Below are 144,179 nucleotides of genomic sequence, written 5' to 3'. Positions count from 1 at the left end.
GCCTGGACATGAACCTTAGCCTAACACTGTGCTTGGTGCATAACAGGTAAATGATAACGGATTCCAATTGGCGAACTCTGCCTTTCTTGGAATGTTGAAAGACTATTATTGTCATAATACACTTTCTGAGTCATTTTTTTTTTTTACTTTTCTTGATCATATCAAGCAGAAGATAATCAATCAGCTTACATATGAAGTAGCAACATGCGGATCATAAAATAGAATTTTTGGCTGGACTGCGTATAAGACAAACAATTTCCGTTCGAGGACAAAGTGAAGAAGTGCGCATTCAAGACAGTGCATACTCCAATTTAAAATTCCAACGATGTGAAACAGTTTATAAAACACAGTATCGAGAAACTCTGTATGGAAGAAAAAGACTATGTAGGTAAAGGATCTGGTTTGTCTCTGTCTTTACAAAACATATTGGAGCTGAACATTAGTCAGTTCAAGGCGATGGAGAACTAAATGTTTATTATTTTTCTAACTTTTGCAAGTGATCCTGTAGTAGAGTAAAAATTATATAATAAAATTTATTTGTAAAAATGGTGTTGTTTTATTTTAACCGGTCATGTTTATGTTAAATTGATATGATATTTAATTAAATTTATATATTTTTTATTTACCAAGGATTGAACCGAGCAATAATATCGATCGGATAAATTACTGCATAAATGCGTTTTTTTTATTTTTGGAATTTTCCCGAATTTCTAACTAAATAATTACGAATTTCAATATGAAGGCCACTTTGTCATTTACGACTTACTGGAGGCTTGTAGACTAGGAACCTAAGCTGCTTTTATAATTTTCCACCGTATTTCATTAAATAAGTGTTTTTAAACTAAAATTATCCTTTTTTCATAGAATATAATCGAACAAAGTACTTTAATTCATCGAGTTTAATTAATTCATTTCTGATTTTTTTGATGAATTTTAGATATTATCCAGAATTTATATTTTAATACAGATTTCCAATATGGCGGCCAAGACAGTCAACGAATGGTAGGCGCTCCGGCAATAAATTATTTCTGCTCTTTGTCGAGTGAAAATTAAAGTAAAATGGCAGCCTCCAGCTGGCGAAAACAAGATGGCTGCTTCCAGCTGACAAATACAAGATGGCAGACGTGACATCATATTAGTCAGCGTATATATTCCTTGGCATTTTTACATGAAAAGTGAAATTACTGCTAAAAATAATATACTTTCTACATCACATTTCAGGAAGGAAATCGTGAATGCTATACGACAGTAAGTGACTCATGTATATTTTTATGTTTTTTCTCTCTGGATACTTGGTGCCGTCATTTTCAGGGTAGGAGAAAATGTGATGAGGCAAGCTGTGTTACTATACACGTGACACATGTTAATTAAAAAATGTTTGCCTAGTGTTATATTTTGTTGCTTTTCCTGCGTCGTTAAAACATATTAAATTTTTTTCTTAAATTGGAGGAATATATTATTGATAATTTGTTTCATTTTTCAAAATTTATGTATATTGATAGGCTAAGTAAAATATGATATTTGATGGCTCATAATAAATAATATATTTATTTAAAACTTTGTGGGTTCATATTTTTGGTGTTTAGTCACGCATTTACTACCAAAATGATATTGATAAAGCAGCTCTTAAACTTGAATAACACATTATTTAATTTCACTCCTAATGTTTTGAGGATGGGATACCTATTGTTCCCGAATACCATAAATTTATTTGGCATTTTAAATTTTAATTCTCCCATAATTTGAGAAGAGACTCCCAAAAAATTCCTATGTTGTTCAATTTTGCTGACAATATGCCAATAATGGGAAATTAAATCTTTAATTACTTGAATAGGTTGACGAAATGGTTTTGTAAATTTCTTTAACAAAATTTTGCAAATATATTAAAAGCTGATCATTTTTAGGAAATTTTACAAATAAATGAACATTGCATGAATTAAATGTGTATATTTATTGCTTATTAAATATTTTTTTTAAATATTTAAATATATGTAATCTTGGCCTTATTAAAATATTTCTTTTTATAAAAAATTACGCTTTAAAATAAATATTTTTATATAAAACACATTTAGAAAAACTAAACGCTAATTGCTACAAAAATTAACTTGCTAAATGTAGATGAAAACAATTAATCCAATAGGGATTACTCTAAAAATTGATAAAAATTGAGGAAGTTTTAATTTTTAAAATTCTTATGCATTACCATGTTAAAGGAGTTAGTGTGTTATCTTTAATATATTTCTGAACTCTAAATATCAAAACCAATTGGAACAGAATTTAAAAATTACAAATTAGGAGCTAAAATCACTTTGAAGTCGGTAACTAGAAGAATTAAAATAAAATGAAGAGCTGTAAATTGTTTAGTAGCTGATTAAATTTTAATGTTATCTACTCAAACGTATACACATTTAATGCCATGTTTACAACTTATCTTATATCGATAATATTTGGCACATATGTGGTCTTTATAGTCTGAGGACATCGGCATTTCTGAATTTTTACATACTAAATTTGCGTGACTTTCACAAATAATGTCTCTAATAAAAAACTGAAGTTATTACGTATACTCATCCTGAAAAAATAGTGTACATAATCGTGTACTGGCTGTCTTAATAAAGGCTTTAATGTGTTTTTTTTTTAGTTTACAGAACTATGTTATGATATTTTTCTAATTGGTTTAATAGTATCAGATACAAAGATAATTCTTGCCTGGTTTAATAATTTAAAAGAAATGTCTAGAGTGTAATTTATATTCTTATAATGGATTTGCGAGACGTGTGTTTATATATACATGTATACATGTACCTAAGCTTACGCTGCAATTTATACAGTATATTTAAGTTTTTTAACGGATTTTTGTGTAAATATAATTTCACTGTAAATGTAAATTATTAAAGTGTGCATAATAAAGGAATACACATAAATACTTAATACATTTTTATTTAAAATAAATTTTAGTTTACAGACTATAATGACTTTATATACTTTATGCTGAAAGAAAAATAATCATCTTTATTTCCTGCCGCTGCTGGAAGATACTGAATTGACGGAGCTGACAGGCATAGCGTCGTCTTCGAACTGAAAGTCTGGATGACAATCTGTAAAACAAAACGAAATGACATTTTTTTTGCAACTAATAAACAACCACAGTCTAGAATTTAATTATATAGTATATTACGTTTAGAAATAAAATATAATTAAATTTAATAATATTAAATCTGAACTAAGATAAACGTCCATAGGTGATTAAAGATGATGATAAAACCATTTTAAAAATAATTTAGCTGTGAACTAATGTTCAATTTGTGAGAAATAATTGAAATAAATTTAAATGAAGTACTTTAAAATTATGTGTAATGTTTCAAATGGCTTAAAAAATAAAAATATATTAATGTAAATATTTGACAGTAAACCTGGAATACAGTCAAAACAATTTTAAAAAAAAATTGTAGATATCTCTTAAGATACATGGAAAAAGTACGATTACCCCACTGGATAGGAAAACAATTTTTTGGTAATTACTTTTTTAACAATACTTACTTCATGAAGATATTTGTATGATTCTTATTAAGTGTTTAATTTATGGCTAATTAAAAAAACCTATCAGTATTAGCTTTTATACACCCACTGTTTGTTTTTCTTATCAATTACTTACCAGAATGACTTAAATTTTATGAAACACCCTTTTCCATACACCAGTACCTTAAAAAATCCATTCATTATCAAGAAAAATAATCATGAACATCCTAACTAACTGTTGCCATGCTGAAGTTATAGCTTAATTCACTATGAGTTGACGTTATTTAGTTCAGGGGAGGCCAAAAACTAATATCTAAGCAGATAGCTGCCCATTTTATATCTTGTATTTTAGTTTTAGTGTCAACAGAAAAAAAACCTAACTCTTCTCCTGATGCATTCCATGCTTGTGATATAATAACAACCACCTAAGCTTTAGTTTTAACAGCAAAATAATATATCTCATCCATTGCAGTTGTAAAATAAAGTTAATAAATAAAAATTTTGTAATAAAGTGTAATTTGCTTTGGTCTCATTCTGTGATAAACAGAACCAAAAATTGTTTAAATCTTAATATTGATATCGATTCTTGAAATATGATTAGAATTCAAATCTGGGAATCAAGGGACATGAACAAATTATTGATTATGCAATAACTAAAAAAATAGGTATTGATAAAACCCATTTAGGGGTCGCCTATCTGGGCACACACAGGTCAGAAGAGATTCATGAACAACAGCATGATTTGAATACTACTCGAGATATCAGAGTGGCTATGTTTACGAAAAGCATTTAGAATACACAGAGGGAAGATGAGTCGTATTGTTTACATATTTTAGGTTTTCTAGGGTTTTCTCCTATTTGCCCTTGCTCTAAAGTTGATTCGCTGGGAAAGCCCAAATGATCTTGCTTTTATTGCGGGTCTTTATTCGAGCAGCAGTACAGGTGGATTTATTGTGACGGATTGTGAAGTTGGATCGGAGCGTTCAAACGCTACACCACCTCCACGCGGAGTATGTTGGGCAACGAAGGCAGGTCATAAGTCAGTGATTAGCACTGCCATATCTCCATCCGTTGAATTCCTCGTCATGACACAGAGTGAGGCTAAGGGGGTTTGCACTGCTGCGTGGTTAAGAGCATGCAGGCTAAAGTCATGATATTGGACTTGGTGCTGAAAATGGTATCGACCTCTGGTGTTGTTGAAGAGCCGGTAGCCATGTCGGATCAAAGTACAATTTTTTACGTATTGTATATTAACTCTAAAGATGGTACACTGTGTAAGACTGTCTGGAATGTTAAGAAGGATCAAGTGATGGTCCCAATTCGTTGGAAGGTATGTCTTATGGGGGAGATGTTAACTCGGAGTGCTCTAGAAGTGACTGTGAAGTGGACACCAGGAGCAAGAAGGTGGCGAGGAAAGTTGGTGCTGGCAAGAAGACTAAGGGGAAAAACAGGCACAAGGACAAGCCTCTAAAATTCAATTCTAATGATGAAGGGTTATTCACCGATGATGTGATGCAGCTACGGAACCTGGAAGAAACCGAAAATCCATCCGATGTGTCAGGAGAACAGGCAGCTGTATTTAACAGCCCATACAGCCTTAGTGAGTTGGGCCTGACCAATAGTCATTTGGTTGGGTAGCTGTCAGAGATTACTATGGATAAGGAATTGGTCGAACCTGCAGCATCTCTGGAAATTAATAAAAGAGCGCAGACACTCCAGATGATTACACATCGGATGGTCCACCCCAATATCTTTATTGCTGGACGACTTGAAGGTAGAAGTGAGGTTAAGGAAAGTTCGTGTGTTAAGCAGCGGCCATTATATGCTGAGGGTTGCTCATGAAATGGGCGGAAGACCTGCGAAATGCTCAGGTAGTCAAAACCTCAGCTGGCACTGTCCCCATCCGGCCAGTAAAAAACAGTGCTGATTGTGTTTACTGTGGATTTCCTCGCCCTAAGCAGTACAACCAAAGCAGTCTTGGTTGATGACCTCAAGAAAATTGCAAAAGAGGCAATGATAAAGGCATAAGGACGGTCAGCAAGAGTGTAGTGGTAGTGGAAGCCGGAGACGTGTCACCTTGACATAAATATGTACTTAACTGAAAAGGTTTACGGATGTGTGTACCAATGAGCTGAGGAAGGTTCTTCCTTCGGTTATCATGTATGATTGCCCCTTATTCTTACAAAAAAGGAAGTGGCCGACTGGATATTTGAGTAGTATTGGGTTCAGATCAAATGATTCTCGATGAATTTAAGGCAAAATTTAAAATCAGCCGTATATTTGGGGACAGAAAACATGATGAGGTTTCCTTGTCACAGCTGGTCGGTTTTATCTGGGCTACACCTCATGCAGCATTACTGATCATATGTACACACTGAGGTGTTACAAGTGCCGAAGGTATGGACATCAATCTAGTGCATGCTGGCAGGCAACACATGGTAGTTGTAAACAGGAATTTCACTCAAACAATCAATGTGATCCCACAACGAAGGTCTGCTGTATGAAAAGTAAGAGACATAACCTCGGAGAAGTGGAGCACATGGTAACTGCATGAACCTGTCCCACATTGGCGGAGATAACCGCCATGGAGGCTTCACTCATTGATTATTATTAAGTGTGCTCAACTCAAACTGCAGAGGTTGTCTACAGTTTCGGCTCTGAGCTTGAAGCCATATGCTGTGAGAATAAGATTGACATTGGACTTGTGCAAGAACCTTACTCTGTGGATGGCAGACTCTCTGGACTAACTCGGCGAAACGTATCTTTTAGGGAACAACTCTATGATGGCGATATCTGTGCGCAATGAGTCCTTGGATCTACTGGTGTGGTCATCTCTCCAACCAGCATAATGTGGTTGTCCAAGTTATTGGCCTGGCCATGAGGAGGTGTATTTTGTCTCCTTCTATTTTCAGTTAGCTGATGACACACGTGTCCATATTGTGTGCTAGGAGTGAATTATGTTGGAATTCGGGCACAAGAGATTAAGATTTTGTGCCGATATTAATGTAAAATCAGAGCTATGCCATTCACTCCAACTGATGTCAAAGGTGAATGATTCACATATTTCTACTGATCCACTGCCTTCAGATACTAAATCAACTGGGTGCTTGCCTACCATCGCGTCTCAGGCGTTGAGTTTTTCATGGATGTAACAATGCATACCATTAATGGAAGAGGGTTGGTCCAAGATTGTGTGGTTACGGAACAGTTTTTAAGTAATCATAGACTAATCCTTTATTTCAGTCGGTGCCTTAAGTTGAGGGATCCAGATATGGTTACTGTTCCAAGGACATTTACATCCACAAGGGGACAGATTGGAGGATCTTTCATAATAAAATTTATCTTATCCTAATGGAGTACCAGCATCTGTTGATGTCTGACTCCATACAAGTGAGAGCAAAATTAAATAACTGAGGTCATTAAGAAAACATCTGAATATGTGCTCAAGAAGCGTAAAAGCGGCTGGGGAGGTAATGCCTGGTGGACGGATGAACTTGGATGCTGCTAGTTACTGGTTAAGGGCCAATCAGGGTCTACTGTCCTCTCTGCGAGGTCCTGACCGAGCGGAGGGGAATTTATGGTATCGGGTACGGTTACTCTGAAGCTGGTTGGGCGTTTTCTATGTAGTTATAATGCATGCCACCAGAGAACTTGGAGCCCGATGCCTGTTAGCCTACGTGCCAGTCCATTCTGGGTGCAGTTACTGGGTATTTGGGTCTCTCCTGTATTGACATAAAGGGTGCCGGCTGCCTGAACTTGTGAATGCCAATGTGGATTGTCCTGACCGAAAGGTCGTCACTTGCTGCTATAACCAGTAACATGGAAGGAACATGTAGAGCCTGCTGGTCATAGTCCTCTACCCGGATTAGGCACAGTTTGGGGACTTCAGTCATCCAGACTATAGCTGGTCTTAATCTGATCTCTGGAACCCTGGCCCCGGGGTGGTTCTCCTGAGTCTATACTGGTAGTACTGGGTTAAGTGACGGCACGTCTATACTGAGAAGCCCTTTTCTAGGCTCGTGCTCCTTTATGTGGGTCGTGAGTGGAGCGGGCTGGAGGGGAAATGGACATACAAGCCTGTTTGGTTCAGGAAGTCAGGTTCTGGACGAGAGATATCTGTAAGATGACTTACAATATACCCTAAAAGGGTACACATTTGTTATGAATGGAAGGAGTTTGAGCCGGCCTTCGGGCCGGAAAAAATGTTTACGTATTTCGTTTTCGAACTGTATATTTAATAGAGTATAGATGGCAAAATGCAATTTTTCCAAATAATGTTGGACATAAAACACTTGGTACAGTTTAATAAAAGATCTTAAGGGCTTTATTTTTTCCGCCATCTAATGTTATATATACCTCTTATACTTCATAGTTGTGTTATGCACGATGAGAAGAATGCGTGCCAGTCCACAGTCTTCGCGCGTAGAGGCGACACCGCGCTAGAAGCACCAGCGAGCGTCACACTTATCACGCCTCACTAACAATAATTCACCCCTGACTAAGTTGGCCTCTTGAACAATAAATTATAAAATCATAAAAGCATATTTTAAAATAATTTTAATTTTTTATCACATAAATTCGCTGCAGTACTTAAAAAAATCTGGAAGTCTTTAAGTTGTGATAAATAATTTTTTTTCTCTGATATCGTATGAAGTCAAGTAATTTACCCCTTATCAATTGCAAGAGTCATAAAGTTTATATTTCTGAGTATCCCTTCCCGAATTATTTTTCTTCCAATATCATTTTTTTGAATATCAAATCTATAAAATCTTAAAAATTAATGTTAACTGAGGATTAAAAAAATTTTTATTTGCACATTTGTTATTTAAATTAGTAGTAAAATTGGAACGCCCTTTTATGTGGCTGTGCTGTTAGAAATTATAGTTAATCGACGAACGTTTCTACGAAGGATTCACGTGACATTAACGAAGAGGTCTTAGTAATTCCAGATAACTTGGTCCTTGTAAAAACCAACGTCATATATAGAATTCCGAGGTCTTTTTTTGTTTTAAACAAGTTATAAACAAGGTAAAAACACACGTGGAAGAAGTAGTGGTGTCTTTTTAGTAATTAGTCATAAACAGATTTTTAAGATTTTGCTTGATTACCAATATTATCCTAATTTAATATTTTTCAAAGTAAGTCATCTTAGTTCCCATAAAACTACAAAGTTTTTATTAAGATTTATATTTTTGATTTCTAGATTTAAAAGACTGATTAGATGGTCACATATTTTATCAACAATGTTTTTTACCCGTCCACATACTGGAGAATCTCAAGGTAAGTTATAGCAAAAATATAATAATAATAATAATCGGAATTTGTTTTATATACTAGGCTTTGTAGTCAGAGCCTCCAACTGATTCTGAGCATTTGAGTCTATGAATATGTTTAACTACCCGATGTTTCGGCATAGTCATCATTGAAATTAATATGGCTGTAACAATGAATACCGAAACGTTAGGCTTTACAATTTTTACACAACGTGGCTTAAACGAAGGAGCCTACCATTAAAATGTTTCTTTTCATTTTCATATTTTAATTATGTCTGACAGAACTTTAATTTCTTCTTGAAGTTATATAGTTCTGTAGGAATGTCTGGTATTAGTTTCAGATGTCACTATAAGAATCCTTCCTTCCTTAAAGAATGTAGTCTTGAAGTTGCGGAAACAGAAACCAATTTAAAACAATAATTAATTTTGGAGTAAATATTGGGATTAATTTTTCATAACATTCCTAACAGTTATTCGTTCTTAATATTTGGGAAAGGAATAAACAACAATTTTTGTCACTCACATATTTATTTATTTACATTAAAGAGCTTAAATACATTTGGCAAAGTTAATTGACACAAATTAATGTGCATAAAGAAAAAAAAATTAACAAGGATATAGCTTCAGATAATACAGACTGATCAAAAAACGTTTTACAAAATGTTTATTAGATGATTTAAACATGTCTTAAAACGAATAAGGACGGGAAAGGAGTTCGACGGACAGCATTGTTTCTTTTCCAGGCGCGGAAGGGTCAACTGAAAAAGAAAATATATTAAAACATTTTTAAGACAGTGTAACATTATTTTATTGTTAACTTAAAATGTTCAGGATTAATGCCACTTGCATTATTTAGGCCTTACTGCCATTTGAAATTTAAATTCGTAATTTTTTTCAATCTATATACTAAACTGTGAAAACTACTGCGAATCAGTGAAGGATTGTTTAAATTGATCCAATAATTATTCATGAATCTTCTGAAATGGAAAGAAGCAAATCGTGCTGGGATACGAAACACTGAAAAAACAAACACACAAGACTTGCCGGACAAGACAAGAGATGCAAAAATAATCCTTAACTTACCCTCGTGGCATTTCTAACGGTTAACATAAGTGATTAACACTACGGGATATTGATAGTGTAATATTTAGTGAAATATTTTGGGGATATCAAATTATAAAAAATATATAGGTACATATGTTAGTAGGTAGTACTACCAGCTGAAGAATTCAAAACAAATTGACCCTTTTAAAGAAAGTGATGGCAAAATTAATAGAGATGTTTTGATAATATAATCCATTTTAAGATCTTTATGCCCTTTATAAATATTTTTGGAATATAAAGAAAGGAAAATAATTGCTTACTAATTTTTCAACTAAGGAAACTGCCATTGAAAATAAAATATTAAAGGTAAATGATGAAACAACTGTTAGGTAATGAAAAGAAATAAAACATTCAAATAAAATGTACTCATGTTATTAATCAACAGACATTTATAAACATCTGACGTATGCCCATCACAGTAAAACGCTATCTCGAATTCTGCCTCGGATACGTTTAACACTTTTTTCAAAATTATTTTTAGAAACAGGACAGTTGCTAGTTATTTTTTGGGAAACACACCAGAACTGTTAACGAGGCTACAACAGGACTTTAAGTAAGTGTCTAGTTTCACTTCGTGTCTTCACAGAGAAGGATTACAATATATATATATATATATTTTTTCCATCTTTTAAAGGTTTGACACATGAATATTTAGACAAAAATTACTGCTAGAAAAAACTTCTGAAGCTAAATTACCAAAAATAATGTTAGAAATTAAATTTACAGACTTTTCGACGAAGAATTGAACCACATAAACGTATACGTCTACGAAATATAAAATAAGAGAATCTTCGTAGAAACTACCACGTATTTCTTTTTCCAAGTTGTTTATTGCTTACGAAACAAAAGTGAACACATACTTGGACAAAAGTAGATTGTTTTTATTGTAGATTGAACCAGTTTTTTTAATTGTTTTGTTACCATACCAAGAGTATTATTTAAAGTCATGATTCAAATAAGATTATTCAGTGTCCATAAAATTACTCCTATAGCTGTAAATTTACCGGCTAGGTCCCTAGATAATTTTTAACAAGCGCTCTTCCTAAATTGAAGGCAAACATTTTTAGCTGTGGACAACCGTGATAAATAACTAAAAGCAAAAGCACATATCCCACATCAGGGCATTGTAAACAAGTTGCGGTCTTGTAGGTTGCATTTACCTTGTTCACTTCTTGTCGCAGGCGCAGGAGCAACTATCACACTTGCAGCCCGGCGCGCAATTGCAGCCCTGGTCTGAAACAAACACAATACTGGAACCACTACCACCGGACAACTACTGATCAGTGGTATCATGAGCACCGGATGAGCACAACTTGGATACAGTTATAGTTACACTGAGCTCTAAGATCACTTCCAACTGCCAAACGTAAAATGTCAATTAATTTGTACAATTATTCCAAGTACATAATTATTTACTTTGTTTGGAACCCCACATTTCTTACCTAGCTAAAATAAAAGCGGGAGCATTAAGGAGGAGAAATAGGAACTCAGTTTCAATGTATTTTTTCTCAATTGGTTTTTTATGCATAAATTGTTTTTTACTTTTGCACTGAAAGTTTGCTTTGGTTTACGTAGAGAACATCCTTTAACAATTTATGACACAGTATCTACTGCCAATTGTTAGTTCAGTTGTAATCATTCCAAAAAAAATAATTAAATACTAAACGCCATTGACGTCACAGGTGAAACACTTGTAGCAGCTAATCGCTATTAACATTATGCATTGCATTGCCGTATAAACTACATGGAAAAAATTTCTTTACTTTTACAAAAGATTGCTTTGTAAAATAGTTGCCAAGAAATAGCTTGTAATAATACAAGTACAATATTGTATATTTGTTCAACACACATCTATGGTTATTTCTGCATATATGAAATATATGTTTTTTTTCTCTGAGATTATACTGAATATTTCTTATGAAAATTATCACATAATTTAATATTTTGATTGATATTTCTTTCAAGAATTTTTTTTTCAAACCACGGAAAAGATAATTAAATATTCAACAGTTGGAATTTATGTTGTGGTTTCATGATTATCATGTGCATAGTAAATTCTGGAAAGCTATTCAGTAATACAAATTCTATTCAGGTAAACAAATAAATTTAACTATTGGAGGTTCTGGGCAACACAAAGCATAAATGCCAAATATTACTGCAAAAACTATCTTGCAGTGATATAGTTGTTTTAATTTTATTGTACAATTTCGCACAAATCTGTAATTTTACATGAATAATTCTGTATTTCTGTTCCATTAGCAAACAAATTACATTTCGTGCTTTAATGAATAAAAATGCGAAATATTGTACAGTTAAATAATATGCATGGTCTAATAAACTATATAAAATAAACGATAGCAAATGAGCTAACTCGGTCCACAGCAGGGTTGAGGCATGGTTGTAGAGGCACGAGCTGTCGGCTGGTGTCGAACTACACCTGTATGCTACTGCACAGAACCTTTTATACTCCCGCTTATAGTCCACGTAATGTGTATCTTGTTTATTAGTGTTCCGGTTTTCTTTTAAATTCCCAACACGGCGGCGCAAGAACCTTGTTCGCTACGCTTCACTTTTCCTTCGGTTCAGTTGACAGGAGTGTGAAGGCTATATCGCGAACAATCATTGCTAGTAGCCGGAACAAAATAGTAAAATTACAAAACAACAAGGTTTGCTAAATATCGGTCGACTGTATGCTCTGTTAGGAATCTCAGTAAATCATCAGACTTTTCAACGAAATATTCGTCTCAAATAAACGAAAGGTTTTTCGTTTTTTTTTATTATTTTACAGATAGCTGGATCTTCGTACAAACTTCACAGTATTCAAACTCCCGAGTTACTTTTTTAGTTATAAACCTTGTGAACGCACACATGGAAGAAATGAGAGTGTTCTTGCAGCAGTCATCACAAGTTTTTGAAGTTTCACTGACAAACTAAGTTTATTCTTGTGGATTCATGCTAAAAATTAGTGAACTTCGTACTCACTGATTTACGAAGTTAACGATAAATTTACGAAGATTCCTGGATAAATTGTAACCAGATTGCTTCATACATTTACGGTGAAAATTGTTAAGAGTTTGGTTTTATGTTAAAAAAGGTGGTGTAAATATTGATACTGTTTTAAACAATTGATTGTTTATTTAAGCCATTTCATATAAAAATTAAAATTACAATAATTTGGTTGTGTTATGATTTTGATGCAATAAATATTTGTTGAGACAATTCAAAGAATGAAATATTGTTTTTTAAAAAAATATTACTAATTATCAACAAATGACATTTTATTTTTTACTATGAAAACATTTAAAAACTATTAAAACCAATGCACGTTAAATGTTGTTTGCTAAAATAAGTTAAAATACTGTGTACACAAATTAGAAGTTTTATATCGTTTTTATGAACAGAGTATTCTACTGTTAAATAATTAAACCTGTAAACTTTTTATTCTTATAACTGCTTGATAGTTAACGAGTTATTGCACAATATAGAGTTCGGAAGGTATTTTAAAGTACTGGTTTATGGAGTTTTACTAGCCAAAATTTTTAATCTTCTTTAACACTGAATATTTGAAGAGATCGAATTACTAAAAATAAAAGCAGTTTTACTGTAAATCTCATCAAAATTGCTCAAACAAATTCATATTGAAAAATTTGAATTAGATATTTAATTAAATGCTACGGAATAAAAGTAGATTTAACAGTTTCATAAATTAAGTGCAGATATATTATAGATTAAATTATTTTTACTCTAGACAATTTATTGCATGATTGTAATAGCAAACATTTAAATTTGTTAAAATATAGGTACTTTAACTTTTCATAGTTTTAAATTTTTAAGGCTAGAGAGGAATTTTGTTAAATTGACACAAATAGGCTTTAAAATGATAATAATGACAAGACTACAAAAATATCAACATGGCACGCTAGACCGAGCAAATAATAGTGGTTTTGTAGTTTCTACAAGTTCCACAACAATTTAATAAAATATGCGTAAAATCTTTTATAAATGAATTTTTAATGAAATTTTCTTCACAATATAAACATTATTAAAGGCACAAAACAGTTGAACTCAATGCAGTTAAACAATAAACTAGCTCGGCTTTTAATTTTAAGCCGCGTCGAAGTGATAGATTGTACCAACGTTTCATTCTGCATTGCAGCATTCATCTTCAGGGTTAAAAAATAAAAGGTGGTAAAGCTGTTTTATACTGCCAGTGTTCTTCTCTGGGCGGCTAATCACGAGAGGCCTCTTGCTGTTGGCTCAGATGTCAGCCAATAGAGGTGAGTGGTTTCCAGCCAATAATTTTTGGTTTCTTCTCATTGGCTGTGTTGGCCATATGAAGCAAAACCGCAAATGTACTAAGTCCAAATGTTTCTCAATCTATTCAGTAGAATGTGTGAATCATCATAAGTTTAAGTTTTCAAAGATTTTTACATAAAAAAGTGAAATGATTGCTACAAATAATTCACGCTATACGTCACATTCCAGGAAGAAGCTCATGAATGCCACAGAACAGTAAATGACTCATGTTTGTTTTCATATCTTATCTATCTGGATCCTTGGTGCCGTTATCTTCAGGGCGTGGAGAATGTGTGACGAAGCAAGCTTTTATGGTAGGTTACAACTTCAACCATACACATGACACATGTTAATTTAAAATTGGTAGCCTAGTGTTAAATTTGTTGCTTTACCTGTGGTCGTTAAAATTATTATTTTTTGTTGAGAAATAGGGTAATATTATTAATAACTTGTAATACATTTTAAATGTTTGTGTATATTAATAAGGTACATTAAATAGGATATTTAATGGGCTAGTTATTTTTATAAGTGTTTCGTGTTGATTTTTTAAAGCGTATAATACACTTATCCTATATAATCCTTTATATTATATATATTTTATATTTTAACATACCTATATATAATTTCTGCGGGTTTGTGAGCTCATATGTTTGTTACTTAGTCACGTCTTAACCACCGAGCCGATTTTGATAAAGGTAGCTCTTAAAATAGACTAACACAGTGCTGTATATCACTAATCAATTTCATCCTCGAGAGTGTGTGTATGAGGTACCTATTTACCCCAAATTCCATTAATTTATTTAATTTTTAAATTTATTTTCTTATATAATTTGAGGGAGTGAATTCGTGAAATATTTTCTACGTTGTTCAATTTTGTTGAAAACATGCCAAAAATGTAAAGTTACAACGTAATTACTTGAATAGGTTGACTAAATGGTTTTGTTAATTTCTTTTTAAAATATTGCATTTAGATAAAAGCTTATACGCTTTACGTAATTTTATAAATAAATATTGCCCAATTTTTTAATGATTATTTCTTTCTGTGACGAATATTTTTTTAAATATTTCAGTTTATGTTTTTAAGTGTGTTTATCAACAAATGCGCATTTTTTTATAAAACACATTTAGAAAATCAAATCACGAATTATTACTAAAAAAAATTTGCCTGCTAAATGCATCTAAAAAAATTAATAAAATTAATCCAATAGGTATTACTCTGAAAATTGAATCAAAACGAGAAAGTTATTTTTTTTAAAACTTTTTTGATGAGTTGCTTTATTTACGGAGTTAGTGCATAGTCTGTAATTTTTTTCTCAGCTATAGGGTGAAATGAGTCACAATTTAAAAACTGTTTTTTACATTTTAATAATTGTATGTTTGTCAATACTTTTATTCTTTGATGGATACGAACTGTGAGAGAGTAGATCTCTATGAATCATGCTGTTCTAGGTGGTATTGAGATTTGTTAGTTTTAACATAAAATTTATTTAGATATTTTATTAAGTCCATACATTTTGCTTTAATTTGATGTTTATTTATATTTTTGTTTGCATTCATTATGTTTGTTTGAATAAACTATTACGTTTGGCGTTTGTTGGCTTGGGCCACCACCGAGCTATCAGAACATTGTTTTTGGTTCATCAGAAATTTTTAAAAGTTATAAATAAAACTTTCTACTGGAACTAGACGCCATTAATCGCAGACTTGAAAAATATATCAGTGTAAATAAGCGGGTGTATCTAGCTCTAGTTGTAATCCATAATTTACATTTTTGTATTTGAGTCACGCTAACTCAGTAAAGTGTATAGAACTTGGTCAAATCCATACTGAGTAATAAATTAGGATTATGAAATATCTGCAAATCTGCAGTATGTGTTCATACAACTTTCTGACATCGTTGACTCTAAAGTCTTATTATTTAAACCCCTCGAGTAAACAGTAGGAAATGTACTGCTTTAAACGTTTTTTTTACGTGTTGAATGTGTAGAAATGTACTGAAGCACGCTGATTTAAACACATTACGTAACTTATGCACTGTAAGTTCAAGTTAATTTTATTTTCATCCCCAGAAGTCCAGGGATTTTAAGACTCATGTCATCCTTAGTAAATACTAGCTGGAAAATAACAAGTAAATAGCACATACTTGTCATTTAAATTAATATTTTGAGATACAAATACACGTACATTGATCAAATTTTGCGTATTTTCCTATCAGTGAAAGGTGTAACTCTTGGGTTTTATATGAGTTTTACATGTCCAGATCAGTATCAAAGAGGCCTGTACAGTTTTGTTTGTTTTTAGCATTAAAAATTATTTATTTAAATCAGTAATCGTTTTACTATTTTAATATATCATTTCTCATTTTTTTAACTTCCACATTTTCCTGTTATTAAAATAATATAATTAACATATTTTTGACCTATTTGGTTATAAATACTCATAACACTGTGATATGAAAATAGTATACAATCAAGGTGCCCAGATAATATTTATTGTTATTATTTGTCACTAATACATGTAATCGTGCAGAATCAACTGAATTTAAAAATTACAATTTATGAGCTGAAAAACACAACCAGATGGATTTACTTTGAAATTAGTATCAAAAAGAATTAAAATGAAAAGTGGTAATTGTTTAGTACTAGATTATCTTACAATGTCATCTTCTAATACTTATACTCATATTTATAATCTCATAAGAAGTATAAGTTGGTTCTTCAGAGGACAGGGTTACAGGTGTGAATTTTGTCCGCCATATTGTATTTTAATATTATGGCGGCCATATTCGATGACCTTGACCTTTGAACTTAACCCCAGTGTCATCTTGAATGCGCCATCTTGAAATCCGCAATTTTGAAACATGACATAGTACATCCGCCATTTTGTTCTCAGCTAAGTTTTTCTAGATCTTTCCTTTTTTTTTAATTATGGCATCACCGTTTTAATTAACGTTATGGCCACTTTCTTGAATATCCGTAATTATGATCTAAAAATGGGAAATTTTTTAAAATTAATTAATAAAATTACAATTAAATTTTAATTAAAATGCAATTACTTCATGAAGTTCTGAGTCCTCTGTTCTAACCTGTCTGCCAACTATTCCTCCTAGTTTAGGTTTGCCAAGAAGGAACAGTTTGACATTGAAAGCTCCATGAACCTTAGGCTCGATGGCATTCCAAACTTGAAGCGCAGAGAAAGTACTAGTGAAAAGTTAAACTGTGCCGACTGGCTCGCCACAATGCCCATACAACAGCAGCAAAAGAAACACTTAATAAAAATAGGGGAAATACTTATAAAAAAAACTTAAGGTCCAAAAAATTGAAAGCAATTTACACAATACAAATTCGGAGAACAAGTTTTTTTTAGAAAAAAATATAACACAAATAAATAATAGTTTAAAAAACTACAAAACACGTTTTTATAAAAATTTACCAAAAACATATAAAATAAATTTTAATAAATTTGAATTAAGAATAGTGTAAAATGTTTTAATAAAAATAAATTATGGTGTAAATAATAAAAAATGTATTTTATTGTAAAAAAAGCGTGGGGTGCATGGTGTCAATAGTTATAAATACCTATTTGATGGACAGATTTGAGTAGAAGGATTATCAGTTTGATAATATCTGGAAAAACACCTCACGCTTTTTTTTACAATAAAATGCATTTTTTTCTTATTTACACTATTTTTAATTATATTTATTAAAAAGTTTTACACTATTCATAATTCAAATTTATTAAAATTTATTTTCTATTTTTTAGTTGGATCTTCTTTAAAAGCGTGTTTTGTAGTTTTTTAAAATTATTATTTATTTTTCATTTTTAGTAGTGTTTTCTATAAAAGCGTGTTTTTTGTTTTTAAACTATTATTTATTTATTACATTCATTTACTATTAAAGTGAGTTTGACAAGATATTGGCTGCTTTTAAGATATTATCAAAATCTTATAGCGTGTTGAAGAAATATAATACACAATATTTTTAATATCCTACAATGAAAAACCAGATTTTCAATAAAATCGGGAAGTCTTTGATGTTTATTCTAAGTCGGTAACTTATCTGAGAAATAGGTGATCGGCGCGTCTGGTAGTTACCCTTCTTGGTCTTGGCGCAAAGACACTACCAGTTTAGGAAAACAAAAAATCGCTAATCCTGATTATCATAGTAAGGATAACAGATCTAACTGTTTTAATATTGAATTGTAATCAATCCTTGATAAGTATGCCAAATTTCGAGTTAATCCGATGTTTTGAAGGGGGTCGAAATCATGTTCAAATTTTCCGTTACATACTAACATACATACGTATGAAGCTAATAAAAGCGTGTTAAAAAGATAATTTGTTTTTGAGTGTCATTTGTTGCACTATAATTTTAACATGATTTATGCACCTTTTGGGGGCTCCACAAAACAAATTAGAATAGACAATTAAATTACTTAAAAAATTGCTGTGGTAGTTACACGTTATTTAAATAAGTTAATTTTGATAATATGTAATACTCCATTTTTTATTCATTTTTATTAAGATTGATCATGATTTATGTTTATTCTTTTGATTTTAATTTCATGATGAGATGACCGAGTTGAGTTCCAAAGAAGAAATACTCCTGCGCCACATGCTGCATGTGAAAAAAGAAGGAAAAAATAATTTTGGAGAACTTTCCTGGAAATACTTATTGGTAGCATCCGAGAGCCGTTTAAGAAGGTGAGACTCTGTCTTTATTCCAGAAAAAGTGGAAATAATTGACCCACGGCCGGGATGTCTCATACCAATATGAGGACCGCTAAAAGAAAAGAATACATATAAAAAAATTGGTTGTCTGTAAAGTCGGTTTACGGACGATAGTTTAACGTGACGTCATAACAAAACATTAATCAAATTATTGTAGACTTTTATGAATAAAATTGAATCATTTTTATTGAATTATCACTATTTTGTATGGATACAAAGAAGGTGTGAAATGAAATGTACAATTTAATTGATCAATTTACTTTTATTTGCACTCATTAATTCAAATATGTTTATTTCTTTAAAGAAGAGATTATTTTAACTATAACTTTCATACATGTTTGCTATTTAACTTCTTCCAATCTGTGTTATTCTGTTAAGGATAGGACGATGATAGGAAAAGTAGGAAACGAATGAGAGTGTTTCAAGTTTAATGTGCCTCGAAAAAGTCAATTCGATGGTTGTTACAATCGAGTGGAAGAGAGATAGATGCGGCGCAAGCGTACAATGAGCGTAACGAGACACCGCGTAACGGGACAATGTGCGTTATGGGACACTTTTTTTGTGCGTGTAGCCGGCGTTCATCGATTTATTAGACGTTGTCACGTCAATAACAAATCGGTCAAACATAATTAACACAATTGGTTCCCGGGGTCATAAAGCAAAATCTCCCCCCGTTGGTGGTGCGGAGAAACTAATTACCACATACATCAAGTGGATATAAAAGCCGAATTTAAAAGTATGTGTTTACATTATGGCTGACCAAAAGAGAAGAAGGTGCAAGTCACCTCACAACAACCAAGATGACCATAGATATCATCGCTAGATGTTAAAACTTGTAACAAATACGTTGCAGTTATAGGCTCTGTTCCTAAAACAAGATTACATAATACCATATTATTCATTGTTATTACTTGAAGTTTTTATGCATACACATATTTCAAAATTTGTTTATAGTTCTTTTATATTATAGTCCAGTCTCCAGGAACTTTAAACAGTCTTATATGTTGAACATAATTATCTGATTTAAAGCACATACAAAAGATTTACATTATGAAGTTATATATGAAGAATATAAACCACAACAAATAACTAACGCACCTTACCTTAAATATAAATATATATATGAACCTAAGGATGTTACAAAAATAGACCCTACGTGACATCCAGTTTGAAAAAAAAAATAAACTTTAAGCAAGTCGAGCATGTACCACTCAACAGCTGATTAAATATTTTTGTTAGATTTAGTTTTTTACTTTTCTTTATTTACTATATAAAACTTTATACTTCACTGTGTGCAGTAAACCTTTTCGGCTTCCTTTTATGTTCTTGAAGTACGCCTTATGCAAGATGTCGGATGGATTGACACCATTGGCCACTGGCTCCCAACCTCCTCACCTATCCCGCCAGTCAACATATCAGCCAGCCTTTTCGCCTGACTGAATTTTTTAATTCATTGGAACCACCCGGAATGCCACAGGACGTATTAACATCAAAGGTTGTGATGCTTATTCGCAACTTAAACGCACCAAAGTTGAGCAAAGGAGCCAGATTGACCATCCAAAATGTGTCACCAAATTTAATCGAGGCAACATTCATCGGTGCCAAATTCAAAGGTGAAGACGTACTCATTCTACGTATAGTACCGATGATTTCTAACGATTTACAATTCGACTTCCAAGTGGCTCCAGTTCGCTTTGCGTCTTGCCTTTGCTATTACCATCAACCAAGCACAAGACCAATCGCTGACTATTGCTTGCTTAAATGTGGAAGATTCATGTTTTTCACACGGCCAATTGTATGTGGCTTGCTCCTGACCAAATATTTATACGTTTTTACTCCAAATAAAAAAAAATTCTATTCACTGGCCTTAATATGAATTAGTAAAAGAAATTTAATTTCCCATTTGCCTTAAATACATGTGTCCCCCCCTCTCTTGGGCGTAGCAAGGCACTATACCTATAGATATCTGCTAAAACTTCGTCACATGAACGCCCCCATCCATCTACCAGAAGTCATCTGGCTATAGATAACACTGGTCTACACTCAAAATCTAACCAAGTTGAAAATAGTTTATTCCTATTCATTTCGATGTGATGTAAACGAATATGATGTTTAAAATGTTTACTTAGCTCTCATTTCCTTTATAAACAGGAATTAATTTTATAATAGAGGGTAATTTTCCAATTTTGGTAATTTTGTTTTACAAATAAAGGTTGTCAACACTGAGGATGCCATATATGGTTTATAGACAAGCCATTTTTTTTTTACATAAATGTCCATTGTTGTTTTTTATACAACCAATGTGCTCTTAATTCTCAGTAACTTTCTGTGTTTGTAGTTAAATGTTCATAGGTAAATAAGAAATGAAGTGCAAAACTATGTTTTTCTTCTTGGGTGAAAAATACATATTCATAATCTAAATTTTCTTAACTAACTTTTTTTTGTTTATATTCCAGATTAATTCTACTTCAAGATGCAACGTAAATGTGTTAACAGTGTTAATAACTTTTGCTATGTTTGCGGTGAAGTGACTTTTGCTTCTCAGAAACATGAATTGACTTCATTAATAAATAACACATATAACCATTCATTTGACTGTAAAATAGATGAGGGTAAACCTTGGGCACCAAATACTTGCTGTAATTCATGCGCAGTAAACCTTCGTTGTTGGTTAAAGAAAACAGTGACATGGCGAGAACCTACAAATCATGTCACTGATATAGTTATTTCTGTACTGTGCCTCCTATTAAACAAGGAATGTCATGAATGAAAAAAACGGACCATCACATATCCAACTTCAAGATCGGAAACACGACCGGTTCCACATGAATAAGGTATGCCTGCTCCTATCCCTCCAGAACATTATTTCCTATAATCTGATGAAGACTTGGAGGGAGAATACAAAAAAACAGTCTGAGTCTTTACAGCAAGACCTAAATTTTACACCAGAATCGATCTCGCCCAGTAGGCCACATAAAATTGACTCAAGAAAAACTTAATCATTTAATTCGTGATCGGGAGTCACCAAAAAAGCAAGGCCGAACTTCTTGCCTCCATGCTTCAGCATTGGAATCTCCTGGAGAAAAGTGTGAAAGTTTGTGTGTATATGGACATCGAGAAAGAGACATGACGCCATTCTTTGAAATGGAAAACAACCTTGTTGCCTGCAATGACTTAAATGGTTCTGATGGCATCTTTGAAAATGGAGCATTATTCCGAACACTGGAGACTTTTCATTGGCTCCTCTAAGTTAAGCTTGAAAACCGTTTTGCTACACAATGGAAGCACACTACAACCATCTGTTCCTGTAGGTCACGCTGTTCATTTGAAGGAGAGCAATGAAAATGTAAAATTTCTTCTTAAAACAATAAATTATGAAGTCTATAAATGGCAGATACATGGCGATCTGAAGGTTATTGCTATCATACTCTTAATGCAGTTAGGATATACGAAGTATTGCTGCTTCCTTTAGGAGTGGAATAGTCTTGACAGGAAATTACACACGAAAAAAACTGGCCTGAAAGGAAAACATTGGTTGTGGGGGGGGGGGGAATATAGTACACTCCCTTAGTTTCCCGTAATAGAATCTGATTGCCACCTTTACACATAAAGCTCGGGCTTATGAATAATTTAGTGAAAGCGATGAATCGAGAAGGAGAAAATTTCAAGTATTTAAAGAAAAAAATTCCCACATATCAGTGATGCAAAGATCAAACAGGGAATCTTCGTTGGACCACAAATTCGAGAGCTGTTGAACGATGGAACCGGTAATAGAGTCATTAAAGGGAAAGAGAAAACAGCGTGGAAGCCTTCAAAAATGTTTTTCACAATTTCTCGGGCAATCGAAGAACTGAAAATTACAAATTAACTGTTAATGAACGTCTAAGGACATACCAAGAGCTAGGTTGTTATATATCGCTCAAAATACACTTTTTGGACTCACATCTCGACTTCTTTCCAAGCAATTGTGGCGCTGTGAGTGATGATCAGGTATGGAGATCTTCCATCAAGACATTTCAGCAATGGAAAGAAGGTATCAGGGCAAGTAGAACTCATCTATGCTTGCAGACTATTGCTGGAATGTCATGAGAGATGCCCCAGAAGTAGATTACAAACCAAAAGGAGAAGGCACATACATAACTGTACGGTAATATATATATATATATATATCTTTGAACCAAGAGCTAACAAAAAAAATCTGGTATCATCGACCTCAAATTGGTCGGAAATGACTATTTTTGTTCATGATAGAGCGATGCAGGGGCGGTTGCTAGTTACATACGAAAATAGCATGACTTTCACATTTGTAGTGTTTAGTAGACGATAAAATAATGTATCTAATAAAAAACTTCAGTTATTCCGTGTACTCATATGAAAATAATGTGTATATATGTGCGTGTAATGGTTTTATTAAAAACGTGTTTAGCGATTTTTTTTTAGTTTACAAATTTATTTAATGATAGTTGACTTATTGGTTTAATGGTATCAGATACACCCACATAGTCTTTGCCTGGTTATAATATTAGAAAACAAGTTTTACTGTTTTTTTGTTTGTTGATTTACATTGTAAGTCCGTACAGCAAGTCATGCGTGTGTACCTATAATATATAGGGACCGGAAAAATTCGCGGACTCAATGACCTCTAGGATAGCCTCCATTATCCTCTGCACTTCTCAAGTAAACACGCGTGTTCATTGGTTACTAAATTGTGAGTCGTCTTCAATGGGTAGCTTGTGATTCGACGCCTCTTTGGTCGATAGTCTCTCATTGGCCCATAGAGCTCCAGTTAAACCACGAGCCAATAGCAGAACCAGCAGAATTATACACATGTTTGAATTTCAGCCTATCACGAAATGAATCCGCGAATTTTTCCGGTCTCTAATAATAAATAATCATAAGTACACTCATGCCTAAGCTTATACTGGAACTGGTACAGTGTATTTTAGTTTGTTAAATAATTTTTTTTGTATATGTACTTTAGGTAGTGTTAACGTAGGTACATTATAAAATGCACGTAAATAAAAACACAAAATAAAACTTAATATGACTTTATTTGAAATAAATAAATTAATTATAGTTTAAAGGCTTCAGTGCTGAAAGACTAGAAATCACCATCATTTCCTGCCGCTCCAGGAAGATACTGAATTCACGGAGCTGACAGGCATCTCATCGTCTTCAAACTGCAAGTCTGGATGACAATCTGTAGAACAAAATGAATTGATAATTTTTTTTGCATCAAATGAATAACACAGTTTATCTTATTATAGTCATATATAATAATTGTTTGTATTTTTAAATTAAAATTACATAAACTGGCATGGGTAATTATAAAATATGATAATTGCCAATTTATAATTAATTTGGCTTTGAAATTTGTTTTATTTTTGTGAAATAAATTGGCAATAGAATATATTACAAAATATATTTAAAAAATATGTCTTTGGTTCTATCTACGGTTATTATACTTAGAACATAAACGTTAAAAAGTGTAGCCAAGAATTAAGGAATTAAGGAATGTAAAATACAAAGTAATTATAGCTCATCTTTACGCACCTTTCCATGGTTGCAATTTCTGATTAAACATCTTTAGTTTTCACGGCGTTTTTATTTGATTAGTAGAAGAAGTGTGACGTACGCAATCATCTGCAAATAAGAAAACTAATCTATTAGCAAAACATGACCATCCAATTAAAAAAAAATCACACTCTAAGGTCTAAATAAAAAAATTATCTATACTTATATTTTAAAATAAACTAATATTAGAATAAGTTATTCATACAAAGATAACAGTTTATTTAAAACTTTAAGTTGAGTACCCAAATTAATCTAAATACTTTGATTTTAGTATCTTTCGTTTTATGATGTTCGCATCGCGTATGATAGTATAATATAGACTAATAATAAAACTGTTCGCGGAAAAAAGTCATTACAATGGATGAAATGATGAAAAAATTATTGCAAACAGCTATTTATATCACTGAGAACTGAAAAATATAGTTTTATTTTATTTTTGTATTTTGTTTATTTGTTGGATCATCAATCGAAAACTGCTGGGCGGATTTAGATGAAGTTTTTTTTTTACTTGAAAGTTCTTTGGCTAACTTAGAAACTAGGCTATGTCTTAATACAGAATTCCACCCTTAAGGTGGTAAAAAGGGGGTAAATATGGTTTACAAATAAATGATTTAAACTTCGAATTTAATCAAGCACAATAAAAATAATTTGGTACCAATAACACACATACGAAAACTATCAACCACTGTTCTACCATTTTGCTTTATTAAAATTATAAGGTTGGTAAATGGGGTAGATATGTTTTTAAAACAAAAAAATAAAACACTTCTAATTAGGTTAGAAGGAGAAGTAAGATACTAAAAAAACCTACATCTATTCCTTATTTTTTGCTTTTATAAAAAATCGTCTTTTAATGGGGTGATAACGGGTAAGTATTCATTTATTTTTAAATTTATATTCAAAACTTATTAATTTTATGTAAATTAATTGGTATGAATGCTAAGTTAAAAATATTTTAATAACTTGCAAGATTCATCCCGTAATAGGTGTAAAGGGTAACGTTAGGAGTAAAGAAAAAACACATATTTCCAAATTTTCTGGTTCTAAGAGTTAGAAATTAAGAATTAGTAACAAGCACATAGAGTTACGAATGGCATTTAATTTTTAATTTCGGCTTTTCCGGATTTCGTTATTTGGGGGTGGAAAAGGGAGTAAGTTACTTTCATCATTAAAATTTCATTGCTCCCTAACAAGTAAAGCTGTATGTAACAAACGTAGCATAATTAACGTAAATAATTAACTATGTAGAGTTCTTTAACCTCTTTTCGATATTATACCCTAAATACACGTTTATTTTTATAGTAGTAAATTATATATCCAAGCAAATTAAGATGAAGGTAAAACAACTGAGCAATTATAAGGTAAAAATTATGATTTAATATTAGTTTTAACCTTTACCATGTTTCTATATTCGACATAAAAGGGATGAAAAGGTAGTTTATTTATTCTATTGAAAAAGCCGAAACAAGAATCAAATATATTTTTGGCACTCAATGGTGTGGAGAAAGTAGTTTCACACACTTCACACCAAGAAGATACGGGCTCAATCACCGTACAGTTTGAACCAGGATTTATCACAAGCAGGAAATGTGACCGACGTTGCCACGAGCAGGTGAGTTTTCTCGGGGTACTCCCGTCAAACCCGCACTTGTATTCCGTCAATGCTTCTTTCTCATATCATCACACCTCATCTTCTCTAGTGACACCGATGTCAACGAGACAAACTTTAATTCATCCATTCATTAACCATGGTCACAACACGGTAAAAAGAATTAAACATTAAATACAAAAATGGACAGCTTAAGTAGTACAAAACGTTTATGAGCTACACCTTACTCAAATAAATCAAACTTGTTTTTACAGCACACACTTTGTTTGTCACACTTCAATATGTTGGAAAAACTAGAAGGAGTAAACTCGAAAACTGCTGCAATGATTTCCAAAATTAATTCAAAGTTTCAAAGTTACATCATTCCGGATTCGGGCATTGGCTATAATTTTATTTAAAAAATTTATTTTTTATTAGTTCAACCGTTACAAATGTAAAAACATAGTAGAATAATGTTTTCATGTTGTGCCAGCACGACTGAACACGTATGTTCAAATTATGCTATTTTATATACATTATATATCTGATATATTAGTATTTATGCAAGTGAACCTAAAAGTGGGACCTTGATACACTATTTTATTAAATTATATTTGCCATTTTGTCGACACAGTATTGGTTAGTTAAATTTGAATTTGAAGTAAATATACGAATAAAAAAATTAGTGAAACCTGAAGTTAATTTGAACATCAGTGTTTAAAGTAATTGTTAAAAGAATACTTTTTATGTTAAAAATCTTTATAAACCACTGCAGTGTACAAAATGTGACTTGCAGCGTCACAATAAAATAATTTAACAGCAAGTTTCAAAGAATTCCCTTCTAATTTTTTTTTTTACCGTGAACAGTATGCCTATTTATAGTCGGTGTCTAGAAACTTCTATCAGATTTGAGAGTTCTTAAAAGTACCAAATTCCCCAAATGTTTGGATACAAACATTGGCCACCACATGAAGTTGTTCGCAAGTTGACAAAACGACAGTGGCAGATTATGTTACTGTTGAAAAATATCAAATTGGAGACGAGTTACAGTAGAATTCCAATAGCCCGACACGTCCACTACTTTTCAGTTGCCATTGAAACTGAAAACTGCTGTATTATCGGGTGGCGTATCAAGTGAACGCTACACGCTGAGTTGCAGAGCGAATATAACCGTAAGATGGTGTCTGACTGCAGATATTGTCAAGAAAGAACCTAAGGGATGAAAATTTCAACACAAACACGTGCCAAACCTGATTTATAATTTTTTTCTAAACTAACTAAAACTAAGTGTATTTTGGAGGGGTTAGGGTTAGGGAGGGACCTAGGTGCGTCTCAGGCCGAAGCCTATACGCCTAGTCATGCAGGGATTAGCCATGCTGGGAGAGGGTCGCATGCATCATGTGCTAGGAGGGGATTGGCCAGCCATGGCAACGATTGGACAGGAGACAGAGGATGGTCTGGATGAAGTGTTGGAAAGAGTAGAAAAGCCAAACTTAAATTTATGTCAACGACTGCCGAGTTCTGCCGAAGAAACATGAAGCGCGCCGATCGAATCAAAGCGGTCCCGAAAAGCGCCGAATGCTCCCGAAAGAAAAATCCCAGGCGGCACTTAAGTCGCAGTGCTTAAAAGGCGTTTTCGACCTCAGCGTGAAATCATATATTTTTTGACGTGATAACGTCTAATAAATCTATGAACGCCGACTGCACGCACGAAAAAGTTTCCCATTACGCAAATTGTCCCGTTACGCGGTGTCCCGATACGCTCACTGCACGCTTGCGCCGAATCTAACTCTCTTCCACTCGACTGGAACAACCACCGATTTGAATTTTTCGAGGCACAATGAACTTGAAAAACTCCCATTCGTTTCCTACTTTTCCTATCATCGTCCTATCCTTAACAGAATAACACAGATTGGAAGAAGTTAAATAGCAAACATGTATGAAAGTTATAGTTAAAATAATCTGTTCGTTAAAGTAATAAACATATTTGAATTAATGAGTGCAAAAAAAAGTAAATTTATCAATTAAATTGTAGATTTATTTTCACTCCTTCTTTGTATCCATACAAAATAGTGAAAATTCAATAAAAATGATTCAATTTTATTCATAAAAATAGGCAATCATTTCATCAATGTTTTGTTATGACGTTGTCACGTTAAACTATCGTCCGTAAACCGACTTTACAGACAACCAATTTTTTTAGGTTAAGTTCGCTTGGTCAGCGCAAATGTACGAATTGCTCGCAGGTGCAGAACTGTAAGGGCATTCCGGAGAGTTCGATGTATGATATAACACGTTACCTGTGAGGTCCCAGCGAGGTGCAGGCATGGCGCAGATCGCAGATAATCTCCGGCGGAGGTTCTCTTATACCCAGCGCACCGTCGCAACAAGACGTCGACAACAGAGCGGACGACCTCAACCCCCCCCCCCCCCCAATCCACGAGGACAGGCGTCGTGCCAGTTCGGCGCCGCGACGCCCGATCGCGCGCAATAAAAAAAACATCCTGCCCCGTACCAAGGGCGTACCCAGGGGAGTGGGGAAAAAACGACGATCTACCTTTTGTTATTGTGTATTAAGGGCTCCGCCTACCGGGCACACATACGGTGTGCAGAGATTCAGGAAAAACAACGCAATTTCAAAACTACTCAAGATATCTGAGTGGAGTCTGATCACAAAAGCATTTAAAAGTTCGCTAAGGGCCGAAAAGTACTTTTTATTTCGGATTAAATTTTTAAACTTTATTTTTAGAAGAGTTAAAATGGTTAAAACGCATGTTTTCAGAGTAATTTTTTGACGTGAAACAAACGGTACAGATTCTTGAAAGTAATTAAGGGACTTGCATTACACCTTTATATTCATTTCGCCGCCATATAATGTTATGGTCACCGCTCAAATTTCACAGTTGTCCTGTGACGACGAGAAGACTGCGCGTCTGTTCAGAGCCTTGCGCTTAGAGACTATACCGCGCTTGAAATACCAGCGAGCGTCGCGCTTATCATGCCGCCTCATTAACACACATACACCCCTGACGAGGCGGGCCCCTTAAGACACGGCAAACAAACACTATTTGTTAAAATACAGTTAAATGGCTCAGGTCATTGCCGGACACAAATGATGGGAGGGGGGTAGCGATATTGGGGCTACAATTTACAACCTCCCCCCCCCCCCCCTTCTCCCGCGAAATGTTTGAAAATTCAGTTAAATTCAATTTAATTCAATGCAACACCACCTATTTACGAAGTTCTAAACTAAATTGTAGAACCAACGATCTGTAGCTCTCTGCTAATGTGCTGTTTAATTCGTTTTAATGATAACAGTAAACAATAATTTACAAAATGGGTACCGACAATTGTATCAAACATGGCGACGAAAAACTGTCAAGGGCTTTCATTTTTCGTACTCTCTACTTTATTAGTTCCAATAGCAGAATGTAATGGCTTCACGGCTATGGCTTGGCATTCTAACTTTGAATTTTCAAAATTTCGATTAGTTAAAGCACATTACATTTAGTGGAATAATTCCATTTAATTCTGGCTGGCTACTACGAATTTGAAGACATTGGCAATAAGAATTAAATTCATTTTCGGGAATGACGAAAGCTGCAATACTGCCAAAAAAATAATGATATGGCCTTTTGAGATTTAAAATAAAACCCGGATTTTTTTGCATAAGTTAGTTTTTCATCAAATTTGGAATTTTAATTTACATCGCTCCCTCGCAAGGAGTTAATTTAGGGAACTAAGTGGACCATCGAGTTGGTTCCAATGTGATATGGAGCCTACCCTCATCTTCTATGTAATGTAATGACTCGGAGTATACCCTCATCTTGGAGGTACTGTTATGACTTGGAGTATACCCTCATCTTGGAGGTACTGTCATTAACTGGATTCTACCCTTATCTTGGAGGCACTGTTATAACCTAGAGTCTACCCTTATCTTGGAGTTACTGTAATGACCCGGAGTATACCCTCATCTTGGAGGTACTGTCATGACCTGGAGTCTACCCTTATCTTGGAGGTAATGTCATGACCTCGAGTATTCCCTTATCTTGGAGATACTATTATGACCTGGAGTCTACTCTTATCTTGGAGGTTCGGTCATGACCTGGAGTATACCTTTATCTTGGATTTACTCTCATGACCAGGAGTCTACCCTTATCTTGGAGGTAGGTACTCTAATGACCTGAAGTCTACTCTTATCTAGGAAGTATTGTGATGACCTGGAGTCTATCCTTATTTTGGAGGTACTGTCACTTTGGGCCCCTGAGCATACCCTTTTAACGTGGAGGCTCAGCAATTTTAGCTAGGTACCGAAAATTTTGTATTTTTTTTTGATACGGACAAGTATATGAATAAAATCCTCACTTCTCCATCAAATCACTCTACTGGTTTCAATATTTTATAAGCCAAAACATTTTCATCGTTTTATATTTAGGCAGAGAATTGACTTAAATTTGTGAACAGAGACCATACATAAGATGATGTCTACTGTCAGTATTATTACAGTTGTAGTCATTCCCCAAAAAAGAGTAAATACAAAATGTAAATGATGACTTCACGGGTAAAACTATATGTAGAAGCCAGTCACTTTACGAAATATATTTTGCTCATATTTCAATGTTATAGATTTTATATATATAATTATATATATACATATATATAGTAAATGTAATAACAGGTTTCGTAAGTTTGGTTGTAAGAAGTAAACTCAAAAATTGCTGGATTGATTTTAAAAATTATTTCATGTTACAAATTAAAATAAATTTTGAATTAACTACTATATAAAGTAAAATAAATAATGATTACTATATGACTAACAAAAATATAAAAATATTCAAATTTCAAGGCAAACCATTAATTTGTTTACCTAATATTTCTTAACCAAGCCAAAATAAAAATCCAAGCATAAGGACATGCTATGGAAAAAAACCAATCTTTTAAAACAAAGGCTATATTTCTTATTTCATAGCTCTCCCCATTAATGTACGGTAGGTAGGAATTATTTACAGCGAACTGTCACCATTCGATTGTTAATCAAACCGCCCCAGTTAGTTTAATTAAAGTGTGAACAGTTACTTCGAAAGTTATAATTCGCAGGGTCACTTTTCTTTCACATTTAATATACGTATAGCATATAAGTTGGTTTAAGGAGGAAAATTCAGAAATTATCTTGCTTCTTTAATTTCGTTTTTTACTGTTGGTTACTATTAAAATCAATAATATTATTATAATTGATAGTTTGTGATTGATATTGTCATTTCGATAAATGTTTTTTAATGGTTTTGAAAATATTTAAGGTAATACCTGGGTCCGTTAGGGATAGCCCAATTAAGTTTTATTACAGTTTTATTATTAACTAATATTTACATTAATAATAAATAATTGTACTTAAAAATTTCCTATCACAAATCACTGGCAATTTAAAATTTTTTTTTTCTCAAGCCATTCAATGTCTGTCAAGTTCCGCAGTTCGCACTACTCACTGGAGCTAGGCTCAACGGTGGTTCGCCCCTTACCACGCACCTGTCCACACACACACAGTCCTGCGACACTCAGTCGTACTCTCTCGATCCCGTCGAACTCTCGAGAGGGGGGGGGGGGGTTTCTCACACTCTCTTCACTCCCGGAACTCTCGGAACTCTCGGAACTCTCGGAACTCTCGGAACTCTCGGAACTCCCGGAACTCTCGGAACTCCCGGAACTCTCGGAACTCTCGGAACTCTCGGAACTCTCGGAACTCCCGGAACTCTCGGAACTCCCGGAACTCTCGGAACTCTCGGAACTCTCGGAACTCTCGGAACTCTCGGAACTCTCGGAACTCCCGGAACTCTCGGAACTCTCGGAACTCTCGGAACTCTCGGAACTCTCGGAACTCTCGGAACTCTCGGAACTCTCGGAACTCTCGGAACTCTCGGAACTCTCGGAACTCTCGGAACTCTCGGAACTCTCGGAACTCTCGGAACTCTCGGAACTCTCGGAACTCTCGGAACTCTCGGAACTCTCGGAACTCTCGGAACTCTCGGAACTCTCGGAACTCTCGGAACTCTCGGAACTCTCGGAACTCTCGGAACTCTCGGAACTCTCGGAACTCTCGGAACTCCCGGAACTCTCGGAACTCTCGGAACTCTCGGAACTCTCGGAACTCTCGGAACTCTCGGAACTCTCGGAACTCTCGGAACTCTCGGAACTCTCGGAACTCTCGGAACTCTCGGAACTCTCGGAACTCTCGGAACTCCCGGAACTCTCGGAACTCTCGGAACTCCCGGAACTCTCGGAACTCCCGGAACTCTCGGAACTCTCGGAACTCTCGGAACTCTCGGAACTCTCGGAACTCTCGGAACTCTCGGAACTCTCGGAACTCTCGGAACTCTCGGAACTCCCGGAACTCTCGGAACTCCCGGAACTCTCGGAACTCTCGGAACTCTCGGAACTCTCGGAACTCTCGGAACTCTCGGAACTCTCGGAACTCCCGGAACTCTCGGAACTCTCGGAACTCTCGGAACTCCCGGAACTCTCGGAACTCCCGGAACTCTCGGAACTCTCGGAACTCTCGGAACTCTCGGAACTCTCGGAACTCCCGGAACTCTCGGAACTCTCGGAACTCTCGGAACTCCCGGAACTCTCGGAACTCCCGGAACTCTCGGAACTCTCGGAACTCTCGGAACTCTCGGAACTCCCGGAACTCTCGGAACTCTCGGAACTCTCGGAACTCTCGGAACTCTCGGAACTCCCGGAACTCTCGGAACTCCCGGAACTCTCGGAACTCTCGGAACTCTCGGAACTCTCGGAACTCTCGGAACTCTCGGAACTCTCGGAACTCTCGGAACTCTCGGAACTCTCGGAACTCTCGGAACTCCCGGAACTCTCGGAACTCTCGGAACTCTCGGAACTCCCGGAACTCTCGGAACTCTCGGAACTCTCGGAACTCTCGGAACTCTCGGAACTCTCGGAACTCTCGGAACTCTCGGAACTCCCGGAACTCTCGGAACTCCCGGAACTCTCGGAACTCTCGGAACTCTCGGAACTCCCGGAACTCTCGGAACTCTCGGAACTCTCGGAACTCTCGGAACTCTCGGAACTCTCGGAACTCTCGGAACTCCCGGAACTCTCGGAACTCCCGGAACTCTCGGAACTCTCGGAACTCTCGGAACTCTCGGAACTCTCGGAACTCTCGGAACTCTCGGAACTCTCGGAACTCTCGGAACTCCCGGAACTCTCGGAACTCTCGGAACTCTCGGAACTCTCGGAACTCTCGGAACTCTCGGAACTCCCGGAACTCTCGGAACTCTCGGAACTCTCGGAACTCTCGGAACTCTCGGAACTCCCGGAACTCTCGGAACTCTCGGAACTCTCGGAACTCCCGGAACTCTCGGAACTCTCGGAACTCCCGGAACTCTCGGAACTCTCGGAACTCCCGGAACTCTCGGAACTCTCGGAACTCTCGGAACTCTCGGAACTCCCGTGGAGGCCAGCGTCGCTGCTTAGGAACTCTGTCGCCGTCCTCGAACCGACGAGAGCAACAGTGACGAGTCACGTCATCCCGAACATTCGAGAATACCGTCGCTTGTTCACGCCGCTTCGCGCGGCGGCCCGCGGAATTCCCAAAGACCGCTCAGCGATAGATGAGAGAACCGAGGGATGACGATGCGTGAGGAGTAGGTGGGTAGAGGGGGAGGATGGGCTAGCGACGTCCCTTGTAATCCTGCCAGGTACGCGTGGCATGCCTTACGTCAGTGGACGGTACGTGACACGGCGCATGACGCCAGTGGCCGTGTAGGGCCGCCAGCCAGCTCCGAACCTGGCGCGTGTCGCGGTCCTGCTTGAGTTCGTAAGAATATTTTTAATCCTATTTTTAATTAAGAGCATGGAATAATTTGTTACACAATTGTTATCAAACCGCTTTTTATGTAGCTTTTGTCATAAAAACATTTTTTTATTTTTCAAATAACCATTTATACATAAATAAAAATTCTGTTTCCTTTAAAGTTGAAAATCAAAGCTTTATTTTTTTTTTTACGAAATAAGTGTTTTACGGAATAACGAATAATTATCCTGAAAATAATTCCTAATATAAAGGCCATATCAAAAGTTTTATTCAAACTGATTACGTACTCTAGGTAATGTTTATCCCAAAACATCAAATTGATAAAAATATCACAAATTTAAGAGAAAATAGAACTCAGTATACTACTAAATAAGGTTCGCCTGCTTTTAACCATTTTTCAACTATCATATATTTTTAAGTAGCGCATAACGTTCGGTTCCCACGCCTTTGACCCATTTTGGCACGGGCATACCTAAACTGGCGCGAGTTAGTTATCTTACTCGCAACAAATTTATGACCGGCTGAAGTTAACTCTTTTCGTAACGTGCAGGCGAGAGGCTGGCTAGTGGTATCTGAGTATACACCTGTACTCAATTTAAGTCGGTGCTTTTTATCTTGTTTGCTCGCAGATAACAGCCTTCCTTATCGCCCTGTGAAAGTCAGCCAGCTAGCGACCCGATTCCCGATACGACACTGTCCGCTTCCTTCGTCTCTTCGTCACCGTCACCGCTGCTCGTTCAAAGTGTTGTGCAATCCCAAATATAAGAGGCAAGACTTTACGATGAATAGCGATAGATCCGAAATAACAGTGACATTGAAGACAATACACAGCCAAACACCGAAATGGAAGTCAGTACAACGCATAACAATACAAAGCAAAACAAAGCAAAACACAAAATGCAGCGAAATTCACCTCAATTACCTCATTTTGTCTGTTAAAACACAGAATTGATTTCATAAAACTTTAGTTTAGGCTATTATTAGAAACCTTAAATATTATGCACTCAGTATTTTCTTATTTAGTCCCCATGCATTGTAAGCGAAGTAAATTTTAAGCAGTGTAAAGTTTATACCAAGAAATATGTGATTTTGGGTTTTTCATATTGCATTTTTTATTCATATATTTAAACAATAAGACTGTAATGAAAAGTAAAATTTTAATTAGAAAATATTTGGAACTTTTTCGTGAACTAAGAAAAATTACAGAAGAACATTAAAAAAATTTTTATTTCAGGTTTTTTGTTTAACGTGCTCTTATCAATCAATGTACGTATGTAGAATTGTTTATGTACACATTTTAAGCGGTTCTACTGTATATTTTTTTTGCAGTTGATCAAACTTATTGTAATTGATACGTACTTATTATAATATGCATGATCTTATATGAAAGTAAAGAAATCAACTATTGGCTCCACTTATGATGCATTTCGTTCACCCGAAGAAACGTAATGTGTACAACATAACGAAGACAGCACCGACGAACGACGTAGGTTTCCTATGACAAAAAAGTTACGAAATTTCGGAAACTGACATCTGTAACCGTCATCAGGCACAGACATTTTTTTTAAGTTCATCTAGTACTGTCAAATGATTAACATAAACGTGTAAAAAATTAAAAATGGTTTTTAAAGTGCGAGTAAGTAAAAGTCTACCGATATAGCATTTACTTATTTATACACGAGGTTCTAATCGCTTGAACAGAACTGTGGTAACCTTTCACGGTTTTAAATTAAAAAAATCCTTCCTTTAAGACTCTATCGATAAAGAACACATCATTATTCGGAAACAGAAACAAAGCAATGTAAGAGAAGGTTATTCCGTGAAGATTAGACGATGGTATAGGGAAACTATACCACTGACGCCTTTTTTCGCTGTGAAAGTCATTAGCTCACAGCATTTGCAATGGAAGTATGTGTTCCGCTAGGCTCACGAAGGGCTCGGGTGCGAACACGGGCGAAAAAAAAAAATCGTACCGTGAGCGCATTTAAGAGCATGATGGGATGGCCACCGTACAGAAATTATTCACATATGTGTATGTGAACCTACAAACGTTATTTCTGAGTAGACAGGTTTTTGAAGCTGATGCCGGCAGAAAGAAAGTACGATTAGCTGGAATGCAGTATAGGATTCCAAAATACAAGGAACAACTCTGATAGTTAGTGGATGAGCTCACGAACGCGTGCGACGTACCATTATTATTTTTTTTTGTTTCCTTTCGCCGAGCACCGCGCTTATCTCGTTATCAGCGGGGAGAAGACGCGCGGCAGATAATGGGCCAGACGAGAGCCGCGCCCGGCAGCAGGAAGGCGATCACACGACGTTATGCGCGCGATGAAGTCGCGGACGTGGGTGCTCGTCGTCGCGGCTTGCTGTCTGTCGACGGCGTGGTCGCCGCTGGTCTCCGGCCAGGAGGAGGCCTTGCCCGTGGAGGCGCTGCGTCCGGCGACCACCGAGCCCCCGCCGTGGGCCCCCGAGTCCCCGGGCTCCTCGAAGGGCAACTCCTCGAAGGACGAGGCCTGTCCGCGCGGCGGGGAAGACGTGGAGGTGTTCGTCCCGGCGGAGGAAGAAGCAGCGGCGAAGGTCGCCCCCAGGAGCGCGCGGGCGGGGCAGCTGAGGGACGGGGAGGAAGAACCAGGAGACCAGGACGTCGAGGTGTTCCCCGTCGAAGGGTCCTCGTCGGCTCCGGGACAGCCGCCGCCGCAGGGGACCGACGTAGACGTCGACGCCCCATCAGCGGCCGCCGGGCCCAAGGTGGACCTCAAGTCGCAGAACCTCGAGGACATCGACTACACCAACTACGGTGAGTCCTCGGAGGGTGGGCGTTATCGCTAGGGACCGGGATGAACTCCACGTACACTCGGTCAAATGTCACCCACTCGTTGGCTGCTGTCTTGTGAGTAGAGACCTGAAAAATTCGCGGGTTCATTTCGTGTTTTGTTAAAATTCAAATAATTATACCTTAGTGCTGCTTCTGTCATTGGTTCACTGTTAATCTGGAGGACTGAAGGACAATTAGAGACCCTCACGCATAGAAGTGTCGAATAACAGACCACCCAGTCTGTGGTCAGCAGCCAATGAACAGTTGGCATTTGCCCGAGTGTCTAGAGGATATTGGAGTCTATCCTGAAGTTCATTGAACCCGCGAATTTTTCCGGTCTCTACTTGTGAGACGTCCCAGCGTAGCAGCCTGTGATTCGTATAAAGCTTTGGTCGGGTTGTTTCTCATTGTGGCCCAGAGTCATCCGGGTGAGTTGTGAGCCAATATCAGAGGCCGCATTGAGGTATAACTATTTGTATTTTAGCCTATCGCGAAATGAATTCGCGAATTTTTCCGGTCTCTAGTTATCGCTGATGGAGTCTGGCTCGTGTGATGCGAGACCGACCTATAGCAAACTGACATGACACATGAGCACCAGTTGTTGTTCAGACCCCATTGCAAGGTGAGTCTGAATCCGATTGACAGAACTACGGCTGCAAATGGCCGCCACGCGCTTCAGAAGCGAAACTCATGCATAGAGGAAAATTAAAAATTTGTTAATTTACGCAAATATTTTAAACACGTACAACTGTACGCTGAAAAAAATATATATTCAGTCGTTAACATCCTTGTCTCCATGTCTACGTAGAGTCCTTCATAAATTTATTTTTCTATCGATAATAATTATATTCAAACTGCAAACCATCTTACAGGGTTATCCATGGGCTCTTTGGTTAACGAACGTGTTATTTTCATGATATCTGAACAAAAAAATTTTTTTTAGCCCCATTAAGGACTGTCCCCAATATAGCAGATGTGTTCATTACTGCATGAATATTAAAAAAAAAAATTTCTCACGTCGAGCTTGTCTAAAGATCTACAAAACACTGCGTCGATAGTTCTTCCGGATTGTTATAGCCCATATTGTTCTGGCATTATTCATTTTCGGTTTCAAATCATGTGATGAATCAATCAACGGTTGTTCTTCTGGTTTTGCTCGAGCGCACCACGTCTGAGCGAAGCATTTTTGTTTACGCTCCGATAAACCCTAATGGCTGCAAACAAGTTTTATTTCAATTAGTTGAGAAAAAATAAGAAAGGTGTAAAATAGCTCCGAAGGCTAGTGCACGCCTTTGAATTATGAGCTGAACTGGTTCACTGTGAGTTGTAAGGAAAATTTTAAGATGGATAATTTTTAATTAAACAGAGCTATACGAAAACCGGAAAACGTGTCACTGTCGTAAAATGATTTCAGCGATATAAATGGGGGTAACATCATTTTAGGACAGCAACAGGTTTTTCTGTGGTTGAACGCCTAACGTTTCAGCTTAAATAATTGATCCATTATTTATATTAAAGACAATGTTCAGCTCTGAATTCAAAGGTGTATTCTTTACTTGGGAAGCACTTCAGACCATAAATTGTAATATTTTTTTAAAACATTTGTTCGTTATTAAACTGAACCATAAATTTTTCGGACTCATAGACTATTGAAAATAAAATTGGTACGACCCTACTTCTACCTTTATAAGTCCTCATATTATTTAAGAATTCACTAGCAGATATACTTAAAAGTAATGATATCGAATACTTCAGTAGGTTCCGAACTACATGTTTAACTAGTTGGTTCTCATAGAATGAGCCATTATAAAGGCTGGGATGGAGTATGTATATGACTTACTACGCGAGCCAGACGTCTTAGTAGTCACAGTTTCTCAGTGGACCTAAAAATATGGTAAAAAAAAATAATCCCATCAAAAAATTTATTTTATGAGCAACAATTCACACGCGTTTATTCATTTGTTACGCAGTTGATGAAAAAGTAAGAAGAATTTCTAAGATATCATGTCTTCAGATTAGTATTTCATTTTCTTCAAAACAACACACACATAAAATTGTTTTAACACAAGAGCTTATCGTTTTGGCTTTAAGCCGAGTGTTTATTGCACTTACATAAATTTCCGTAAATTTACGCAAACTTTGCGAAAAACTACGATAATATAAGAAAAAAAAGTATCCGATGTCTGATTTTTTGAAATATTGGGAAATTCCGTATATATTGTATTGTTTTTTTTTTTAACCTGACTAAAACTTAGTGTATTTTTGAGGGGTCCGGTTTAGGAAGCGACCTAGGTGCGTCTCAGGCCGAAGCCTATACGCCTAGTCATGCTGGGATTAGCCATGCAGGGAGAGGGTCGCATGCATCATGTGCTAGGAGGGGATTGGCCAGCCATGGCAGCGATTGGCGCCATGGCTAACTCCCCTTACTCTTAAATCTAGACTAGGTATAACTAGAGATAGGTTAGGCCCAGGTAAAACCTGCATAGACACAGGGTAAACCCTGGGCACATATATTGTATTTTGCGAGCTGAGGACGAACTTTACCGAATGCACCCGAAGCGCTCATAACATTCTAGAAGTCCGCAAAAAATGTTCATTAATTTCGCGATTCAGATACTCACCACGCTTTCCCCGGTATCTTGAAGTATAAAAATGTGGCCGAACCACTTGAACTACTACTGTTCGAATTCACGGTTATGTAGATACAATTTTTACTTATGTACTTATTATATTATGATAATCGTATTCCGATAGGCTCATTTGGAAGCACGCTGGCCTTCCAATCGAGGACTTCGGTTTCAAGTCCTGGGTAATGAAGAGGTGTACATTGTTATTGTCCGAATTGGTCATAAATTTGTCAGTTTAAATTAAACAGTCAAACGGTTAATAATTAGTATTTAAAAGGCGGGAAATGAAACAAAAATGGTTGGAGTTACAGGACGAAGGATGTTTGAGTTCAAATTTTAACCACTTGAAAAAAAATATATATATATAATTTGTTTTTGTGTAGTAAATACCTACTCTTGCCTGATCAAGAAAAATAAACTTTATTTTGTGTAAATACATTTCTTTAAATACAAAAAAAAAGAAAATACAAATGAAACCTTCTACAATAATTTCCGTGAAATCACGTTTATTTTGTAGAATTAATAATGTTCGCAGGCTTTCGCGGCAATTGTCTGGAGAAGCTTGGCTTCTGGGTTGTAGCCGTCGCCTTGGCGAATAGTTCACCGACGTTTCGGTCGAAATTGCAGTCGCTATCATCAGGGAGAAGTTACCTACTGACTAACTGCTCCTAACTCCTCCCTGATGATGGCGACTGCAATGTCAACCGAAACGTCGGTGAATTATTCACCAAGGACACAACTACAACCCAGAAGCCAAGCTACTATTTTGTAGAATGTTTTACCAGCGATTTTACATATTTTTTTGGGGGGAAATTTCTTTCCAACGGTCTGAAAACATGGCGTACTGTAAGACTTAAAATTAGAGATATTACAACTTCCGTTATTGGACCAGGGGTCGCCCGATACGACCGGGTAAACTTGGAAACAACGGAAGAAAAAAATAGGTTACGAAAGAAACAGCGAAATCACGTGCAAACCGTTGAACACTTGCGGCAAGGACACGGCAAACGAGGAATCGACTTCGACTCGGTTGCGACACGAAGGTCGCCGAAGTTTCAGAGTTTCCGACACCCATCGGGCTGGTCAACACCAGCGAAGGGGAGTTAGTCATGGCGCCAATCGTTGCCATGGCTGGCCAATCCCCTCCTAGCACATGATGCATGCGACCCTCTCCCTGCATGGCCAATACCAGCATGACTAGGCGTATAGGCTTCGGCCTGAGACGCACCTAGGTCCCTCCCTAACCCGGACCCCTCCAAAATACACTTAGTTTTAGTTAGGTTAGAAAAAAAATCGAAGACACGAGGTATACAAAACGCTCTTACGAAAAGTGTCATAATCCGCGAGAAATTTGAGCCACGGTGTAAATCAATGATCTCAAATGGTTAAAGAGTTTGTCGGTAAAATAAAATTATTTTTTTACTCTAATTATTAAATAATTAATTTTTATTATTTTTTCTTTCTTCTCTCAAGTCTTTCAAGTATTGGCTGAATTATTGCATTCCTTAAATATTAATAATACGGTAATAAAATTTTGTTGTGTCATTGTTACTAATTGTAACCAACACGCAACCATAGATTTTCAAAATTAAACTAATCTACTGCAGTAACAGTTCCTATTTAATTATTGTTTATGGAGGTGAACAATGAAACGAAAGAGACTATATTGGTTTCAACAGATTTTATGATAAAAATATTTTTTTATCCTTTAGTATCGAAAATTTGCTTTCAGTATGGTACATATCGAACATTAAGATTTATAAAAGGGTATATGGTAGTGTATATTGATGGATTGCTTACAGTTGTAGTCATTCCCGAAAATGAATTTAATACTAAATGCCAAATAACTACTTTACTGGATTAATTATTTGGGGCAACCATTCATTGCTAACACAAAGCATTTAATTAATTATATGCTATGCTTTAACAAAGTTCAAATCTAAAAAAAATTTATTCAAAATGGTTTGGGCCTAGACCCAGACACCGTTTTTCGTTTGCTATATTTTCCTCTTAAACTTCAGTTTTGTTAATTTTGGCTATGTTAATAGAAAATCGTGCCACTACTATTTTACAACATTTCAAACAATTCATAGCTCAATTACAGCGTTGAAATTCAGGACATGCCCGTCCAAAACCATTCTGGTTTTTTGTTTTACGAATTTGCCCCAAAACCACACGAGGCACCAACGCGAGCAGCGAAACTATCCGATAACAGTTAATTTTTCACGTCTCGTCGACAGCGAGATGATAACAGACATGAAAACGAAGAAAAAACAAAAACAAGGGACTTAAAACATTAATTTGGACATACACAATAATTATCCTGTTTACACTGTTGTATCGTAGCTAATAGCTGATGAACGGGACGCCTTACTTGCGTCCGATGACGGAAACAGATCTCAGTTCCAAAAAAATTCACAGCTGGTTTGTCTTAGGAAGCCTTTTGTCTTGATGTAAGCTTTTGGACAAACGCAATTGCTAAGCACTTTTTTTCTGTAGAAGAAAACTAAAAAATACCAAAAAGACAAAAAACACAAACTAAGCAAAATATTGCTGTTGTCAACAGGATATAAACACCACATAATATTCCACAACAGGAATATGGTCAACAAACAAAGAAAAACAAAGAAAAATGGACTAAGAGAACGAAAAATCCCCCACAAATGATGACAGCACAAAAATATTGGACCCAAAAATAAAATTCAGCTCAATAGTTGATAGGAGACAAAAAAACGACAAAACTAAAAGACAAAACAAACACAATAGTTTTCAAAACAGAAGAGAACAAAAATAACCACAAATGATGACAGCACAAAAATTCAGTTGACCATATTCCTGTTATGGAATATTATGTGGTGTTTATATCCTGTTGACAAGAGCAATATTTTGCTTAATTTGTGTTTTTTGTCTTTTGGCTGTTTTTAATTTTCTTCTACAGAAAAAGTGCTTAGCAATGGCATATGTCCAAAAGCTTACATCAAGTCATGCACTCACATTGCACAAATCTTTCAAAGCCTTTTGTGTTCGTCATCGTTGTGTTGCCAGAATAGCTGTTTGATTTCATCGCTGGATTTGCATGTGCATCGCTGTATATTTGCTGTGCACTCCACATTATCTGTTTGGTATCATCGTCGAGATCCGTTGTTTCTCGCTGTGTTGTCCCAGGTTGTTGTTTGTATGTATTTGCTGTTCTTTTTGCAACTGTCTCGTAGTTGTTAGCCCGCTGTGTTCGTCTGTGCTGTAATATTGTTCTATTTACCTCTGTACTGTCTATGCGTTCAGTGTGATTAGTTTTCTGTGTTTCTGTTTATTCATCTTTGATGGTCAGTTCTTCGGTTTTTTTTCTGAGAACGTAACAGTGTATACCAGACATGACGCATGTACAAAATAATGCTTTTAACCAATTGTCATCATTCCAAGAATAATTAAAAAAAACATGATTATCAGGAATATGTGGAATGAATACTCTACGTTCTATTGTCAAGAGTAGTTCCATTGTTTGCCTGGGGTATGTTCCAAGGAAACAGCTAGGAAAAACCGTAACTGGGACGGACGGTGCAGCAATTCGGGGAAATTTTATTGTGCGTTAGAATTTGAAACATTGCGATCATGTTTGAAACGCTTCGATTATTTTTATTTCTGCCATAATTTTCCATGTATTAAAATACTGCCCATCTTGTTAATATTCACTAAACAGTTAATACTATACAACGATTCCCTTTGGCTTTGTGAACATTGTTTCGCGCCATCCGCCACATATGGCACCACCGTGGTTACACATTTCCGTTCCATTCACGAAGTTACTTCTGCCAAATGCCGTACACCGAGAGCTAAGAGATTAGACGTGAAAAATACGGACGGGAAGAAGCAGATGGCGATGGGTAGAGACCTGACAAATTCGCGGATTCATTTAGTGATAGTCTAGAATCCAAAAACGTTTGCTCTTTTACTGCATCAGTGATTGGGCCACCGTTTAACTGAATAATACTCGGCCACTGAAAAACCTTTAACAAAAGAAGTATCGAATCACTAGCGTCCCAGTTAACAGGCGACACGAGTCAGTAGCCAATGAGCAGATGTAATTTTCCCGCGTGCGTAGAGGATCTTGGAGTATATCCTACAGGTCATTGAAATCGCGAATTTTTTCCGGTCTCTAGCGATGGGGAAAGGGTGTACAGGTAGAACTCGTGCCAGAGCGGAGCCGGCGGGAGTGTCGCAAGGCAAGGTTTATCTGCCGCTCATCGTTATCTCCAGATATCCAGCGCCCGCTATCAGCCGGGTCACGTTGTCACGAGGCTGGCAGATGCGTCAGCGCTCGCTATCAGCGCCGAGTGCGCGGGCTTTATTTGCAGCTTCGCCGTGCGACCCGTGTGATGCAACCCGCGAAACAACGATGATTCGCGCGAATTCCCGGAAAAATATAAAACACTAGGTTGTTTTTTGCACGTCGGGTTTTTGGAACTTCCGGAACGACTCATTACTCATTTATTCTTTTCTGACGTTGCGATCTCTTCCACGTATCGTTTGCCAGGTAGGTTACGAAGAAAGAATACACACTGAAGTCGTTACCATGCACAGAAAACTTATTTTTGTACTTTTACAAAATACGTTTTTGGAAACCAGTTGCAAAGCAATAGTTTGTAATACAACCAGAATGGTATTGCGACTTTGTACAACGCATGGCTTTAAACTTTTAAAATAGTACAACCATCCTTTAATAATTTGTTATAATTTATAGTCATATGAAATGTGCGGAAACTTTACAGTATAGTAACTGTTTTGTGTTGTTAGTGCTGCTATCTGCGTATGATGGTGGCAATAAACCTTTTAGATTCAGGCTGCGAATTCTAGCTGCGGGTGGAGAAATTACGTATTTAAAAAGGGAATATTTATCACGCTCGGCATTGAATAGCGCGACGCATTGCCATGTGGTTTTTCTAAGGCCGGTTATATCAAATAAGCAATAAACGCAAGTAACGCAAGTAACGCATATCATAAGTTTAAATGCAATATGAGAACACATGAATTTACTCGGTTCCGAGGTTAAATGTTTACATATCACTGGCGAGTTCTGAAACACTCGCTCGCCATTTTTTTATATGAACATGATAAATGCAGTAATTTTGCACAATTTTTTTCAGACATGATACATAGGATAAAGACAAGGAAAATGTCCTGTTAATGAGCAAAATTGGTGTAGCGTGGTGTAAATGGGGAAGATGTATTTTCTATGAAAGATGAAACATCACTATCACTCCCGTAATATTAAAAATAAGACTTCCTTTCAAAGTAATTGTAAGTCTTATAAATAATAAATTTAACTGACTTTTTAAAGGTTTTCAGATACGCCAATCGTTAGCTCAAGAGGGTGAGGTGTGTCGCTCATAATCAGTAGTTCCATAACATACCCTGATATGATCCTAGCGCATTGACAGTGAGTGGTTTCAAGCATAGACGTGCAACCCTATATTTTTATTTCTCTGCAACATTGTCATATTTTAAATTTACATTCATAACATTTAGTGTATTTTATTAGAATAACAGTAAATTTGCACAAGAAAATACAAATTGCTGTAATGAAAGGTCATCTTAACTTGCATACATTCCATTCACGTAGGATACACAAGTGCCAACGTGAAAAGTAAAAGTATGACTTAAATTCATTACATACAAAATACATGCTGTCTTAAATCAGTAATAAACATACAAGAAGGTACACTCAAAACCTGGAATTTGAAATCTAGGAAAAAATATTTAGTACAATCAAACGGCGCAGTTCAGGAAACGTAGATAAGAAGCACGCCATATTTGAAACGCGAACTAAACAGACCGTGAATGACGAGCGGAACGGAAACCAATTAAAGCATATTTTTTTGTGCGCTGTTGCACTCTGAATGCCGTGGCAGCAGGAAGTATTAAAACAGGTCAAGTGGTTTGTTTATTATTTACAAGGTGTTTTGTTTTGATTTTGTAAGTCAATATCGTGGGAGCAATGTAGGTCAGAATAGTATAAGTTTTTTTTTGCCCAGTTCAATGTCTTTTTTGTTAAAATTATGATATAGTCTGTACCACGTAACTTGTCCCAAATAAGACGGCAATAAAAAGTAGTACTAATGGTCTACGAATCATTATGCCATTGTTTTCTGTCAACTATGTTTGTCAATAATTTCATGTGGTTGTCATTGCACGTAAACAAACATTACGCGATGCTTTGCAAGTGACATTTGGGAAGTGGGTAACACTGGTGGTACTACTTTTTGAGAACTTTCAAATTTGAGACAAGTTATTTGACCTAGACTATAGTTAGTACAGTCAGTGGTGTATTTAAGCTATAATATTTCTGGGTGTAGGGATGCAGAGTGTGGCGATAAATGGGATTAAATTGTATGAGCCGAAAACCTACAGAGCTACAATTTCATTATTGATTGCCTCAATGAATCCGTATATTTTTACAACTGAGCCTCAATAATACAAACCTGAAGGGGCCAAAATTTATCACTAAGAGTTTTAATTTTATGGTTAAGGTCAAGGTCAAGGTCCTGATAGTGGCTTAGGGCGGCCTGATTTTATGAGTCTTAAGCCACTTTTAGGAATTTGTGTTCTTTCTAAGGCAAAAATTATTGAGGTTTTTAGAATTAGGACATTTTGAATATTCAAGGAATAAAAAGGGAAATTTTCCCTAAAAACGGGAATTTATTCTAGAAATAGAGAAACTTTTTATTTTTCTAATTTTTTTATAGGTGTTTTGGCAGAATGTTTATATAAAAAAAAAAGGAAATTTTGGCCAATTTTGTCGAATTTTGGGCAAATTTTCATTAAATTTTTGCAAAGTTTGAAGTTCAAAGTTCAAATTCAAGGTCATCCAAAATAGCCGCCGTGACGTCACGAACCACAGACTGAATCCCGGCACTGGCACCTCCAGCCAGGGCTCGGAGCTCCATTCATATACTAGGCCTACTAAATTCTTATGGCAGATGACGTACTGCGTCCTTTATTCGATCTTCGTCGACGCATGATTACTTCGTGTGAACCTTAATATATTACAAAACAAAATCAGATAAAATTCACTTAAACAAAAGTCGGTTTACAACTATAAATTTTCATCTGAAAATATTTACCTAAAGAGAACACAAATAAAAATACGACTTCTACTTCCTAATTTAAAAAAAATAATGCATACAACAATTGTAACCAACAGCGGACATTAACATTTGTATGTAATACTCAAAGAAAGACAACGCTCGAATAGTCCACTCGCTTCGATAGTCAGTTTACTAAAGGGAAACGCGCGCTTTACCGTTCGGCTAAAATTAAACTAATGGTCCCAGTCGATATATTCAACAATCATCGTCATAGCTGATGATAATCCGCTTAGCTGGGTTTGTTTACTCTTTTTGTAGTTGCGATAACCACCCTTGAAGTATTAGTGAAAGAAAAAAAAACTAATGTCTTGGTGGCCGTAAAGAAATTACACTCACAGGTTGTATGTATACCAGACGACTTTTTCTGACTTAAATTACAGTTATTGAAATTTTTTTGAAATCATATCTTTCTAAAAATAATAAAAAATGCTTATAGCACTCCGGGACAATGTAGTTTCATATTAGTGAAATAATTGTTAGAATTGGATCATTAGTTTCAGTGATTGCCCCTAACATTCAAACATAAAAACATAAAAAGATACCTAACCTAAAAATGAAAACCGACTAAAGGCAAAAAAACAGGAAAATAATATAAAAAATATATATGAAACAGTTATAAAGTAGAATTAGAAGTAGGATAAGTAATACGACAAACTATCGCTTAAAGAAAAAAAAGCAACAACCTAAACTTGAAACGTAATACAATTACAATATAATTAAGTTAGAAATAAACAATACACGGTATAAAATCAATGTTTTTAAGAAATTACCTGAACAACAAGTCCCTTTTTTCTTTACTCCAGGCATATGCCAGTAGGCCGAGTTGTTGTGGCAATAGAAAATGACACTCACATGTTGTATGTCTATCGGGGAATCTTGCATTATAATTATTTCCACATTCACAGCCAGTTTACACAAAACCTTCATGAATTAAACACCTAAATCTTCCTCATGAATCACACTGTCCATTGGTGAAAACCGTATGAAAATCTATTCGGTAGTTTTTTTGAGTTTATCGCGTTCAGACAGACAGACGCGGCGGGAGGACTTTATTTTATATTATGTACAGATTGATGTATTGATAATTCTTCTGCATGTGTGTATGTCACTGAACTCCTAAACGGCTGGACCGATTTTGATGTAATTTTTTGTGAGTGTTTGAGTGAGTCCCTGGATGATTTAGATTTACAATTGGAACCGGCAGGTGACGCTGCTATCGAGTTATAGGGTATATATTTTTACGCATTTTTAAATTTTATTTTAAATATTTTTACATATCAGAAACCACAACCCCAAAATTTCACCCCCCCCCCCCCCCCCCAAACATTATTTTTTAAAAATGAAAATAATAATAAGTGTGTTTATATAGACATATAATAGGAGTTTGGTCATAGACATACAAAGTTACAGACTAAAACTCTTAACCGTTTTTCGTCGCCATGTTTGGGATATTTTCATTACCTATTTTGTGATTTATTATTTACTTTTATCATTAAAATTAAATTACATTAACACTACAGGACTACTACAGAACGTCAGAACAATAATTCTACAGCAAAATAAAAACAAGCCCGCATACTAAAACACACTTTTATACACTTACTTTTACTTGCAAACTTTCGTACACTTTCGGATTACTTTATAATTTTGCTACTGTAAAGAATAAAGTAGAGGGTAAGAAAAATGAAAGTTCTTGGCCGTTTTACGTCGCCAGGTTTGGTATGATTGTCATTGCTGATTTTGTAATTTATTTTTCAGTTTATTTATATTACTAAAATTAATTACCTCAGCATATTAGCACTACAGCACTACCACAGAATTGCAGCACAATAGTTTTACAACAAATTAAAAACTAGGCCGCACACTACAGTACACTTTAATACAATAACTTTTTCACACTTTGCAAACTTTCGAACACCTTCTGGTTATTGTATGATTTTCAAAAGTTTTGAACTTTTAAATTCTATTTATTTTCTAATATGCAATATCTGTATCTATATAATTCTTCCGTATGAATAATTGACCTATAAAACATTCTGAGAATTTCATGAATAATTGACCATCTGAGAATAGTTCATAGTTATATTTGTGTACCATAGGTGTCGCTGATATCAAATTCTGTGGTATTTGACATTGTTGTTTTGACATATCAATAAATGTTTGCTGTGTTTCGATATTCCTTGTATCACAATAATTGCGTGCATATTGAGTGTATTATTCATCGACAAAACATATTGAAATAACGTTTTAAATCATAAATGAAGTGTACTTAAACATATACATTTTGCAAATGTGTAAGGTGCATGTTCATGTGAATATCTAAGATGATCATCCACTTCCAATTTATTCTAGGCTGAGAAACGACACAAAGTCGCCCCCGAAAAACCCAAATGTATCCATGCCTCAGGTTCACAAGAACTTCAACTTCCAACTGTCTTTCTTCGGCTTCCTTAATCTCAAATTTGTCGGAATTTATTTTTAACTGTCTTAATTTTACCTTAAACCTTTTTAAAAAAAATTATACGACCATGTTTTATTTTAGCGGATGAAAAATAATATTTGAAAGCCAAAAACAATTGCATAACTACCTTAGTAGGCATAAATATGAAAATTGTAAAGACATTTAATGCTGGATGCATTGAGTTAAAATCACTGAAAATATTTTTCGCTGTAGAGAATACAAGAAAATGATCAATCTATCTGTTTTAATATGGGCGAACCAAAGGATGTTATGTACATTAAGTTCTTAAAATGTTCCAGGAGTTCATAGAAGTTTCCAAAACATTTCCAAATAAAATAGGTACTTCAAAATCTACCTACGCCTGTAGGCTGTGCCAAAAAGGATTTTATTTATTTCATGGTCCTAGTCTCAATAAACCACAATGAACTTATAATTTATACCCAAATATTTTTTAAAAATAATTCCAAACTGAAACATAAAATGTAGAAATATAAAATTTAGGACGAATTTAAACATGGGAAAAATCAGACCACGTGGACTTTTTTTTATAACACCAAACATTAACTAAAAGAGTGGAAATTTTTTAGTACAAAGCATTAATTACCCCCTTAGTAAGAGTAAAAAATCAGTTCAGAATTTTTGTAAAACTGATATATAATATTATATAAATCTTTTGTCGAAATAATTTTTGGTATGAACAAAACTTACTACAAGGGTACTCCGTAATAGTCGCATAAAATATTCATTAATCTTTTAGTAGAGACAATTTAGAGCCAGTTAGAAATTCTGGTGTATTTTATAAATATTAATTTAATAATTTATATCAAATATGTTTAAATATATGCTACCCTTATTGCAAGGGGAAACTAAAGTTAAATGATGCAAATAATATAGACGTTAATAAATATGTTATTTTCATGTATGTCTGCCTTATTGCACAGCACAGAACTTACCTACCTCCACGGGGTTATTTTCAAGTCAATGTCATGTATTATTTTAAGAATATTCTAGAAATTCCACCTAAAGCCCATTTTACATATATTCATTGAATAGTAAACTTTCGAAACATTTGGGATGAATATGTAAAACGTTTTATAAATACTTTGGTATTCACGAACTAAAATGTGTTTTGTTAATTATGTTCCTTGAATCTTTAAAGGAATTTCATAATGTTCCAGAAAGAAAAATGAATACCAAAAATCTTTCTGAACCTGTAGACCGAGTCAAAATGGATTTTTTTTAAAAAAAAAATCGAATCATTGCAAAAAACTAATACCTACTGTTAAAATGATTTTCTTGGGGAAAACCATTGCTGCAAACAAAATTCGAAAATGCTTTTGCAATTTGCAGTGCATATTTTATTTACTAGGTTATTTAAACAAAAATAGTAAATTTATTGCTATTCAAGTGATTTGTCACCAAAGAGGTTAATTTACAGTCAAAAAATTGGTTTTATCTCTTCAGTAAATATGAAAATTATAAATTCTAATCAGCTGTCAGTCCGCATAATAATGTTTACACATGCACTGACACGTTTCTAGAGCCAGAAGTTAGATGAAATTTTACATGAGAAGAAAGTTGTGCCTTATCTTAAAAAGGAAAATATTTGCTGTAACAGTTGGGATATGTTATTCTAGAAGGCTAGCCCAACTATTCTTACGTATAAATTTTCATTTACCTATATAAAAATGTTCCAGAACGCAACGTCAAGCCAATAACATTTGATAGGCCTATTAGTTACGGCTTTGGATAAAAAAATATTTACAAATGTACCTTTTTTTCTAAACTTTTTGAACCACACCTTTAAAAAAAATATTAGATACTGTGTCTAAAAATTGTTGATAAGTAATCATAAATAACCCTACTTTTAATAGCAATTAAAAATGAAATAAAAAATGCTATAATTTTAGGAAGACATAAGTGTGAAAAAAGTTTTAGTAAAATAAATCTGACTAGTCATACTGTAAAAAAAAAAATACTTTGCTAGCTTAGCAATTTATTTGAAAATAGATTTTATCAAAGAAAATAACTCGTTAAGATTATCAAATTTAAAAATTGTTGCCGCATAATTCATGTAGATAATTCCTCCCCCCCCCCCAAATATATCATGTTTGCTTTTATTTTGAATTATAATCAATAGTATGGTTAGTTATGATTGTGTAACCAATTTTTTTTATTCATAGCATTTAATAATTTGGTGCAGAGTGAGGATTAAAAAACTTTTGAAGAAATAAAAATAACTTGAAAACAATGAAATTTTTTAAATTTTTGTTTTTATTCATAACTGTAATAATTGTCCTAACTATTCTCCGCTTGACTGAGATCTGGGACAATCTGTATAAACAAGACTTTTAAAATAATATTCTTAATTGTTGATTGTGCACTTATTAATTAATGTGATTGAGTATAGATTATTTAAGAAACAGAATACTGAATTACTATTTAAAAACTTACGTGTGACACAGAATCATGACGTGGAAGTACCACTCATGTTACATGAGTCATGTATGATAGTCCTTATCTGCACACTACTGTCCGCCTACACTCGTTCAATACCACCTTCTTGCCAGCCACATCACTAACACTAGAGCTGTAGCAAACCGTATGTATTCGGTACTGAGTAACGGATGAGCCATCTAGTACCGAGTAACGAAACGTTACACACGAATGCATTTCGTTACTCGCATTTTTTGTAGTATGTTCTACACTTTACCTATTAAATCAAATTAAATTTGGAATGACTTAAACACAAGTCTGGTTCAAAATACGGAAAAGAGAAAAAATGCACCTTACGCAGTTTAAGTATGTAATGTATAAGTATATTTTCTACAAATTACGACTGTGTACGCGTACGCAATACGACTCGATTCGTTGCTCTAACATAACATAGCATGTTATAAGGTATCAGAAGTAACGAGTAACGTAACGATACTATAGTGACGAGTACTAATTCTTAAAGTAACGAATATATAAGTGAAGGCTTTTTTTTCGTTACTTTTACACCTCTAACTAACACTACATTGGGTTGTCGGATCGTCAGCTGCGAAGCCAGACGAGTAGTCACATCCACTCAGTCATCGTTAGCACTCACTTGCCGGTATCATGGTACCTCGCTGAACTCAACCAGCCGCCTATCCATCATATCCGGGGGATTAAGAATACCCCACAGTTCACAGGGGTGAAAGATGCAACCACAACACAAACAGTTCTAAAGTTTACCGAAGCAAAAAGTTAGGCTAGGTTTTCACCAAGTTACATTATGTTAGGTTACTTAATCGTAACAAAAAATTGGTTGTCTGTAAAGTTGGTTTACGGACGATAGTTTAACGTGACATTGTCATAACAAAACATTGATGAAATGATTGCATACTTTTATGAATAAAATGGAATCATTTTTATTGAATTATCACTATTTTGTATGGATACAAAGAAGGAGTGAAATGAAATCTAAAATTTAATTGATAAATTTACTTTTATTTGCACTCATTAATTCAAATATGTTTATTGCTTTAACGAAGAGATTATTTTAACTATAACTTATATACATGTTTGATATTTAACTTCTTCCAATCTGTGTTATTCTGTTGATGATAGGACGGTGATAGGAAAAGTAGGAAACGAATGGGAGTGTTTCAAGGATTATGTGAAGGATAATGGCTTACCCAACACCAAAATGCAGTCAAAAAAAAAATTGGTTGTCTGTAAAGTCGGTTTACGGACGAAAGTTTAACGTGACAACGTAATAACAAAACACTGATGAAATGATTGATCCAGAAGAAAATGAAATATCAGATTCGGCCTGAGACTGAGCCGTAATAGGTTTTTGCAACCAAACCATTTAGGCATTAAAAATATTATATTCTTTCAGGAATATATTTTTTTTTAATTTTTCAATCTTTTGCATGATAAAATCTACCTCTGCATACTTTTATGAATAAAATTGAATCATTTTTATTGAATTATCACTATTTTGTATGGATACAAAGGAGTGAAATAAAATGTACAATTTAATTAATAAATTTACTTTTATTTTCATTCATTATTCAAATATATTTATTACTTTTGAAATGGTACGTGCGTCGTATTTATTTTTACAAGTACAAAAAAAAATTTCACATCTGCCGGAATTCGAACCGACAACCTTACTATTAGAAGCTGCGCCGCTGATCGCTCACCCACGAGGCCGTATTCTTTTATTAATAGTTTCAGATGTTATATATACATTTATAAAAATTTTGTTCACGGTTGGGGAATAATATTATTTCGTTTTTATTACTCGATTTTATAACAAATACGCATCCCAAATACACCAAACTTATTTATAATGTGTTACAATATTTTTAAAACATTGTGCAAAAGATCCCGGTTGTAATTTGCATTATTATGTGTAAATGTTATACACCATTGTTGGTTCAAAACGTATTTTAATATATAACATTACTTTTAAATAACTGTACCGATTGTGCTGAAAATCGGTGGACAATCGTTAAATTACATAATATTAATAATTCAAACGACGAAAATATGATTGAAAAGTCAAATCGATGGTCGTTCCAATCGAGTGGAAGAGAGATGCCACGCATGCGTAGGCCCTACAATGAGCATGAAGAGAGATGCCACGCATGCGTACAATAAGCAAATAGGACACATCCGTAGTGGGACATCCGTAGTGGGACACTTTTTCGTGCGTGCCAGCCGGCGTTCATCGATTTATTAGACGTTGTTACGTCAATAATATATTTGCGCCACGGACTCTGCAGCAATGCTAGGAGGAACGGGTAAGCAAAGAGAAATGTAAATGTTACATTGAAATACATGAAAAGAGAATTACGCCACGGACTCGGTCGAAATTCTAGGAGGTTCAGGTTAGCAAAGAGCAATATAATATGAGCGTAACGGGACAACGCGAAACGGGACAATGTGTGTAACGGGACAATTTTTCGTGCGTGCAGTCGGCGTTCATCGATTATTAGACGTTGTCACGTCAAAAATGTAAGTTTGGTTAAGTTGCGTTAGCGTTAATCTAAAATACTCTATGACCGTAAAATAAACAAACCCTTGTGATATTGTGTTTGTTCACGATCGATCGGGTAACTACGGAGAACTTCGGAACTGTTCGGGTGTGGCTCAAATCCCTGTGAATTGTAGGCTTCCCGGGGTATTAAGTATGTGTTAGTTCAAACACGAAGTTTACACATCTCAAAATGTTCATATTATCTCAAATGCACTGCGCATATTTATCGAATCGCTTGGTTCAGAGGTCATATGATTACAAGGCACAGTGGCCAAAGGTTGTATCGTTGAGGCTGGAAGAGACCAGCTATTTATAAATTTGTGTGTATGTAAAGAATATGGGAGCAGGGTATATGATGGCAATGATGATAAACATGAACTTGCACAATTAGGCAGTAATTGTCGCTACATGATTCAGTAGTTAAAAATAATTTGTTATTTTAAGGTCAGTTTTTCAAAACAAGCTTATTTTACATAAACTCGATTAGAGACAGTATGGAAAAACATTAAAATGACGTACAAAACAGTCGCAATTGTTTCATTTCATATTCGGTTAATTAATGACCACTAAGACATAATCAGTATCATTAGACACCAGCAAAATTCGCGGATTCATTCGGTGATAGGCTAGAATTCAAACACATATGCGTCTTAGATTACTGTTCATCTGGACGAATCTCAACCAATTATAAACCTTCACCAAAGAAGGATCGAATAACAGACAAACCAGCTGAGACGACTTACAAGTCAGCAGCCAATGAACTTGCGTTATTTGCCCAAGTGTACAGGGGTATGTGCAGTCTATCCTGAAGGCCATCGAAACCGCGAATTTTGCAGGTCTCTAAGTATCATCACATACTTAATATTTAATCAGAAGGTGGTGATAGAGTTTGTTGAATTGTGTGGCAACTATTACAACTGCCACTTTCTTTAATGAAATTAGTTTGAACACAAGTTATAAAAAAAACCAACAGCCCAAGTGAGATCTAACTTTTCTTTTTCTGGAAACAGGAAATAATGAATTTATGGAACACTAGTAGCTCATAAGCAGCAGTAGTACAAGATGCCAAGAGGTGTAAATTATGGCTTATAATTTGTTGCATGATAAATAAAATGCGTGGAAAAGATGAACTTGTCATTTGTTAACATATTCTAGGTTTGGGGAGATGTGGTGGAGAGAAGTGAATATGAATGATGAGGCGATAGTGCCAAAATACGCTTGTGCAGGATTTCACTAAGTAAAACCAGAATTGAATTTTCCCACTAATCACGACACTTTCATCGCCAAACTTTATGTAAGCTTTTGGACATACACCATTGCTAAGCACATGTATGTCTGTAGAAGAAAACTACAAAAAACCCAAAAGACAAAAACATAAATTAAGCAAAAATTTGCTGTTTTCAATAGGATATAAACACCACATAATATTCCATAACAGGAATATGGTCAACAAACAAAGAAAAATGGACTAAGAGAACGAATAAACCCCCACAAATGATGACAGCACAAAAATATTGAACAAAAAAATCAGCACAACAGTTGAAACGAGACAAAAACCACGACAAAACGAAAAGACGAAACAAATGCAATAGTTTTCCAAAACAGAAGAGAACGAAAAAAACCCTACAAATGATGACAGCACAAAAATTTTACAAGCGATTTTTTGCTTAATTTGTGTTTTTGTCTTTTGGTTTTTTTGTAGTTTTCTTCTACAGACATACATGTGCTTAGCAATGGCGTTATGTCCAAAAGCTTACATCAAGTCATGCACTCCCATTGCACAAATCTTTCAAAGATAATTTCAACGCAAACTGGAGCACTAGACTATACCAGACCTCTCCTGTTGCAGACTGCCTGGCGACGAGGTACGCCCCTTCCACGCAGCGGCTGCGACAGGGCGACCGCGCCTACGTCATCTCGGACACGCGCCTGCGCTCCATCCGCAGCGAGTTCCTGTACTGCTTCTTCGACCAGGGCGGCGACGACGGCAACGGCGACTACCAGACCGACATCCACTCGTCCATGCCGCAGGTGCACAAGAACTTCAACTTCCAGCTGCCTTTCTTCGGCTTCCGCTTCAACTACACGCGGGTGAGTGGCGTGGACGAGGCGTCTCCAAACGTTTTAGCCTAAGGGCCCTACAGACTCCTCCACTAAGTACTAAGTGCCACATTGACTCCTGAACTAAGTACCAAGGACCACACTGACTACTCCACTAAGTACTAAGTGCCACATTGACTCCTGAACTAAGTCCCAAGAGCCACACTGATTCCTCCACTAAATCCCAAGGGCCTAATTGACTCCTAAACTAAGTCCTAAGGGCTACACTGATTCCTCTACTAAGTCCCAAAGACCACACTGACTCCTCCGCTAAGTACTAAGGGCTACATTAACTCCATGTACTAAGTGCTACCCTGGCACCTCCACTTATTCCCAAGGGCCGCACTCACTCGTCTACTAAGTCCCAATGTGCATACTGACTCGTTCAATAAGTCCCAAGAGCCACACTGACTACTCTACTAAGTCCCAAGGGCCTCATTGATTCCTAAACTGAATCCTAAGGGCTACACTGAATCCTCTAAGTCCCAAGGGACATACTGTCCTCCACTAAATTCCAAAGTCTATAAACTTGCTAGCTCTTCATACCAACATACTGTAAAACTATGACGGGTAGGTGTTGGTCAGCGTGTCGTAGTTTGGAGATGTATGATAGGGACTAAGGTGTGTCCGAATTATCCTTAAATATAATAAAACTAGCTGCAGTACCCGGCGTTGCCTGGGCTGAAACCAAGGTGATATATTGTCCACGAGTTAAATAAAAATGGATAGGCTATATGACAGTGTGGTGGACATAGAGAAATAACATACAATTTCTGTTTGTATGCCTATTATGATTTTCTGTTTACCCATGACGATCGGATGAACGGTTTAGAAGTTGATTCAATGCAGCGCAATCTAGCGGCGAGTTACAAAATAAATGGATAGCATAAAAACCTTCTCCATGAAAAAAACACTTCACTGTGCCCACTGTCTATATATATATATATATATATATATATATATATATATATCGATGTACAACCACACATGTGACTCTCTCTCTCTCTGACTTGCTCACTGGATGATCTACTCAAATTATTATAACCCACTTCTAGATTTCTATATGAGCTAGAAACTAGATATTTTGGAAGCTCATTGATCTCGATTTTTTAATCGCAGAGAAATAAAAAAATGAATTATCAAATATTAAACCCCGAATTATATTCAAAATTACAACACGCCCTTCAATTTACTGTGGATCTTTCACTGGAATATTTCTGTGGTTAAATTTTAGGATCTTTTAAAATACTGATTACACCATCGTATCCGATTTGGTCAGGTATACAATTTTTATTCGTGACTTAAGTGTCGTTTCACCGTCGGCTATATTTTAGGTAAAGAAAAAATTTAAATAAAGGTAAAATTTTGTATTTTTGAAAGTCATTTTTCAGTTATCTTACAAGCTCAACGGACAGCTGCAATCTTCGAGCTCAGCAGGCCCATCCAATTTACAAAAATGTACAATTACAATACTATGATGTTTAATCTATTTGCACCTTAATTAGTCAGAAAAAAAGCGTTTTATTTAATTTTCCTGAGAAAATGTTTTCTCCCGTATCTGAATAGCAGACAGAACCATAAAATCCATCCACTTTTTATCGCTGTATATGCAAATAGGTTTGCCAAATTTCATGACTCTAGCTGTTGTACAAGTATGTAAAAAATTAAATTTCCATCTAAAGTAATAATTGTTCTACAACACAAATTAAACATTTTTTTTCACCCTTAATTATTAGCTACAGTCTTCAAAATTAGCGTTTGCATCACACTTAAAAAGACACACAATTTAGTTTTCTTTTTATATTTGTCGTATTCCCATCCGTTAAACCTTAGACAGAATCAGAAATTTTTTTTAAGCTTGAATTTTTCACTTTTTAGTATATGAAATTCAATACTTATATGACAGTTATAATAATAAAATTTAGTACACATATGTCTCTTTGATATGGCAAAGCGACTGCCAAATTAGCCAAATATTATGTTTTTAGCTATCATTTAATAAGTATTTAATTAATTTATTTATATACATTAGTGTATTTGTATATAAACCTTAGTGGGACTTGAGGGCGAAGTTCTTTCGAGGAAATTTCCCTCTACGGTAATTTTGGGAGCCAAGCCCCTAACAAATGGAAGTTTGAGAGTGAACCCTTCATCTCAATCATGAAGAAGTCCATGATGAACCACTACAGCATCACCTCTTAGAGATGGCTGGGGATCCAAGCCAGACTCCATGTGGTACACCCTATCACCATATTGCAAGAAGCCACAGTAGATTTCAGATAAATCAGGTCATGAAATATAGATTTAGGACAAATCTCAGCTAAAAAATATTAATCAAGTTCCTAGTATAAAAAGATTAGGTCTTATGGAAACCAAGTTGACTTTATACTGGGCACTAAAGAAACAAATAATATATAACTGTACCTAGGATGCATAAGATGCTATGTCATAAAACCATATTTCTCATGGGAGCAGTTTAAAGAATGCTAAAGAGTACCTCACTTATTTACTCAAATATTCTCTACCCGAAATATGTAATAAATTTAGATATCGTAGATTATAGTGTTGTATGCCACTATAAAGAATGTGAAATGGCCAAATTTATTATAAAAAGGGCTTCTTCCCCAAAAGTGGACAAAGTGTCTTATGCCTTCGATGTTCACATAACTGCTCTAATTTGTTCATTTCTAATGTAATTAAGTGTAATGTAGTGTTTGTGTGTATGGTGACATGTGTTAAATGTGTTAAATATTTCCAGAATCTCTGTGACCCTCCGGATAGCGGTATCATAGTTTGATATCAGTGTAAATAAACATAAGAGGATATTTTTTTATGTTGCTGCAAGTGCCTTTAAATGGCTTAATTGATTTCATAAATCTTCCAGAGCACCAAAACTTTGTAGTACAAGGCAGTTGATAATAAACTATAATAGACATTAGTGAGGGGATAATTGAATGTTTGAAAGTGTTAGTGAATTGTTCCTTGGAGTTCAGTGACCCTGCAGAACACATACTCAGTTTATAAAAAATACCTACGAGAATGAACCATACCAAACGATTAGCTAAAATTTGTCAGCAGTTTATAGACTCCACATACCGACCACAAACATTTAGTTTAAGTTTTAAACCAGTGCGAGTTGACATTAGTGGACGATTTGCTGTTTTTCTACTCAGATTATTAGTGAGCAGCGACACATGTAGTTTAAGTGCAAGACTAGTAGGAATAAACTGTGTCCTGTGCCAGCAGGTGTCGATAAATGGCTTACTAGAGTTCAGCATCCACACATACCACTAACATAAATTAAGTCCAGAGGGAATGAACCATAGTAAAAGAGTTTTCAAGTTGCTGCAGGTGTTAATAAAATATTTTTTTTGGGAGTTCAGCGACCTTCTAGGATAATAACATAATTGAAGACCAGAAGGAATGTACCACAGTAAATGATTTAATGTTTGTTTTACCACTGTTGCTGATCACATGTTTTTGGAGTTCATCGACACTTAAAACTGCTAACACAATTGAAGTAAAGTTCAGAGGGAATTGATCAGTGAGAAAGGTTGTTCGTGTTGCCGCAGGTGTCGATGAACGTTATCCTGGATTTCAGCGAACTTTCAGACTACTAATATAGATTAAGTAAAGACCAGAGGGTATTGATCAGCGTGAATGGTTGGTTGTGTTGCCGCAGGTGTCGATGAACGGCTTCCTGGAGTTCAGCGACCCTCTAGACTACTTACATAGATTAAGTAAATACCAGAGGGAACTGATCACTGTGAATGGTTGGTTGTGTTGCTGCAGGTGTCGATGAACGGCTTCCTGGAGTTCAGAGACCTTCTAGACTACTAACGTAGATTGAGTAAAGTCCAGAGGGAATTGATCAGTGTGAATGGTTGATTGTGTTACCGCAGGTGTCGATGTATGGCTTCCTGGAGTTCAGCGACCTTCTAGACTACTAATGTAGATTACGTAAAGACCAGAGGGAGGTGAACAGTGTGAATGGTTGGTTGTGTTACCGCAGGTGTCGATGAACGGCTTCCTGGAGTTCAGCGACCTTCTAGACTACTAACGTAGATTGAGTAAAGTCCAGAGGGAGGTGATCAGTGTGAATGGTTGGTTGTGTTGCCGCAGGTGTCGATGAACGGCTTCCTGGAGTTCAGCGACCCCCCCGAGCACTACACGTACCCCCTGAGCTTCCCGGTGAAGGACTGGCCCAAGAAGAACGACCCCTCCTTCATCGGCATCTTCTTCAGCAAGACGCGCATCGGCCGGCTGCGGCCGACGGACGTGGACCAGCGCCGGCCCGGCGTGTACTACCGCGTGGAGCGCGACTTGCAGACGCGCACCGACCAGTTCGGCGTGGAGATGCGCGAGCGCGTCATGTGGGACGTGCGCGAGGCGGTGGTGGGCGCAGACACCTTCGTGCCCAAGCACGCCGCCGTCGTCACCTGGAAGAACATGTCCTTCGCCGGCGGCATCGACAACTCGCTGTCCACGGTCAGTCCCTGGCCAGGGTTATTTGTATCTGCTGTTCTTGTGGGCAAATGTCTCCCGCTGTGTTCGTCTGTACTGCATGGGCGTATCCTGAGGGATAGTGGCCCCACACCCACCTTCTGAAATTTAACAAGTAAATGAAATAACGTAAAGCACTGCAGTCAAGGAAATTGTTTTAACTAGTCCTCACAAAATTTTATTTAAAATTCTTGTTCAAAATTTTTATTTTTTTTTATTTTTTTTTTATTAGAGTATGGCCTATTGTCACTCCCCTTCCTCAGAAAACGTTTTAATTTCAAAAATAAATTTTCCCCGCCACTTCCCTACTGTTTGGAATTGGATAAGCCCTTACTGTACTGTGAAATGTTCTGACCAAATGTCTTCTACGGATTTCTTTGTGCTGTCTATTTAATAAATTATATCAGTTGATTTTGATTTTTGCTATTTTTCCACATGTATACATATTTATATTTGTTCTTCTTCCTTTAGGTTTTTTTTTCTATGACATACGTGTAAACCAACAATGCTGGGTAACCATACAAAATTTTTTTAATAACCTTCTCCTTTAAAAGAAATTAAAAATAATATAATTCTAATTTTGATTGTGTCTGAATCTGGGTGAAATGCATTAAATACAGTGTTAAAATATTCTCCCCTTAAATTTACGAAAATCACTGGTTACAAATTATTCAGTGGTATTCGTAAATATACGTATGTTAAAAACAACACAAATACATAAATAACAAAAAAAGCAAAAAAAAAGGCATATTAATAAAAAATACGAGAAATGCAGATACAGAAACAAAGACATGAACATGAAAACATTACATTAACCCCTAAACCACATAGAAAACAAAACAGAAATTTTATTTGAATCTCGTAAAATTTGTACATTTAATATCAGATAGTAAGATTTTTCAAATTAATTTTATTATTTGATAAAATAATGTCTTCTTCATACTTATTAAAAGTTGTGACGTTTCTGTATACAATGTCATTTGTTTTAACTCTCGAATGTAGGTACTCTAATTCCATTATTATCAAGAAAATAATTACAGCTAATTGTATTTTCATAGGGAATTATGTACAAATAATGCATCAAATATTACATAATGCTTGAAGTGAATAGTGACAGACTGATACAGTCTCTCTCGTGAGTGTGAGCGACGCGTGTCCGCAGACCAACACGTTCCAACTGGTGCTGGCGACGGACGAGGTGTACACGTACGCCATCTTCAACTACGTGGAGATGCAGTGGCTGTCGCACACGGAGGCGGGAGGGGACACCACGACCGGGGCCGGGGGAGTGCCCGCCTACGTGAGTCGAGCCTTGTTTCCTTCTCCTCCGCCGCCGGCAGGCTGCGTCCGTGCCACGCACCTTTGTCTCGCGCCTGCCAGTCCTCCCTCCTGTGTCGAAGCACACGGGACGACTGCACGAACTTTGTAGACTCTGTGGGGCCTGACACATTTACTTTTTCCGGGCCCTAATATTTTGGAGGACTTTGCCCGGGGGGGGGAGGGGGGGGGTTGCTAGGGGAAATGCCCCTTCCCCTAACCAGTGAAATTGGTAATTAGGGAGACCTCCAACAAAAAATGTAAAGAATGAAATCAATCATAATTTTTTTTTTCAAGCCAAACTGGAATTTTGATTTTCACGGTGGTTTTTTTATTTACTTTATATTCATGTTGAAAAGGAGGCTATAATTTAAATATAGATGCTTCACTAATAAGGATAGTTGCGAGGTAACCTGAATTTCCCGGCGCTTGTGAACTATTGCTACTACATTTGGCAGCCGTCAAACTTGAGACAAGTTATATGACACACACGTTTATCAAACGCAGCATCCCGCATAAGAAATAACATTTAGTCGCAGCTTACAGGCGTAGATAGATTGAGGGGCGTTTTCAACAAACAGGTTAGCTACAAATTTGACAATTTTGAGTTGTATATGTGGTCCTATATTTTTTGAGGGCAATGGACCTATTTCCGAAATAAAATAATCACTTTTCGTGTTACTTAACATAGCAAATCGTATTTAAAATACAAAAGTTTTTACACAACTTGTTATCTAAATTCGTATACATTTTTCCAAACTTGACATCACGCGAGCTTTTACAAAACATGTTTTCTACGTAAGATGTATTGGAAATCACCCTCTGCTTGAATATTCCATTTGTGAAGTATTTTTGCCTTCTATTTGTCACACTGCCATGAAAAAGGTTTTCAGTTCGATATTATAATTCTTTGTTTAACTGAAGGATTGCAGTTAGTTTTTATTTTGAAATGAGTAAGTATATTACACCAGTGCAACTGGACGAAAACGTCGAAGGTTCACTGCAGAACGATGTGGGTGACATAGAACCAGACATAACCTGCACACATGGGTTAGTAGACGAACTCTATAGTAAACATAAGTGATCAAAATGCAATGCGTCAACGCTAACACACAATGATTTAATACATTTCAAGCAATTTTTTTTCAAACGACAACAGTAAAATTGAGCAAGATGTGTTTTTTATTAAATTATATTACTGAAACTGAACCTGCTAGACGTACAACTGAAGTTAACTGAACGAAAAAGCAAGACATGTGTCGATTTGCTACCACGTTAAAAACAAAATTATAACTGACATAATTGTTTGTGCAGCCATTTATAGAAGTATTTTAAGCGTTTCACGTGACAGACTTCAAAGATTAGTATGAAACTTTCACATAATGGGAAACTTCCAGTGGAAAAAGGGGCAGACGAAGATTAGCTGAAGACAAGGAGCAATCTGAACATGTAAGAAGTAATATGTATCTTGAAATGTAAATGTAGAAGGCTCATTACTTCGGAAAAAAATGTCTGGTGTTCATATTTACCTCCAGAATTAAAAATAAAGAAAATTTTGGAAAGGTTTTCTAGAGAATATAACAAAATGGACGATCAAGCTGCTCATTGACAAAATATAAATTTGTATTTTACAAACATTTAAATTTAGCTTTTGGTAACAATCACACAGATTAATGTTCAACATTCGCTAATTTCTTATTAAAACTCAAAGAAATACCTAATCTAGAAGAAAAAACATAATTCTTACTGAATATAGACTTCATAAACTCAAAGTAAAAATTTTTTTTTCGTAATTCTCAAATAGCAGAAAGAGAGAAAAATAACAGCGTATTTTGATTGACAACAAAACCAAACCTCTTCCTCAACTTCCGATTGGTGAAATACTTTTATAGTCGTAAAGTTTGGTTATATAAATGCACAATCATGAAGGTTACAGAAAAACAAATACAAATATTATGCATTTGATTTGGCTTGAGACCCAAAGTTCAAGAAGGGCAAATGAGATAGCATCGGAACTGAAAGATTACATCACAAAACCGTAACGAAGGCTTCTTCAAAAAGGAAAACATGACATCTTTTGCGTCTGTTTTTGTGGTCCGCAAAATAAAAATTTTGTGATGATGACCATGTTAATGCGTATCGTAGAGATCTCTAAAGTGTTTAGGAAAATTGTGCATTATTTTCCTGTAAGGGGGCATAGTAGTATGACTCATGGTGGAGTATTCAGAAATATCGAGAAAGACTACATGCGTTTGCATACTACTACTGTTCCGTCATAATATCATGAAGTATAAAACAAATTTGGCACAGGTTTAAAATTAGAAAATAATTGGATTATTTAGTAAGTGAAAAGTTCAGCTGGGTTGATTCTCAAGAAAAAAAAAATATTATTCAAAAATACAGATTTAAGAGTGCTGCGATATTAAAAAAAAAATCAAGTTAGTGTGAAAACTAATTATGCCGATCCTGCTATCGATTTTGAACTACTGAAATGTGGTGTTAGGAATTTCAAAACTATGGTCAAAGCAGTACAAGTAAAACATAGAAACCATGTCAATGAGAAAAAAGTGCACACATTTAGAAGCTTATGACATTCTTTGACACAACTTCCGTAGAAGCCAGTTTTTTACGAACAGGTTTTCAAAGACTGTATAAAAATAATGTCAATATAAATCTGTTATGTTTGATAAAGAAGGATGGCTAATGTTCAAATGTTGAACGCTGTACAGGCATGTGTGTGTGTTTCACCTGATTCCCCTAATAATACAGTCCATTATAAATTTACTTTATAATAGCATTCTGCTGTAGCTAGAATTTTTTGTAAATCATGCTATTATTATTTACAAAAAAATATTACTTATAAATTAACATAAATTAATATTTTAATGTGTAGATTAATTATTATTATTTTTTGACTTTGCTATATATTTAAAAATTATATTGTGTACATGTTCATATGAATATGCAGAGTTTTGATTATTTTAATTAGAAAAGTATTTTTTTACTGATTAAATTTTAAGAATTTTACTATGACAACGTGAGTAGAACTTATGTCCTTGTTTGTAGTATTTTTTGAAACTTTTAATTAAAATTATCTTAGGAACACCACACAAATGAGCTTCTCCTTACATTTTAACGTTTGCAGAAAACAAGTTTTGTAAAAATGCCCCTCTATTTCAGAGTATCTAATTCTTTTGGAACTCTTAGAAACTTCTGGGAAAAATGTTTTCCAATATTACAAAATGATTGGTTATTCATTTACTAAAATTAAATGTAGTGAAAATGATTCGTATGTTTTTAATTCATTGCATCAACATGGAACAATTTAGAATTAATTTCCTACTGTGCCTACTGAGGTAGTTATGGATATTTTGGACCTTCGAAAAGCATTTTTCACCCCTTGGTCGTATGAATTTGATAGCGTGCGTATTAAATTTTTTTAAATTTTTTTAAGTAAGCATATTTAAACTCCCTGCAGTAATAGTTCATCACATCAGTAATAGTTTCTGCCAAAAATATGTTTAGGAATGTAAATTAATTATAACGGAATTAATAGTATACCGACTTAATTAATTTTTTTGTTTTTTTGTTTTTTAACCCTTGTTATTTCTTTCCTTGTGGCAATGGTTAGTAAAATAAAAATTAACTTCAGACATAACTCGTGGACAATATTTAAAAGACTAACATTATAATGTTGTAAGTTTGATATTTTACCTAATGACGGATTTGTTTGTCCTTAAACCCCTGTGTTTCCACTCTTTACATAAATTGTTGGTTGTATCAGAAATTGTTTGAGACAAAATTAAAAAAAAAAGAAATAAAAATCATTTTACTTAAAAATACAAAAGAAAAATATCTTACAAAATATTTTAAAGTTCCGAAACAATACAGACGAATTTGATATCGTTCCTGCTAAGAGAGTTAGTTATAAATAATTTTTTATCTTCCAGCCTCCGTTTTTGTCCACCCTTAACATTCATAGTTGGTCTTATCACAATTTATTTAGACAAAATTTAATGTTGCTTGGTATTACTCTGACCAGATATATTGTCTTCATAAGAATTCGAAATTTGTCATTTTAAGGGAGTTACAGCTATTTGTTTCATTTTTAAAAAAACTTTCGCCATTTACTTTGGTTGGATTAACGAAATCGACCGAGATGTTCTGAAATTATATTTTATTAATCAGCTTAGAAGTGAAGATTACGGCATTCATCGTGAACATAAAGTTTTATACGTATATTCACTTTCGAGTTGATGGTTTTGAGGTCTATGAACCATGAAACGAAAACCTAAGTACAATGTTTGGTAGTCGCACCATGGTAACGGCTACGATGGGTAGTCATTCTTTGAACTGGCGCTTGAAAACAGCACATAATGGTTGTTTTCGAATCCTGAAAATCTTTTAAAATTTTTTACAAACACTTTTTACAGAACAACAGACGCAAAACAATATGTTGATTATTTCTAATAGTTTAAAAGACTATCCAATTTAAGAAAAGCTGCATGATATATAAAACATTGTATAACAAGCTGGCTGAACAAACAAACTGGTGGACATCTCTTTAACTTACGTAATTTTAATGACATGATAAACTAAAACTTTATTTTTCAATTTTTTATGAGATTTAATGCTCAGGTTTAAAATCGAAACTACCGTATACGTATTGACAAAGAACTACAACTTCTCTGAGATAAATTTATTCAAATAATAATTTGGTGTCTAAATTCTCACAACAAATTATTAAATAAAACAATCAGAGTTATGTTGTTTAACAAAAAATTTGCAATAAAATAAATTTAAATGTAAACAGAATGACGCCGGTAGAAATTATATTCTTTCTAATATGGACAATTTTTTCCAGTATAAACATCGTGGTAAATACCATGGCCTATCTAAAGTGTACATAGTTTCAGTTTATATAAATTTAAGTTGGCATAAATCGAATGCTATTTATGGTTTACTTATCACATATTCAGTATAAAATATGCAATATTTCTGAAAGATTAGTCGAATTAAGGGAAAGATGTTACCTTTGATTTCAAAATTTTTATTTAACATGACATTTATATATAATTTAAAACTCTTGAAATTTTGCACCTGCCACATAGAAAACAAATACAACCTGGACTAACATTTGTTGTCCCTTTTCGAGAGAAAATCTAAATGTCACCAGGCATGGACAGGAGAATATGTCCAGCCGAGCACTGTCATTTTTTTTTAAATGGAACAAAAATATTCCTTTAAGTTTAGAGATATTTGTAAAATTGCACTATTACAGTAAATCAACTAAATCACTACAAAATAGTGTTCGCAGGAATACTGGGTTCAGATTCTTACCCGGGCATTTATACTTTATGATATCCCAGTACTAACCTTTCCCTGAATAGTTTTCCAGTATTAACCGCGCACATTATTAAGCATAATAAAACAAAATAAAGTCAAATTATTGAATATTAGTTAATTTTTTAATGATTTAATAAATTATGCTTAAATGAAATATCAATTAAAATATAAAACTATGCGGGAATTTTTACAAGAAATACTCAGTATTAGCTCGAAAAAGTACCTATTTCATATATGCAAATTAACTATAGACATGTGTTGTACAAATATACAATATATTTCATGTAGTTAAACAAACTATTTCTTGGCAACTGGTTTCCAAAGGAATATTTAGTAAAAGTAGAGAATTTTTTTTTTCTATGAAGATATATAGGTATATGGTACGTTTTGCGCTCAAACCACTTTTGATCGTGAAGTGAACAAAACACCATTAAACAGTGCCAGGACGTTACTCAACACCGAAGTTTCGTCCTGCATTGCATTTGTCATCTTTGAGGTAGTAATATTTAAGGAAGCATCAAACTGTAACCGAGTGCACAATTTGCTGCTTTCCAAATTGTTTAGCGCCTCGAGAGACTTGAGTCACTATTTATAACTAGATACCTTCAAAATTAATTTTATTTTCTAGTATCAGAGAAAACTCCACGGTATCTGTATTTTCCGACTGGTTGCTGTCTCAGTTTAACTTCCTAGAGGATTACATGTGAGTGGACCGTTTGAATTTTGTCATGTTGTTACTGGTATCACGTCCTTCAGTGAGGTGTCAAAAATACTCATGATCAATGTTCAAGTCTACAGTAGAACGCTTTTATATCTATTTTGCAGGTTCTTAATGTTAATCTCGCTGATTTAGTGCTCGTATCCTGAACTTCTTTGCTAATAGTATTTTGTGTTTTAGGACGTGGTTTTATATTAATTCACAATAAATAACAGTATCTGATTGTTTACAAAAGGTATTTCCTTTCTTATTAAAAGCAAAGACAAATTTTTACGTCAATTATAGCATGTACTGAAAGCACGAAAACATGTGCTTTACAGTCTTGAAACTCTTAATTTTTTGTATATCATCTAATAAATGAATAAAGAATAAGTTTTCCAAAAAATTTGTAAAAATAACGAGTTTTTCATGGTTTTGGAGACACCTAAATTTCATTGATTCGTTAATTGTGTACTTAACACATAAACATTACACAGAAATAGTTAAACCAAAACTGCATATATACTACGATTAACAAAAAAAGATTCGCCTCTAAGAGAGTTAAATAAAAAAAAACCATTTCATAAGGAATTGTTTAGAAAAAGAAAAATTGTTTTGTGAACAGCTAAGTGTGATTGCGAAGAGGCACAGCGAAGCCGGTGACCAGCAGCTGGTGGGTTGCAGGTGGGCTTCAACGCGGGCAACGGCACGCGCGCCTACGAGTACAAGCCCTACTCGCAGGACTCCGTCATCAGGGACCTGGTGGGCCGCGGCTGGGCGAACGGCTTCCCAGGCCGCCACGTGTTCCGCATCGACGAGCGCATCATGCTCGGCACCTGCAACAAGGACCTGGGTGCGTCGTCCCGCCCACTTCCCTTTTCTTTTTGACGTGACAACGTCTGATAAATCGATGAACACTGGCTGCACAGACTAAAAAGTGTCCCGTAACGCACATTGTCCCGTTGCGCTCATTGTACGCTTGCGCCGCATCTATCTCTCTTCCACTCGATTGGAACAACCACCGATTTGACTTTTTCGAGGCACATTCAACTTGAAACACTCCCATTCGTTTCCTACTTTTCCTATCATCGTCCTATGCTTAACAGAATAACACAGATTGGAAGTTAAATAGCAAACATGTATAAAAGTTATAGTTAAAATAATCTCTTCGTTAAAGTAATAAACATATTTGAATTAATAGGTGCAAATAAAAGTAAATTTATCAATTAAATTGTAGAATTCATTTCACTCCTTCTTTGTATCCATACAAAATAGTGATAATTCAATAAAAATTATTCAATTTTATTCATAAAAGTATGCAATCATTTCATCAATGTTTTGTTATGACGTTGTCACGTTAAACTATCGTCCGTAAACCGACTTTACAGAGAACTAATTTTTTTGGCGTGACAACGTCTTTTAAATCCATCCGTCCCAGCAACTGTCGCCAGAGGGCGGGAGAGGGTAGGAGTGTTAGATGGACATATTTTCGCACCCCGTAGTTATGAAAAAAATTTGCAAAATATCTTGAAGACAGTATGTACTGTGTGAAAAGCCACGTGACATATGTCAACTATTTGCAGGCCAATATGTCAGTGTTTTTAGTGTCAATAGTAAAGAGGTTTTTTTTGACGTGATAACGTCTTATAAATCTATGAACGCGAGCTGCACGCACGAAAAAGCATGACTCATTGTCACGTTCCGCCTGAGCCGAGCGTGCAAGAACCGGCCAACCCGCCGTGCCAGAAAATCTTCAATAATATCAAACAGGTTGAGCCGGGCTTTTTAACTAATTGTTCGTGATTATATTTAAACAATTTATTTAAGTTAAATTTGCAAAAACTGTAAATAATATTTAAAAATAAAAAAATTATGCACTTTTTCATCAATGTTTTCTTACGACGTTATCACGTAAAATTATCGTCCGTAAACCGACTTTACAGACAACTCCCCTGTTTTTTTCCTAACCTAACTAAAACTAAGTGTATTTTGGAGGGGTCCGGGTTAGGGAGGGACCTAGGTGCGTCTCAGGCCGAAGCCTATACGCCTAGTCATGCTGGGATTAGCCATGCAGGAAGAGGGTCACATGCATCATGTTCTAGGAGGGGATTGGCCAGCCATGGCAGCGATTGATACCATGACTAGCTCCCCTCACTCATAAATCTAAACTATAACTAGAGATAGGTTGGGCCCAGATAAAACCTGCATAGACACAGGGAAAACACTGGGCTTTCATGCGGGGTGAAAATTTGCTTGCATCAAGTGTAGGAGAATACAGGAGACAGAGGATGGTCTGGATGAAGAGTTGGACAGAGTAGAAAAGAGTCTACCATGCGGGGGAGTTGGGCACTTGGACTCGTGGTCCGCTTTGCCTTTTTTGTCCAGGACTGGATTTGATGACCAGGGACCCCTGGTGGTGAGTGGCTACACTGACCACTCACTCTGCTGCCAGTCAGCACTCGTCTTGCACTGGCGCGCGTTCCCTTTTGACCTCGGCCCCCGGTGCGCGGCGCGCTTCGTGACAGACGTGGCTGCCCGGATGGCGTCAGTCAAAGTTCACAAAGCCAAAGGGAAACTTTATAGTACTGACCGTTTAAGAATTTCAACACTATGGGCAGTATTGTAATAAAATTCCTTGTCGAAAAATCAGGCCCCAAATCCGGGGTTAATAATTTTTCAAGTCTTTTTTCTCTTTTAAATGTAGGCATTTCATTATATAGTTAAAAATCTCTATGCAAATGGAATGATTCGATAGTCGACGTAACTGACGTCTGGTTCACGTCCAGAAATGTGCCTGAAAACCTTGGCTTTATTTTATAGAATTCTACGTTAAATATCTTGTTCGACTATCGTATTATAAGTGTATTTGCTACATAATAACATATTAATTTGCTTGTTACTGGGGTTAGATGATACACATAATATTTTTCTTTTTTTATGTCAAACTAGCGATGGCGTATGTCCAAAATATATTTTAATAGAACTCAGGAGTAAGAATCCAGTGCAGTTTTTACGAAAATTCAGCTACCTCGAATTTATAAAAATTCTCTGTTTATTTGGGGGATATATTTTTTCTTTGAAAAAAAAAAAAACCCAGCAAATTTACTGTAACTTGTGGCAGTGTAAGCAACATGCTAGACCTTTGCATTACGCCGGTGACACGAATGGTTATTTCGTTGCAGCCGGCTCAAACTTGCCTCTGGTGTTCGCGCCAGAGAGCGGGAACATGCTTGGCGGGACGATAGTCAACATCACGGGTCCTTGCTTCGAGAAGGGCATGAGGATTACCTGCAGGTAAGATATCGACGCCTCTAGAAGACTGTTCGAAATTATGTGGGAGATCAGGGAAGGCGCCAGCAGTGCTGATAAAGTCTCAGGGCTAAGAACACAGCCAACTGTCTGGTCAGCTGAGTGTGGTAAAGGGGCTGAGGCGGTGACTATGCTGGGTTGGTGGCTCTAGCCGCTGGTCATGGCCGAAGCTCTAATACCCTCTCGATTAAACAACAGGTAGTGATTCCTAACAGTTCTGTTTTAAACAATAAGCTCTGGAATTAATCTAAAACGAACTGGAATGTTACTCCCCCCCCTAACCTGACAGGGCGCACATGTGGGAGGGGACCTTGAGAATGCCGGCCGTAGGTCGGAATAATCTGTTCGAAATTATGGCTTGCTAAGTTGAAATAAGACAGACAGAAAAGAATCAAATTGCTCCTGTATCAAACATCAATACTTAAACACCGAAATCTTTGGGTGGCAATCAAATCTTGGAGTCTCTGTGAAAAAATAAACCATTTTCTTAATATTTAATAAATACAAAAGTGGTATATTGGGTGAATTATGGATTTCTACAAATTGTTTTTATTAAATATTAAGAAAAAGTTTATTAATATAGCTGTAAATTGGCACAAAATTTTGGTAAATAACTCCAAATTAATATTATAGTAAAACATTAATATAATAAATACAAGCTGGTGAGAATAATCCCTCTTTAAAAATTTGGTGCGAGGATGAATTTCTAATGGGCAATTACTGTGAGAATGAGTTTCTTCAGAATAAACGTTGGCCTTTTGAATCCTAAAAGTCCCATTATGTCTGGGGTCCAGTAGCTACTTACATGTTTGGACATATGGTAACTTGAATGCAGTTCAACAATGTAGACAAGTAGATATCTGAAGATACGAGTTGTTAAGAATATGAAATGTGGTTATCTTGATATTTACCAAATAATTGATCTGTTTCTGCAAACTTTGTGCATGTGATCATTAGGCGAGGAATTTACTGTGCCTTTGTATCTTGAGACTTAGGCATGAACATGGATAACTTTAGTTTTTAAACTGCCTTGCAATTAGCTTTACGGTAAGACTAAGCACGTATTCCGAAGGATCAGAGTTGGAAATTCGGTTTGACCATCCTGGTTTTGGTGTTTCTGTTTACCCAAAACAGCTTCAGGGAAATTCTGGTATCGTTCACTACCACATACAATAGATAGTTCCTTCCCTAATTTCTATGCTTGTATGAGTCCTTATCTAAATGACTACACTGTCTGTAGTCTTCTGGCAGAAAGTAAAGAGTGTCCTTAGACCGCAGTTTTTGTGAAGTCAATTAAACGGCCGGTGCGTGGGTGTGCCCCGATGTGGCAGGTTCGACACGGTTGACGTCATAGGCACGGTGGTCGACACGAACAGAGCCATCTGCGTCCAGCCCTTCGTGATGGCCGAGGGCTACATCCGGTTCGAGATCTCGTACGGCGAGAACATGTACAACTGGAAGGGCAAGTACTTCATCGGTGAGTGCAATGAATGTCTTACCGCTATTATCTTTGAAAGATTTGTGCAATGGGAGTGAATGACTTGATGTAATCTTTTGGACATACGCCATTGATAAAGCATGCTAAGCGTGCTTAGCAATGGCGTATGTCCAAAAACCTTACATCAAGTCATCTTATCGCTATTATGTTGCTTTTTATAAAATTTGATAACTAGAATTCTAATGCCATTAAAAATCAGTTTTTGCGAAGAAGCAATTTCTATCGGGACTTTAGTTACAATCATATTTTGGTTTCCTAGTGACTTAAAACTTTTGGGGGATCACGTGTACATAAAAGACTCTTGGACTCTACTGAGCTGAACGAGAATGGAAGCTCGCACGTGCTTGTGACCGCAGAGACGCCGGCCACGGCGATCGAGCGGATCCACTTCGAGACGCGCGACGTGCACGAGCGCTACCCGGCCGAGATCAAGATCACGTGGAGCGCGCAGAACCTCACCACCAACCTGAACGCGCCCATCCAGATCTCGCTGTGGGGGTACCGCGAGACCACGATCCGCCCGGAGCGCCTCTACATCGACATGCTGGAGGCGAGTTCAACATAGGGTTTGGTTGTGTGGAGAGAGCATTTCGACATGCTGGAGGCGAGTTCAACGTAGGGTTTGGTTGTGTGGAGAGAGCATTTCGACATGCTGGAGGCGAGTTCAACGTAGGGTTTGGTTGTGTGGAGAGAGCATTTCGACATGCTGGAGGCGAGTTCAACGTAGGGTTTGGTTGTGTGGAGAGAGCATTTCGACATGCTGGAGGCGAGTTCAACGTAGGGTTTGGTTGTGTGGAGAGAGCATTTCGACATGCTGGAGGCGAGTTCAACGTAGGGTTTGGTTGTGTGGAGAGAGCATTTCGACATGCTGGAGGCGAGTTTGGGGGCGGTCCGACCGTCGTACCCGGGCCGCTGTCGAACAGGAGCGGTTTCAGATTCCTACTCGGTTAAAATTTTTTAGATCAATCTTTCCCATGTATAGGGACCGGAAAAATTCGTGGGTTCAATGACCTCCAAGATGAACTCCATAGTTCTACGTACACTCGGTCAAATGTCACCCACTCATTGGCTGCTGTCTTGTGAGACGTCCCAGCGTAGCAGCCTGTGATTTGATAAAAGCTTTGGTCGGGTGTTTCTCATTGGCCCAGAGTCATCCAGGTGAGTTGTGAGCCAATAGCAGAGGCAGAACTTAGGTATAACTATTTGTGTTTTAGCCTATCGCGAAATGAATTCGCGAATTTTTCCGGTCTCTATACATCGGCCGCTGTCACACTACGCAGTCGAACAGGAGCGGTTTCCGATTCCTACTCGGTTAAAAATTTTTTCGGATCAATCGTTCACATGTTCGATTTTCATAAATTTGCTTGGTTTATTTGTTTGTAAGAAATAACCTCGAACGCTATTGGACCGTTTTAGAAAATTATTTCACTGTTGGAAATCTACATTACACCAGATTGATATAGGCTGTGTTTCATTATATTTATTAAAACAAGAAAAAATAGTTCCATAAGATATAGCGATTAGCTACTTAAACCAGGTGAAAGTCATTATTGAGTTAAGCGTTACATAAATGCCTTGGTTGTAAAATTTTAACTCAATAAAAATGCAAAATATGTGTTTATTGATATTTTAAATATATGCTGTAGGTTACTACCTATTTATTCATTTCACTATTGTAGCCCGTGTTACAGTGTGGGAATTAATGTCTATTTCGTAAGATTTTTTTTTATAACGGATGGAAACTTTCCTATGACAATATCAATACCTATGTTCCTTTATCAACCCCTGCTAAGCCGGTTGCCAGATCTAGGATTACATATTTAATGTTGGGTTTGTTTATTTCAGACGAGCGCATCAAACACTGGAACGTACGTGATCTCGCCCGCGAACTACAGATCGAGGAACAACCTCGCAACCAGAGATCTCCAATTTGGTTTCATCATGATCAATTTGACCAACCCCATCAACTACGAAGGACTCACCATTTCTCCGTAAGTTGATACTTCAGTTACCGATAGTTTAAAATGTTCTGGAAGTGAAAAAAATTATTTACAGCTGGAAGATTAATTCAAGACGATGGCTCTTCATGGCGCAACGAAAAGTGCAACGTTCAGGGGTGGGGCTCTCGATGTCGGAGGGTGAAGAACGGGGAATGTTGAGTGTCATACTCTTCACTCTAGAGCAGGCGATACCCAAGCGACTGTTAAGTACTGCCTTTTTTGTTAAGCTGTACACTACATGTTTGTAAGACTCCTCTGTGACTCACTCGATCTTCTGACCGTCACTCCTCGTGTACACAGCTGGAAACACACTCAAGCCATCTTCCAGCTACATGGTTACTAGACATTGTGGTAGGTATTTAGTACGTTACTGTGCACTTTATTGTTGATTGAATATTTTGTTTTATCGTTCAAGTGGATTATTTAAGCGCGAAGTTTCACTTCGGACGCTCACGGTGGCCACGCACTCTTTTTTCTTACCAGTCATGACAAGATATAATCGCCACTTAAAAAAAAATTGGTTGCCTTTAAAGTCGCTTTACGGACGATAGTTTAACGTGACAACGTCATAACAAAACATTGATGAAATAAAATTGCATACTTTTATAAATAAAATTTAATCATTTTTATGAATTATCACTATTTTGTATGGATACAAAGTAGGAGTGAAATGAAATCTACAATTTAATTGAAAAATTTACTTTTATTTGCACTCATTAATTCAAATATGTATATTACATTAACGAAGAGATTATTTTAACAATAACTTTTATACATGTTTGCTATTTAACTTCTTCCAATCTGTGTTATTATGTTAAGGATAGGACGATGATAGGAAAATTAGGAAACGAATGGGAGTGTTTCAAGTTTAATGTGCCTCGAAAAAGTCAAATCGATGGTTGTTCCAATCGAGAGGAAGAGAGATAGATGCGGCGCAAGCGTTAAATGAGCGTAACGGGACAATGTGCGTTACGGGACACTTTTTCGTGCGTGCAGCCGGCGTTCATCGATTTATTAGACGTCACGTCAAAAGTACTTGAGACAGGCGGTTCAATTTTTGTGCGTTGGTGCTTCTATATCTAAGATTTCAGAAAATAGGCACTGCCTTATTGGTGTACGACTGTAACCTAACTCGCGGCCGTTTTTCCGTAACGTATTTCAAAACCGAATTTCAAGCAAGGAAACAAATCGTCCATCGTCTAAATAAACGGTGCCGTGTGCGAGGCTAGAAACTGATTTCAACGCATTCTAGCGGACGTTTCGCAACCATCGATACAATCGTTACGACTAAAATACTAGAGCTTCTATCAGGGTGTCTACCTGTCACTTATGTCACGAAAAAATCCCGAAATATATCTAACGGTGATAGAATTTACGCAACTTCCATTTCCAGCAGTATATTGTTTTTACACTCTTCACTTTATTTTAATTTCAACTGTTAAAAACATTAATATTTGGAACCTTAATCATGTGTAAATTATTTCTTAGAAGGTTTTAGTTCATTGAAATAAAGCGTGGTAAACAGACACATTCCTCCGAAAAATGGTTCTATTACGTACTATACTTAATTTTTCTTTCTATATGGAAAATGACTGCGATATGAAACCTTGTAAAATGGTAAAACAAATCTGAAAATGTCCTGAAATTTGTTTGCCAGATATTTGTAGGCAAATTTTTATGATTTTTGTATTTTGAGTTCTTAAACCCACCAAAAAATTGACACGCAAGGTTACAAAACTGGCAACGTCTATGCGCTCTAACATAATTATATCATTAAATAGTGCGTGCATGCCTAACGAATGCAACTGGTTAATGCCCTGTAAAAGGGTAAAGTGTTTTGTTACCCTTTCACTGCCAACTAAACGGCACACCAAGGCAGACTCATCTTCACTTATTACACCCTGGTCGCGCCTTTGGCCGTAACTTTACATGGCGATGTGGCTGGTGATTTCAACCACCGTCCGAGCCAATCAATACTTCATCATAATAATCATTATCAACATCATCATCAGTATTATCTTGGAAGCTGTCACGCTAAATGAACGGACTTAATTATTGCTACATGTTAGTTTCTGAAACTCAAAACTATTTTTAATTTTGTAAAAACCAGCAGTAATCCTGAACAAAAGCTTTGTCCCGGGGAAACATGAAAAATATTTTTATTTTAAATGTTATGGCATGTTTTTAGTTCATCCTGCAAGATCGCATTGTGATACTTTAAGTAGTTGATCATTTTATCAAATGGTTAAGTTAGGTATAAATATAATGTGATATTATAAAATGGGTTGTTTTAAGTAGGTTAGCGACATTTAAACTACCGTAAAATCATTAGGAATTACCAATCTAAACTGAAGCTAACATTCTCAGCAACACATAAGTCCTATGAAGAAGCATTTTATATTTATTAAAATTTTATATCTTGTACACTATTTCATTTTTGATTCTTGAAACCTAGATTCGGATTTGAGGGATGGATTCGAGGCACTATTTGAGATTCGGATTCAAGAAAATTGGTACTATATCCATCACTACTTGTAATGCATTATTTAAATCAATAATATTTTTAATTTAAAGATTAGTTTTTTATTCAACCAATTTAATACCTAATAGAGTACTTTGTTGGCCAAGTTAGATCATATACTGCTGGAAATGGAAATTGCGAAAATTCTATCACCGTTTGATAGATTTCGGGATTTTTTCGTGACCTAAGTGACCTGTAGACACCCTGATAGATGCAACACACGAGCCGGTTGCTCTCTCTAGTATTTTAGTCGTAACGATTGTATCGATGGTTGCGAAACGTCCGCTAGAATGCGTTGGAACCAGTTTCTAGCCTCGCACACGGCACCGTTTATTAAAACGATGGCCGATTTGTTTCCTTACACATGATCCTTCATATTCGTATAATACTGTTACATATGAGAGCATATATTTTCTTTATTGCAGAATACAAATTAAATTTAATGACAGAGGCTGTTCACGGTGCTCTGATATGGACAACTGACAGCGATTAAAACTAATCTTCCGTAGGCTATTATAGAATACATCGCTAAAAAATAATAAAATAATTTAAAAAAATGTTTGCCTACCTGCAAAGGGGTCTCTAAGTGTCTGACTCTACTTTATTCGTTTCCATCCCCCTATGCGCCATCGAGCATCGCAATCTTGAGTGCTCGATACGAAATGTCGAGTAAAATATTAAGTTAGTCTATTCGAAATGTCGAGACGAGTATAAAATCAGTCGATTCGAAATATGAATCAAAATTTCGAGTAAAATATAAAATCAATAGTGTAAACTCTATATAACGACACTTAACGGACTGAGCATTTTTCGGCGTTATAGAAAGTATTCGTTTAGTGGAGAGAAATAAAATATATAATTTTACTATTCTAAAATAATATGTATTTACTTATATAGTACATATTTTACACAGTAACATTCATATTCATACAAATAACAACACTTACTGCGTATAGTCTGTTATCTTCGTCTGATGTTTTTTTTTTGCTGCTCCAATATTTTAATTGTATTTTCTTATGTATTTTACTGATATCTGATTACAAACAAAAACCTTACACATCTGCAGTTCTTAATCAACTTCGGCAACTTAGAAAGTAAGTTACTGCTTAATGATTTATATTTTCGTATTGTTGTCGTTAAATAGAGTGAGCGTGACACTATATAGAGTGTATAGAAAGCAAGGTAAAACAACTAAAGTCAAGCAATTTCGACGCTTTAAGGAGTTTGTCTTTAAATCGAGTGACGTTATAAAGAGTTTACACTGTATTAGAAATATTATTCAAAATTTCGAGTAAAAAATTAAAAATTAATCGATTCGAAATTCCGAGACACGAATCGATTCTAAAAATCGAGTCAAGTATCGAAAAAAATTCCATTCCGAATGGCGAGTCGAAATCGATTATTTTGTTTCGAATGATGGAATGCGTGAATGTGCGTACAGGGAGCTGTGGAGCCGGCCCATCCCGCTGTCGTGGTACTTCAGCCCGCAGTGGGAGCGCATGTACGGCACCGCGTGGTCGCAGCGGCTGTGCAACAACTGGCTCACCAACGACCGCTACCTGAAGAACTTCGCGGCCGAGGTGCCGCAGTGCCCCTGCACCCTGGAGCACGCGCTCTACGACAAGGGCCGCTTCATGCCGGACTTCGACTGCGACAAGGACATCAACCCGGACTGCTTCTACCACAGCGGCGCCGTGCACTGCGTGCGCACGGGTGCGCCCAGGTCAGCCCAGGCCTGACCCGTCTTCCAGATAGAGACCGGAAACATTCGCGGATTCATTTCGCGAGATGCTGAAATACTAAAAATTGTACCATTGTGAGACTTCCGCTATTGGTTCACTGTTAACCTGGAGGAATGTAGGGTCAATTAGTAGAGATTTGCAAAATTCGCGGATTCATTCTGTGATAGGCTAGAATTCAAACACATATACCTCTTAGATAATTTTGCTATTGGCTTACTGTTCATCTGGACGACTCTCAACCAGTTATAAACCCTCAACCAAAGAAGGATCGAACCACAGACAAACCAGCTGAGACGACTTACATGTCAGCAGCCAATGATCTTGCGTTATTTTCCCGAGTGTACAGGGGTATGTGCAGTCTATCCCGAAGGCCAACGAAACAGCGAATTTTGCAAGTCTCTATCAATTAGAGACCCTCAGTCAAAGCAGTATGGAATAACGAGTCACCCAATTTAGTCTCATCACAAGTCAGTAACCAATGAACAGCTGATGTATACCCGGGTATGCACAGGATCGTGGAGTCTAGCCTGGAGGTCATTGAATACGCGAATTTTTCCGGTCCCTACTTCCAGATATGTTATGGGTTAGCTTAGCGTTATCCCAGTTTGTAAGGCAAAGTCGGAATAATCACTCGAATAAATTTGAAGTCGGCATTTATCCGTGTACACTTAAGTCCACCCAATGCTGTTAGGTGTTGTGTGTCATCTCTGAGCACGTGGCACAAGACACACGGACGCCGACATACCCCTCCCCTTTCTATGCTCAGGGAGAGAATGGCGGCGAACAGAGTTCATGTATGGCGTTACGTGAGCGTTTTTATAAAATGTTTCAAGAGTTATTGTCTTTGAAGGGATTTAATTGCTTTTAATTTAACAACGACTATTTTTACAATTAATCAGCTCTGTTAACTGTGCGAAAGAAGTCAAATCTAAGTCTACTCTGCAATACCGGCTATTGAAGCGATTTGATTTGTGTCCACTACGTGGCGTCGCAAAACTGATTGCTCATCTTTCATCGGGTGGAACAACAGTTGGATATGAAGTCACCAACAACGAGATGTTCGATGTTTTGTGTGAAATTCATCTGACCGTTGTACATGGAGGTAAACATCGAAGGGATAATGAATGCAAGAAAAAGTATAAATACATTACTCAAGAAGTTATAAAGGTATACAGTATTTACGACTATTTTAACACTGCCAAAAAAAAAGTTGAGTATTAATAATTTGCTTTTTCTAACATAACCCAGTCAGCGTTGGTTAGACCTAGGTGTACACGGGCAAACGCCGAATTCAAATTTATTTCAGTTACAATTCGAAATTTACTAAACAAACTTGGATAATGTTAAATTAACCCAGCTAGACATAGGTTTACTTCTTCTAGCATTACCCTTAAAATAATATACACACATATATATATAGGTATAATATACAGTGGGAAGTCTTTTTATTCTAAGCAATTGATATTCGAGGAAAAAGATTCGAAGTAAAGTAAAAGAGGAAATACAGTTAACTAAAATTCTAAACTGTTTACTTCATAAGTTTACTAGGTCAATTTTTTTCATTGTATATTTCCTGTTTATCTTCAATATATTGTACTTTTATCATATAATTATATACATATAATTAAAAAAGGAATTTATTCTGGAAATCTCTTTTGTGAAACAATTATTTAAGGGGTAGAATTTTTCAACACCATAGTAAATATTTTTAATTTATTGCGCAATATTTTATTTTTGATCTTTGATGTCTTGAAGGGTATCTTTGAGGTACTTTCTGGGATCAGAATACGTGATTCGGACTCAAGAAATTTTGAGATTTGACCAATCACTAGTTTTAACCAATGGTGGATTACAAAATACAGCTAAATAGTGATTAAAACAAGATGCCATGAGATTCTCTGTTGAAATAACAATTTTGATATGCATTGGTTTCCTTGAAATAAAAAAATCAATGCGGAAATATACCAGTTAAAAACAGGAAACCTGAAAACTGAAATAAAATCCGACAGTAATGTTAAATTCTGAACGATCTAAAAATGCCGGTAGTGTACTGGATGCGACCGGACATCCAAGGTAAATAGCTGCAGTCCGCCCGGAAACAAAACATCTGAACGCGAGTAGCTTGAATGGTGTCGAATTACCGATTGTAACAAACTATTGCGTTCCGGATTAAAGACCTTTCACTTAACGACACATTTTTTTTATAAAAATTATCTAATTGTCTGTCAGAATACTAATGTGCGTATTTGAATGATTTTGTAATGTTTTTAAATTTCCGTTGTAAAAGGATGTATTAAAAAAATAGAAGTATGCCTATTAATGACTCTATTAAAATCTGAAATTTTGGTTAAACAGAAACTATCTTTATCGACAAGTTGTGTCTGCGATTTTGTTCGCGTGTAATTAAGAAGAGCGTCGGTTTGTTGCTGTATATAGATTTAGAGCGATGAACGCAGAAACAAATATTTACGTTCTGCGGGAAAGATGTAACTTATAGGGATAAAGAATATTCCAAATGTACTTATCTTCAAAACAAATATAACTTGTATGGTTAATTACACCAAACTTCAAAATACATTTGGAAGCTCCCTTTTTTTGCGTGAAGCTGTAACAAAGAAAACAAAAAAAATACAAAAAAAAAGTAATTGTATCGCCTGTTATTACCAAATATATATATATATATATATATATATATATATATATATATATATATATATATATATTCTAAAAACCTATTCCATCTTGTCACAGTCCCCTATAGTGACAAAGAGCAGTGACAGTCACCACGATTTGTTAGGAGCAGCCAGATTTAAACGCAGCATTAAAAACTTTGCAATAAAAAATTGATTAAACAAATTAATCTCAGCTCGCCGCATTTATCGTAGCAGCTCACAATAACAAAGCTTTTGAGCCAAAAACAATCATAGCGAATTCTAACGGCGGGTGCGGCAACTACGTGTGATTCGTATATTTATCACTCGCGGTATTATTTTGAAGAATTCTACTTGAAATGTCGTGTCCGAGCTTGGTGTCACAAGTGTTTCAGGGTGTCCACAGTTAGTACTTTCGTACTAGATCTAGTACTTTTATAAGTTTTTTTAGTGGTCTAGTACATTTGCGCTCAGATCTAGTACTTTTTCTTTAATATAATAATATTACAGTAACTCCAATATGTTTTATTATTAAGCGTAATTATTTTTAAAAACTATGGAATTTATGTGTATGTGTGATGTGGTATTTAAGTTCAAGCATTGCAATGCCATAATAACTTCCTAAATTGTTAAAACCATAAAGAATTATAAATTAGTACTTATTTTTTCAAATCTAGTACTTTTTCCCTCGCCCATGTTGGTACGAAATATTATTTTCCTTGTGGACACGCTGGTGTGTTTGCAAGTTGCAACATGAGAGCACACTAGAGGCGTAAAAGTAACGAGAAAAAGCGTACCTGTATGTATTCGTTACTATAACAATTAGTACTCGTTATTATCGTATCGTTACGTTACTCGTTACTTCTGATATCGCATAACATGCTATGTTATGTTGCAGCAACGAATCGAGTCGTATTGCGTACGCGTACAGTATGACGTCGCGTAAATAATAATAAATAGAATATAAACAATTAACAATATTTGATAGTAACAGTTTTTGTTAACCATGAAACAATTAAATCTCATTAGAGCGGCTTTTTAAAATTATGTATTTTAAGATAAGAACAAAAAACGTGAAAATACGCGATAATAAAAAACAAAAACATATTTCTAATTTGTAAAAAATACTTTCTTACGTTGTTTCTGTTCCAATCTCAAACTTTGTCTACACACACAATACCTTTAATAAACAGTAAAAAACTTGGACGACAAATTTCCAAATTATACTTTACTTAATAAACAAACATCGTTCTTTGTAACGTAAATTCATCGAATATGCGCACGCATGCGTAAAACATACGAAAAATGCGAGTAACGAGATGCATTCGTGTGTAACGTTTCGTTACTCGTTACTAGATGGCGCACCCGTTACTCAGTACCGAATACATACGGTTTGCTACAGCTCTAGAGCACGCGTCTCTGGCGAGTGCTCAATGCTGCTGCCCTCCCGGGTGTAGCTCGCCCGAGCTTGACTCCGAGCTTGTCGTGATCTTGTCGCAGCATGCAGGGCTCCGGCCAGCAGTGCTGCTACGACAAGAACGGCTACCTCATGCTGACCTACGACCAGCAGTGGGGGTCTCGACCGCACCGCTCGCACAACCTGGGCTACCTGCCGTGGAACGAGGCCAACAAGGTGAGCTCCCCCAAGCCCCTTGTCAAACTGTGCCCAACTGGGTGGTGTTACAGATGGGCAGATAACCTCGAATGTGTTTTAAATTGTGTCATGCTATCAAGGTTATTCATTTTGGTCTAATCCATCTCAATATTTTCAATTGTAATCTCACTTTGAAATTAAATAATATATTGCAGTACTTTATGGAATTTTTGAAATTTTTGTGCCAGTTGCACATTTTAAATTTTTTAAACATTTTGAAATTTCATTTACAAAAAAAGTGTGTAAATGTATAAAATTGTTTGCAAAAGTGTGTGCAAAAGATTGTCCTCAAGTGTGTGCAAAGGTGTGCAAAAGTGTGTGTGTGCAAGTGTGGGAAAAGGTGTGCAAAAGTTTGTAAGTGTGTGAAAAATGTGTGCAAGTGTGTGCAAAAGTATGTGCATGTCATCCATCTACTCTACCGGTTCCCCCATCACGTACCTAGCAATTTCCCCTCGAGCGATCGGAATTTTCGTAACCCACGAAAAATTGTTACCCACTCAACAAAGAAGTTTCACTTCAAAAATATGAATGTATAAACACGCTGTAAACAAGCAAAAATCAGGTGATCGCAACAGTTAAATTCATAAACAGCACAGATAATTTCGTGGAAGGAATTGGTAAGGAAAACATACCACAGCACAAATACCCTTACTAATATTATAAATGCGAAAGTAATTCTGTCTGTCTGTCGCGCTTTCACGCCAAAACTACTCAACCGATTTAAATGAAATTTGGTACACAGATAGTCTAGAGCCTGAGAAAGGACATAGCTACTTTTTAATGCGAAAAAGGTTTGTGAGGGGTTTAAAGGGGGGGGGGGATGAAAAGTTGTATAGAAGTATCGTCATTTTTAGAGCTAGAAGTTTGAAACTTATATTTTAGGCTGCTGATTCGATATAAATAAATATGACGTTCAAAGTTTGTAAATGTTTTAACCCTCAAGGGTGTAAAATAACAATAGTGAATAGGGGATGAAAGTTTGTATGGAAATATGTAAGCTTTATGTGAATGTTTTATAAGTTTGCGACAAGAGACAAAATATTAGAGCTATTCTGATGTAACATTTACGGAGTCATTACAAAATATGAAACTGAGGTTAACGCGAGTAAGAAACTTGCCAAGCACCGCGCCGTACACAACGAGCGCTGTGCAGCCACGCAGTAAGGGGGGGGGGGGAGGGGAGCGCAGCGTGGTACGGCGCGGTGTAGGTGGGGAAATATGCCTAAGTGTGCTTACCCGAACGGGCAGACGACTGTGCCACACGCATGCGAATACTGATTTTTTTCCGCTACAAATTCATTATTATTCACTGCAAAATGATTACAATTCGATTTGCTTAGTTAATGTTCTTCGTTAAATACAAATAACTTTAAGTTTTTAGGTAAAACTGCTGTTAGAACTTAATTTGGAAGTATTAATATATATATATGTATATATGTATATATATATATATATATATATATATATATAGTTACAGCATTATTTGTGATATTCTCATATTTTAAATTTTAATTTTTGTTAAATTTATTTTTTGGTTTATGTTATTGGATTATGATGAGCCTAACCAATGGTTACATTCTTGAGTGGTTTGGTGATAAACGTATGTGTCTTATTTGTAAAATAATTAGCCTAAATAATTAAAAATGCTACCCAAAGACACTATTTCACGCGGACGAAGTTGCGGGCACAGCTAGTAGTAAATAAAGAAAAAAAAATAACTCGGACAATACAGTGACAAACAGATGAACCCCAATGATGTCACTAAACAGATAATCTGGAAAACACGACAATACAGAGCACACTCTGTTCGTCTGTTCTGCGATATTTTTTTTTCTAATTCATTTCAGAGAATTATTCTCTGTGCTGTTAATGTATTTAACTTTTGACACCGGATGAGCGTGTTTGCGTATTAATTTTTTTTCTACTTAATGAAATTTTTCTATGTTTGTCTTGGCCAATTTACTCTTCTTGAGGACAAGGCATCATTTTTGAAGCCAACCCGAGGGTCAGACATTTTAATTAAAAAGCATTTAGAAAATTTTTATTTTATGTCATATGTTTCGTAAAGTGACTAATAAATAGAATTGTAGCATGATATAATATAATGAAAAATAAGTTTTTCAAAATGTCCAGTAAAAACCTAATAAATGCCAAATTTATTGTTACTGAACTATTTATATATATTTTTAATGAATAAAAATAACATCAATGAGTATTTCTGTGAGAATATTGTGGCTTCTGTACAATGTCCGCCGACAACTTTGTTCTACATACATGCAAACAAAGATTATTGATACCCGAGAGTTGGTGAAAATTATAATATTTCTCTGTTAAAAGTATGTTAGGAATTCCATATTAAAATATTCCCACTAGCCAGATATATTACATACAATATTATAAAGCTGAAGAGTTTGTTTGTTTGTTTGTTTGAACGCGCTAATCTCAGGAACCACTGGTCCGATTTGAAACATTCTTTCAGTGTTGGATAGTACATTTATCGAGGAAGGCTATAGGTTATATTATAGTATCAATAACATTGGGGATCCTTACTAAAAGTCCAATTTAGAATCAAATGCGTTGGAGGGTGTTAGATACAACATGCAGTACACGTACCCACAAGGAGGGGCATGTATAATGAGCGGCGCAAGAGTGATCTGCCTGTAGACTGCCGTAGCGAAGTACCGGTACATCAGTTGTACGTTGCGTGCACGAGTCGGGAAACCATCGGTGCTATTCATTTTTCTCTCCGGTACATTGTACAGCACTGTAATAAATTTTCACTGAATTTTTTTTATTTACCATTACTGGAAATGGGATATGTGGCTTAATTTTTTTCCATTAGTATAGCCGTGCGAAGCCGGGTCGGGCAGCTAGTATTACATACAATGGGAACCAGGACTTACGAATGTCAAAAAAAAACAACCTTATTAATCAATTTTCCCCGTTTCAAGAACAATTTTAATGTTGTTGCCGTCGTGTCTCTCGCATCTGTAGGTGCCGACGCTGCCGCACTGGTTCCACGAAGAATGCTGACATAACCTTAGAAACACAGAACTAGGAAAGAACACAAGATAGAAGTTTCTACGTTACGCCTGTTCAAATTTAATCTTTTCTCAGTTGCACCGTTTTTTATTAGTGTGTGTTTCGGCGTCGTGGGTTTATAAAATACGCGTTTTTAAGTTGTGTTTTCCAAGTTTTGAGAGTTCTAAGTCAAGTGTTCTAAGTTATGACCGTTCTAAGTCGTATGTTTCTAAGTTTTGACAATTCTAAGTCTTTCTTTCTAAGTTATGACTTTTGTAAATGGTATGTTTCTAAGTTACGTGTGTTTCTAAGTTTTGACAATTATAAGTCCTTTTTTCTAAGTTATGACTAGAGACCTGAAATTTCGCGGGTTCATTTCGTGTTACGCTAAAATTCAAATAATTAATTCTTAGTGCTGCTTCTGTCATTGGTTCACTGTTAATCTGGAGGACTAAGGGCCAATTAGAGACCCTCGCTCACAGAAGTGTCGAATCACAGACCACCCAGTCGAGACGACTCACAAGTCAGCAGCTAATGTACAGGTGGATTTTGCCCGAGTGTGTAGAGGATATTGGAGTCTATCATGTAGGTCATCGAACACGCGAATTTTTCCGGTCTCTTTACATGAGGTTGTAAATGGTGTGTTTCTAAGTTGCGTGTGTTGCGTCGCGAGCACCACTAAAAGAAGGTGTTGTGTTGTGGCGGCAGGTGCCGACGCTGTCGCACTGGTTCCACGACATGGTGCCCTACTACCTGTGCTGCTACTGGCAGGAGGAGCAGGCCGTGGGCTGTGAGACGTACCGCTTCGAGCGGCGGCCGACGCAGGACTGCGTGGCCTACCAGTCGCCGGGAGTGGGTGAGTGCGCAGCAGCAGCGGGAAGCCTAAGATGTGCATCAAGGCTACTTTAATGCTCGGGCACTAGCCTGCAAAGCTAGCAGAGGTTGGATAATCCTCGGCTGGATCACGAGCATCTGGGTGACCGAGGAGTCCCAGTGATGTGAAAGGTACGGGCCGTGTCGGTATTTACCAGGCCCACAGTGGGGGGGCTTGCACTGGTGGTGTCCTGGGGTATTCGGCGGCTGGAGGTCTGCGGTGGCGTAGCACGTTGGGATGGGTTCCTCAACCTCTGTGCGTAGCCGTGGGTTTTCCATAACCGTGCCGCGTCTGAATATCGTAAATATTCCAGGTCCATTGGGGCCCATGGCAGCTTCACTACCATGTAAAACAGATCCATCCCCCTGGCTTATTCTGATACTACCTTTGAGGTGCAGGCACAGAACCACGGATGAGTGCAGCTAATAGATCTTGCGAAAACATGTCCCTGCCCGAACACGGCTGAATATTCACCTTCGGCCAACATCGGGTTTATTTATATATATTTACTAGCTGACCCGGCCACGCGTTGCTGTGGCTAAAGTTTTTGTTATATTACATTATATTACATTATAGTAAACTGGGTTGAGTAAGTAATCAATAGATGGCGCTGCTATGGTAAATCTACGAACGTGTCATATAAGCTACATTTTAACAGCATAATTACATAATTCGGCTGAAATTTATTTGATCGATTTCTTCAGGACGGATTCTATCTTTAAGCCAAACCAAAATGTGGGCATGAGGCAAACCTCGCTTTTGCCACTCTATCGTATACAGCCAACAACGTGTGATACCAAAAATTGAATATTTAACAATAAAATCAATTAAGGATTTCAATTTTTGTTTAAACACACGTGCAGTTAAATCATGACGATGAATGGCTTGTTGTCCTGGCAATAGTAAAGTTTGTATCTCTTCCCAATTCGGATTACATGTGAATGTAATAAATAAATCCGGTCGGCCGTAATGACGTACGTAAGTCATCGCATCTTGTATGTATTCCTGCATGTTCCGTGGACTGCCGATGTAGCTTGAAGGTAAAATGAAAGCATTACCGATGTCATTGGGATTTAAATTTCCATCGATGTTTCCAGCAACAGCATCTCGTAAGTGAATATATTCTTCCGATCGTAGTTTTGCCTGGTTGAATCGAAGGAATCGCAAGCGTTCGCTTTCGACCTTAGCATACATATCAACAATGTATTGATGGAACAGCTGACGATATCGAAGGATATAATTGTCTTGATGTTGTCTAACCATTATTCGGTGTGCGTAGTAGTTCATTGAGCTAACTTTATTATTTCTGTAATCACCTAAAAAAATAAAAAATAAAATGCAATACGAAATTAAAATCTATACATACAGTAAGAAAGTAAATAGATAATTGTCAAACTTACCGGTATTTGGATCATACTGTTTGATATTAAGGTGATATTCATCTTGTCCTTGCCAAAATATCAATGGATATTGTAGTGCGTCATATGAACGGTGTAGATCCGAAATCGTACTGACAGTGTTGTCTCGCCGTGTAATTTTTATAGATCTTTTGTCAACTAGATCACCAACCATGATAACAGCAACCTCATCAACAGTTGGAGCGTTGAATCTACCAGCATGTTCACCTAATGGTACTTTGTCGGCTTTTATGACGATTTGATAATTGTCATTTTGCAGTCGTGGCGAAACTCTTTTGATCAATTGAATTAGTTGATTGTGATCTTCTAAAAAATTTTCCAATAATATCACAATTGCTCTTTCCTCTGCTTGTTCAATAAAATTATACAGGCACCGAGTCGTCACGCGCTCTTCACAATCGCCCATAAAATAAATTTGAAGAAATTTCGGATTGTTATCAGGCATTGGCATCAGTGATCCGATTTTATGGTACACCTGGCCTTGAATTTTGAATGTAGTTTCAAAATTACGTCCATCGGATGCACGATCGCAAATTTTAGTTGCCCCAAATGACGTCATTTGAAAGCAAGAATTAAATTTGCGTATCTTACGCAAAAATAATTTGGAATCATCTGAATTGCCAGTAAGAAGGGATAATAAAGGCTCCGGCGGAGCGGGTAGAGGTGACAGCACAACTTTTCCTGATGCGCAGCACATGCCGGCTGCTTCATTCCGAAATTTCAATGCCTGACGATATTGACATACTTTATCCATTCCACTGATAGCAATTTTTGAATGCGCTGAGTAGTTAATATCTGGTGCATATTCAAAGGCAAGCCGAACGAATGATGCACGTGTTAATGAGCGGCTGATCCGTTGCCTTTGTCGATCTAGTACTCGTACTGTAGCTATGTTTCGTTTTCGTGCCGCTCTTGTTCTCGTAATATTCTGTTGCAGGCGTTCGTCACGCTGTTCTTGAGATTCTTGTGCACGACTTTCTGCAGTCCTGATTCTTTGAGCTGCATTTCTTGTTTCGATTTGTTCTGGTAATTGCTGAGCTCTTTCAACACGTTTGCGTCGTGACCCTTTGCTGCTCGCGTTGTTGAGGTTAGATTTTTTCGGTGGCATTTGACTGAAAATAATAATTTAAACGTTTAAATATTAGAAAGAGGAACTGAAAAACATGTTATCATAGCACATTGAAATAATAAGTGCAAAATAATTTTCAATGGAGGTTAAATAAAAATAATATAAAAATTTTTGTACAATTATTGAAAAAGTGTGGGGAGCTTTGTGCCATTTTCTCATTGATATATTAATTAACTTTTATAAAACTATTTGTACAACTATTGAAAAAGTGTAGGAAATTGTGTATCATTTTTACATTGACATTTTAATTAAATTTTATAATTATGTGATAATACTTACATACATATAACTGATGGGCTCTTTTAATACGTTTGCGTCGTGCCTCTCTGGTGCTCGCGTTGTTGAGGTTAGATTTTTTCCATGGCATTTGACTGAAAATAATAAATAAATCGTTTAAATATTTGAAAAAAAAATTGAAAATCATTCTAATTAACTTTTATAATTATGTGATAATACTGACATGTACATATTTAAATTATAGAGTTTAAATAATAATTTCAATAAGAATTGAAATACTAATTTAATCGTTTAAATATAAGAAAAAAAATCTGAAAAACTTGTTATCATAGCACATTGAAATAATAAGTGCTCAATATTTTTTAATAGAGGTTAAATAAAAACAATAAAAAAAATATTTGTACAACTATTGAAAAAGTGTAGGAAATTGTGTATCATTTTTGCATTGACATTTTAATTAAATTTTATAATTATGTGATAATACTTACATACATATAACTGATGGGCTCTTTTAATATGTTTGCGTCGTGCCTCTCTGGTGCTCGCGTTGTTGAGGTTAGATTTTTTCCATGGCATTTGACTGAAAATAATAAATTAATCGTTTAAATATTTGAAAAAAAAATTGAAAATCATTCTAATTAACTTTTATAATTATGTGATAATACTGACATGTACATATTAAAATTATAGAGTTTAAATAATAATTTCAATAAGAATTGAAATACTAATTTAATCGTTTAAATATAAGAAAAAAAATCTGAAAAACTTGTTATCATAGCACATTGAAATAATAAGTGCTCAATATTTTTTAATAGAGGTTAAATAAAAACAATAAAAAAAATATTTGTACAACTATTGAAAAAGTGTAGGAAATTGTGTATCATTTTTGCATTGACATTTTAATTAAATTTTATAATTATGTGATAATACTTACATACATATATTCAAATTAAATTATAAAGTTTTGATCAATGAAGCACAAATAAGTAAAAAACAGGATTAATTTCACTGTATTATCTTCATTATAATATGAATTCAATTTACACTTCAGTCTAAGTAACATGCTAACACCAAAAATTTAAAAAGTGGAAATAATTGAATTATACGGTATTTCGTTCACTACAAAATAAATTTTATTAATTTTATAGCGTCAACAACACGTGGTAATTATGCTGTTAAAATGTAGCTTATATGACACGTTCGTAGATTTACCATAGCAGCGCCATCTATTGATTACTTACTCAACCCAGTCGAAAGGTATCGACATCTGTTAGAATCATTTGGAGTTAACAGATAATTGTGACTGTCAAATAATAACAGACAAATAAATAGCAATAAATTAAAATTGCGACTATAATTTGAGATTTAAACTATCCTATCTCTCAAGTTGGATCGAACTGCACATGGTGTGCGAATTTTATTATAATCGGTTAAGTGGTTTAGGAGTCCATTGAGGACAAACATTGTGACACGAGATTTATATATATTAAGATATTTCTCTGTTTATTTTAATGTAGCTATACTAACCTGACTAACCGTCCATGGTGTTTTAAAGTGTTTTAATGTAGCTAAACTAACCGACCACTTTTAATATTTGAGTTAATTTTTCCTGCGCAAAAATAAAACAAATCCCGAGGTTGGCCGAAGGTGAATATTAGGGCGTGTTCGGGCAGCGACAGAACTTGATGGACATCTTCGGCTTCTCGTGCCACAGCAGGCTCCCGAGTCAGTTCGCGTCTGTGGCGCATGCCGCGGACCAAAGTTCACAAAGCCAAAGGGAAACTTTGTACCTAATAAAGCTTTAATGACCAGTATTTTAATAAAATGTCTTGCCGGGGTTTAGTGTTTTCTCAAGTCACCTAGCTACCAGGAGCGCTAGTTCATACACATCTACGCTGATTTCATTCAGTAAACGTTGCTCGAGAAGAGATGTAAAAAATAAAATCTGTCTACTCTGCAAATCTGTCGCACACGTGACTTTTACTGCGCCGGCGTCACACATGTTTCGAAAGAAAGGTCAGAATTTTTTTTTGCTTCCCGTCCAATGTGTTGATTTTATTCTAGTAGTATAGTTATGTCGGTTCTGGTACAAGATTCATGATGGGGTGCCAGGTTGTACGTCCACCATTTTGGCTTTGAGACGTCTCAGCCACCATCTTGGATGCCATTGAATTTTGATGTTTGTATCGACAACGGTCGCCATTTTAGATCTGCTATCTTGGTTTATGTAATGTTATATGCGTAACCATCTGTTTATGGCCGTCATTTTTGCCATGAGAAGAACAAGCTGTAGCTGTTGGGTGTTTGTGTAATGTTTTTTGCGTCACCACCTATTTATGACCACCATCTTTGCCATGAGAAGTGCAATCTGTAGCTGTTGGGTGTTTGTGAAATGTTCCATGCATCACCACATGTTTATGGCCGCCATATTTGCAAGCTGTAGCTGTTGGGTGTTTGTGTAATGTTCCATGCGTCACCACCTGTTTATGGCCGCCATTTGCAAGCTGTAGCTGTTGGGTGTTTGTATAATGTCCCATGCGTCACCACCTGTTTATGGCCGCCATCTTTGCAAGCTGTGGCTGTTGGTTGTTTGTATAATGTTCCATGCGTCACCACCTGTTTATGGCCGCCATCTTTGCAAGCTGTAGCTGTTGTGTGTTTGTGTAGTGTTCCATGCGTCACCACCTGTTCATGGCCGCCATGTTTGCAAGCTGTAGCTGTTGTGTGTTTGTATACTGTTCCATGCGTCACCACCTGTTCATGGCCGCCATCTTTGCAAGCTGTAGCTGTTGGGTGTTTGTATAATGTTCCATGCATCACCACCTGTTTATGACCGCCATCTTTGCAAGCTGTAGCTGTTGGGTGTTTGTGTAATGTTCCATGCGTCACCACCTGTTCATGGTCGCCATCTTTGCAAGCTGTAGCTGTTGGGTGTTTGTGTAATGTTCCATGCGTCACCACCTGTTCATGGCCGCCATCTTTGCAAGCTGTAGCTGTTGGGTGTTTGTATAATGTTCCATGCGTCACCACCTGTTCATGGCCGCCATCTTTGCAAGCTGTAGCTGTTGGGTGTTTGTATACTGTTCTATGCGTCACCACCTGTTCATGGCAGCCATCTTTGCAAGCTGTAGCTGTTGGGTGTTTGTATACTGTTCTATGCGTCACCACCTGTTTATGGCCGCCATGTTTGCAAGCTGTAGCTGTTCGGAGTTTGTATAATGTTCCATGCGTCACCACCTGTTCATGGCAACCATATTTGCAAGCTGTAGCTGTTGGGTGTTTGTATACTGTTCTATGCGTCACCACCTGTTGATGGCAGCCATCTTTGCAAGCTGTAGCTGTTGGGTGTTTGTATACTGTTCTATGCGTCACCACCTGTTTATGGCCGCCATGTTTGCAAGCTGTAGCTGTTGCGTGTGTCTCGCTGCAGCGACGGTGTTCGGCGACCCGCACGTCATCACCTTCGACAACCTGGAGTACACGTTCAACGGCAAGGGCGAGTTCGTGCTGGTGCGCGCCGTGCTGCGCGACACTGAGCTCAACGTGCAGGGCCGCTTCGAGCAGCTGCCCAACAACTTCTACGGCGAGGTGATGGCCACCCAGCTCACGTCCATCGCAGGTCAGCCCCTCCCATCCCCCTACGTCTTCTATCCGTCCGTCAGTCCGTCAAGAGCTCGGCGAGCTCTAACTTGTTAAGGGGCCCGCCTCGTCAAGGGTGTATGTGTGTTAGTGAGGCGGGATGATAAGTGCGACGCTCGATGGTATTTCTAGCGCGGTATCGCCTCTAAGCGCAAGGCTCTGAGTTGACGCGTAGTCTTGTCGTCGTCACAGGATAACTGTGAAATTTGAGCGGCGACCGTAACATCATATGGCCGATAAATGAAGATAAAGGTGTAATGTAAGCCCCTTAAGTGCTTTTAATAATCTGTACTGGTTGTTTTACGCCTAAAAATTACTCTGAAAACATGCATTTTAGCCATTTCAACTCTTCTAGAAATACAGTTTAAAAACATGATCCAAAATTAAAAGTACTTTTCGGGCCTCAGCGAACTCTTAAATGATTTTCGTAAGCAAACCCCACTCGGATATCTTGAGTAGTTTTGAAATCGCGTTGTTTTTCCTGAATCTCTGCGCACCGTCTGTGTGACCAGGTAGGCGGAGCCCTTAAGAGGCCACTCCAGTGTTTCAGGGGCACTACGCAACCCGCGTTAACCTCATAAGATTCAATGCTATTTTCATTTTGCTTATAACTAATTAACTAATATAGATTTCGAAATGATGCTTGTTTGATATGTAAGACAACGATGCTCTTATCAAAGCCCCGTTCTTCAAAAATGTGCATAAATTATGGTTCAAACCTAGACAATACACTTATGAATATTAGTAAAGATTAGTATAAAACCATAATTTAAGCAAGTTTTTGAAGAAAGGGGCTTTGATAAGAGCATCTTTGTCTTACATATCAAGCAAGCATCATTTCGAAATCTATATTAGTTAATAAGTTATAAGCAAAATTAAAATAGCATTGAATCTTATGAGGTTAACGCGGGTTGCGTAGTGCCCCTGAAACACTGGAGTGGCCTCTTAAGGACGGATGTATCATAGGTAGAGTCCTGGTAATTCCGCGGATTCCTCTGGCCTCAGGATAGAATTCAAAGTTATAGGTGTGCTCGACCCATGTTTACTTACCCATTGGTTGATCTCTTAACGAGAACATTTTTGTCCTTGTTATTTGGCACTACCTGAATCGCTTACTTCTCTCCTAGTTGGGCATCATTGGCTCACGGTCGTAGAGGGGCGTGTCCAGATAACTGCGGTCCAATCATGAACGCAGTGTGACAGTATGGAGGTTTGCATTCTAGCTTGCGACTAAATGAATCCGCGAAATTTCCGTGGCTCTAATCATAGGCGGATACAGAACATTTTTTTTCTTTTGGGAAGAAAAGGGAGGGGGGAAATAATTTTGAAAAATAAATAGAAAACAAATTTGAACTTGAGTATTATAAAAACCTTTGGTACTTACGTATTTACGCCACCGCAGCTACCTTTAAATATTGTGGACGGTTTGTTGGGTTAGTATAGCAACATTAAAAAATACTGTGAAATCATGTGAACTTTTGTTTTGGTCAGGATAGACACATCTTAAATTGGTAATTCCTCAGCAACCATAATAAATATTTTATATATTTTTTTTAAATTTAGCTATACTAACCCAACCAACCATCCAAAATATTTAAAGGTAGCTGCGGTGGCGTTAATACATAAGTACCAAAATGTTTTACAATTGACATATTGGCCTGCAGTAGTAGCCGTATGCCACGTGGCTTTTCACACAGTAACACACTGTCTTCAAGATATTTTGGAAATTATTTTTCATAACTTCGGGCTGGGGATAATATGTCAATCTATCCCTCAACGCCCCCCCCCCCCCCACTCCAACCCCCTTCTGAGACAGTTACTGAGACGGATGGATTATTATATCTATGATTTTGGTTGCACCACAAGTCAATTATCACAAAGAGTTCGTATTTTGTTCGTCCAGATATTTTGCATAATAACATTGCGGTTAAAAAAAAAACGTAGGCTACAAACAAATCTGAATTAACCCGAGGACATGCTTATGAAATATGTATAGGAACACGACATAAATAACAAACCTATATATAAATCTCCAAGAGAAAAGCGTGGATTTTTGGCAGGTATGATTTTGGAAAATGTTTTGAGGGACGGATGAAGTCATGTCGTAAATCGCTTGGCTGGATGCGTGGCGTGGACTGACGAAAGGATGTCGGACGGAGGTGTCAGAATATTGTAATTCCTCTTAACCCCCCTTCCCGCCGGTTGTCAACATGTGAAGTGTCGCAGAACTGAAATTTTTTTTTGTGGTTGAAAAGTAGTTTCCAATTGTATCATCCTCAGACTTCCAACTCGGAATTACACCCCTGAGTTTTTTTTCCCCTTTGGCAACCAGAGGGAAACTGGAGAGGGAAGCCTTCATTTCACAGACGAGAGAGCCACACCCGAAGTTCCCCGAAGTTCATGCTTTTTTTCCGAATCTTTAATGTAGCTATCCTAAACAAATCAACCGCCCACAATGTTTTAAAGTATTTATAATGTAGCTAACCTTACCTAATTGACCATTAGTATCCTTTTATCAAAACCGCCATATTTATTTACAATGAAAAAAAAAAAAAACCGAAGATGCACGACCGGGCGTTTGGCTCTCTCGTCTGTGAAAAGAAGGCTTCCCAACTGGGCGATGACGTATATCCAACATATGATAATGCTTGTGGTGGGAAAGGGGGGGGGGGAGTTAGGAATCATCTTGATTTCAACATATTTTTGTCTTTTGATTTTTAAAATTTGGCTTTGTTAAAGCATAGTTTATAAATTAATGTTATGCTTGGTGTAAAGATTAAACTTGCTGCTACAAATGGTTTAACCTGTGAGATGGTTGACATTTATTATTTAATTTTTTAAGAATGACAAAAGTTCTGATAAAACTACTAAGAAACACAATTTGCGATCTATGCTTTAGGGAAGGTAAATTTTTAATAATAAACGATAAAAAATTGTTACATTATGATTCTGTTGAAAACAACATGGCTTTTTCAGTTACTGTATCTTTTCCTTAAAGTGGTGGTATCGTAAATTATTTTTATTCTTATATTTCGTGTTTTTGTACATGTTTTTAAATAAATTCTTCATATAACCATATTTAAATTATGTAAACGATTTAAACTAATAAATTCAGTATTTAATCTTTTTTGAACTTATATGAAAATAATAAAATAATATTTATGTTGATCGCAGCAAGTACTGTAAACACGAAATGTGTGGCATACAGTTTTACCCTAACCGATCGTTGTTTGCGTTAGTTTCAAAACTTTTTATTTATAGTTTATCATTCATTAAATCAATAAAACCTTTTTTGAAGAACTTAAGACAACTGAGAATTTTTTTTTTTGGGTTTGGGGAAAACCTTATTTGAATTAATTTATGAGTGATTCACTAAAACAAAAATAAATAATTGTTTGAAAGGCGAATGCCACATACGAAAGTTTAATACAAGACTTTATACCACATTTCAGTTCATGCTACGATTGACATGAAAAATTGTTATTAAGTTAATTTAACTCCTTATAAAATGACTTGTTTAGTAGAGATTTTGTTTTGCAAATAATACAATATATGGCCATACTGTGAATTCGCGTGCAAAAAGCAAGAAGTATTTGAAAAAAATTAAGTTACTTACTATTATATGATAGTTCCGCGTGGCAGGAATCGTTGGAAGAACACAGTGAGCTACTGAGTGAGCTGAGTGGCCGAGTGAGCTACTGAGTAAGCTGAGTGGCCGAGTGAGCTACTGAGTGAGTTGAGTGGTCGAGTGAGTGAGCTGAATAGCCGAGTAAGCTACTGAGTGAGCTGAGTGGCCGAGTAAGCTACTGAGTGAGCTGAGTGGCCGAGTGAGCTACTGAGTGAGCTGAGTGGCCAAGTGAGCTACTGAGTGTGCTGAGTGGCCGATTGATCTACTGAGTGAGCTGAGTAGCCGAGTGAGCTACTAAGTGAGCTGAGTGGCTGAGTGAGCTACTGAGAGAGCTGAGTAGTCTAGTGAGCTACTGAATGAGCTGAGTGGCCAAGTGAGCTACTGAGTGAGCTGAGTGGCCGAGTGAGCTACTGAGTGAGTTGAGTGGTCGAGTGAGTGAGCTGAATAGCCGAGTAAGCTACTGAGTGAGCTGAGTGGCCGAGTAAGCTACTGAGTGAGCTGAGTGGCCGAGTGAGCTACTGAGTGAGCTGAGTGGCCAAGTGAGCTACTGAGTGTGCTGAGTGGCCGATTGATCTACTGAGTGAGCTGAGTAGCCGAGTGAGCTACTAAGTGAGCTGAGTGGCTGAGTGAGCTACTGAGAGAGCTGAGTAGTCTAGTGAGCTACTGAGTGAGCTGAGTGGCCAAGTGAGCTACTGAGTGAGCTGAGTGGTCGAGTGAGTGGGCTGAGTGACCGAGTGAGCTACTGAGAGAGCTGAGTAGTCAGGTGAGATAATGAGTGAATTGAGTGGCCAAGTGAGCTACTGTGTGAGCTGAGTGGTCGAATGAGTGAGCTGAGTAGTCTAGTGAGCTACTGAGTGAGCTGAGTGGTCGAGTGAGCTTCTGAGTGAGATGAGTGGTCGAGTGTGCTACTGAGTGAGCTGAGTGGTCGAGTGTGCTACTGAGTGAGCTGAGTGGCCGAGTGAGCTACTGAGTGAGCTGAGTGGCAGAGTGATCTACTGAGTGAGCTGAGTAGCCGAGTGAGCTACTAAGTGAGCTGAGTGACCGAGTGAGCTGAGTGGCCGTGTGAGCTACTGAGAGAGCTGAGTAGTCTAGTGAGCTACTGAGTGAGCTGAGTGGCCAAGTGAGCTACTGAGTGATCTGAGTGGTCGAGTGAGTGGGCTGAGTGACCGAGTGAGCTACTGAGAGAGCTGAGTAGTCGAGTGAGCTACTGAGTGAGCTGAGTGGCCGAGTGAGCTACTGAGTGAGCTGAGTGGCCAAGTGAGCTACTGAGTGAACTGAGTGGCAGAGTTATCTACTGAGTGAGCTGAGTAGCCGAGTGAGCTACTAAGTGAGCTGAGTGACCGAGTGAGCTACTGAGAGAGCTGAGTAGTCTAGTGAGCTACTGAGTGTGCTGAGTGGCCAAGTGAGCTACTGAGTGAGCTGAGTGGTCGAGTGAGTGGGCTAAGTGACCGAGTGAGCTACTGAGAGAGCTGAGTAGTCGAGTGAGCTACTGAGTGAGTTGAGTGGCCAAGTGAGCTACTGAGTGAGCTGAGTGGTCGAATGAGTGAGCTGAGTAGTCTAGTGAGCTACTGGGTGAGCTGAGTGGTCGAGTGAGCTTCTGAGTGAGATGAGTGGTCGAGTGTGCTACTGAGTGAGCTGAGTGGTCGAGTGTGCTACTGAGTGAGCTGAGTGGCCGAGTGAGCTACTGAGTGAACTGAGTGGCAGAGTGATCTACTGAGTGAGCTGAGTAGCCGAGTGAGCTACTAAGTGAGCTGAGTGACCGAGTGAGCTACTGAGAGAGCTGAGTAGTCTAGTGAGCTACTGAGTGAGCTGAGTGGCCAAGTGAGCAACTGAGTGAGCTGAGTGGTCGAGTGAGTGGGCTGAGTGACCGAGTGAGCTACTGAGAGAGCTGAGTAGTCAAGTGAGCTATTGAGTGAGTTGAGTGGCCAAGTGAGCTACTGAGTGAGCTGAGTGGTCGAATGAGTGAGCTGAGTGAGCTGAGTGGCCTAGTGAGCTACTGAGTGAGCTTGAGTGGTCGAGTGAGCTACTGAGTGAGCTGAGTGGCCGAGTGAGCTACTGAGTGAGCTGAGTGGCCGAGTGAGCTACTGAGTGAGCTGAGTGGCCGAGTGAGCTACTGAGTGAGCTGAGTGGCCTAGTGAGCTACTGAGTGAGCTTGAGTGGTCGAGTGAGCTACTGAGTGAGCTGAGTGGCCGAGTGAGCTACTGAGTGAGCTGAGTGGCCGAGTGAGCTACTGAAGGTCGGTGTGGCTCCCCGCAGCGCAAGACAACTCCTCGTCGGTGATCGAGGTGAGGCTGCGGCCCTCGCACGCGCAGTGGAGGTACCGCATGGACGTGTTCGCCGACGGCCGCCGGGTGTACTTCGACCGCACGTCTCTGCGCTCCCAGCACTTCTTCGGTGAGGCGACACGGACCACCCAGGGCTGCTGTGTGGCGGCAGTTGCGCCCTTTACAACTTTTCAAATCGTTATATCTCAGAAACATTGGCTCTTAGGGTAAAAAGTACTGATACATTTTTTATAGATAATTACATAATCTACAATGTTTGTCTGGGATAATTTTGTGACGAAACTTACCGTTTTGCTGAAAATCGCGAAAAATCATTTTTTTTTAAACCTTTGACCTCGAGTAAAATTTTTTCCCAGGTACCAGATCGATGAGGACTTTTTAAATTTTATTTATAATAATTATGTTTTGAACAATTTTACCGTCTTTCAGATTTTAGTTAATTTGTGTATCTTCGGATGTCTAGATTGACCGGACTGTTCAGGAAACACACGGGGGGATCAACACAAAATATAAACATATTATATAGTTGGGTTAGTTGCCTATAATGTGAAATATCTCGCTTAGTATTTCAGTGTTATGTATGCATTAAAAATTATTTTGATAAAACAAATTCAAAAACTTTTTGGGTTAGGATCCCCGGACCACCAGGTTGGATACTATCATTATTCAAAGTCCTAGGTAAGTATTTTTTTTGTTGGGATTGGGACGATTTTTGGTTTTAAAGGGTGGAAATGTATCACACGGAACGGAGTATCGAACATCATGTCTCATCCTTAGTTTGCAAAGTGCATTTTGATACTCTTACTCTCTCTTTTTTTTTTATATATACTCAATAGCATCATCTGATAATATAATTTTTTTAACGCAACTGAAATACGCCATCTTTGTTCTAACCGTTTTTTACAACAATTATTTCATACCGAAAGGTTTAGCACATTATTTAAAGGAATAATTGTTATTTATAGTAACCAAATGCTACAAATAGTTTCTCATATGAAGTAATAGTGTTTAGCTTAGTTGCTACGGAGATCCAGCCATCTGAAATTACGAACAGCTCTTAGTTTATGTAAGGTGAATTCTTCATTGAAATGTCCGTAAATTAATTGTAATTTATAATAATTTTATATGAGTTGGCGAACCCTTCACCTTTGCTGCTACTAAAAAAATACCACAAGCCATTACAACCTCAAAGAATGGCCGTGAAAACCAGTTAACTTAGCTAGTTTCAAATTTAATTAACTAAGAAGTAAATTTACAGGTATCTTATTGAAACCCTCCCCTTTGAAAAAGTTATTAATTTTTTTAAAATGAATTATGCTCAAAATTGAATACATCTTGGTCCATCAATGAGTAAAAATTATGTATTTTGTGTTTAAGTCATTCGTGTCTTAAAAGAGATTGGATTACAACTGCTACCTATGTATGGGATATTTTATAGAAATCTATAATATATGTGATAGTATTAAACTTTGAAGGAAACATAATGGTTAAAAAATAGTTATATTTGTTTTTGGTAGATTTCAGGACACTTATATTTGTTCGGTATTGAAATATTTTAGGCATAGATCAACATAAATAATTTCTTGGCAAATTCAGATGTACTAATGCGCAATATCATTAAAAAACTCCAAAGTGTTTATTTAATCCGCCAGGTAACGATAGTTTCCATCAATTGCAACAGTTTTGTCAAATAATGACTTGTAAGAAACTAGCTGAAAACCTTTCTTTAACACAACGAGAAACTCATGAGTGCAATATCATACATTACTTTGAAAGTTGGGTTAGCACTTTTCAATTCATTTATATGAATGTACCAAGAAATAAATATTTTGCACGAATTGTGTTAATGTCATATTCCTCGTGGCATCATTTTTGTCAGGAAGTATTAAGTTTAAATGTGTTCGTCTGTGCTGTAGACGTTTTGTTGTCCATGATACCTGTTTAGGTTCACCGTTGGGTTTCTCTGTTTGACTTAATCTGATTTAGGCTTGTTTTTGGGGTTATTATTTTTCATTTTATACTTCTTATTTTTCATTAATGAGTTGTTACCGTAACAAACAGTGCAAATCTACAATGGCTTATGTCCAATAATTTATATTAAATCAAAATTTCCTATTGCATGAATCATTTAAAGAACGTAAGCATTTGTGCTTATTATACGGCAAGATGAAGTAAATATGTGGTGAGGTAAATTAAAGGTAACATTTCAAAAGCTCTTTTTTTTTCCACTTTTATATCACTCACTTGCCGTGTGCTTGATGGGAATTGTAATTAATATTATTTTTTTAAAAATCGCTTGTCTGCCGGACTTCAAACCGGCATAACTGAGAAATATATTAACCTGACATTGGACACTATGATCTTCAGAATTTTTTTTTCTTAATTTAAAAAAAAACTATGAAATTTTTGATTAAATACCGAAAACGCTGATACTGCTGACTTTTATTTACAAACAGAAGCCTGAACACAAATTTCGATATTTCTAACTAGAAAAATGACAGAGTTCTATATTAACTAGCGTCTCTATTTAACCCCTTACGGTATAAATTTTACAAAAAAAAAAATAGGTTGTCTGTAAAGTCGGTTTACGGACGAAAGTTAAACGTGACAAAGTCATAACAAAACATTGATGAAATGATTGCATACTTTTTAATATTCAAATATTATTTACAGTTTTTGCAAATTTAATTTAAAATAATTTGTTTAAATAATATAATCACGAACAATTAGTTTAAAAGCCCGCCTTAACTTGTTTGATATATAATAGAAGATTTTCTCGCACGGCGGGTTGGCCGGTTCTTGCACGCTCGGCTCAGCCGGAACGTGACAATTTTATCGTGCGTGCAGCCGGCGTTCATCGATTCATAAGACGTTATCACGTCAATATGTATGTAGCTATTTGAAAATGTTGGTCAAACAGGGCCTACAGCGAGATCATAACCTGGATTAACACATAGAGCACATATTAATATGAATTTTCATTCCTTAAGGGAGCGAAAAAGTGATAATTTCATTTTATAACAGAAAAAATCATAGGTCATAGACATACAAATGGTGAGTGAGTGTCATTTCTCTATGTCTGCCACACATCTGTGCTGTCCGGAATGATGTTCCTCTCGCGCGGCCAGGAGTGACGGTGTACCAGCCCAGCTACGTGCTCAACCAGTCGCAGATCGTCATCATGTTCGAGTCGGGGGCCGGCGTGGAGGTGGTGGAGAACCGAGGCTACATGACGGCGCGAGTCTACCTCCCGTGGACCTTCATCGTGAGTGCCCCTGCCTCTCCTCCGCCAGAGCGCGTCAGTGGTGGAGGGGGTGTGACTTCTAGAGGTGTACAAGTAACGAAAAAAAAATTGGTTGTCTGTAAAGTCGGTTTACGGACGATAGTTTAACGTGACAACGTCATAACAAAACATTGATGAAATGATTGCATACTTTTATGAATAAAATTGAATCATTTTTATTTTAATAATAGAAGAATAAATACTTGAAATTATACTGGTAATTAGATTTTTTAAATGCAAGAATAATTAACCTTTATTGCTGAAATTGTTGTTGTAATAAGCAATGAAAACCACATTAGCTTTTCACTTCACTTTATAAACAGTCGACGAAACCGTTCACGTGTAGATTACTTGTAATTAATTTTTTAAACTGGCGTTTAGCTATAAAGTTTAAATATAATTATGAACAAGTTTTATATAAATAAACTGTAATCAAATATCTATCATCAATTATATGAATCACCATAATTTTTTAGTCAATTGTAACATAACCTATTATTACTGCACTCACCGACAGCGTAACGGAACAATGAGCGTAACGGGATACAGCGTAACAGGACAATGTGCGTAACGGGACACTTTTTCTTGCGTGCAGCCGGCGTTTATCGATTTATTAGACGTTGTCAAGTCAAAAGCGTACCCGTTTGTGTTTATTACTATAACAATTAGTACTCGTTACTATCGTATCGTTACGTTGCTCGTTACTTCTGATACCTCATAACTAGCTACCGGAAAAATTCGCGAATTCATTTCGCGATAGGCTAAAATACAAATTGTTATACCGCAGTGCTGCCTCTGCTATTGGCTCACAACTCACCTGGTTGACGCTGGGCCAATGAGAAACAACCTACCAAAGCTTTCATCGAATCACAGGCTGCTACGCTGAGACGTCTCACAAGACAGCAGCAAATGAGTGGGTGACATTTGACCGAGTGTACGTAGAACTATGGAGTTCATCCTGCAGGTCATTGAACCCACGAATTTTTCCGGCCCCTACTCATAACATGCTATGTTATGTTAGAGCAACGAATCGAGTCGTATTGCGTACGCGTACAGTATGACGTCGCGGCGTCGCAACATTCGTAATTTGTAGAAAACATAGTTTTACATTATATACCAAACTGCGTAAGGTGTATTTTTTTTTTCACTTTTCCGTTTTTTGAACCAGACTTGTTTTTAAGTCATTATAAATTTAATTTGATTTAATAGGTAAAGTGTACAACTACAAGTGAACTGTTGATGGAATCTACTAAATTTGCAATGGATTTACTATTTTGAAAATTTTAACCGTGAGCTTATGTTATATCACAATAACATCGCAATCCATTATGCGTCGATTATAATGGAAAAGCAACAAATAGGTGTCAAAAATTATTGATTGACAATACAATTTAAACAACATTCTAACGATAAATCAACCCATACTACGAAAAATGCGAGTAACGAAATGCATTCGGGTGTAACGTTTCGTTACTCGGTACTAGATGGCGCACCCGTTACTCAGTACCGAATACATACGGTTTGCTACAGCTCTACACTTCAACAGCCAGCGAGAACGGCAAAAATGATATGTATTATATTATTGTATTATTTTTACACGTGACGAATTTAAGGCGTGGACACCGCCGTGTCAAATAAAAATACACATTCAACAGAAAAACAAAGAAGTGATCACTTAAAAAAAGCAAACAAAGTAACACTTAAACTAAGGGAAATATTATAATTAATTATTTAATTTTTTCTTCAATATGTGTTCTTAAATAGCGGTCTGATTTTTTTCAGAAAAAACCTTCACAATATAAGTATAAACAAGAACAAACTATAATTTACAAAAATAAAACTTTTATAAACTGCACAGTATTACTATTGAAACTAAAAACAATAAATTAATTATTTAACCATACGTATTAAGCTATCTAACTTAGCACATACATTTATAGGCCAACCATGAACGATTAAACTAAAGTGCACAACGTAGGTGCACATTTTAACAAACAGGATGGAAGTAGAAAGTCAGACTACTGTAAGACTCTTTGCAGGTTTTTCGTTGCAATGCTTGTTAGAGTTGTCAAACTACTGTGTGAACTGAGTTCAGTTTTACTGTTTCAAGTGAATTATGGGATAGCTTGTTTTATATTTCAAGTGAATCTTTTAAGCATGAAGTTTCACTTTTAACTCGCGTGACAGCCACGGACCCATTATTAAAAAATGTGTGTACCTAATCCACGTAGTTACATGTGGCTGAAATTCTTTAACACACTTACCTTTGTACTAATTATTAGAATTTTATTTCATCTGATAAAAACGGCTAGTTCCAGTTAATTATGAATGTACTGGATATATATTTTTATGTAAACCAAATGGATTGTTAAAATAGAAAATATTTTTATTTAAAAAAAATTTCAGAGCAGTCATTAGGACTGCCGACAGAAGTGAAAACTTAAAACTATAAACAAACAGTTGTTATTTTTGGATATCCAAATTAATTGTTTGGGCCAGCTGTGAATGTATATGTATATAAGCGTGTGTGTGTATATACATACACTCAGTGGCGCGCGCGCAGCCAGTACACATACCACAGGTCGACAAGTAATGCACACGACATATACCAATACATATCTTATTAACACGCGTCTTCAGTCGGTGTACATCAGTGCGTGCATATGTGGATCGAATGTGTGTATACAGTGCTCAAATTATGTTTTTGTTCAATTTTTATTTTAAATCTTAAGTATAAGATTACTGTTCAGTAAAACGTGAGTATAAAATATATTAATATTCTCATATAGATATATATTGTTTGAATAACGAAGAAAACGGAGTCTTTGTAGCAATATAACTTAAAAATTAAGAACATCATTATTAATTTTTTTTAATACCTACAATAACTTTTCAATGCGTATTTTATAGTAATTTAGGAGTTATTTTACTAACGTAATAAAACAAATTTGTGGTGTGTTAATATTTTTTCGTAAAAATTGCGAAAAAGTCTCTGATTTTTATGAAAAAATATTTTCTTATGTTACACAATTACATTTTACAAAGTTAGTATTTCTTATTTCAAATTATATTTTTTGTACATTATTAATTATATTATTAAAATTAATAATAGTTACTTCTATAATTTATACTAATAGGAACATATATAGTGTTATCGTTATCAAATCACGTGACCATGTCGATGACGACTTACATGATGTATCCAAACTTTCCTATAGAAGTTTTCACTTAAAAAAGTGTAGTTATGTGTAAAGCCATGTTGGATGGTAACTTAGGTTACTTCCTCAGCTGGCTAAGAGGCACTAATCGATACCAGCGTCGGAATCGATGAAATGTCTTCTGCGGTGTCCACAGAACCAGACGCTGGGACTGTTCGGAAACTGGAGCTTCGACGTGACGGATGACTTCACCTTGCCCAACGGCCAGATCTCCGGCGTCAGCACCAACATCAACAACTTCCAGAGGCTGCACCAGGACTTCGCGCTGAGATGTGAGCTCCAACACTAAGCACTGCTCCAGCACTTCACACTGCTCCAGCACTGCGCACTGCTACAAAACTGCACACTACTCCAACACTGCACACTGCTCCAACACTGCGCACTGCTCCAACACTGCACACTGCTCCAGCACTTCACACTGCTCCAGCACTGCGCACTGCTACAAAACTGCACACTGCTCCAACACTGCACACTGCTCCAGCACTGCACACTGCTCCAACACTGCACACTGCTACAACACTGCACACTGCTCCAACACTGCACACTGCTACAACACAGCACCCTGCTCCAGCACTGAAGCCTGCTCCAACACTGCACACTGCTACAACACTGCACACTGCTCCAACAAAGCACCCTGCTCCAACACTGCACACTGCTCCAACACTGCGCACTGCTCCAACACTGCGCACTGCTCCAGCACTTCACACTGCTCCAGCACTGCGCACTGCTACAAAACTGCACACTGCTCCAACACTGCACACTGCTCCAGCACTGCACACTGCTCCAACACTACACACTGCTCCAGCACTGCACACTGCTCCAGCACTGCACACTGCTACAAAACTGCACACTGCTCCAACACTGCACACTGCTCCAACACTGCACACTGCTACAACACAGCACCCTGCTCAAACAAAGCACCCTGCTCCAACACTGCACACTGCTCCAAAACTGCATACTGCTCCAACACTGCACACTGCTCCAATACAACACCCTGCTCCAACACTGCACACTTCTCCAACACTGCACACTGCTCCAACACTGCAGCCTGCTCCAACACTGCACACTGCTCCAGCACAGCACCCTGCTACAACACTGCACACTGCTCCAACACTGAACACTGCTACAACACAGCACCCTGCTCCAGCACTGAAGCCTGCTCCAACACTGCACACTGCTCCAGCACTGCACACTGCTCCAACACTGCACACTGCTACAACACTGCACACTGCTCCAACACTGCACACTGCTACAACACAGCACCCTGCTCCAGCACTGAAGCCTGCTCCAACACTGCACACTGCTACAACACTGCACACTGCTCCAACAAAGCACCCTGCTCCAACACTGCACACTGCTCCAACACTGCGCACTGCTCCAACACTGCGCACTGCTCCAGCACTTCACACTGCTCCAGCACTGCGCACTGCTACAAAACTGCACACTGCCCCAACACTGCACACTGCTCCAGCACTGCACACTGCTCCAACACTGCACACTGCTACAACACTGCACACTGCTCCAACACTGCACACTGCTACAACACAGCACCCTGCTCCAGCACTGAAGCCTGCTCCAACACTGCACACTGCTACAACACTGCACACTGCTCCAACAAAGCACCCTGCTCCAACACTGCACACTGCTCCAACACTGCACACTGCTCCAACACTGCACCCTGCTCCAACACTGCACACTGCTACAACACTGCACACTGCTACAAAACTGCACACTTCTCCAACACTGCACACTGCTCCAGCACTGAAGCCTGCTCCAACACTGCACACTGCTACAACACTGCACACTGCTCCAACAAAGCATCCTGCTCCAACACTGCACACTGCTCCAACACTGCACACTGCTCCAACACTGCACCCTGCTCCAACACTGCACACTGCTACAACACTGTACACTGCTACAACACTGCACACTGCTACAACACTGCACACTGCTACAACACTGCACACTGCTACAACACTGCAGCCTGCTCCAACACTGCACACTTATCCAACACTGCACACTGCTCCAACACTGCACACTGCTCCAACACTGCACACTGCTCCAACACTGCACACTGCTCCAACACTGCACACTGCTACAACACAGCACCCTGCTCCAACACAGCACACTGCTCCAACACTACACACTGCTCCAGCACTGCACACTGCTCCAGCACTGCACACTGCTACAAAACTGCACACTGCTCCAACACTGCACACTGCTACAACACAGCACCCTGCTCAAACAAAGCACCCTGCTCCAACACTGCACACTGCTCCAAAACTGCATACTGCTCCAACACTGCACACTTGCACACTGCTCCAATACAACACCCTGCTCCAACACTGCACACTTCTCCAACACTGCACACTGCTCCACCACTGCAGCCTGCTTCAACACTGCACCCTGCTCCAACACTGCACACTGCTTCAACACTGCACACTGCTCCAACACTGCACACTGCTCCAGCACTGCGCACTGCTACAAAACTGCACACTTCTCCAACACTGCACACTGCTCCAGCACTGAAGCCTGCTCCAACACTGCACACTGCTCCAACACTGCACACTGCTCCAACACTGCACACTGCTACAACACAGCACCCTGCTCCAACACAGCACCCTGCTCCAACACTGCACACTGCTCCAACACTGCACACTGCTCCAACACTGCACACTGCTACAACACAGCACCCTGCTCCAACACAGCACCCTGCTCCAACACTGCACACTGCTCCAACACTGCACACTGCTCCAACACTGCACACTGCTCCAACACAGCACCCTGCTCCAACACAGCACCATGCTCCAACACAGCACCCTGCTTCAACACTGCACATTGCTCCAACACTGCACACTGCTCCAACACTGCACACTGCTCCAACACTGAACCCTGCTCCAATAGAGCACCCTGCTCCAACACTGCACACTGCTACAACACTGCACACTGCTACAACACTGCGCACTGCTCCAACACTGCAGCCTGCTCCAACACTGCACACTTCTCCAACACTGCACACTGCTCCAACACTGCACACTGCTCCAACACTGCACACTGCTCCAACACTGCACACTGCTACAACACAGCACCCTGCTCCAACACAGCACCCTGCTCCAACACAGCACACTGCTCCAACACTACACACTGCTCCAGCACTGCACACTGCTCCAGCACTGCACACTGCTACAAAACTGCACACTGCTCCAACACTGCACACTGCTCCAACACTGCACACTGCTACAACACAGCACCCTGCTCAAACAAAGCACCCTGCTCCAACACTGCACACTGCTCCAAAACTGCATACTGCTCCAACACTGCACACTGCTCCAATACAACACCCTGCTCCAACACTGCACACTTCTCCAACACTGCACACTGCTCCAACACTGCAGCCTGCTCCAACACTGCACACTGCTCCAGCACAGCACCCTGCTCCAACACTGCAGCCTGCTTCAACACTGCACCCTGCTCCAACACTGCACACTGCTTCAACACTGCACACTGCTCCAACACTGCACACTGCTCCAACACTGCACACTGCTCCAACACTGCACCCTGCTCCAACACTGCACACTGCTACAACACTGCACACTGCTCCAACACTGCACACTGCTCCAACACTGCACAATGCTACAACACAGCACCCTGCTCCAACACTGCACACTGCTCCAACACTGCACACTGCTCCAACACTGCACACTGCTCCAACACTGCACACTGCTCCAACACTGCACACTGCTTCAACACTGCACACTGCTCCAACACTGCACACTGCTCCAACACTGCACACTGCTACAACACAGCTCCCTGCGCCAACACAGCACCCTGCTCCAACACTGCACGACACGAGCAACCAACCAGTGGGTTGGACTAAGGCTGGCTCTAAATATGTGCAAGGATACAACAAGCGACAAACTCCCGATGATGTTGTTAATATCACTCACTACTTTTGAGGGCCAGACATAATTTTTTGAAACTAATCTGAGGTTCAATCCCTCATGAACAAAAAAAAAATTACGTCTCATTTGTTTTGTACAGTGACTGTAAAAAAAACAATTGTGGCACGTGATAGAGTTAACAAAAAATTTTAATATCACAAAAATATTTAATAATTAAAAAAAATAGCTATATCAATGCGAGCCTGTGATAAGTAAAATCTAACTGCGGTAACGAGTAATATTCATGTGTTCTCGAGTTGCAAATACACTTAAACAACTAACAATTCGAAACTTGGACACGCAATTTAAAGTAGAATCCCTTAAAAATAATTCCCAACGTAATAAACATACGAAAATTGTGTTTTTAACTATATATCGAAACGCGAATCACACGTAGTTTCCGCACCCGCCGCTAGGATTCGTTGCCGGAGCAGCTACGTCGACTATAGAATCATTTGATAAGCAGACAGAAATTTTAAACTATATAATGAAACGGTTTTGATAAAAGAGAAAAAGACTTGAATAAAATTACTGAACCCTGGTTTTGGACCTGATTTTTAACAAGGAATTATATAAAAATAGTGTCCATCATATACAAATTCATTAGAAATGTAAAACTATAATGATTTGGTTTGCGTCATCCGCCGCAGATGGCATCATTGTGGTTACATATTTCCGTTCCATGCGAAATATTTCCGATGATATCGATTTTGAATCAAATAATCTCTTTCAAAAAAAAATATTAAAACTATCTGTAAATAATTTTGGCAGAAAAAATAAAATGGTAGACCGAAGGCTTCGGAAAGAACAAATTATTATTTAAAAGTAGTGATAAAGGAAAAATCAGATTTCATAGGTTGGTTAGTTGAAGCATTGCAATGCAGTGACAAGTCAACTGTTGGGCAAGGACAGTGGCCGGCGACGTGAATGTAGATACGTGAACGTATTTCCAGTAAATGATTTTATACACTTATTCAATCTTTTATGTTTTGTAATGTACTTACATTTGGTAATTCCTTCATACTAGCTTAGATGTATCAAGAATTTAATACAAAATACACTTAAAAAATAATTTTATAATAAGTAAAGCATGGGTAAACGTTTGTACACTATGAATGACCGATATATCGATAAAGGAACCACACATAACTTAAAAACACAAAACTTAGAACATTCATAACTTAGAAATCTCGAAAAAATTTACTTAACTTAGAACTGTCATAAGTTAGAAACAAGTAAATTAGAAACACGTAACTTAGAAACACGCAACGCAGAAAACACAACTTAGGAACGTAGTAACGTAGAAATTCATGACTTAGAACTATCAAAACTTAGAAACTCACAACTTAGAACTGTCATAACTTAGAAACACGTAACTTAGAAACACACAACGCCGAACCACATAACTCAGAACTATCACAACTTAGAACAGGCATAACTTATAAGATTCTATCTTGTGTGTTTCTAAGTTATGTGTTTCTAAGTCGTGTGTTATCTAAGTTGTGGCAGCACCCCTATCAAAAATATCGACATTTTCAGGTAGTATTTTATCGGTATCGATATAGTCCAGGCGATGTATCGAAATACAGATATCTCGATGTGTTGACAAGTCGTTCCGCCCCTCACGCCGCCGGCAGTTCGACCGGGAGAGAGTGCGACTGTGACTGTCCACAGGGATGCTGGACGACAAGGCGCAGACGGGCATCGGCGCCTCCCTGTTCTACAGGGAGTACGGCAGGTCGGCGAGCACCTTCAACAACGCCACGTTCACGCCGGAGTTCAGGGCGACCCTGCAGGAGATCATCCCCGCCAACAGGTGACCGCCGCTTGCTATGCTGGGTCCGTGGCCCCAGCCGCTGGTCATTGCCGATCAAACAACAGGGAGCGATCCCTAACAGTTCTGCTTTAAATAATAAGCTCTGGAATGTATTTATAAAACGATCTGGAAGTTACTCCCACCCTACCCTTATAGGTAGGGACCGGAAAAATTCGCGGATTCAATGACCTCTAGGATAGCCTCCATTATCCTCTGCATTTCTCAAGTAAACACGCGTGCTCATTGGGTACTAAATTGTGTGGCGTCTCCACTAGGTAGCTTATGATTCGACGCTTCTTTGGCTTATAGTCTCTCATTGGCCCAGAGAGCTCCAGTTAAACTGCGAGCCAATAGCAGAACCAGCAGAATTGTACACATGATTGAGTTTCAGCCTATCACGAAATGAATCCGCGAATTTTTCTGGTCTCTACTTATAGGGCGCATATGTGGGAGGGGAATGTGAGAATGGCGGCCGTAGGTCGGAACAATCTGCCACTTGTAAGTCATCCCAGAGAGATGTGAGCGATTCCTTTGAGTCAAGCACAGGTTAGCCGAATGGTCAATGGGTAGTTGTATGGCGTGATGCTGGGATGGGTTCCCTCAGCCTCTCGCTGTAACTCCTACTTAGACGCCTCCAAGTTGCGATGAAAAGGCGTATCCATTTCCCTGTGGTTCTAGGGAGCTGGTGTTGGTGACGATACAATCCTCACCAGGGAGTAGTTGCCATCAGATCCAGCACGTTTAATAAAAAGTATGCAGTTGTAGGTGAACAATCTGCAATATCACTCACTAGGTAATTCTATAACTAATTCTACAAATGGTAGAATCCAAGACCGTAGGAAGAAAAGGATAGAAGATGAAGTCACTTGACTGGACGATGAACACGGAAAGAGACTGGAAAGAAGCAAGACTAAAGAACAACTAAGAGAAGAAATTATATAGACGTTGATGCTCGCAGGAAAATAGGATGATATTAGAAGACGTAAAAAGAACAGGTGTAAGAAAGAAAGAAACACAAATCCGAATAACAAGGGATCTAAAGACAAGCAATAACGTGGAGAATAAGCTAACTGGAGAAAGAATATAAGAATATAAAGTAATGCTGAAAGAAGAGGATGCTTGCAGACCAAATGAAGAAGATACAATGCAAGAAGTAAACCGAAGCAAGAAGATAAGAAGAAAAGATAGAATATTCGGTTAGAAAGAAATCTGTCGGATAACAGGATGGTAGGAGATTTTAAAATACAGAATAAAGAAATTATGCATGCCAGCTGAAAAAAGAAAGATTGGTCCAGGACAAAGAAAGAGGAAAGAAAATATGTTTAAAAGATATAACGTATATGCATGATTAATATATTCAAGCCAGAGGATCAAGCTAATACCACAGAACTGAAACTAAAATGCGTCCCTCTCAACCACCCGAGTGAAAACAAGTGGATTAAAGATAAATAATATTCAAGGATTACATAAATAAAGTTAAAAATCTGGCGATTTAAAAATCCCTAGTCTACCCTCATCAGGGATCAGATCTAGGAGGTACATTAAAAAAATGCCATCAAGATTGGAATAATCTGTAATCCCACTTATAATTAAGTAATAAACTGAAAAATGGCAGCAGAGAAATAAATATCACCTATTGGATGAGCAGCGATAGTTGTCAGTAATGCTATTACGAACCGAAGACAGGAATCAAATTAATAAATCGTTCTACTAGCAGGTATTTTTTAATTGAATTCTTAGAATTTTTAACGTATTTTTTTGGGTACATTGTGCAAATTGTTAATGTGGTGGCCAATATGGCCGACAATATGTTTGTTGGTAAGTGTCCAGGTGATTGACACCAATGCGCTCTAGCGGGTAACAAAAGAAGCAATATGTTGATCGACATTAGCATGGTTGCTTTTTCATGCATATGAATCCACATTCACTGTGAATACAACGGATCATTAAAACAATTTGGATTGCTATACGTATCATTAAAAAGAAAAAAAAAACAATTTGAAGTACTATTTAGCCTCGTGTTGCGTCCATTTGGACTCTGTCCTAATACCTTAAGAGTAAAATTTTCTGGCAACAATTCCAAATGATAGTGGCACAGCTTGTAAAGCGGAAGAAAGCTCAATCACCTTCAGGTTATTGGGGTGTGAAGTCTGAAGTTAAGACTTGACAAAGAAGAAATACTAAATATACTATATTTTAACAGACTTAAAATCGTCTCCGGATAGTTAAAGACAGCCGAAAAACCACTAATAATCGGGAGGCATTCTTATATTAATACCAGTACCCTCAGGCGGGTTCGACCATCCATAGTTTTCTGGAAGATTATCACTTGATCGATGATGATCGACGCTTTCTGTTTCTCCTGCAGAATTATCATGACCAGTGTTCCAGAACATCTACTGTCCTTCCTCCGATATTTCGTCACTATGTCCATCCACACCAAGTTCCCCGAACACAACAGCTGATGCATGCTGTGGTTTGAATCGTTTTTTACAATCATAGTATTAATTACAATACTCCCTAGTTCCTACTGAAATATCATAGCCTTTTCTTTATAAAAATATTTTATATCAGCTGACTTTGATTTACTAACTACAAATTCATGTTCTGCTCTTTTTCAAGGAACGAGCATGCTATCCAATTGCACATGTTTACAAAAAAATACTTTAAGATAATTTCGAGATCCCAATGGTAGCTCTGTGGTAAAGTTTCATATCTTATGAATGTAATTTTTTAAAGAGTGGAAGAGAGTAAGTAATTGTATTTTCCAAAATTATTTCTAAGTATGCAAATTTCAGTATTCGATCTTGAACTTATGGTAGGGAATTGCAGTAGATAGAACTTTATCTTTATTAAGCCTCTGTAAATTTTTTCGGTGACCACTAGTTTCATATTCACTTACTTTTTATCCATTTTACTACCTCACTAATACACAAGTGAAAGTTGCACTTACGATTTCACCTCACCAACACAAAATAAACTCCTAGGTAGGTGGCCCTTGAAGGTCTCATTTCACGCCCTATTTATCAAGCCAGGAGATTTTTTAATGTAACATCTCAATTCATGCCCTACTTCACAAGTCTCGTAATTCATTCGATAACGTCTCATTTCACATCCTACTTCATAAGCCTGGTGATTCATTCATGTAATACTTTATATCCAGTGTTGTTAAGTAACGAATTACAAGTAATCGGATTACTTGTAACGATTACTTTTCAAGTAATTTATACTTGTAACGAATTACATTTAAAAAATGTAATTCGTACTTGTAATCGGAATACATAACATTAATTGTAATCGATACATTAAGGTAATCGATACTTTATGTTTACTTGCCGTTACTTTTATTCTCGGATCGTAAGTTATAATGAATACAATTAAGAACAAGAAGATCATACACTTTTGTATTAGTAGAGATTATAATTTTACGCTTGTAGTGCTACGATCGTATGCACAACATCTATGATCAAAAATGAAGAGCCATAGTGACTTGCAGTGTCTCCAACATTACGCTATCCTAAAATCTGCATTTTTAAAATTTAACACATCGTTGAGCGTCTTTTTAGTGTTGGTAAAGATGTTTTTGCCATCAAGAGAGGGAATCTATCTGTTGAGAACTTTAAAATGCAATTTTTTTATGAGGTCAATTCCAAAATTTAATAAGTGTTACTTTTACTACAGGTAGCTACTTGTATGAAGTCTTTTGATGTTATTTAAGCACGTTTGTCCTCAAATATTATTCATTTAATTAAATATAATAAATTTAATCGTTACATGAAATCTTTTTTTTAACAAAACATAAATATATGTATGTATGTTTATTAATGTAACAAAGTGTAAAAAAATTTAATCGTAGGTCAGTTTTAAAATGGTAGTGGAAAGTAATTGAAATAGTAATTGTAATTTTACTGATTACTTCTATGTAAAGTAATTTTTACTTGTAATTCGTTACATAATCACCACAGTAATTGTAATTGAGCCCAATTACTTTTTCCGAGTACTTTTAACAACACTGTTTATATCATGTTCTACTTCACAAACCTGTTGATTCATTCATGAGACATCTCATATCATGTCCTACGGCACAAGCCGCTGATTCATTGATGTAACATCTCATTTCACATCCTACTTCACAAGCCTGGTGATCCATTCATGTAACACCTAATTTAACATCCTACTTCTCAAGCCTAATGATTAATCATGTCACATTTGTTTTCATACCCTACTTTATACGCCTGGTGATTCATTCATGTAATACCTAATTTCACATCCTACTTCACAAGCCTGGTGATTCATTCATGTAACATATAATTTCAAGTCCTACTTCACAAGCCTGTGGTGATTATACATTTAATATCTCATTTCAAATCCTAATTCACAAGCCTGGTGATTTATTCCCGTAACATATAAAGTCCTACTTCACAAGCCTGCTGATTAATTCATGTAACATCACATTTCACGTGTTAATTTACAAGCCTGGTGATCCATTCATGTAACACCTAATTTAACATCCTACTTCTCAAGCCTAATGATTAATTCATGTCACATTTGTTTTCATACCCTACTTTATACGCCTGGTGATTCATTCATGTAATACCTAATTTCACTTCCTTCTTCACAGGCCTGGTGATTCTTGCATGTAACGTCTCATTAAACGTTCTACTTTACAAACCTTGTGACTCAGTGGGTGCTCTTGCTGTGCTAGGAGTCCCAGGTGGCTATGAATGTAAAGGCTTTAATGTCGTGTCGAGGGTTCAGTACAAAATCAACACGACTGAAATGTTTCATGAAAAACAATGTCCCTGAAGTCTGTTTGTCATAGGCCAGTTAGTTAATGAGCGTGCAACATACAACCTTGATCTTAGAATGACACTGCCCCAGGGAATACACACTGCTTGCCCGAAGGGAGGCTGAGATAACTTGGATCTCCTTATTACCGAAAAACATTATATACTTATTATCACTTTCAGGCAATCAATAAAATTACAGTTTCACTAATGTCAGTACAATAAATTGATTCATTTTTTTTTACTGGCCGAAGAAAAATCGCGACTCACGAACTACCCCACCCATTGTTTAAAAAGAAATTTGTGGATAAGTTGCTGTAAAAATCTTAATTGTTGTTGTCTGCTCGTAGGTAAAGCTTACTTAATACAGTTGAATGAATGGACAAATTCTCGTTTGCATAGAAGTTTGTCAGACGAGATGATGATGCAGTGATGAAATGAACGGGAAATAAGGGTAAACGGGATTATGCAGTGGAAACCTGCTCCCTCGCAGAAACTTCCGCCATGTTTCCAATTTACGGAAACAATCTGATTTCGACCTTGATCTGGGGAATCGAACCCCGGAGTGCTTTGGAAAATGAGGGTGGAGGAGAGTTTCAAAATCCAAACCAAGTGAGAAACTAATAGTTCCCTTTTTCTCCGTCGCAAGGTCCGCCGACCGCGAGTACGCCATCAGACTGTGCGGAGACTCCTACCAGTGCCTCTTCGACTACGCCCTGAGCCTGAATAGAGACCTGGCCTTCTACTCCAAGAACTACCTGGACGACTACACACACATCCGGGCCATCAACGAGAGAACAAGTAAGAAAACAAGCTACGTTTAAAAAACATTTTATATTGTGTAGTTAGGGCAATTACTCTCCCCTAGGATATTCTTACTGAACATTTCAATATCCCAATATCTGTACAGGTTACGAAGCGCATCTTTTTGTCTGGCGCCGCACTTTTTGAATCAAGCTTATCTCACTTCGGCTGTACTTTACAGTTTATTTATATGGTGATACACATATATTTTCGTCTCAATATTTTTTTCTTTTAGGCATATTTCAAATAAATACTACCTATTGTAGCCGTTTCCATGGTGCGACTTTCGGAAAATTTTCATTTAATTTTTAGTTTCATGGTCCATAGACCCCATAAAATGACTTTAGCTACGTCACAGCATGTCGTCTCCTGAAAATTCCCTACTCTATGAGATCAGCGTACGATTTTAGGTTATATTAAAATTCAAACCGCCTCGGTTCCAGCGATCTCGTGCGGCGTGCTGGAGACGCCGCGCTTCGGCCGCAAGAGCAACTTCTTCTTCATCCCGGGCACGAGGGTGCAGTTCGAGTGCAACCAGGACTTCGTGCTGATCGGCGACCAGCGCCGGGAGTGCATGGGCAACGGCCAGTGGGACCTGCCCGAGTACGGCTACACCGAGTGCCTGCGTGAGTATACCCTGGGGATGTCAGGGAACTTGGAAGTTGTCAGGGGAAACCTTGCGAATGTCAGGGAACTTGGAAGTGGTTAGTGGTAACTTGTAAATGTCAGAGAACTTGGAAGTTGTCAGGGGAACTTTGAAGTTGTCAGGGAACTTAAAAGTTGGTAGAGAAAACTTGCAGATGTCAGGGAACTTGGAAGTTGTCAGGGGGAACCTTGAAATTTCAGAGAACTTGGAAGTTGTCAGGGGAAACTTGTAAATGTCAGGGAAGTTGGAAGTTGTCAGGGAAACTGGGAAATGTCAAGGAACTTGGAAGTTGTCAGGAGAATCTTTGAAAAGCCAGGGTACTTGGAAGTTGTCATGGAAAACTTGGAAATGTCAGGGAACTTAAAAGCTGTTAGGGAAAACTAGGAAATGTCAGGGAACTTGGAAGCTGAAATGGGAAATTTGTAAATGTCAGAAAATTTTGAATTTAACAGGGAATTTGAAACTGGGAAAGGAAAACCTGGCAATGACGGGAGTTTGTAAATTGTTAGGAAAACATTGAAATAGCCAGGTTTTTAGAAGTGGTCATGGAAAACTTGGTACTATTTGAATATTGAGAAGTGGCCTAGGAAAACTTGGAAATGTATAGGGAATTGGTATTTTTGAGAAAAAACCTGGACGTATCCATATCTTTAAAAGTTATTAGGGAAAAGTCTAGTATTGTCAGGAAATTTGTAGGTGGACAGGGAAACTTGGCATGTCACTGAATAGGGAGTGGTAAGGGTAAACTTGGAACTGTCGGGGAGTTACTTTGTGGTAATTGTATTTGTTTTTAAAGTTTACCCTAAAAATTTTCCATGACGATTATGAAGAGAAACTAAGTTTTCTTATTCGTAACTACTCAATTTTTCCACATCATGACCACATTTAGCCTGTCAGTTTGTCCATAATAGTCTTGGCTGCTATGTTTAATTGTAATATTCTACTCACAATAGCTTCTGAGTTATCCTTTTATTCCTATTTACTCTACTACTACGTCACTGGAATGTCATTTATGCAGATTATTTCCAAAAGTTGTGGTAATTATCGAATGCACTCGAATATAAGATACCATCGATTCTAAGATGATATCCTCTTTTATTTCTCAGTTTCACTTGACAAATTTATTTACGAACTGAAGTTCATCTTAATTTAGGTAACATATTTTTTTTCGAAGTAGGTGAATATTGTTTGGTTTATTAGTTCTCTTAAATAAATTATTAACGCCACACTACCGCTTACCAGATTTTTGTCACATATTTTACTCGTAGATGACCCAACTATATATTTGGCAGCTTAAATTTTAAACAAGGTAAAGATGAATATGAGATAAGTGGTAAGTGTTTTTCTGAAATAAACAGTGGCCTTACAACACTGAAAGTGCTATAACTTAATGCGATTTCACTAATTACCAGTGGTTTTTATGGAGCAGCCTGTGCTACTGTCTCATGAATAACCTACTTTTATTAACCCTTTTACCAGTAATATTGATAGGATTTTTTTTAATGTAGGATGTACTCCTCACCACATTTTTACAATTCAGGAGTCTCAAAGAGAATCGTCTTAGCATCCAGTAAATTTGACAAACGAAATAACCAATCAAGACACATATCTATGTTAGAGTCCAAAAATTAGTCTTATTATGGAGTAAATTTGACCATCCAAAGATGCTGTCGATTGTAAAATGCACCACAGATTTCAGATGCAAAATTTCACTAGGAAAGTTCGTCTAATAACCGAGTAAATCAGGAAGACGAAAGATGCCATCGATTTTAAAGCACACAACTATTTTTAGAGAACATAAAATGCGTCTTATTATGGAGTATATATGACCAACGAAGGACGGCGTCGATTATAAGAACCCCATTCCAATTTAATATTGCAAAAATTCTACAAGGAAGCCATGTCTTAAGATTGAGTAAATTTAGCTTCCAGAGGACGCCATCATTGTAAAATACACTCAAATTTCAGATCGGCAAGTTTCACAATAAACATTGTCTTATAATCAAGTAAATTCTGTCCACGCAGGGTGCCATAAATTACAAGTCGCAACCCCTTTATCATAGCGCCAAAATGTCACGAGGAAAGCGCTTTGGATAACGAAAAAAAAAAGGGGGGGGGGTCGTCTGTAAAGTCGGTTTACGGACGATAATTTTACGTGACATCGTCATAAGAAAAAAATTTATGAAAAATTGTATTTATTTTTAATTTTCAAATATTATTTACAGTTTTTTATTGCAAATTTTTATTTAAACAATAATTTTGTATAAATATAATCACGAACAATTATTTAAAAAAAGCCCGCCTTAAGCTTTTTGATATTATAGAATATTTTGTCGCACGGTGGTTGGCCGGTTCTTGCACGCTGGGCTCAGGCGGAACGTGACAATTTTATCGTGCGTGCAGCCGGGGTTCATCGAATTTATAAGACGTTATCGCGTCAAAATGGCTTCGATTATAAGACGCACCCCCCAATTGTCACAAGCCGTAAGGAGGTGCGCGCATGCGTCGTGAGATGGACAGTGACGCTGGTTGTTGTCGTCGCAGGTCAGCAGGAGTACTCCTCGCGCGCCGCCTGGATCACGTTCGGCGTCATTCTCGCCGTGTTGGTACCGATACTGTTTCTGGGGGCGGTGGTGGTCGCCTGCTACCGCAGCGGGCGCGCCACCGGCGACGGCTCCACCTCCTGGGAGTACGACCACCACCCCCTGCAGCAGGGGTTGTCCCGCGCCGCGCCCCTGGGCTCGCGACCCCTCCTCCCCTCCAGGCACGACGACCGCTCTGGCTCGGCGGGCAGTCTGCTAGGGGGGAGGTCCCGGCGCTCCTACGACCAGGTGTACCGCACCCACGAGCCCCTCCCCGGCAGGCCCCTGGTGGACTTCGAGGACAAGGTGTGGGACCTGGAGGAACCCGGGGACTCCCCTGCCGCGTCCGAGGCCCCCTCCTCCAGCGGCAAGCAGACCGCCATCTGAGCCCCATCTTGCTGCTGGGTGGTAGCCGCGCCCTCGGCGGCTCATTGCAGTCGCCATCTGCTGGTAACCTACAGTCGGTAACTGCTCCCCCGATGACGTCCTTGACGGATGATTCGCCGACGTTTCGGTCGACATAGCAGTCCGCCATCATCAGGGAGCAGTTGCCTACTGGTAACCTACAGTACGTAACTGCTCCCCCGGTGACGTCCTTGACGGATGATTCACCGACGTTTCGGTCGACATAGCAGTCCGCCATCATCAGGGAGCAGTTGCCTACCGGTAGGTAACTGCTCCCTGATGATTCAGTAGGTAGCTTCTCCCTGATGATGGCGACTGCAATGTCGACCGAAACTTCGGTGAATTATCCGCCAAGGACCTACAGTAGGTAACTGCTCCCTTGTGATGGCGACTGCATTGTCGACTGAAACGTCGGTGAATTATCCGCCAAGGACCTACAGTAGGTAACTGCTCCCTTGTGATGGCGACTGCATTGTCGACTGAAACGTCGGTGAATTATCCGCCAAGGACCTACAGTAGGTAACTGCTCCCTTGTGATGGCGACTGCAATGTCGACCGAAACCGTCGGTGAATTATCCGCCAAGGACCTACAGTAGGTAACTGCTCCCTGATGATGGCGACTGCAATGTCGACCGAAACATCGGTTGAATTATCCGTCAAGGACGCGGCTACAACCCAGAAGCCAAAGCTACTTCAGACAATGGCCGTGAAAGCCTGAGGAACATTATCATCTTGCTTCGTGTTTTTTTTTTTGCACGTGATTTCAAATAAATTCATGTCATAACTAGAGACCAGAAAAGTTCGTGGATTCATTTTTCATTCATGCTGCTTTAATTTACCTGAAGGATTCTGAACCAATAAAAACCCTTCAAAATAAGTATCAAATCACAAGCATCCCGGCTAAAAGAGTGTCACGAGTCAGTAGCCTAGAGGTAATTGAAACCACATATTTTTCCTGTCTTTAATCATAATCTTATTTAACGATTAATAAAAGGTATTTTGATACCACGAGTTCCTATTAAATGGTTTTTATGAACTCAGAGGCAAATTTTATATGTATTTCGTAGCAATTACTGAAAGCATGAAATCATGTAGTATACAATGGATTAACATTCGTATTAACCATTCGTTTTCTAACACTTAATTTTTAGTTTATCATACACAAATTATTAAAAAAAACATTAAGTTTTTTTTAAAACTATCAAAAACTCAGCTATTGTTTATGAAAACCTTAATTTTAGTATATTTTATTAATAATATACTAAAAAAATAAAGAATTTGAAGACGAAGGCTACATGTAACGGTAAATCCAAAACTGTATAGCACATGATTACATACTTTCAGTAAATGCTAGGATAGAGAGAAAATTTTTTTTAAGTTCATAAAAACCATAAAATAAAGACTTGTTAGGCAGAAAACCTTTTATAAAGAGCTTAATATGGTTATAATAAAAATTTATTTAAAATCATGTGCAAATCCATGACATATTAGAAGAAAAATAATATAGGATACTACCCCTTAACTGCCGTTATCAAACCCCTTTACGAGTACTGTTCAGGCTCACGAAATCAACAACACAAATAGTAACGGTGCTGGTAGTCAAGAAACGTTGACATGCTGCAGCATTTCGATGAATTCCACTTTAATTTATGACGCTGCACTTCAGGTTATATTCACACAATAAATATATTGTAAATATATATGGTCCAATTTGATCACATAGAAATAAATTATATCCGAAAACACTTTAAGCTTCCTAGCATAAAAGTCGACACGTTCCTACGGATACTATACCTACCCATTTCGCATTGAGTTTAATTCTCACAGATATTAATGAAATTGGCCCTGTTATGAAAAAATAAGTTTTCAGAATATTTCATTAAAAGTTCCTGAAAATCCTGAAATTAATTCACCTGGTATTTGTTGACACAAATTTCTGTTCCACAACCGAATCTTCCTTCCGAGAAAAATCTTTATTCCTATTAAATTTAACTATCGTTTTGTAACTCACTGCATTAATTTCTGTTTTACAGCCATTTTAGAATTTTTTTTTGCTCCCAGCACGCTATAGGTAGAATATAACCAGCATTCTGTTCCGTAGCAGAAATTATTTTTCTAACTTAACCTCTTTCGTTTAACTACGAGCACACTTCCTATCGAACTGAAAGACAGTTGTATAACCCATATAATTTATGTTAGTGTATCAGCAAAGTCATTTAATTAGTATGTGACCTAAATTGCTTGATTTATAGATGCAGAGAATATTGCATTTATTGTTAAACCTAAGAATCTGTTAGTAATCTCTAAAATATTTCCTCTATAGGAGCTGCCGCAATACCGACTATAGTTTATTTAGTGTATTTCACTTTGTGGTAAATTATTACAATAACGTAAATCACAAAGCTAAGAAAATTTTTATATTTAAATTTTAATATATAAAAATGTTTGTTCTTAAATAAATTTGGCATTTTCAGTAAAGCCACAATTTCAAAAAGAATTATGTAAGCTATATATGTTTTACTGGATCTATTACATATGTTATGTTTAATAATTTCATGTGAATATTATTATTTTGTAAATGATTTAAAAAATATGTTTAACGAAAGTTAAAGAAAATAAACACATTTTTACAAAATATTTTTGCTGTGTATTTATTAAAGCAGAAAAGGAAAATTTTCTATTCCACAAACCGAATTGGCCTAGATATTTCGTTTGAGATTGTGGCTTCTGATAGCATCTAGTTTTCAAAGTTTAGGCGAATTCGTTATATACTATAACTGGTAACAACACGGCGAGAATCAAGGAACGTGTGGAATGGAAAATTTTCCATTTGATGTCGATACCCACCTACTCATGGAAAATTTTCCAGTCCACTTTCTGTTAAGTATTTCAGCAACAATATTGTGATGATATGTTTCTATAATGTGTATGCCAAATACATACACTTGTTATGTTAGGATAAACCGTATCATGAAGGAAACATCAGACTGTTTGGTCCAATCACGACTGCGCCTGTTTGGACAGCAAGACTTTGAGGTTGCATTTGTGACATGATGTCTGAGTGGCTTCGTTCTCCATGGGTTCGTGGTTCACGAGTGAGTATTTATAATGTTTCTTCACCTCAGTGCTGTAGAAGACCACTGTGATCTAATTAAGGGCCCACCTAGTCAGTGGTGTATTTATGTTAGTGAGGGGGGGGGGGGGGAAGTGGTGGTGCTTCTAAAGCGGTATCGCCTCTAAGCGCAAGGCTCTGAACTGGTGCGCAGTCTTCTCATTGTGCGTATGGCAACCACGAGATCTGGATGGTAGTCTTAACATTTAATAGCGGAGAAATGAAGATAAAGGTGTAATGAAAGACCCTTAAGAGATATCAAGAATCTGTACCGGGTGTTTCATACCTAAAAATGATTCTGAAAACACGCGTTTTAACCATTTTCACTTTTCTAAAACGACAGTTAAAAAAATGAAATACGGAAACACGAACGGATAAAAGAAACAAAAAAAAAATGGAAACTCATCCGTCCTCAGCGTCTTAAATGCTTTTGTAAACACACACCACTCGCCAATCTTGGGCAGTTTTCAAATCACGTTTTTTTTTTTTCTTTTCTGAAGCTCTACACGCCGTATTTGTGCCAAGGTAAGCATGGCCCTTAAAGTATAGACTCAATCTACCGTTGAATCATTCGGCAGATTACGGAGTCCACCCACTGACGTGCCCTGGGTTTTGACAGTAAGTAATGCAATAACATCACTGAACATATTTTACCAAACACCAAAAAATCCTTAATGATAAGTTGGTATGTGAGTCAGAAATGAATAGCGACGACAGCTTCACTATGGTTTATAACTAAACAGAGTCTTATGACGGTGCTGTTATTACATGTGGTCATTTCCGAAAATGAATTCAATGCCCAACGCCAAGGACTGCACAGAGAAAGCTATTTATAGCAACCAATCACTATTAACTTCATGCATTCTATTAAATTACACACTATTCTTTAACGAAGCTTAATTTTAAAGACGAAACGATAGAAAATTGTTAAAACCAATTTGATGTCTTTCCATTCCTATCGCTCGGTCTCACACACCATTTTGACTTTTTTTCTTTTCTTTTTATTGTCATTACTCTTGTTTAACTTCTGTGTCTTAAATTCTTAACATGATATCTCCATTTAATTTTATGCTTTGTCACTGATATTCTCAACAGATATTTATTCACCACGGGCTAGACAATGCTGCCACTAATATCTCCAAGAGATGTTCACTAAGTGCAATACACTGTCTTGTCACTGATATTTCCACTGATATTTATTCACCACGTGCTACACAATGCTCTGTTACTGATATTTCCAACATATATTTATAAAGTACTATACAATTTTCTGTCACTGATATTTCCAACAGACGCGAAGATTGCTAACCAGTTACTTTCGACATATATTGACGTCATTGCAAATAAAATGGCGGACGTGACAGACAGAACCTCCCGTTTAGAAATATATATTTTTCTATTGCCATTGTGTCGCTGGCGAGGCTTTAATGAAACCAATTATAGGATTTTTAAATCAAAAGCGAACTACTATATTGGCTTATCAGTCCTTCCTGAATGTTTGGGAATGTTATTATTATAAGATTCCGAGAGGTGGCATTCTTTAACAGTCTAAATTTGGGTTGCATTTTTACTCATCTATACTGATAGTAAAACTCTTAGGAGAAAAAAGAATGTACATTGCATAAATATTTTGAAAAATTAAGGAAAACAATTCAGAATTTTTTTTTAACTAGGTATATATTAGTAATTTTAATATAAGGTTTTTAAAAAAATGTCTGTCCGTCTGTTTTTTTTCGGCATGACTTTAACAGAACTTATTTAATTTGTAATAAATTGTTAATAATATCTTTAGCTCTCTTAAAGACTGGACATCGTGTATTTACAAAATTACACAAATTATATGTTCTTAAAGTAATTAGTTATATCTTCGAAGCTAATCAAGCAAAAGTTATGTTAGTGGTTCAAATATAAAACTACACAATAATTATCAAACTTATTTTTACAATTTTTTTTTGCAGTTACACCCCTATGGGGCGTGCGCGAGGTATTTTTAGTTTGACAAAATGAAAAATAATGTCTACATATCTACCAGTGCAAAAGGAATGAAACTAAGCATGAACTTGGCTATATGGTTATAAAACCATTATTTTATTTCACCGTAGCAAAAGCTACCGGGCGTTTTTAATCTTTCTTACCTTAAAGGCCAGGTCTTTTTATTTACCTCTTTTTTCCTTTAACTCTTAAAAATATTTGGTTTCAAAACTATTAAACATTTTAATCCGCTCTTATGATATGAATCTGAAACGGTTCCACTTCAAGAAATCACTGCATTTCTCATCCAATTGTTAAATCTCTTCACCTAACTATCTAAATTATAATTGACGGATTGCTGCAATGTGATATGTGCTGCCTGTTTAGTGAGACAGACCAAGAATCTGATTGTAAAACATGGCAGACATGTTTATGCAGCGCTGCGATGCTTAGCGGGGGCGAAGAACTACTCCTGATTACGTCATGCGCTGTAAAGCAGGCCTGGAGTCCAGTGGGTGTTTTTTTTCCAGGGCATCGCAAAGTCCTGGACCGCCATTGGATGAAGTCTTTCAGTACTCGCCAGAGATATGTGACATATAACCTCGGTAACAAGGAAACTCATGTGTTCTCGTGTTGCAAATACACTTACAATACGAAACTCGGACACAGAATTCATCCTAGAATTCTTTTAAATAAAGCCGAGGGTGATGGATGTACGCAAATTGTGTTTTCAACCACATTTATAGCAAGGCCGTAGCCATGATTTTGTGAAGGTCCAATGCACCATTATATCCTTTCTTTTGTTTGATTTTGCTTTATAAATTAATTTTTTTAAGAAAAGTTACTGTAACACATAAATAGAATCTCAGGGAATAGCAAACATTTAGAACTCTAACCTTTATAAGTAGAAATTTAAGTAATGGTTTTTTGCTTGAAGAAACTGAACATTTGAAATTTTGGTTTTTATTTAATTATTTTATTTTGTTCTTAAGTCAATTATTTGATGATTTCATTCAAACAAGTCGTAAATACCGATATAAAATTGTTAAATTCATTAAACACGCATGCCACGTTTGTACGAAAGACACGCTTACAGTAACAACCATGCAAACAGGCATTAAATATAGACCCCTTTGGAACGGCAATTGGTGTTGCTTCTGTGGACGAGTGGTGTCGGGCTATAATGGGGAGGAAATACATTATTGTAGCCCACTGAGAATCACAATAACACTTATGAAATAATCTACAAGTAGGTAATTTGGTATGATTTTCTTATTTTGTCTTCGCTTATTTTTTTTTTTTAAATTGTCCCGGAAGGGATGGGTCCCCCTTCACTCCATGCCCCAACACTAACCTCACGTAGTTTCAACATCCACCACTATAATTCTTCGTTGCCGGAGCAGCTACGTTGGCAATCGAATCATTCGATTAGCAGACCGAAATTTCAAACTATATAATGAAACGTATCCGATAAAAGCGAAAAAAGAAAGACTAGGAAAAAAATACTTCACCTCGGATTTGGACCTAATTTTCGACGATGAAATTGATTAAACTGCTGCTCATCTTGTTTAAAATTCACGAAACAGTCAATGCTATAAAGATTCCCTTCGTGTGTGTGTGAACGTGTGTGTGTGAACGTAGGTGTGTGAACGCGTGTGTGTGTGAACGTGTGTGTGAACGTGTGTGTGAACGTGTGTGTGAACGTGTGTGTGAGCGTGAGTGTGAACGTGTGTGTGAACGTGTGTGAGTGAACGTGTGTGTGAACGTGAATGTGTGTGAACGTGTGTGTGAACATGTGTGTGAACGTGTGTGTGTGAACATGTGTGTGTGAACGCGTATGTGAACGTGAGTGTGAACGTGTGTGTGAACATGTGTGTGAACATGTGTGTGTGAACGTGTGTGTGTGAACATGTGTGTGTGAACGCGTATGTGAACGTGAGTGTGAACATGTGCGTGAACATGTGTGTGTGAACGTGTGTGTGTGAACATGTGTGTGTGTGAACGTGAGTGTGTGTGAACGTGTGTGTGTGAACATGTGTGTGTGTAAACGTGTGTGTGAGCACGGGAGTGTCGTGTCCGCCCGCAGGCCAGCAGGAGTACTCGTCGCGCACGGCGGGCGTGACGGCGGGCATCGTGATGGCGGTGATCGTGCCGCTGCTGCTGGCGCTGGTGTGCGTGGTGTACCAGGTGCTGGTGCGCAACAGGAGGAGGGAGGCGCAGCAGTCGCAGCAGCTGGCCACGGACCCGGCCAGCGTGCCGCTCAGGTCAGTACCAAGTACCCCTACCCCCGGATACCACGTCTCGCCTTCATGGCGCCTGACCGCGCGCCCGATGCTACCCGGCCAACAGGCATTGTCGCGTGCCGCGGGCCAAGCATCGGAGCCGCTCGGGAATGCTCGGCGGAGTTCGTGTGGCAGGCTTTGAACCGGATGAATAAGTTGACAGCACCCCCACCCTGACTTGAAAGGTCGTTGGCTGTTGACTGGAAGAAGGAAGATGAAGATGGCGCAATGTCAGGCTGCCTTTCGCTCCGTGCGCCCGCAGTTCGAGCCGGTTTACTGGCTCGTCTGCCCACTTCTGTTTTAACTGTGGCTGCCTGGGCTGCTGGGCTGGGCTGATGAGTGAAGTCGCCCCTGGGGGCGCATGCGCCCCTGGTTAATAATAACCCAGGAGTTCCCAACCTTTAAATGCGGGTCGCAAGGCCCAAGTACCCAACTCCAGCATGGTTTATTTTTCAGCCCCTCCAACTCTTCTTACCTGGACCCTTCTTCCTCTTGTCCAGTAGTTACCTGCTTGCTTAATGCATGATATTTGATCCCCGCATGACCCGGCCCAGGGTTTTCCCTGTGTCTATGCAGGTTTTACCTGGGTCACATTTGCTAGCTGTTAAGCTAGGCGACCAATGGGGCGTCAGTCATGGCGCCAATCGCAGCCATGGCTGGCCAGTAAACCCCAACAGCACACTATGCACGCGCCCTTGTCCTGCATGGTTCAAAACACGCATGGTAGAGTATAGGCTTCGGCCTGAGACACACTTAGGTCCTCCCCTAACCTGGACCCTCCCCTACACACTTAGATTAATTTAGGCTAGGAAAAAAAATCGGATGAATAAATGTCTAACACATTGCACACCTCTGTTTTTCATTTCATACCTCGTGCCCCTCGCGTTAGACACGAGAGGTTACAATTTCAATGATTTTGATGTCGATTTTATTCTTCAGATACTATTGAAATAAAAGAATACTGGCGTAAAAACCAAATCAAAAGAATTACTCATTTGAGTTTTTCTGCTATAAAGAGTCATAACGTATTTCAGTTAGGTTATGTAAATATTAAATTAAAGTTTAATAACAAGGGTAAATGGTTCAGTGTCAACGAAAATATATATGTAAACAGGTCACTAATTTATATGTATCGATAATTTTTTTATTGATGTTTTCTTCAGATATTATCGAAATCTGACATAAAAACCAATACAAAATAATATAATTTTTTTTTAAAAAAATCACTCAGTTGAGTTTTTCGGCTGTTAAGAGACATACGTATTTCCGGTAGGTAATGTAAATTAAAGTTTAATAACAAGGGTAAATAGTTTTATGTCAACGAAAATATAGATGTAAACAAGTCACTATTTTATCGGTATCGATTATTTTGATATCAATGTTTTCTCCAAATATCATCAAATCTATCTTACGTAAAAACCAATAAAAAAGAATAGTAAAAATGAAAAAAAAAATTACTCAGTTGAGTTTTTCTGCTATTAAGAGAAATACATGTTTCAGGTATGTCATGTAAAAATTAATACTTAAATTATAATTTCATAACAAGGGTAAATATTTCGGTGTAAACGTTTACATTCAAAAGAACACTATATCGATATGCGGAAAAAAATTTGCCACACCTATTTAGAACTAAGATGACCCGTCTAAAATTGCAATGTCCTAAATTGTGTCCGATGGAAACGAAAATTTGTCCCGATCTTGGCAGCACAGAAGAAGAAGAGCTCGCATAAAATTTGCTGTTTCAGATTCCAGTTTCAGAAAGGTAAACAGAAATTAACGGACAGTTTTGTAGGTACAGGAATACAAGAAAACGTGACGAAATAATGATTAGTGCTGTCCGTTAGTCTGCTTGCGACCAGCGCGTTTCAAAGACAGAACACACGAAATTATTTTACCTTGTGATAAGAATTCATTTATTAGCGTTTACTTTTGCCTTACCGAAAAACAAAATACATTTACAAATTAAATGCATATTTAAAACAGCTGCGTACTCATAATACAATGCGTTAAAATAACCAAAAACTCTTATTTTGGCTGAAGTTATTTTTGACTTACTCTGTATGTCACAAAAACCTAGATAATGGACACAAACAATGAAAAATTACTAAAAAAAAAAGATTAACATGTAGCACACTGAAAACAGCTAAAATCAGCCGATCTCAAAACTTTAAAAACATAAGCAGCACGGAAAATTCTCTGGAAGGCATTAGGCAAAAAATAATTACAGAACAGACGGACACATTGGGGTAAAATTTTGGGACAGTAGCAACAAGGAAATCAAATAAAGACAAAAAAAAGGACCTTGAACAACCAGCGATTAACAGACTAACCCAACGATGATACTAAACAGATAATGAGGACAACACCACGACAACACATAGACGCACAGGCGAACCCAACGATGCGACAGAACAGATTTTCTGGCCACCACAATGACAACAGCACAGATGAATACAGAAGCCTTCCTGAGACAACAGTTGCGAAGTTTTGGGAACTGAGATCTGTTCTGTCTTTTAAATGACTATTTTGCTGTATTTTTTTACACCCCATCGGAGGTTGAGAAAAAAAAACAGCCCTCGTATTTCACGAAACGTTTTCCAGGCCAGCTGAGTGTTAAACCTCTTGTAGCATTGTCTGGTTGTATGTTACTTCTACATTGTGTGCAGCCAAACAGCAAATGGGCCTGCTTGTTAGGCCCATTCTACAACGGCACGGAAACGTAGACGGATCACGTAAATAGCACGCAGACTCAGACGGGCCCATACGGATTATCTCAGCAGTGCTGAGATCTTCCGTTTAGGTTGCTCCGTGCGACCAATAGAAGCCGAGTACTTGGCTGCGGTGGTAGACATGCTTGTTTATGTTCTAATTACGTAAAAAATTGTTTCAAGTACATGACTAAATTATTACTTTACGACTTGATTTTATTTTGACGTGATAACGTCTTATAAATGTATGAACGCCGGCTGCAGGCACGAAAAAGCATGACTCCTTGCCACGTTCCACCTGAGCCGAGCGTGTAAGAACCAGCCAACCACCGTGCTAGAAAATCATCTATAATATCAAACAGCTTGAGGCGGGATTTTATTCTAATTGTTCGTGATTATATTTAAACAAATTATTTAAATTAAATTTGAAAAAACTGTGAATAATATTTGAAAATTAAAAAAGTATGCAATTTTCAATCAATGTTTTCTTATGACGTTAACACGTAAAATTATCGTCCGTAAACCGACTTAACAGACAACCCCCTTTTTATTTATGTAAATTCTGCTCCTGCTGTGGTTTCAAACATACCACTATTTTAAATTTAAAAAAATGGTTGTCTGTAAAGTCGGTTTACGGGCGATAGTTTAACGTGACATAACAAAACATTGATGAAATTATTGCATACTTTTATGGATAAAATTAAATCATTCTTATTTTAATAATAAAAGAATAAATACTTGAAATTATACTAGTCATCAGATTTTTAAAATGCAAGAATAATTAACCTTTATTGCCGAAATTGTTGTTGTAATAAGCAATGAAAATCACATTAACATTTCACTTCACTTTATAAACAGTCGACGAAACAGTTCACGTGTAGATGACTTGTAATTAATTTTAAAAACTGACGCTAAGCAATAAATTTTAAATATAATTATGAACAAGTTTTCATATAAATAAAATGTAATCAAATATCTATCATCAATTATATGAATCACCATAATTTTTTTAGTCAATTGTAACATAACCTATTATTACTGCACTCGCCGACAGATGCTACTTTTTTTTAATAATTAAAGAATAAATACTTGAAATTATACTAGTAATCAGATTTTTAAAATGCAAGAAAAATTAACCTTTATTGCCGAAATTGTTGTTGTAATAAGCAATGAAAACCACATTAATTTTTCACTTCACTTTATAAACAGTCGACGAAACAGTTCATGTGTCGTGGATAGATAGCGCGATTGGTTCGGTTCGCGTCCGTCACCGTAGATAGCAGCACTGTAGGGGAATAATATTATTTCGTTTTTATAATACGATTTTATAACAAATACGAATCCCAAATACACCAAACTTATTTAAAATGTGTTAATGTTTTTTAAAACATTGTGCAAAAGATCCCGGGTGTAATTTGAAATATTATGTGTAACTGTAAAACACCATTGTTCGTTAAAAACGTATTTGAATATTCAACATTACTTTTAAATAACCGTACCGATTGTGCTGAAAATCGGTGGACGATCGTTAAATTACATAATATTAATAATTCAAACGACGAAAACATGATTGAAAAATCAAATCGATGGTTGTTCCAATCGAGTGGAAGAGATATGCCACACATGCGTACAATGAGCATAACAGGACACATCCGTAGTGGGACAATGTGCGTTACGGGACACTTTTTTGTGCGTGCAGCCGGCGTTCATCGATTTATTAGACGTTGTCCCGTCAAAAATATTTTGTTACTTTGAAATGCAATCTTATTGGTTGCCATTCGTTACATTTCTGTGCATTATGGAAGTAGCAGACGCGATTGTGAAATGTTCCTAGAGATACGTCTCCGTTTACGTGCTATTGTAGAAATGGCCTTACTGGAAGTAGTTCTCAAGTAACTCAATCGAATTATTCCACTGGTGGGTGTAACTACAACTTGTGCACACGCATGCTACAGCTATACATTCTAAACTTTCTAGGGAGGTGGGGCGAAAGGCTGTTGGTATGGTAGGGATCAAACAAGAAAGGAAAAAAATAATTATTTTTATAGTTTTACTTTATGCCCATATTTTAAAATAAAAAAAAACAACTTACAATTTAAAATATTCACATAACACTAAATGACAGACTTTATATTACAGTTATTTTAAATATAAATAAAGAATAATAATTTGTAATTACCACGGTAGTAATGTTACATTATTTTAAATTTCTACACCCACAACTTTTCCCCTTTGATATTCACTACACCTTTAGGTTCAGAATTTACCTATGCGAAGAAAGTCACTGGATAATAGTTTGTCAAACGAAATGCTCAAATCATCTCATGTACGCAATCATGTGTGCTAAATTAAAAATAGCACCTAGTAAGAAATCTTTTAATTAAACTATTAAATTTTTAAATTTTGATTTAAGCATTTCTCAGTAATCAAAAACTAAAAAAAATATAATTTAATAATTTTATTGAAATTGATTAAAATATATTCTCTAAATGCATATACATTTAATAGTAGGTATACAGTAATACTATAGTTAAAAAAAGAGCCTAAATAATATTTATAACTGTCAAAGGCTGGACAAGAAAATTCTGAAAATTCTCTGAAAAACTCTGAAATTTTTCACATATGTATATTTGAAAAGTAAGGGCAGAAACCTTTATCACATATGTACAGACAAAACTATCAATTCTTCTTCCTGGGTGATTTTTTTCAGGGGAATGGATTTATCTTTTGAATGTGCACTGCTTGCTACAGAGCTACATTTCTTCTATTGTGTACCACAGAATAAGAAACTTTCTAAAAATTGTCAGTTTAGTTAGTTTAGGGAAACTGACTTGAAGCAGATGTGTTTATGGCATGTGTCATGCTGGTATGTTTCCAGGGGAGAGCCATCGCTACTGCATGCTCAGTACGAAAGCAGCGACTTTGGGAGCCTGAAGAAAGAGGAAACAGAGATAAAGTGAAAGAAGAAAAGAAGCTGTGCAGTGTTGTGATTGCTCTTGTTTTCGATAAACTATGGCGCTGCCGAATTTCACAAACCACCACCAGACAATGTTTGTTATGTTAACGTTTCGAAAGCTTCAAAGCAAAACGGCATGTATTTACAAAAAGCCTATAGTTGGAAAATGTTTTATTGGAGTGCAATTAAGAATAAGATGACTTAATTGATGAAAGATGTTCGGAAAGCGTGCAACAAAAGTTGACCGCCAAAGCACTCTATGCGTGTTCCACATCAAATAAAACACAAATTAGTTTTTTCTGTAGTGTTTATAATTTGACATTTTTTTCAGTGTTTTTGTTCTCATAGCATTGCTGTCAATGTATGAACCATTTTACAAAGTACAAAAGGTAATTTTTTTTATTAGTTATGAACGTATGTGGCAGTAAAACTAGTAACTGTGGATCAAGAAAATGTAACCCAGGACATTAAGTAGCTGTGTATTTGAAATAGTGCTATGTCTGTCCTTTAAAACTTTGTAATATTTTTTTAAATTTATGTTGGTATATATATGTTGTAATTTATGTTTAAATTTGTACTTTAGATTTGATTTGTTGAAATACAAAACTTAAAATACAAGGTTATAGTTTATTATTATATATTAGTTGATATTATACATTTAATAACTGCCACTTCATAAATTATAGCTGTAAAAGGAGTGGTGGTCACAGAAAAAGATACTTTTAGATACCAAGATTTTTAATTATACCTAAATAAAAACATAAAATTGCAGTACAAAATACTATAAAGAATATTATTCACCATGATAATACTTAACAAAGCAGGCTCAATATTTATAAAATGAGAGCTGACGCGTTAATTAAGTGTGATCAAAAGCGATGGAATGTGCTGCCAGAGAAAATGGAAGTAAGCCTGCCATATAAACTAAAGTGTAAAATACAGAATGAATCATGATCATGAAGAATCACTTCAAAGTTGTAATTGGGATGGAAAGATAGTCAGAGTTAAAAATAAAATGAAAGGGATTTCTAGCACTGTACAACATATACATTAGTTTAAGATCTCATTTGAAGCATATATTAGAAATATGAATTTTACAATTTGAATCCAATTAAAGTTCAAGTAATTTCCAACAGTGTTTAATATCACCAAAATATAATTTATGCAAATAGCTTAAATACTTCGTGAGTAACTTCACCTTAAATTAAGTTTTTATAGTGTCAAAAATTAAAGTAAATTAACTGGTAAAAATTTACATAGTTAACATGATTAAGAAAATTAGAATTTGAGATTATGTTAGGGTACTTCTTTCGTACTCTGAAACTACACCAGTAAGTGCAGCAAGTAAGAACTCTGGTGGCTTAGATCAAATATATTATTTAACTAATTCATTATACTCAAATTATTTTCAGTATAAATTTAACATATTATTATTATTTCACATATTAATCTATATGCCATATATGTCATCTCCAAAACTGTTAGTAAATTAAATTGCCCTACTTAATGTATGTGAAAATTACACACCCAAAACATATCACCCATATAATTCACTAATATATTATTAATATTACATTATGACAATTAAATACTAAATAAAAAAATAATGCTTCAAGGGCAAATCTTTTTTACTGCCAACCACTTAAATTTGTTGACTTTGCCAAAACTCACTATTGCTATGAATTACAATTCAACCAGTTGTGTAAGCTAAATTATTAAAAACACTAGTATATGCATGCATAAATATATTTATTCTTTTTTACTGATTTATTATAATGAATTGGGTAAATGTTATTTTTTTGTTCATTTTGTGGATTACAGAAAAAAGTTCAGCTGAGAGCAAAAATTAGCCCAGCGAACTATTCGAAGGGTAAAGAAAACATTCTAATCCTAACATCTAACTGAAAAAAAAAGATAGTTTGTAAGTGGTGAACACAAGTTTGAAAAATAACTATTGGCAAATACAACAGTGGTAGTAGGATATGTAAACAACTATATAATCTTTGAGACCTGTCAAATTTGCGATAAGTCACATTATATAATATATAGGTATAAATATATATAATATATACAAATTCCCTCAGTGCTCCTTGAGACACTTAGAACATAACTGTGCCAGCTTTTTTATTATCCCCCTCCCCAAAAAAAAAGGATACTTCCAGCACAGCATGTGTGTCTGCTGACACTATTCATGTTACCCAACCAATAGCGCAAATCATGTACATTATAGTTGTTGCTCGGCAAAATTGCAAATTCCTAACATAATATTTACAATTTCTTGTATTTAACACAAAATATTGGTAAACATTTTCACAGCTTAAATAAAATCATTAGCACACAAATCATTGTACAGCCAAACCTCAATAATTAGGGACAAGATTTTGATATTGTTTTTATTTTTATACATTATTTTTATTCATTAAAATAGTGTATTATTCAACATATATTAAACTAAAATATTTCTTAATTCTTATTTCACCAAAGGAGTATCATTTTGACTGATACATGATGCACTTACAACAAATTAGTAATAAGAATGTCTAGAACACAACTACCCAGAAAAAAAAGTACCAAATGTTTGTGTATTTTAAAAATGTGCCATAAGAATTGATACCAATGAGATGCAAGATAAATTAATGAAATATGAATTTTTTTCCTATCCATATACATTTAGTTCATAAACTTTTGTACAAAATTCATGCTAAATAAATTACATTCAATGATTTTACCATAGTAAAAGATAAAAAATTTTTTCATTTGAATTATATTTTGTTAAATTGCTGGATGATTAATTTTTTTTTTTAGTTACATTTCGGTGCTAAATGGAATATTACTTAGCCTGTATTTTGATCTCACATGTTGTACTGACATGCTTTAAGGTGTTAATTAAGGTCTTATCGCAATTCACCATTGGGCAGCAAATCAGTGACTTCTCGGCACAGTTAAACAAATTTTTTTTTCATTTATTCCAGAGTTCGGCGACCGTTAAATGGCTCCTATTTATAAAAAAAAATTGGTTGTCTGTAAAGTCGGTTTACGGACGATAGTTTAACGTGAAAACATCATAACAAAACATTGATGAAATGATTGCATACTTTTATGAATAAAATTGAATAATTTTTATTGAATTATCACTATTTTGTATGGATACAAAGAAGGAGTGAAATGAAATCTACAATTTAATTGATAAATTTATTTTTATTTGCACTCATTAATTCAAATATGTTTATTACTTTAACGAAGAGAATATTTTAACTATAACTTTTATACATGTTTTTTATTTAACTTCTTCCAATGTGTGTTATTCTGTTAAGGATAACACGACGATAGGAAAAGTAGGAAACGAATGGGAGTGTTTCAAGTTTAATGTGCCTCGAAAAAGTCAAATCGATGGTTGTTCCAATCGAGTGGAAGAGAGATAGATGCGGTGCAAGCGTACAATGAGCGTAACGGGACACGGCGTAACGGGACACTTTTTCGTGCGTGCAGCCGGCGTTCATCGATTTATTAGACGTTGTCACGTCAAAAAAATGTTTCTACTGTTTGTTATTGGGAGGGGGGCCTCCCACTTTTCACCCAGTCTGTAGAACCCGGCTAGCACTGAGTGGCCGGGGGCGACTGAATTGTTGCCCATTGGAAGGGCAGCCCTTCAGGATTTTTCTGACAGTGGTTTATTTGTACAGAGACTGGAAGGGCAGCCCATCCAATTTCTGAAAACACGCTCCTTTAAGTGTTTAAATAATCCTGAAAACTTGCCCCTTGGATGGGCAGCCCATCAGAATTTTTCTAACTGTAGTGTTTTTGAAAGGTTGTCTGAATTGTTACCCCTTGGATGGGGAGCCCATCAGGATTTTTCTGACAGTGGTGTATCTGAAAGGTTGTCTGAATTGTTGCCCCTTGGATGGGCAGTCCATCAGGATTTTTCTGACAGTGGTGTTTTTGAAAGCTTGTCTGAATTGTTGCCCCTTGGATGGGCAGCCCTTCAGGATTTTTCTGACAGTGGTTAGTTTGTAAAGTGACCTAACCTAACCTAACCTAACCTTACCTAATCTAACCTAACCTAACCTAACCTAACCTAAACTAACCAATGTCAGAACAATCCTGATGGGCTGCCCTTCCAAGGGGCAAGTTTTCAGGATTATTTAAACACTTAAAGAAACATGTTTTCAGAAATTGGATGGGCTGCCCTTCCAGTCGCTGTAAAAACAAATCATTGCCAGAAAAATCCTGAAGGGCTGCCCATCCAAGGGGCAACAATTCAGTTGCCCCAGCGGCCAGACAGGCTACGCGGTCCTACTCTGAGTTGGCAGCAGGTAATGTTTCTCCCGCTTGCACTCACGTGCAGACGTGCCAGCAAGCACGGTGCACTTGTTGTCACGCCCTGCTGCACGTGCGTGCCCGTTCGAGCTCGACCGGCTTGGTGAGCCAATGGTGCCATCGGCTTTGTGTCGAGTACATTGGAGTGCGTATCCGCGTAGCTTCGGCTACAAAACTTACCTAAATAATTTTCTTTCTTCATAATTTAAGGGGATTGGTGCAGGACAAAAAACAGTCATTCGTCAGAATTTGTTGGAAATGAGCTTAAGTGTTTCATAAATGCTTGTTTATTACTACTGTAAGGCCAGCCAGCACGTATATAAGCTAGCGGGTTAGATTTGGCGAGTTAGTGGCGAGAGAGCTTCAGTGAGGGGAGGTTGTCGAAGGTTGCAGCTCTGAGGCCTGCCATCTAGCGGGAATTTTTCGAAGGTCTTCCACAATATCGCCTTTCTCTCTCTCTCTCTCTCTCTCTCCAACACGGGCGGAAATCGAACCGCGATAACCAGCTCTTATCTTCGCTTCCCATCTCACCCTATCCTTCATTCTCGGATCAGGTAGCCGCCCTTCCCCGGGTAGACTTTCGTGTTACTCCAGGAAAGCAAGACTTAAAAATGCACAAACCTGTGAAAAATTTGTCCAAAGCTGAATTTTTGTACTGTGGTAGAGTTGACTATGCTTAATAACATACAGAAGGTTTACCGCTGTAGACCTTGTATGTTATCACCGAAAATTTGCATTTAAGTCCTAGGTGACAGCAACTTGCATCAGTCCATTAACATGCTACCCATTTATACAGTTTTTAATTTTGACTGTCCGTAAACTTACCAAAATAATCTAGAAACTGTAATACACCCATTAATGTTAAAAAAAATTAAATTTTTAATATTTAAGATATGATATAAAGCGATTAATTCACGACATATGTTTTTTATCTTTGCCACCCAGATAAAAATACGATTTACACTGATTTGAAGAGCCCAATGCGAAAAAATGTCTAAATAAATGTTTTTAATTATACTTTTAGCTTTAAGATAGTATATTTATAAAGAGTCTAGCATAATTAGTTGTCTCATTAAAGCTGCCCTAGCGTTGTAGTGTACTGCGGCCGTACTGATCTTTCACGGCCGGCGGGCTTTGAAACACGCTGCGTACTGCGACACTCAATAAACTTAGTCTTATTTAGGGATTACTTAAAATATATTTAATGCATATGATAGGGTGTATTCATGTTACATCTATTGAGATATACATATTCTTTTTTCTTATATGAATGATTTTTCATACAATAAAATTAACAGTAAACAATTTCTGCTTGGAAATTGCAAATCAAAATTCTAGAGGACCTCTGGTTTTATATATGTGTGTTCGTTTTTTGTTACAAAAATTTTATTATTAAAAATTATTTTAATACCAAAAAATATAATTATTTTTTATTTCTAATACATTTTATTATTTTCGATTAGAACTATGCAAAATTTTAATGTAGCCTTTATTATAAAAAATTTATTTTTAATCGTATAAAATTAGTTTACTACTGACATCGTACCTCCTCTTTATTAAACAAAAAACCCGGGTCACAATCCTGTCCGCGGCGCAACACTCCAGCCATGGCCCTGGTAGTGCTACCACTCGTCACCAGATGGAAGTGTAAATATAAAGAGACAATGTATCATAGTTATTTTATATATGTTATTATTGTAAATATTTAGGTAGATTATTTAAGTGTATACTGGAAGTATGTTTTGTAGATGTGGAAATAATATTGTAAAATGCAAAAGATCATCATCATGCAAAAGAGATAGAAATATGTAAAACTTTAACACAAATGGTTCTAGAAGAAACTTGTATAAATTGTGCAGGCTAACAAGCCTAGACAGCTTCCCCCTCTCCCAGCCAATCTGGGAGAATAAATATTACCTCAGGCAAAAGTGGTATCATTAGCTTGAAATCCTCATCTTCCTTTCCTCAGCTAGCGACTCTTCGTGAGACCGCGGGCAATCCTCCGCTAGCGACTCTTCGTGAGACCGCGGGCATCCCTCTCTCCAACTTCCATCCTTTCCGCTAGCGACTCTTCGTGAGACCGCGGGCATCCCTCTCTTCTACACCCAATCTTCCTGCTAGCTACTCCTTGTCAGCACGTCCTCGGTCAGCTGCACTTGGCCGAACGGTCCACTCCCGCCTCAGAGTGTGAGGCTGCTCTACCCAAGAGCTGGCGCCGGGCAAACAACACAACTGAACGACCGAGCGACGTCCACCCCGTCTCCACAGCTTCACCAGAGACGAGGCCGCGACACTACATAACAATTGAAGAAAACGATACACCGTAAATGTTCTTATTGATTTTTGTCACTTTTATAACATAATTCATATGATAATATTATTTTTTCCTGAAAATAAATAATAAAAGTTGGGTTGTAAAATGTATTGATAGAAATAAATATTTAGTATTTTTTTCTAAGTTAATTTATTGGAGTGCTGCGCCTAGCTGACTTCGTTGAATTGCTAGTGGCAAAGACCGGTGGTGGATGTTTTTGCAAGAGTTTGACCGTATTCTATGACCCTAGCTGTGAGAGCGTGTTTGTCCCAGAAATCCTAACGGTCAAGGAAAATAGCCTTTCTCTGTAGTCACGTAAGGGTCTGCTACTCGCGCAATATCGTCAGTTTATCACAACTTTCTGGGAAGTTCTATTGTTGTTATTTATTTATAATTTAGAAATTAAAGAGTCGATCATACTAACATTTTTACCTAAGCAAATCGCATCCTGGAAGATTTTTATCTACGTTTGCAGCAAAAATCACTCGTAGTTAGGAAACTTTTATTATTTCAGAGTAAAATTCAATCTGGAATTACCATACGTTAAAAACCTTAGTTTTCTGGAGCAAAAAAAGTCCCAGCACGAGCGACTTTAACACTGCTGCACACACACTACGCAGTTTGAAATACATCAGTGGTCAGACTATTGTACCAGACACTCAAAATATACACATTTAAACCTTAAAAAAAAAAAAAAAAACACACAGACAATATTTATGAAGTGATTTTGACGCTACGCTCAACATATTTATGTAACATGTAGTCAAATTTCTATAAAAAAAATTTTTTTCTTATCTTTTATGATTAAAATTACCAATTTAATAATATGACTTTTAATCTTTGAGGTGTTTATCACAATTACCATGTAGGACATTCTTTTATATTACTTTGGTGCCATAATGAGAACGGACTTAAAAAAGTATTAAAGTTATTAAATTTACGAAACATTTTTGTGGATCATTGTAGAAATTATCATTAAGGACTCAACTGCTCATTATTGGTGTGATCACAAGGTTTCATCGGTAAACGTTTGACGTGTTACTAAGAAATGTTCATTCTACTACTGTACAAAATTTTACCTTGGGATAATTTTCCATGTATTAAAATTTTTTGTTTCTTAACAGCGAAATTCGTCCCGACCCGAGCCTACTTCGACAACCTCGCAGTAGTATACACTACGCGGCTCGGATCGCTTTAGTGGTCAGACTAATTGTATGAGACACTTAAAAAATATACCAATTTAAAGATGAATAAATATGCAACAACGTTTACTCCAAGCGATTTCCACGTTGGGCTCTTTAAGTTTATGTAAGATGTGTTTATATTTCCTTAAAATTGAATGAAAGTTAATTCGTTAACTTTAATGATTTAAAAGGTCTATTTTATAGAAACATGTTTAAAATTTGTGCTTTTTATCACTATCCTCAGATAGGGAAATGTTTCTAGATTATTTTTGGTTCCATACTGACGGTCTACTCCATAAACTGCATTTGCAATATCCATTATTGTGGATCGTTGCAAAAAATTGTCATTTTGGACTTAACTGCTCGTTTTTAGTGTGACGCAGGGGCGCAACAACTAAATTTCCAAAGGGGGGGGGCAATATACCTTTTTATAAAGAATCATCGATCCCCCTATTGAAGCGGGGGGTCCGGGGGTCCTCTCCCGAGAAAATTTGTATTTCAAGGTGGAAAATGGTGCTATTTAAGCAGTTTTATTATCTAAAAATTGATTACACAGCACTTTCTTTGCCCCCGTTTGCCCCCACTTCAAGGTTTCAGAGGAGGGGGGGGGCAAAATACCCTTCCCCCCCCCCCTGTTGTTGCGCCCCTGGTGTGAAGCACAAGGTTTGCGGCAGTACTTAAACTTTTGACGTGTTACTAAGAAATGTTCATTCTACTACTGTACAAATTTTCGGCTTTGGGATAATTTTCCATGTATTAAAAACCTTTGTTTCTTCACAGCGAAATTCGTCCCGACCCGAGCCTACTTCGGCAACCTCGCAGTAGTATAGGTACACTACGCGGCTCGGATCGCTTTAGTGGTCAGAAACATTGTACCAGGCTCTCAACAAATAAACTAATTTAAAATTTAAGAACTAAATCGTGATCGTAAAATGGCTGCCATGGTGATTTGCGAATTTATGGAGAAATAAAAGCAGTTAAAATCTTATGTATTTTCCAAGAGACAATATTATTATTAGATCACCAATCATCTAAAGTAACAGGTTTACAAAATTTCAACATATTCAGTAACTAGTCAGTTTTTTCAAATGTGTTAGTATTAACAATATGGACCATATCTAGTCGGTGAGGTCTGTATTGTTACAGACTATCTGTATTCTGGTATTTGGATTTTGAAGCTACTTAATGATTCGCTTTCAATGTCTATTAAAATATACCTAATGCTAATTTTTACCAACCACTACATCAGTAAATATTTGTGGTTTCCATTCGCTATGAATTCAAGCATGTAACATTCGTACTGCTTTTTCAATCCGGCCACAGTTAAATGGGAGGTTCTGAATCACTGAAAACTCCTCAACAAAATCAACGATGAATCACAGGCATTACAACAAACAGTTGTCACAAGTCAAGTAGCCAATGAGCAGGTGACATTTTTCGAGTCCGTAGAGTATTGTTGAGACTATCCTACAGGTCATTGGCAACGCGCCCTTACGCGCATGGTTAATACCCCGCATGAGTAGAGTGTAAAGGCGTAAGCATTAGACACATCTAGGTCCTCATCTAACCGCGCACACTTAGATTTAACTCAGGATAGGGTGAAAAATGTTTACTAATTTTGCAGTCCTAACAGTCACCAACGAAACGCCAGCTAAATAAATAAATAAGCTCACGAATATTGTTCGTGAATGAAAGCGAAGCTGATACTTTGGAAACGTTACCAGCAGATATTATATAATGTTTAACTATTATTTACGTAGCTTACTTCTTAAAACTGCATTCATGTAAACTGATTTTGTGTGAGACTATGTTGAGTGTGTTCTGCTACACTTATTTTTCTGAAAAAAGTCTATTGTGGCTTAATAAACTTGTTAACATTAATGCTGTCATAAAAAAAATTCAAACGTAATCATACGGATACATGTTGAGTATAGTTTATGAATGGTTCACGCATTGCTGGAAAAAAAAAATTACACATCTTTTTGTTGTCGAATCACGTCCATCGCGATGTACATACCCAACTCTGAAAAATAAATGTATGGTAAAACAATCAATAATAAAATAATCTCTTATCTTTCTTTATTATTTTTTCTAAGCGCTCTAATTGCTTTCGATAGTTTTGTTCTTTTGTGTACTCTGCTTCTTCGGCATTTTATTCCTGAATAAATCTCACGCTTACAACAAAAAACATCTAGGTAAATCACTGTGCTAAATAATAACAGAGAATAACCATTCAATTATACGCCGAGCTAGACCAAACACGTTCTCTTATCTACTGAAAATGAATACGTTGACCTTCATATCAGTTTCACGC

At 37.0% G+C, this 144,179-nt stretch overlaps 1 protein-coding gene and 1 long non-coding RNA gene across 3 annotated transcripts; one reads left to right on the top strand and one right to left on the bottom strand.

Annotated features, from left to right (window-relative positions):
- Nucleotides 1-9,477: 9,477 nt before the first annotated feature.
- LOC134538669 (uncharacterized) lies at nucleotides 9,478-12,322 on the bottom strand. Its single transcript, XR_010076196.1, has 3 exons — nucleotides 12,268-12,322; nucleotides 11,057-11,129; nucleotides 9,478-9,550 (listed from the first exon to the last, which is right to left on the bottom strand). It is a non-coding gene; the product is annotated as an uncharacterized LOC134538669 (long non-coding RNA).
- Nucleotides 12,323-36,163: 23,841 nt separating this feature from the next.
- LOC134538767 (protein mesh) lies at nucleotides 36,164-134,668 on the top strand. Of its 2 annotated transcripts, XM_063380256.1 has the most exons (21): nucleotides 36,164-36,708; nucleotides 55,820-56,061; nucleotides 60,193-60,558; nucleotides 61,736-61,873; nucleotides 68,618-68,786; nucleotides 71,116-71,227; nucleotides 72,574-72,719; nucleotides 73,097-73,290; nucleotides 74,586-74,731; nucleotides 78,703-78,984; nucleotides 83,155-83,287; nucleotides 87,038-87,185; nucleotides 93,418-93,606; nucleotides 99,511-99,648; nucleotides 102,668-102,804; nucleotides 106,177-106,312; nucleotides 111,656-111,797; nucleotides 117,234-117,385; nucleotides 117,832-118,014; nucleotides 128,191-128,368; nucleotides 133,973-134,668. In XM_063380256.1, the coding sequence occupies exons 1-21, from the start codon at nucleotides 36,231-36,233 to the stop codon at nucleotides 134,052-134,054; spliced, it is 3,891 nt and encodes a 1,296-aa protein (XP_063236326.1). In that variant the 5' UTR covers nucleotides 36,164-36,230; the 3' UTR covers nucleotides 134,055-134,668. The 2 variants fall into 2 exon arrangements, with proteins under 2 accessions (XP_063236326.1, XP_063236325.1); XM_063380255.1 differs by lacking the exons at nucleotides 128,191-128,368; nucleotides 133,973-134,668 and adding an exon at nucleotides 120,579-122,171 and having other exon boundaries at nucleotides 36,174-36,708.
- Nucleotides 134,669-144,179: the final 9,511 nt, after the last annotated feature.

This window comes from Bacillus rossius, chromosome 14 (assembly GCF_032445375.1).
Source record: "Bacillus rossius redtenbacheri isolate Brsri chromosome 14, Brsri_v3, whole genome shotgun sequence".
NCBI classification, from domain to species: domain Eukaryota; kingdom Metazoa; phylum Arthropoda; class Insecta; order Phasmatodea; family Bacillidae; genus Bacillus; species Bacillus rossius.
The sequence above is the reverse complement of the archived record's forward strand: the minus strand, read 5'-3'. Positions and strand labels throughout refer to the sequence as shown.

Coding starts and splice junctions, on each gene's coding strand:
- LOC134538767 (XM_063380255.1), top strand. CDS start 36,231: ATGCGCGCGATGAAGTCGCGGACGTGGGTGCTCGTCGTCGCGGCTTGC. Junction 60,559..61,735: donor TCGACAACTCGCTGTCCACG/GTCAGTCCCTGG, acceptor GCGTGTCCGCAG/ACCAACACGTTCCAACTGGT. Junction 87,186..93,417: donor CTACCAGTCGCCGGGAGTGG/GTGAGTGCGCAG, acceptor GTCTCGCTGCAG/CGACGGTGTTCGGCGACCCG.